Source organism: Natator depressus, chromosome 4 (assembly GCF_965152275.1).
Source record: "Natator depressus isolate rNatDep1 chromosome 4, rNatDep2.hap1, whole genome shotgun sequence".
Lineage (NCBI taxonomy): Eukaryota > Metazoa > Chordata > Testudines > Cheloniidae > Natator > Natator depressus.
In genome coordinates, this window is record NC_134237.1 from 29,299,890 (window position 1) to 29,444,068 (window position 144,179).

At 42.7% G+C, this 144,179-nt stretch overlaps 2 protein-coding genes across 4 annotated transcripts; both read right to left on the reverse strand.

Moving 5' to 3' along the window:
* Positions 1-11,011: 11,011 nt before the first annotated feature.
* On the reverse strand, positions 11,012-89,119 carry MANBA (mannosidase beta). Of its 2 annotated transcripts, XM_074950684.1 has the most exons (17): positions 88,847-89,117; positions 77,228-77,322; positions 76,623-76,728; positions 73,672-73,842; positions 70,761-70,884; positions 60,489-60,664; positions 56,564-56,674; positions 48,680-48,831; positions 46,777-46,894; positions 38,771-38,857; positions 37,784-37,951; positions 28,872-29,090; positions 27,246-27,410; positions 26,475-26,619; positions 16,368-16,510; positions 13,959-14,216; positions 11,013-11,774 (listed from the first exon to the last, which is right to left on the reverse strand). In XM_074950684.1, the coding sequence occupies exons 1-17, from the start codon at positions 89,036-89,038 to the stop codon at positions 11,550-11,552; spliced, it is 2,655 nt and encodes an 884-aa protein (XP_074806785.1). In that variant the 5' UTR covers positions 89,039-89,117; the 3' UTR covers positions 11,013-11,549. The 2 variants fall into 2 exon arrangements, with proteins under 2 accessions (XP_074806786.1, XP_074806785.1); XM_074950685.1 differs by lacking the exons at positions 76,623-76,728; positions 77,228-77,322 and having other exon boundaries at positions 11,012-11,774; positions 88,847-89,119.
* Positions 89,120-110,062: 20,943 nt separating this feature from the next.
* Positions 110,063-138,650, reverse strand: UBE2D3 (ubiquitin conjugating enzyme E2 D3). Of its 2 annotated transcripts, XM_074950687.1 has the most exons (8): positions 138,123-138,650; positions 118,883-118,946; positions 118,760-118,791; positions 114,762-114,839; positions 114,276-114,381; positions 112,722-112,815; positions 112,135-112,184; positions 110,063-110,925 (listed from the first exon to the last, which is right to left on the reverse strand). In XM_074950687.1, the coding sequence occupies exons 1-7, from the start codon at positions 138,144-138,146 to the stop codon at positions 112,136-112,138; spliced, it is 447 nt and encodes a 148-aa protein (XP_074806788.1). In that variant the 5' UTR covers positions 138,147-138,650; the 3' UTR covers positions 110,063-110,925; position 112,135. The 2 variants fall into 2 exon arrangements, with proteins under 2 accessions (XP_074806788.1, XP_074806789.1); XM_074950688.1 differs by lacking the exon at positions 112,135-112,184 and having other exon boundaries at positions 138,123-138,633.
* Positions 138,651-144,179: the final 5,529 nt, after the last annotated feature.

A 144,179-nucleotide genomic window follows, 5' to 3' on the forward strand; every position in this document is an offset into this window, starting at 1 on the left:
GCAAACAGGGAAAGATTAAGAATGAGCTCTCAAAAATGGATACTCTCATAAGAAACCAACCTTCCACACAAACTTCCTCGTGGCTGGATTTTACTAAAACTAGACAAGCCATTTACAACACACACTTTGCTTCTCTACAAAAGAAAAAGGACACTAAACTTTCTAAACTACTACATGCTACAAGGGGCCACAGCAATGGTTCCCTCAACCCACCCAGCAATATTGTTAACCTATCCAACTATACTCTCAGCCCAGCAGAAGCAGCTGTCCTATCTCGGGGCCTCTCCTTCTGCCCCTCCACCCCCACGAACATGATACAGTTCTGTGGTGACCTAGAATCCTATTTTCGATGTCTCCGACTCAAGGAATATTTCCAAAATACCTCTGAACAACATACTAATCCACAGAGGCCTCCCTACCAACATTACAAAAAGAAGGATTCTGGGTGGACTCCTCCTGAAGGTCGAAACAGCAGACTGGACTTCTACATAGAGTGCTTCCGCCGACGTGCACGGGCTGAAATTGTGGAAAAGCAGCATCACTTGCCCCATAACCTCAGCCGTGCAGAACACAATGCCATCCACAGCCTCAGAAACAACTCTGACATCATAATCAAAAAGGCTGACAAAGGAGGTGCTGTTGTCATCATGAATAGGTTGGAATATGAACAAGAGGCTGCTCGGCAGCTCTCCAACACCACTTTCTACAAGCCATTACCCTATGATCCCACTGAGAGTTACCAAAAGCAACTACAGCATTTGCTCAAGAAATTTCCTGAAAAAGCACAAGATCAAATCCGCACAGACACACCCCTGGAACCCCGACCTGGGATATTCTATCTACTACCCAAGATCCATAAACCTGGAAATCCTGGGCGCCCCATCATCTCAGGCATTGGCACCCTGACAGCAGGATTGTCTGGCTATGTAGACTCCCTCCTCAGGCCCTACGCTACCAGCACTCCCAGCTACCTTCGAAAAACCACTGACTTCCTGAGGAAACTACAATCCATCGGTGATCTTCCTGATAACACCATCTTGGCCACTATGGATGTAGAAGCCCTCTACACCAACATTCCACACAAAGATGGACTACAAGCCGTCAAGAACACTATCCCCGATAATGTCACGGCTAACCTGGTGGCTGAACTTTGTGACTTTGTCCTTACCCATAACTATTTTACATTTGGGGACAATGTATACCTTCAGATCAGCAGCACTGCTATGGGTACCCGCATGGCCCCACAGTATGCCAACATTTTTATGGCTGATTTAGAACAACGCTTCCTCAGCTCTCGTCCCCTAACGCCCCTAGTCTACTTGCGCTATATTGATGACATCTTCATCATCTGGACCCATGGAAAAGAAGCCCTTGAGGAATTCCACCATGATTTCAACAATTCCCATCCCACCATCAACCTCAGCCTGGTCCAGTCCACACAAGAGATCCACTTCCTGGACACTACAGTGCTAATAAACAATGGTCACATCAACACCACCCTATACCGGAAACCTACTGACCACTATTCCTACCTACATGCCTCCAGCTTTCACCCTGACCACACCACACGATCCATCGTCTACAGCCAAGCTCTGCGATACAACCGCATTTGCTCCAACCCCTCAGACAGAGACAAACACCTACAAGATCTCTATCAAGCATTCTTACAACTACAATACCCAGCTGCGGAAGTGAAGAAACAGATTGATAGAGCCAGAAGAGTTCCCAGAAGTCACCTACTACAGGACAGGCCTAACAAAGAAAATAACAGAACGCCACTAGCCGTCACCTTCAGCCCCCAACTAAAACCCCTCCAACGCATTATTAAGGATCTACAACCTATCTTGAAGGATGACCCAACACTCTCACAAATCTTGGGAGACAGGCCAGTCCTTGCCTACAGACAGCCCCCCAACCTGAAGCAAATACTCACCAGCAACCACATACCACACAACAGAACCACTAACCCAGGAACCTATCCTTGCAACAAAGCCCGTTGCCAACTGTGCCCACATATCTATTCGGGGGACACCATCACAGGGCCTAATAACATCAGCCACACTATCAGAGGCTCGTTCACCTGCACATCCACCAATGTGATATATGCCATCATGTGCCAGCAATGCCCCTCTGCCATGTACATTGGTCAAACTGGACAGTCTCTACGTAAAAGAAGAAATGGACACAAATCAGATGTCAAGAATTATAACATTCATAAACCAGTCGGAGAACACTTCAATCTCTCTGGTCACGCAATCACAGACATGAAGGTCGCTATCTTACAACAAAAAAACTTCAAATCCAGACTCCAGCGAGAAACTGCTGAATTGGAATTCATTTGCAAATTGGATACTATTAATTTAGGCTTAAATAGAGACTGGGAGTGGCTGAGTCATTATGCAAGGTAGCCTATTTCCCCTTGTTTTTTCCTACCCCTCCCCAGACGTTCTGGTTAAACTTGGATTTGTGCTGGAAATGGCCCACCTTGATTATCATGCACATTGTAGGGAGAGTGGTCACTTTGGATGAGCTATTACCAGCAGGAGAGTGAGTTTGTGTGTGTATGGGGGTGAGAAAACCTGGATTTGTGCTGGAAATGGCCCACCTTGATTATCATACACATTGTAAAGAGAGTGGTCACTTTGGATGGGCTATTACCAGCAGGAGAGTGAGTTTGTGTGGGGGGGGGGCAGAGGGTGAGAAAACCTGGATTTGTGCTGGAAATGGCCCAACTTGATGATCACTTTAGATAAGCTATTACCAGCAGGAGAGTGGGGTGGGAGGAGGTATTGTTTCATGGTCTCTGTGTATATAATGTCTTCTGCAGTTTCCACAGTATGCATCCGATGAAGTGAGCTGTAGCTCACGAAAGCTTATGCTCAAATAAATTGGTTAGTCTCTAAGGTGCCACAAGTACTCCTTTTCTTTTTGCGAATACAGACTAACACGGCTGTTACTCTGAAACCTGTGCTTGGATTGTCATTCAGAGCTAAAATTCTTGAATATCTCCAGTTCCCTGGCAGAGTTTTTCCTCAGATTCTGTTCATTCTATTGGGATGATTGTCTGTCTTATGAATTACAAATTTAAAGAGAATCTGGAATAGTTACTAGATTCCATAAAGAAAATCAATGGGCAGGAATACATTGACCATGATAAACATTGCTTCATTTCTATAATTAGGACGGGATCATGGCAGCTACCTGAAATCAGCAGGATGCAGCGTTGGTGGACTCAGTTCTATGGATGCAGTTCCTGCTGAGGTCAGAACCCAAAAGAAAATTTGCATCCTTATTTTTATCATACCTGAGTTTCTTTATTCAGAATGCAAAACGTAAGCCTTATCTATTGAAGAGCTGTGATTTATACCCAGATAAAACTCTTGACTCATTTCTATATGAACAGTATGTACAGTGGTACAAATCTCATTCTCTATTATTTTATATCTCAATCTAATGGCCTTTTGTCTTAAGTGTTACAGCACTTGTGGCGCTGTCTGTATGGATAAGTTATTAGTTCAATAAACTTACCCGTTATCAGTGTTCTCTTTCCACTCTAGCTGTGATAACCATTTTCTGAGTAGTTGGTTAGAAGGGCTTTCCTGTTGCTGGCATTAGTTCTATCCTGAATTCTGCTGCTGTCTGAGAGAAATTCAGCTTCATGTCTCACAGGATTTTAAGCATAAATCAAAGTGTTGCCAGACTTCTTATCAAGGTTTCTCTATGTGACAGGTCACCAGGAGCTAGTCTGTCATTTGTTAGTGCCCCTAGTCTGTTAAATCTGATACGTCTCTGCTTTAAAACCAATAGAAGGCATCTAGCTCTGTATTTCCCTAAGCGCTTTGTGACCAAGAGCTGCATAATAGCTATGCATCAGGGCAATGATAACTCAATGAACAGCAGAGAACCTGTCCTAGGCCCCTGTATTCAGGGACCTGAATGCCAACCATTGTTCTTACCAGTTACTCTGCAGCAGACATGTTTGAACCTGTTTCAGACTATTTAAAAAAATAGATTGCATTCCTCTTTGGCTTGGAAATGGAAACATTTTTAGGATTCATACTTCTGCATCTCAATAGCCCAAACTGAACCATTAAAGGAAAGTTACATAAAAATATAAGGATGGTCTTCCCCATCTCCGTTAACCCTTAGCATCCAGAGCAGTTGCAAGGCACACATCATCTATGACCTAAGGGGTGGATTAAAGTGGGTCCAGACCCCCCGGGTAAGGTAGGGGACATTAGACAAAATGGTGTGGTGTAAAAGAGGATAGCTAAGGTGCTGCAATATCCTAGCATAGACAGGGCAATATATTAGCTATCTCCTTGTACATCCTTTTCCCTAATGTAGGCATACCCTAAGCGTATGCCTGCACTTGGAACTGGGGTCGGTGATTCCCAGCTCAAAGAGGCATAACACAGGGCTAGCTCTGATCGAGCTACTGTGATAAAAATAGAGTGCAGCAGCCTGGGCAGTGGGACACGTACCCAGCTGAGACGACAGGCACGTACTCAGGGTGACTAGCCCGTCCCACGGATCGTGCTGGGGAGGTCTGTCTCCTCCAGCTGGCCATCGGACAGAGGGAGCCCGGTCTTGGAGGCAGAGTAGCAAGTGGCAGAGACAACTGCTGCCTCTTGGCAGGTGTTAGGTTGCCTCCCCTGGGAGGAAGGCAGCATATGGAGGGGATACGTGTCCATCCAGAGACAGTCTGTGCGGCAGGGACAAGGATTTTCTTCCCTATAACGGTGTTGTAGAGCCATCCTGTACATGTATCTACACCCTTAACAGGTGGCATTATACAACTCTACCCAGATGGGTAATCTATCGCATTATCCAATCGATGTGTGTGGCCCTTATCATGGTATCTGCCCACTACAACTGTTAGTGGATTTTCTCTTCAGAATACCCCCTGGATGGTAGGGAAGTATTAATGGGGGCCTGAGACATAGAATACAGAAAGAAACTTGCCAGTGGTCACACTAGCAGTCTATGGGTGGGGCAGGACCTGAACCTAGGTCTGAGTAGAGCTGATGGAAATTCTGAAAAATTCCATTTAGAAAATTTCATTTTTAAATGAACATTTCAAAAATATTTCAAATTAATAGTTTAAATTTTTATTTTAATGGCTTTTCATGTTTATATTATCTTTTATTTTTCCATTATTTCATGACACAGCAGTAGTACCTAATATATGCCATGTCATAATGACATAAAATGAAAATCTATTTTATAAAAAAAATGAAGGGCAACTGCTGCAGTACAGACTGAACCATCTTATTTTCTAGATCAAAGCATCTCCTGTTTCTGCTGCAATGGAAGAGTTCAACACATTTTCAGGAAAATTTGTTTTCACAGGAATTTGCATTGAAATAGATACAATTTCCTGAAAACTTTTGGTTTTATCGAAACAGCGTTTTGTGACAGAAAACTGTTTCAATGAAAATTTTCCAACCAGCTTTGCTCCTTAGTCCCACCGCAGTGCCCTATCCACTAAACTATCTTTCCTACCTGTTACTTGTGCAATGCTGTTAGAATGAAAAAATCCATGCTCACGCTGGTCAGGGAATCCGTGCAGCAAACCTGTCATCAGCCATTGTCCAGCCATGCCAGAAGACAGACAGCAGGCAATGTATGTGGCCTAATTAAACCACAACATTATTCACTTGTCATATCTGGGAGGACCCGACAATAGTACAGTGAAGGTCATCATTGTCTCCTAAATCGTTTCCACATACGCCCCAACCCTGGTCCCAGCCATCCTGTTGCTGGGACCTCACTGCCCTTCCCTCATAAGAGGATTAAGAGGGCTACAAAAGGAGGGGGTCAGCTTGCCACTGTACAAGATACAGGAGTCCCGAACCCTCATTCCTCAGCTCCCTTTTGGGATGCTTTCCTCTACATCCTTTTCCAATGCACATTATCTGATAGCCATATCCCTTTCATCATGAGTACCCGCACTGGACATTTGCCACAAGTTTTATTTTCTATGTGTTGACATTGTAACATCGCCCCCCCCTCCCCCCCGCACCTTACCCTGCTGGGTCTCAAACCTGCTGTGAGGAAGGTGGAAAAATCCAGCCTGCTTTGGCCAACGCCCATGGGAAAAGGGTGACTAATGTGATACCCACAGCGGATCATGAAGGAACCAGTCCTTTGTTAGATACTATGGGTGAGAGGGTGGGTGCTGCCGGCCTGATCCAGGGGCAAGGAGGCTTCTCTGGGACTGCATGGGATATGAACACCTCCCCTTCCAGTCAGCAGAAAGGGCCATTTCCCCTCACACAGGTGGACCAGTCACTTGCAACTCCTTCCCGCTCTGTACAGGTAAACTTTACCCCTTCCTTCACTGCTGCTACCAGTGCAGGTGGAGCCCTTAAAAGGGCAACAACCCCTTTTCTTCCAGCCAGACAAACAAGGACCCACCGCAGAAAGTTGAGGTGAGTACATCGTGAGAGAACACGGTCTGGTCTGTAGTAGCAAAATATTAAAGAGGAAACATCTCTCGCCCCCCTTCCACCAAATATATTGTGTCTCTCCAGCCCATTTATCTTTGTCCCTCTTTTCAGGTCCCACTATACCCTGCACTCCCAGAAGACATGCTCCATTAGGCTATGCTCTGCCCACCAGTATCCCTGCATCTATTCTCTGTTCTTAATCAATTCTGTTCCCCCCAGGCTACCACTTCTCTATCCCCTCCCTCCACAGACTCCAAATCCCATTGCTGTTACCATCCATCCAACTGGTCATCACTTGCCCCATTGAGACCACCCACTGATCCTATGCTGCGCTCTGCACTCTCCTCCCTACAGCAAAACTGATGTGTCCTCCCTTCGCTCCCGGCCCTGTTTTATTTAATTGGGAGGGGTCTTTGCACCAATGAGGGGCTGATCTCAGACTCAGCAACTGCCTCCTTCATTCCTATGGTTGGAAAGCCATGAACAATCCCGTTATTGGTGCTCCCCGGCTTCCCCATAGGCAGAGCCAAAACAGAGAAACCATCCTGCTCCAGGCTCCCGATCATGCTTATTGCCTCGTAGAACAGCCAAGCAGCTCCACTCCTGCAGTGAGGCAGTAGTGATCAGTGGGGGATCTGCTCAGCAGCTGCAGCAGTTGAGACAGAGCAGAAGAGCTGAGTGTTTCCTGGTATATGGGAAGAGGAGCACAGTGATTAAGATCCAGGCCTGGAGGTAAGGTAGGGTTCTATTCCTACCTCTGCCATACCCAGAACCACACAGGAAGACTAAGTCAATTTGTGGCTTGTCCTATGCTAATATGCAAGAAAGGGAAACAAAGAGCCCTCTCCCCTCATGGAGAGCAGCTCCAGTCAGTCAGCATAAATCCCTGAGCGCAAGGACAGCTCCATACTTGTGTTGCTGGTGCAGCTAGCTACTTTAAAGGAGGGGGAGCCATGCCTGAAACCCAGTGTGAACATCCACATGAAAGAAACTGGAACCCAAGAGCATACTTTTTATGCTGCTCAGGTACTTAAGAACATTGAACACAAAAGGTTAAATTAGAAACCACTGGGGTGAGGGAAGAACCCTTCCACTCTTACCTGTGGAATCTGCAAGTTTTTCCGCTCTTCCAGTCAGTCAATTCATCATAGCAAAGCCAGAAGAGTCAGCTAGTTGTTTTTAAACACAGTAAGGGAAGATTCAGGAAATAAAGGACTAAATGCTTTACTCAAGAGATCATCATCATCATGTTCTTATTACGACTCTGGTGTTTAGGGCCGTGATGAATCTCCTCCACTCCTGTTTGTTTCTTTCAAGTCTTTCAATGGTTCCCCAGCTGTGCCACAGACATAGATGCATTAAAAGACTGAGGTTCTCAGATACTGGGGAACTGCAGGGATTGGAGGGGCAGAGAAGTACTTAAGATAGATTTAGGCTCCGATTGTGCAAGTAACTTAAGCATGTACACTTCATGTTAGGCATGTGTTTAAGTGTCTTACTGAATATGGGCCTTAGTTCAGTGGTTTTCAAACTTTTTTTCTGGTGACCCAGTTGAAGAAAATAGCTGATGCCCGCGACCCAACAGAGCTGGGGATGAGGGGGGTTGGGTTGTGGGAGGGGCTCATGGCTGGAGCAGAGGGTTTGGGTGTGGCGGTGAGGACTGTGGGGAGGGGCCAAGGATGAGGGGATTAGAGTGCAGGGGGGCTCAGGGATAGGGCTGGGGAAGGGGGTTGGAGTGCAGGACGGGGTCAGGACTGGGGGTGCAGGCTCTGGGGTGGGGCTGGGGATGGGGGGTTTGGAGTGCAAGAAGGGGCTCCATGTTTGGGGGGCTCAGGGCTGGGGTAGGGGATGGGGCATGGGCTTATCTCGGGCGGCTTCCGGTCAGCGGTACAGCGGAGGTGCTAAGGCAGGCTTCCTGCCTGTCCTGGCACCGCGGACCGTGCTGTGCCTCGGAAGCGGCCAGCAGCTGATCCGGCTCCTAGGTGGAGGCGCACAAGTGGCTCCGAGCAGTTCTTGCCCGCAGACACCCCCCCCCCCCCCGCTCCCATTGGCCAGGAACCAGCCATTGGGAGTCCGGAGCTAGTGCTCAGGATTGGGGCAGCACACAGAGCCCCGTGGTCCCCCCGCCTAGGAGCCGGACCTGCTGCTGGCTACTTCCCGGACGCAGCGCAGTATCAGAACAGGTAGGAACTAGCCTGCCTTAGCCGGGCAGCACCGTCAACGGGACATTTAACGGCCCAGACAGCAGTGCTGACCAGAGCCACCGTGACCCAGCGCCTTACATTCCATGACACAGTACTGGGTTATGACCCGCAGTTTGAAAACCACTGCCTTAGTTCATAGTGGCTGAAAATGTCCTTTTGATCAGTGATTCTGTTCTCATCTGGGCACTGTCTCCACTCTACTCCATACTGAGTTTCTAAGACAAAAATCTAGAAAGGCACTCTCAATTAAAATCTAAAAAGTTTGGGTATTCTTGTGCATACACAGTATTTTACAGGCATATAAGCAACAATGGCGGAAACCTCTGGCACCATGCGTATTATTTCATTAAAATATATTAGAAGCTCTTTCCGGGCAAAGTGTTACATTTTAGATTTAACTGGAGTGTAGTCAAAACCCGGCACTAAAACTATTGCAACATTATGAACAGAAAATACTAACTAGGCCAAGGTAGGTGTTTTGGCAACAGGCAACTGTAGCATGTTATTTTAGCATTTCTAAACATGAATGTTGCTGCAGACAATGTGGGGGTATTTTTTCTTGTACGTAAAACAATTTTAGGGGTGGAAATATAGTTGAAAATCACCTGACAGGTTCAAGCAGATCTAAGGTGCTGCTTTCGTGATTTCTTTTTAATAGTGCTGATGTCACTGTTCCCATCTATAGCTGCTGAAAATCTGTGCTTTTCATGGAACAAGGACTCCTCAGACTAGTTTGTTAAAGGCTGCTTTTTTTTCCAGATTATTATTTTCCACGATTGATCAATAGCTAAATGTGTAACATAAGATAGGCCATAGGGAAAAAAAGTGACGTTTAAAAAAAGACTGTAGTGAGCTGTAAGCTTAATGCATCCTTAACCAAATGACATTTACTTTTAAATGAATTACAGGTCAGGACTGAAAACTATATTAATTAGAAGGATTATTTAAAATTTTTAAAATATGCTTTTCAGATCATTTCAATTTGCAATATTGTTTGTTTCCTCTGAATACTGTAGGAACATACAGCGGGCTCTTTTGTAAAATACACACACACAAAACAAAAGCCCTCCGGATTCACAGAGCACAGCGCAGATCCTCTCTTCATTCCAATGCTTCACAAAAGGCTCCTTTGATTTCAAAGACTTCTCAGGAAGTTGAAGTGCCCTTGTTAACTCAGCACTATGCAGCAAAGTGCATTGCTCACTCGTGTTACACACTGGAATCATGTTGGGGGTGTTCCTTCAAGTCTATGACAAACACCAGACGGTGCTGCAGTGCTGAATTCTGAACTTGTGGGGCGTGTCTGAGTGGGGCAGGGTAAAGGTACAAAATGGTGTATGAAGAACAGAAGAGTGAAAAACCTCAGGAACTTCACATAAAACCATATTTAGATTCCTTGGGGAGGTGAAGGGCTGCTTTGCTATGGCCAAGGGTACTAGAACTAGCTGAAATTTTTCAAATGACAAATACTGTCATAATAATAAAAAAATGTTCTGTTCAGTTGCTGTCAAAGCCTCATCTCCTCCTCATTTCCGTGCCTTTGTTAACAATTCCCTCTTCTCCCTCACTCCCAAGCTGTAGGTCGCAGCATGGAGAGGAAAGGTGGCCTCCCGGGGTCAGGCACAGGTGTCTAGGTAGAAAGACACTGTCTGGACAGGTGTCTAGGTAGGGGGCAGATAGTGATCTACACTAAGAAAAGGGATCGCACTGGCGACTTTTCCCTTAGATCAGGGGAGAGCCAGGGACCGATTGGGACTCTTGAGTCACTGTCTGGTCCTTGGTCCGCTCCCAGAGCGGCAGGGTTGTGCTGGTTCTTTTCTGGGGCTTGTAACAAACCCACGAGACATTAATTTGAAGTGTATCGCCTCCTCCTGAGATCCAGAAGATACAAACACAGACGTGAAAAATTAAGGCTAGAGAGATATTCAAGGCTCTAAAACTATCACAGATCCTACTTGCATCCTGGTAACCAGGAAGTGAGGCATCAGAACCCCTTGACATATATATTTTCAGTTACCTGAGAAAGCAGCCTCACCCTTGACATATGATCTATATCAGTGGTTCTCAAAGCCGGTCTGCCGCATGTTCAGGGAAAGCCCCTGGCGGGCCGGACCGGTTTGTTTACCTGCCACATCCACATGTTCGGCCGATCGCAGCACCCAGTGGCTGCGGTTCGCCGCTCCAGGCCAATGGGGGCTGCGGGAAGCGGCGTGGGCCAAGGGATGTGCTGGCCGTCCTTCCCACAGCCCCTATTGGCCAGGAGCGGCCAACTGCAGCCACTGGGAGCCGCGATCGGCCGAACATGTGGACGCGGCAGGTAAACAAACCGGTCCGGCCTGCCAGGGGCTTTCCCTGAACAAGCGGCGGACCGGCTTTGAGAACCACTGCTCTATATTATATGTAAGTTTTGCTGTTGACATCGTTTCATTACACCAAGAGCGAGGAATGTACAAACGACAGCGTGAGCTACGCATTCTGTGGTCACTTTATCTGCTCTCTCTTAATCTTTAGTTATATTTAAGGCTAAGATTTAGTCACAGATATTTTTAATAAAAGACGGACCACAGGGGAAGGGCCACTGCTGTGGGCACGTGTCTGGTGCGGGCTGCTGCTGGCCCAAGCGGCTGGCTTCAGAGCCTCTCCAGCAGCGGCCAGTGTAGCTGTCCCTGGGGCCACCTGAGCAGCTGACCCTGGAGCCAGCTGCTTGGGCAGCCATGGGGTCAGCCACACTGGCCACCACAGAAGTCATGGAGGTCACGGAAAGTCACCAAATCCGTGACTTCTGCGACCTCTGTGACAAACACGGAGCCCTAGTTATACTCCTTTGAAGTTTTCGAGTTTCTATTCTACTACCACTACAGGAAGCATTTCCGATAAAGGACATGAGATTTCCTCAGTAAATGTCCATCAGTGAAGTCAAGCTGAGTGATTTTTCGAGTTCCTCAATGCAGATAGGCTCCCATGGATAAAACACCACAACTTTTCTCTTCTCAGTCATGAGAAAGCCGTTGTCATTAAACCTCCCTGGTATATTCCCTACATCCAGCCAAACAAAAGGAGCGATTGCTGTGGTCTGCAGAACAAACGCATACAGGTCACCTTGCTGAGAAATAGTGGCCTGAAAGAGGAAGAAAAATAAAGTTAGTATTATTACAGAAGTCTGTGTAGTAAAAACAACTTCACCAATCAGTGTAAAAGTTGTAGGCCAGTGTAATGGAAGGTATTTTGAAAATACATTTGTTAAAATTATTTTTCTCCTCTCCACCTCCTTTATGGAATGTTCTATACAATTTAATAGGGATAAAGCCGATAAGATTCTATACAAAGCATCCCAGAAACCTACAGAACTTAACAGAGATTTATGGCCTTGCTACAGAATACTATAGGCTGGTTTAAAAATTCTATCGAATGTTATCATTATTTACTTTCCATAAGGACAGTTCCTCTAAAAATAACGGGATAAATTGTATACTGACTTACACCCAGTGCAATCCTATCAAAGTCACAAGGTGCTAGATAGATTTATTCCCGTGGCAACACATTTCTCTCAACCCATACATTCAGATATTAAGGTTGTTGTCCCTTCTTGCTACATCAGTAATAAAAATCCATGGAAGTAAAAGAAGAATAAATCAGGGCAATGTAGCAGGTCACCTACTGCTAGTGTAAGAAAGGAGGGTCTTTAAACTATATTTAGAATTGATACATAAGGCATGCTGTGAGATCTCAGAAATAGGTTTAACGTTTTACTGTCAAGTTTTCAGTAATAACAGTCTGCACAGTCTAAAAACACAACTAGATACATTTTCACTCAACATTTTTCTTTTACAGAAGCATCTCTCTTCTGAACATTAATGGTACATTAAAGATCAGCAAGTTACATATTAAATATGTACTAAATAAATGTTATGACAAAAAAACTGCCTTTTTTTTTTTAGTTCGTAAGAGAAACCGCATACTCTGGATTTTTCTGTTTTCACAGTTAGATTTGCAGTATATTTTAAATAAGCTTTTGAAGTGAAACCTACCCCAGAACAAAGATACAAAAAGTAGCATTTGTGTTAACAAAGATATTTTAAAATGAGATTATGATCAGAAAAGTGACACTGTAAAAAAAAAAAAAAGCCACCTTTTTACCCAACAGATCTTCTACGTACATATACTCTAAATCATATATTTGCTTACTTTACTGACAAAATTAATGCTATTATGTTTTTCTCCTGCTAGACAACACAGCTATGGGAGAATGAGCAGAATTTGCATAATCAAGAGACTCAAACTAAATTCTAACTGCAGAGCTTTCATTATTGGCGATGTCAGCTAGAAAGAATCTATCTTTTCGATTCCAGATTGAATCTGTAGTCCTGTGTGAAAAAAAAAAAAAAATAGGCCAATTCTTTTCCTGTGCACGTTGGTGTGAGAGGCGAATCAGACCCACTTTTTTATTTGTTAACTGAACAAATCTGATCTGGAATCACAGAGGCAACACAGCGTAAACCCATCCTGCTTTTTAGAGTGTCTTTTCTGTGACTACTGAGGAAGAGTTTTCGAGTAAGGAGGCACAGAGAGCAGCAGCAACGACAGTCAGAGTAACATGGTAGAAAGGGAGTCTGAGAATCTAAGGCAGCAGGCAGTTCTGGGGGAAATAGCCAATAAAGTAAATAATTGTACTTATCACTTATATTGCTTTTCATGCAGACACAAGGATTGAAATGATGTACAGATATTGGAAAGTAACTGTAAAGCCATTATGCAAATCAGAACTCCTTAGCAGGAGTGCAGAATTTTGTATAATGCAGAAATAACCGTACAAAGTTGCATGTTAGTCATGCCACAGCATCCCTGGGACAGCAGAGGCAATTCCATTGTAATACCGTTACCAATAACTGGTATTCTGTGCGGCATTTATCATATTACTAGCAGTTAACGCTGGAAACTGATACTAATCACAAGTTGGAATACCTGTCACAGTGCCATTTGTTAACTGGGGACAAAAAAAGAGACGAAGATGGAGACGCTGCATCAAACAAGTGGGATGTACTCTGATCGACTGAAATGCAGCCTTCATATAAAAGGGTTGGGGGACCCAGTGATGTTTAGGCATTTCTTCAGAAACAACCAGTGAAGAAGAAAAAGAAAAACTCACTTTGAAATCCTCTGTGCAGAGCTTCAGAAAAGCTACTGCCAAATGATTGAAGAGCAAAAGACATCACGTTATAGACACCACCCCCACCCCTCACAACTCCACAGCAGACAAGCTTGGCAGGACTAAAGAAAGTAACTTAGGACAGCTGGTGCTTACACTGAGCTGTGCTTTCTCCAATCCCACCGCATCCTTCAGCGAAGATAGAAAGTGAGAGTTGCCAGGACTATGGAGATCGCCTTTTCCCATAAGGTAGAAGGTGACAACACAGCTTTGCCTGGTACAATTCCCACATCTTTTCAGCAGGTCATTTACGGGTTCCTTGTAAATTGGGGCAGCACTCCCTGCCTTAAGAGTCACACCCTCTTTAGCAAGGGTACACACTGGCTCCATAGAACTCCACTGGTGCACACGGACCTGTGAGAGACATTAAGGGGGTCAAACTGTTAACAGAGAAAACACTACCACTACAAAAATATCCCCACATCCCAGATTTTCCAGCTACTCACAGAATGAGACATTTTCCTGGAAGTACATGGCACATAGCCTCAAGGTGATTTCTACCCCAGACAAGAAGAGACTTCGCAAAGATTAAAATAATAACGAATATAAATATTACCCATTTTATTATTTAAACTTAGCAACAATTCTGTCTCAAATAGCCTGAACATGTTGATCTTTACGACATGCTGCAAAGCTCTTTTCTAGCTGATGCCAGGGGTGGCTGGATTGGGGTGTATTAGGGACTGGAATTGTTGGGGTAAGGGTTTATTGCCTCCCCTCCCTTTTCTGGTTCAGGAAATTGCTGGTTGTGCTTATTTAAAGTTGACCTGCATTACCTGAGACCTGCAGAGATGCCTAGAGCTTTTGTATAGAGAATTTTAATATATTTGATCAACAGAAATGACAAGCCGTGATTTTAAGTGGAATCCCTGGAATTGTGTTAACACAATGAAATACACTTTGCCAGAGGACCTCATTTGTATCAACAGGAACGGCCTCCTGTACAAAAACTGTGATCCATTTGGCTTACTTTTAGCATGAGGTAACTGCAAAAGAGCAGATGTGAAAGAATACATGAAGAGGCACTCGACCACAAGAGGTGCTAGCAGCCAGAAAAAGATCCTAAAGCTCCTCCTAATCACTCTTTTTCACAAGTTTAAAATGTTCTTGAACTGCTAATCAAAAAATCTATACTAGAAGTGAATACTAGACACGTGCCTCTCTAACTACACCAGAGCTTTGGAATTACAGACACAGGCTTAAACTCAGACCAGAGACAAGCAACTCCACAAAGTGCAGCTCTGCTCTGAAAAGTGGCTTTGCAAAAACAGCACTGTGTTTTTCATGTTGATTATTTTTTTGCAGCTTACCAGAGTTTTTTGTTGTCATATGTTTATTTTTAAACTGCCACCCTTGTAAACTGAAAGAATCTGCAAGGTCTTGCGGACAGGGCAGTGGACTGAGAATCAGGAGACAAGTTTTAGTCCCAGCTCTCCCAGTGACCTACTGTTTGACCTGGGACAAGTCACTTCTCCATTCTGTGCCTGCTTACTTTCCCACCCTTTGTCTGTCTTGTCTATTTATACTGTAGATGTTTCAACTCAGGAACTGTCTCTTGCAATGTATTTTTATACAGTACTCAATACAATGGGGCCCTGATCTCATCTGGGGCCTGTAAGTGCTACTGTCATACAAATAATAAATAATAATAAACCAAGCAACTATGGAATCTGAAAGTCAAACAGGATTCTTTCTGGCCCATGCATAATATTGCCCTTATATACATGTGCATAATCCTACAACCTTCTGCGGGATCACACAGATGTAGCTTGGGGCATAATTTTAAGATAATAGGATTGCATAGGAGGCCTGCAATTGAAACTGAGTTACCAGTTCTGTTGATGCCTCACAAGCCACAAAATAATCCAGTGTATTCTCTCAGAGCTGCATTGGTTCAGGAAGGCTAACAGTAATTATAAATAATAATAAAATAAAATAATAACAACAACTTTTTTCACTAGGGTCTGCAGATCTAACTCTGAATACACCCAGGGCCTGAATCTGTAATCTGAATTACAAGATGAAATTTTTTAATTTGTTTTTTATTTAAACTTAATCATCTTTTACATCTGGACTGTATTTTTAGTGGAGTTATTATTTCTTTACCATTTAAAATTTAAGACTCAAGGTTCCTTCCAGCCTTATGTTTCTATAATTCTATGATCCTATATACACTGCGGTAGCACCCTCAGGTTAGGGCCCAACTGCGCTGAGCACTGTACAGAGATATAGTTCGTGACGGTCTCTGCCCCAAAGAACTCTCGGTCTAAAAAACAAGACAAAATAGGAGGATTAATTGCACCCATTTATACCAGGACTCAGTTTAGCCCACAATCACATTCCGAACAAACTCTCAGAAGCTGAAGCACTGGTGCAGGGGAGAGCTGATAGGGCTGGACATGGACTTACTGGATCGCTGTTCCATATCCAAGCTCTTATTTATATTTGTCTGTTCTTTTCCCTAGCAGGAGGTGAACTTTTTGACAGACAGAAGGCAGCACTTACTTGGAGCGTCAGCTCACAGTCTGAATGAAGATCCGACACACCGTAGATGTACAGCACGCCGTCATCTTCATATCCCACAGGCAACAGTGGGGCAAAGAAATGCAGGGCAAAGTAATGGAGCATTTTCCACTTGCCCCCATACTCTGAGTATTAAAGAAAGCATGATTCAGACACAATCTGAGATTGGCTGTGAACATGTAGGGCATGATCCCGCCCCAGTGCACAGGTTATGATACTGCAACTTCCTCTCCCCGTTTCTGGTGGGCCTGGCCCACACCAGGGTCTGGGGGAGAGAAAGGTAGGAGCTATGGTCTGGTCTTCTCCACACCTTTTCTTGCTCCCTTTGGGGAGGATATGCAACCTTAGGGGCACAAAGAGGAAGCAGCTCCTGCACTCCCTCAAGCACAGTAATTGCAGCTGTCCCTGGATCTTGTGTAGGGCAAACGCAGAAAGATAGGAGGCACTTTATGCCCACTCTCTCCCCTTTCTATATACCCCCACAAGGACCCAAGACAATCTGGCCTATCGTGTGGTGACCAAGAATTCAATTGTTTTACATAGGTTGACAGTAGTAATAACTGAAGCTGATGTGCTGCTCAAACCCTCCCCACTAAATTTACCAGAATAGCAAAGTAACCCAGAAAAAAATCAATCAATAATACACTGGGCCATGTGTTATATTAATGGTATGAGAAAATCTTGTGGGGTTTTTTTTGTTTGTTTTTTTTTTAAACCAGCATGTGGGGTTTTTATTTTTCATGTCACTGATCCAGGCTTCTGATGTTTGGCCCCTGGTGAACAGTTCCCAGCAGTCCATACTCCCACTGGCTGCTGCCCAGAGGCTGTTGTCCCTCACTGGCCAGTCTGTGCTGTCCCAGCCAGCGGGAAGGCAGCGCCCTCACTTGAAGATCTTTCCCTGGTTGAAGGCTTTGCCGACATGTTTGAATTCGCCCTCCCACGTGAAATACTCCGTGACCAGCGTCTTGCACTCCTCACTGTCTGCATCCATCTTCCTCCAGGTATAGGACTCATAATCCACTTGCCAGTCAGGGCTCAATGGGAAGGCCAGCTCCTGGCCGTGGAAGACCCAGATGCCGGAGATGGTGACGAAGAGGATGACGCTGGAAAAAGCATTCTTCCGCAGTTTGTCCAGGTGCTGGAACATGCCTGAGATGAGGTTGCAGCTCATGAAGGTCTGGCTGGTGTTGCTGGGTTTACAAATCTCTCTGATTCATTTTGAGGTTCACAATACCAGTTTGAGTTCTACAAACCTTTGGTTCCTGTAATTAACATTCCTCTCAGGGTGATTCAATTTAAAAAAAAAAAGCATACATGCTAAACATAGGGATAGAAGAATCACCACTACAAAGGACTGGCACAAGTGTGTACCATGTATTTAGCATGTACAGTTAGACAAAATCTGCTGTCAGTTATGCTGTTGCAAATCCAGAGTAACCCATTGGCTTTAGTAGGGTTACTACAGACTTACACCATTGTTAATGAGAGATTAATCTGGCCTGTCCTATTTCATTTTTCATCAGAATCTCCCTCTTCCCATTCTCTTGGTCAGTTTTTGCAATTCCTCCTAAACAAAACATAAACCTGTAAGCCTGAGTCAGACTTTCAAACTCATGAATCCAAGCAGATTCAAAATTAGGCCCATCTGTAGAAGTTACCTCTATTGTTTGGGGTTTTTTAAATAAAATACTTAAACATACTGTATATGCATGTTCCAGTTTACTTTGCCGGTTTAGGGGGAGCTGTACTTTATTACTTATTATGCTATCAAAAATTCAGCCATTCACAGATTAGAGAAACCATCAAATGTCATCTCCTCACAAATACCACCAAAATCTTGGTATAAAGCTCAGCACGGTGGGTGAGCCAGCCATAGTGGAGTTTTCCCAGGTGTGATACTTCCAGAAAAGTAGTCTTGTAAGAACACTCATTATGTAGCATTCTGAAAATATGGATCTTTGTGTCAATGTCCATCTTCTCCCTACTCCTTTCCTATCTAGGTCAATATTTTAATGTAAACATTTTAACTCCATCCTTGCTCAGCCATATATCCTCTCCACTGGCATATCACTAAAAAGAGGCACCAACTCGTCTGCATAACCTTATGATGAAAGAAAATTATACCCTGTCCAATTTTGGTTTGTGGCTTTTCATCTGAGATAACATGAACAAAGCTCATGATGTTGGAAGATATTTGCAATAATCAAAAGCTTCTGCTTTGCTTTGGTGCTTGTTTAGAAGTACGTACAACTTTGTACATTTCAGTATCCTGGGCATTATCCCTGAGACAGCCTTGGTTTCTAAGTTATGACACCAAAGTGTGGCCAGTGCAGGTTGACAGCACAGGGAAGAACTCCAGTTTTACCATAATGCTGTTGACTTGCATTAAAGGGTGAAATCTAAAAAGGGTTTCTGGAGGGTTGCTGAGCCTAGTACTATTCAGTACCAGATATTTCATAGAGCTTCTTTAAACATACAAGTCATCGGTAACTTTATTATAAGTCGTTTAGCTCAGACAGCGTGTGGGTGCTGTCTAGTACACAAAGATAATCCCAGTTCTGAACCGTTTATAGTCTAAATGGCAGACACACAGGGAGACAGGAGGCCACGGTAAAATTCAGAGATGGGGCTAACTCTGTGGTTCGTTTGATTTAAATTACACATGCTTCTTGTGGGACTTCAGAAAACCTGAACGAACAAGAGAAAGTGGAGGCTTGGACTGGGAGTAGCTGGTCCAAAACAAAGCAAAATGTGTGGCAGCTTCTTGTCTCTAAAATGGACGCCGCGTTGTGCAGACAGCAAAGAAAAATATATTGGCATTCTCTGGAAAAAGGGCATCCCTGCCTCAGGCTTTTTGAGTCGGGGGAGGCAGTGTAGTTCTCAAGCCTTCAAGATTGCCATGAGAATCTCAGGGATTTCGGCAGTCTCTGCAACAGGTGCCTTTAGCCGTAGGTTTCGAGCAGAGTCTGCTGCAAACTCAGACTAATTTCTGTGGCAAGGCCCATGTTTTCAGTGGCACGCTAATTTAGCAGACTGGAAATTCTGTAGCAGCTTCATTTACATTCTGAAAATTAAGGCTTTTATTGGATTAAAATATGAAAATGAAGCATATCAAAGAGCATCCCCTGACATTTAGCTCGATATTAAATTCAATTTATTTTATGCTACGCCCACGTTTTCACTTTTCAATATGCCACAGATTTGTGAACTGATAACACAACTGCATCACAGAAATCATTTGGGGGAAAGCTGGTGGTTTTGGCTTAAAATTTTCAGAGAATGGGATGGCGATCTGAAGAAACTGCCAAACACTAAAATGAGAAAAGTCTCTACTAAAAATGCTGTTTGCAGTAGGACGGAGGTGGCAAATGGGGAAGCTGAAGAGGAGTTAGATGCAGCAAAAGACACAGACTAATGAGCACCAGCTGATACGAAAGATGAAACAGCTGAAAGGGACTGCCAGGAACCTATCTGAACTATCACTGGAAGCAGAAATAAAGCTGGTATTTTCAATTAAATTTGAGAAGACGTGGCTGGTTGAATATTTGATTAGTTGGTTGTGCTTCACCCTGGCCTTAAGTTATGGAGTGAGATTTCAGCAAGCAGCACGTCAGATTCAGTGTGGTGCTTACTTAAAGAAAAATGAAGGCTTGAAAATCTAAAACTTTCAGAAAATCTCCATTTACCCCCTACCTCTTCCACCCTAGCTTCTCTTCAGGGTGCAAGCCCCTGGCTATGGGTTGATGGGGAATAGTTATCTCTAGCCTAATGGCTGTGGGACAGTGCACTATCTGTGACTCACCTGTTTTGGCAAATGTGATGGGGGCAGTGGGGGGAATTCTCTTGGTAGTGCCCATTCATTGGATGATGATAATGAGAACATAAATGTAATTTAATTTTGATAAGTAGGTAAGATACTGTTATACAGCAGACTGCCTTAACCCATAACTTGGTCCATTACCTGTGGCCTTTAAGTTAAGATAAAATGGTACTAAATAGGTGACTTAAATCTATCCCCATAGCCACCATCTCCAGATTTTCTTTACTGAGCCAGCAACCAGCCCTCAGCAAATTGTGCATTTGCAGATGATGGCTGAAGCTCGGGTAATGGCTTAGAGAAGCAGGCTTTCATACAGCCTCATTTAGCACACTTGAAAAGAGCGTCAAAAATTGGAGGAAGGCTTTTGGAGCCTCCTGTAAAGCATCCCTCCACCTCCCTTTGTGCCTAATTTGGACCCATCTTTCAGAAAAGCCCTTGTCAGACTTTAGAAAAAGCCAAGGAGAGAACAGTAGGAAGAATTTCCTTCTCTACCCACTTCCTTTAAGAGCACAGGCCCTGGCCTGTAACTAAGAAATGTATGCCAAAGTAGAAGCATAGTGTCCCATTTAGTGATAAGGGATATCCATAACTTGATCATCAAAAGGGCTCCTAGGTCTACAACTACATGAACTCAAGAAAAGCCTTTTACTCTAGGGCTGTAGAGGCAGAATGTATTTCTGCCACTAAAAGCTATGTGCACAGATTGACTGTTTTCTGATGCCAGTGGTAGCCAATCAACCCTTTTATGGAAGAGATTTTATTGCCTTCATTACAAAGACTGAGTTGATCGCTAAGCTGAGACACTGTTGGTTATCTGGTGTGGCTTAGTGGATAGAATACTGGACTGAGGTTCAGGACACCTGGGTTCTCTTCCCAGCTCTACCACTGGCCTACTGGGTGACCCTAGTAAGTCACTTTCCTGTGTTTGCCTATTTGTAAAATGAAGATGCTGATGCTTATTTCCTTTGTAAAGCACTTTGAGACTGACAGATGAAAAGTGGTGTTTACGAGGTAAGTGATAGTATTTGTACCATTGCCAGCACATTGACCCGGGGATGCTTTTGTGGCATTGTCAAATGATTCATAAAGTGGGTGGGCTTCCCCAGAGTTTAGTCTTAAGGGATGCTGCTGGGTCTGGCAGAGACTTGCCAAACAGGCAATACTTTGCAGGTGGGCAGTTTAACATCTTCAGGTTAAGGGAATTTATACGGATCAGGTATTCAGCCCATCCCTCACTCATAGGGAAATACATAACAATTGAGCTCAAGGCTATTGGAAAAGACCTGACAGTCTCATTTTGCTGCATCCTCCCATCCCTGTGGAAGGGACTGGGGACTCTGGATACTTTCATGGAACCTGCTGTGAGGCCCAAGCGTGTCTGTTTTGTAGCGAGTAAGCTCAGACAGTGGATAAAGTACATGGACCTGACTGATATGAAGTGTAGCGATGGTAAATGCTTTGTGTTCTATTGAGCCAAACTGCCAATTCTGATATCTGTAGAAAAAAACCTGCCACGCTGTCACAGTTGTGTGGGATGTTTTCAGGGGCATAGATTTGTTGGTGCAGAAACTCAAGGTAAGATTACTTTATAGAACCAAGAATTCATTTTTCTCTTGGGCTTAGTGGATATCATGTGTGATTTGGGGCTGAGTGGGTTCTTGATTTAATATATAAAAAAGGCTTTCTTGGGTTCAATGGTATGACCATTAGGCTGCAGAAGAGAAGAATAGCTGCTTTCAACTACCTGAAAGGGGGATTCCAAAGAGGATGGGTCTAGACTGTTCTCAGTGGTAGCAGATGACAGAACAAGGAGTAATGGTCTCAAGTTGCAGTGTGGGAGGTTTAGGTTGAATATTAGGAAAAACTTTTTCACTAGGAGGGTGGTGAAGCACTGGAATGGGTTACCAAGGGAGGTGGTGGAATATCCTTCCTTAGAAGTTTTTAAGGTCAGGCTTGACAAAGCCCTGGCTGGGATGATTTAGTTGGGGATTGGTCCTGCTTTGAGCAGGGGGTTGGACTAGATGACCTCCTGAGGTCCCTTCCAACCCTGATATTCTATGATTCCATGACATCCGGGTGGTGCATATACAGTGCTGTGTGAAGTGCAAGATGGCTCACAAATGGGGGTAAAACCCATTAACTGGATGTTTAGGCAAAACTGATCAGAAATGAACTTGTTAACAATGCTGACATTTAAACTTATCGTTGGCTTTCACATCTCATTGACATTAATGGGAGAAGTGCACACCTCCCCAGCTACTGTTTCAGGCTCTCTGCAGACCCAAGCAGATACCACTACATCAGTTACACCTTCTCCATGTTTTAAAGTGTTGTTTTTCCCTGTAACCAAAGGCCAAACAAATGTTTTTTAAATAATACAAGACAACAGCCTACATGTTGGAGCACAGTTCCACAGCAAGGGATGGATTGTACAGTTAATTCTGCAGCCAAGAATCACAGAATATTTGGAGCCATTACTATAGCTGCTGCAACTGTGACAGTGACTTTTGGTAGAATTGAGAGATGAGCCCTCTTCATGCTGGCTGCAAAGTAGACAGCTCAAGTGTTTAAGCCTGACTGTCTGGATTTACTTAAAACAGATTTCTTGATGTAAAAATGGCAGTGAGAAATCTTGGGAGGGAGCAGCCAGTGTGAAAATTTCTGGCTTTAACTATTCCTGTTGTAGGCACGTATGACATGGGGCAAAAGCTATTTAAAAACAAACCTGGGACTAGTTTTCTGTGTTTAAATGAACTGTTGTTTAAATCTGAGTTCCCAAATCTCTTCCAAATTATGACATACACAACAGGGACTATACTTTATATCACAACATCGACGTTCAGAACGAGAGGTGATGACTCACTCTGGAATAAGACATCACTGCCCAAATCTCTCACTGTTTCCTGAAGCCTTTTCATCTAACATCTAGAAGAAGAGCAAATAGCTTTCTTCACTGTAACAGATTCTAAATTTATTGCTCAGCGCCATTTAACACAACCCGAGAAACATACTGCTGAATTCTTTCCTCACATCCAATCTCACAAATTTAAATCTATTTTTTTTTAAACCCTGTGGTTTCAGCTCACTGGACACTAAGTATTGGACCCACACTTCTAACCAATAAAACTCAGCAATCTGTAAAACTCCCAATAGCTGAATCAGATACCTCAAGGTGACATCTGTGCAGGAAGGTGCAGAAATTCCAGCTACAGCTTAGCATTCTTCACTGAAAACACACCACACAGATGCTAAAGCAATCAATGCAGCACAAGTGGCTCCAAAACCATAATCAAACATTCAAAATCTGAGGAAATACATTGACTTCTGAAGGGAGGCAGAGAGTCACATGCAGACAAGAGGGCTTCACTGTGTTTTCTTACTTTCCAGGTAAATGTTTTTAATATATAAACAAATACTTAATTCTCAATTCTCTCCCCATTTCAAGAAGGAACACACTTCCACTTCATATGGAAAATTATGTAAACCCCTCTATGGCACGCCACTTACGAAAGAACAAATCTAAATAAAGGAAGTATTCATCAGCGATGCCACTGTGCAACCTAAACAAATGCAGAAGTGTGGTTTTGAAATGCAAAGAAAACTAATTCCAACATTTACATTTCAAAACTCCCTCTACTGCATCGCCTAATTAAATGAAAATTAAATTTTTCCTCAATCCACTGACAGAATAAAATGAAACAAAGGGACAGCAGTATCTCTGCTGAGCTTCCTTTCTGAAAATTGACATTAATAAGGCTATGACTAATTAAACTATGTAAGACATATGCTGTGATGACGTTAGTTGTTCTGTAGTTAAAAAAAATCATGCTTATGTTCATCACATCAGATCATCTGTCAATGCATCTGTACATTGAGACATTTTACTAAGTTTTTTTCCTCCTCCTTTTTAAGGTACTTATTTTGTAAGAATTTGTCGATTATAGCGAAATCCAGAAAAACAAACATTAAAACACTTTGTTTCTACAGCATAAATTCACGAAGTCGAGGAACCTCAGTGTTAAGGCTGGACTACTGTCTCGGCTGACATCATGAGGCCAAGGTAGAGCAGCGTGTTGTTTAAAGACAGATTCACTATAGTTTGTTTCCTCTGGTTTTTGAGGTGGAGGTCTTCCACACAGGAAAAGGGAAGAGAAAAACTTTAAGAAGTAAGAAGATGTCACTGTAAAACCACAAAAATTGGCAGGTGGACCCAGGGGCAGGTGTAGAAAAAACGACGTTTACCTCCTTTTCATAAACTGACCATATTCCAACATTTCTTTAACTATGAACTTCTTCTCTGCAGCATATATCAGTAAACTAAAACAATAATTAAGAAATAACTGAGGTTGAAATCATAGATAGGGCAATGGACTGGGATTCAGCAGACCTGGGTTCAATTCCCAGCTCTACTACTAGCCTGCTGGATGTCCCTCGGGAAAGTCACTTTACCTCTAGTTTTCCCATCTGTAAAATGGGGATAATGATACTCCCCTCTTTTGTAAAATGCTTTGAGATGTAAAGATGATAAGCATCATATAACAAGTAGATAAATGTATTATATACTTCCACAGAACAGTCCTTCCACCTTAAAAAAACCCTAAACCTCAAAATATGCTCACCTAGATATAAGCAGTTATGGAATGCAGCCACTTCCCTCAGACCATGCAGTTCTCCTTGACTTACTATTTATTACCCAAGCAATTTACACATCTGCACTGAACCTAAACTAGGCCCGTTATGCTGTGAAATAAAACACATTGTTGGATATATACAGATGACATTATATGTTATTTAATTAGAACTAAAGATTCTTCAACTAATTTAGTCCTAGTGTGTCTTGACATATTGCAAAGTTCCACACATATTGACTGAGAAATTAGATGTTTTTATTACTAAGAAAAAACATCATAATCTTTCAGGTTATTGAATGATTATATGTTTTTTTATATTTATGTAAATATAGGTAACCCTCATTTATTGGTATGCTTCCCTAAAAACACTGCTCTCCATATGCACTAAAAACAACTCTTTAGATCTTTCCAACCTTTTCCACAATACTAAAAGGCACTTCTCTGCAGCAACACCAAAACAAACAAACAAAACTAGGTTGCACAAAAACAACGAGGAGTCCAGTGGCACCTTAAAGACTAACGGATTTATTTGGGCATAAGCCTTCGTGGGTAAAAAAACCCCACTTCTTCAGATGCATCGTGGGTTTTTTACCCACGAAAGCTTATGCCCAAATAAATCTGTTAGTATTTAAGGTGCAACCGGACTCCTCATTGTTTTTGTGGATACAGACTAACACAGCTACCCCTCTGATACTTAAAACTAGTTTGGAGTTTCGAGGCTTCGCCACTCTAGAGATGGAAAAATTAAAAAAAAAACAAAAATCTTTGAGTTTTACCACACTCCTCAGAAAAACTATCCTGGATGAGCTGTGGCATGTAAGCTTTAAGGAAGATCAATTTCTTTCAGGGGAAGCTAGGGAGATGTTGAAAAGTTAGGTTTCAGAGTAGCAGCCGTGTTAGTCTGTATTCACAAAAAGAAAAGGAGGACTTGTGGCACCTTAGAGACTAAGCAATTTATTTGAGCATAAGCTTTTGTGAGCTACAGCTCACTTCATCGAATGCATCCGATGAAGTGAGCTGTAGCTCACGAAAGCTTATGCTCAAATAAATTGGTTAGTCTCTAAGGTGCCACAAGTACTCCTTTTCTTTTTGTTGAAAAGTTAGGTTTATAATGAGGAGCTAACTTCAGCCTTAACTACAGTGCTCCTACCACTCCATAGCAGTTATGCTTGTTTGTTTTAAATACTGTCAAACTCAAAAGACATTAATATTGCTTAAATTAAAAGACATAAAAGTTAAACTAGGGCCTGCATCACTGAAAGAATTATAGGGCATCTTCGCCTTGTGTTATAAAGGTTCTTGGATCTACATTTACGATTGGTGGTTACTGCACTCTGAAACAAACACTAACGAGTGGATACACTGAAAGGTTTGTTTTCCTCTTCGTTTTGTTTGTATTTGAGGAGGATGACATATCAAGACCAACAGCTTTGCATCCCCGCTCAGTTTTAGTATCAGGCTTATCCTGCAAACCAGTTTGCTGAAATGTATTAGTAGATGGTTAGAAATATGTTATCCAGGCAATAATGGTGAGCCTTATTCTTGAATTGGTATTTCTGATGAAAAAAGTTATAGATAATAAAAAGAAATTTAAAAAGCACAATTAGAGGTTTCACTGATGGCAATTGGAAGACTTACCTAGAGAAGCCCACGAAGGGGCCTGCCAGATATCATTGAGCTGCCAGTAGAGTGATCCCATTGTATGTCCCTCTCCATTGGTTATCTCACTTCGACTACGCCGATAGAACTCCGTTTCTGCCTTTATACACTGGGCTTGCATAACCTTGTTCAGCAAATATATTAAAAAGAGGATTATTTTTAATTTGGTTAACTATTCTCAAAACATTGTGTGTGTGTCAGCGAGAGAGACAGACAGGGCTTTTCATGCTCTCTTTGAGCTAGATTGTACCTAAAAGGCACAACTCTGACCAAGAGACAGTACAGGAAAAGTGCTGTTACAAGGGGATCTCAGCAAGGTGTTGTGTGGCAAGGAGGTACAATCTTTCCCTAGCCTGCTGCAATCAGTGTGTCCAACCTGCTCTGTGGGTCAGTGTAAAGGGTCAAGGCCCAACTTCTTCCTGCCTTTCCCATTTTCTCTGGAGTAATTTGTGCTGCATGGAGGAGTATCCCCTGAGATGATCACTAGTCCTGGTGTGGGAGAAGGGAAACAAAGAGGGGAAATTGGAGAGGCTTTTCATGCCCTGTTCTCTCCACTACAAAGGGTCAGGGACACACAAAATTTACCCATATTAAATTATATTGTAAATTCTTCAAGGCAAGGGCTATCTCATCATAATATGTCTCTTCAGTTCCTAACATACTGACCAAGACCAGGCCCCCTAGGTGCTAATAACAACGATGGCTGTATTAGATAGAAGTATCTGTCACCAGATTGTGACACACGGTTACCTGAGTAAGGTAAATCGTATCTTTGAACCGTTTTAGAGGATCTGTGTTCTGGGGCAGCTTGAAGTGAAGTCCAGCCTGATGAAGCATTTGGTCGTTACCAGCTGCATGGTGCTGTCGATGGAGGGAGAAATGACTTGTATAAGACCAGTCCTCTGTAGAGGAGACCTTTTGAAAACACAGAAAAGGTTGAAAATGGATCATAAGGAAATGGCAAAACGTGCATGCTCCTGATCTTTGGGACCAGGTACTTATCGATTGCTGAATAGCAAGAAAGGTGAATAATATCCATTTCAGCCTCTTGCCATCACCTAGAGTATTTAAAATACTACTTTACGTTTCTGTAGTGCCTTTCATCTGAGTACCTTTAAGTCTTGAAGCCCACAACACCCGGTGGAGTAAGTGGTATATTCTTACAGATGGACAGACCACGGCACAGAGGGCCAAATTCAGAGGGCTCAGCACACAGGCAGAGGTAGCTCTGCTGGTTTTGTGGAACTTCACTTATTTGTCCTACAGTAGAATTTGGCCCACAAAGCTTTCACAGAGTCAGTGGCCAAGGAGAGGGAAAAGGAAGGGAGGAGGGAAACACAGCTGCAGGGAGAGGGCTCGGGGGGGGGGGTAAGAGTGGGGTTGTTGTCGTCAGTGGACGAGCCTGGGAGCTTATATTCATAACTTTGCTCAAAATCATGGACTGACTAGGAACACCAGATTTATGACTTATTACAACAATCTATAACCCACTAGCAACCCCTTGCCCCGCAGCTGTCTCCCCCTATTCCTTTCCCTGCTATGGTTGGAGGGATGTCAACAGGCCACTTCACCTTGAATGGTCCCCTGAAATGTGCGTTAACTACTTATGCTAAAGAACCTGTTCCACCTTGTATTTAGCTGTGACACTCTGAGTATGTTTCCCAGACCTGAAGAAGAGCTCTGTGTAAGCTCGAAAGCTTGTCTCTCTCGCCAACAGAAGCTGGTCCAATAAAATATATTACCTCACCCATCTTGTCTCGCTAACATCCTGGGACTGACACAGCTACAACAACAGTGCATATGATATAAAAGACGAGCTCACTAATCGGCCACGAGCCGGCTTGCTTTTACTACAGCAAGTAAAAATGCACAATGTATTTTTGGTTCTGATCCAATGGAGGTGGAAGCTGTGTGTAACGGTTAATCAAGAGTTAAGTCTGTGATGTGAGGAGACAGGATTCAACAATCAGTGTCTTAATACTTTAATCAATACAAGCTCCTGTGTTTAGAGAGTTCAAGAACGTGTCCCCAATTGTTTAAAACTGGAAAAGCAAATTTAAAAACATAGATTATAATAAATTATAGCAATGCTGTGGACTCTGACACAGCAAGAATGGTCTATGGTAATAAATTAGGACTGTAGGTATTTATCTTGGCTATCGTGAGAGGAACCAAGTTTAATGTATTAAAAGGGGAAAGATGTACATCCCACGCTGTCTCTACTAGTCATATTAAACCTAACATTTCCTCTGAATAAGGAATTTGTGTCATTTCAACTATAGTCACGGACCCAGAGTTTCTTGACCAGTAATTCACTGTCAAGACCAAAAGGGAACAGGGAGCGGGAAAGCTATGAAAATGGAAGCTTTGCCTTACCTTTTCCAATGTACTAAAAGAGGGCCAGGACTGAAATCCATACTCTGAGGCAAACCGAGTTTTAGGATACACTGTCCAGTTCCAGCAGTCACTGAGGTAATCATAAAAGTGAGTGTCACCATAATGGGTGTCATAGGGATTTTGGGAGAGCCAGCCTTCTTTAACAGACTCCTTGCCATTTGTTGGACTGGATGTAATATAAGGACGACTCTTATCCTCCTGGGTAAACAAAACAAAACACACCATAATAAAGTGATTGGTTCTAACATTTCAATATCCAGACCTTACTTTGGGAAGTGAAACCAAAACGCCTTTGCCAAATTGCTGAGTCACTGCCTAGGAAACATTTTGCTTTTGTGCCCTGACATTCATCTCCTCCCTCACATGTAATCGTTTTTAATTCCTGGAATCAGAGGCCTAACAGGATGTATTACCACTTTCTATTTCTATGATTCCTCCTCCCCTTCATGGCCATGTAAACACTGCATGAATCAGACCCTCAGGTACCAGCCAGATGCTCCCACTGAAGAAGTGGACAGAGAAAACTATGCCAGGGCTCCACCGCCCCCTCCTATTGAAATCAGCAAAACTGACTGGACACATTTGTGAGGGAGGAATATAGTGCATACCGTTCAAGTGGTGTCATAAATTACCTCCTCTCCTCATAGTACAATAGGGATACCATTAGAGGAACTGGTTTCAGAGTAGCAGCCGTGATAGTCTGTATTCGCAAAAAGAAAAGGAGTACTTGTGGCACCTTAGAGACTAACCAATTTATTTGAGCATAAGCTTTCGTGAGCTACAGCTCACTTCATCGGATGCATACTGTGGAAAATACAGAAGATGTTTTTATACACACAAACCATGAAAAAATGGGTGTTTATCACTACAAAAGATTTCTCACAAATCCAGGTTTTCTCCCCCCCCCCCCAAAAAAAAAATTGTAAGGAGAGTGATCACTTTAGATAAGCTATTACCAACAGGAGAGTGGTTTTTTTTTTTTGGGGGGGGGGGGGGGAGGGGGGACGGGACGGACGGACGGACGGGGACCTGGATTTGTGCTGGAAATGGCCCACCTTGATTATCATACACATTGTAAGGAGAGTGATCACTTTAGATAAGCTATTACCAGCAAGAGAGTAGGGTGGGGGGAGAGAAAACCTTTTGTAGTGATAAACACCCATTTTTTCATGGTTTGTGTGTATAAAAACATCTTATGTATTTTCCACAGTATGCATCCGATGAAGTGGGCTGCAGCGCATGAAAGCTTATGCTCAAATAAATTGGTTAGTCTCTAAGGTGCCACAAGTACTCCTTTTCTTTTTATTAGAGGAACTGTACTCCTTTGAAGCACAATGCCTCCCAGTTGTCCCCCTGGGGCACTGAGGCTATGCACTGCCCGCTACAGTGAGCAGTGTGAAAAACTGCACAATCTGGCCCTTAATTGATAACTAGTACTTTATTAAGCCCAGGACAGAAAGTGGAGTCTATCCTCAGCGTATCCAACTCTAGGTGTGAATTAATAAGTTGCAAAGCAGGAGGAATCCAGCTACTTCTTGCCCATGGAAGCTTATTAGCCTCATCTGCTAGTACAATGTAGGCTTCGTTCTGAGTGGAGAGGAATTTGAAACTAAAGTTCAGTTTTGAAAATCTTGGGGAAAGGGATTCTCTTGCCTCAGATCAAGGGATTTCCTATCTTTAAATGTGTCTACATTATTAGTAACAGCTATTTAAAGCACTTCTAGTGGAAAATAAACAAAATTATCATTAACATTTGTGTGGTGAGACAGTTCCTTTAAGTAAAATGATTACTTTTGCAGCAGCAATGCTAAGATTTTTCCCTTTTTTCCCCCCTTTGTTACAGACAACCAACAAGCCTCAGTCTTAATACATTCAAAATATGCTGTCATTACAGTCTGTGGCATTGTGCTTTGGTTTTGTTTGGCCTGGCTGTGCATTTTAGGCCAGATGCAACTTTATGAAGGGCAGGATTTAGAGTTGTTTCAAATTACATATATTTAACCACTACTACACACTGCCTCTTGTCAGTGCCAAATACTGAAGGGTTTCTTTGAAATTATAAAACATTTAGGGACACATTTTCAGTAAGGGAAGCCCTTGGTTCTACATTCACAGTTACCACTATTAGCTCCAATATAGCAAAGCAGTTAGCCACAGGCTTCAGTTTAAGCACAAGTAATTTCATTCACTCGTTTTTAACTGTGTGAACAGTTAATCACGAGAACTGCTTATCTAAGGATATGCTACATTCTCCATCACTGAAGCCTTGATATGAAGGCTGGATGTTTTTCCAAGTGATAGATTCTAGCTTAGCCAGATGTAATTGGCTTGATGGAGAAATTGCTTGGTGAAATTCTATGGCATGTGTTAGGCAGGAGTTCAGACAGAAGATAGTAATGGTTTCTTCTGGCCTTAAAAATCTATCCATCTATATGCTTAAAGTGAAGCAGATACTTCAGTGCTTTACTGGATTGGAGACACTGTGCAGTCAAATCAGGTGACATAAAATGCCTACCAGAAGCATTTCACTAAGCCATCTGCATGCACAGTAACTCAGTTTGTGCACATGATCATAGAAATGATAGAAACCTAGAAAAAAATGATTACTTACCTTCTCGTAACTGCTGTTCTTCAAGATGTGCTGTTCATGTCCACTCCAATCAGGTATGTGTATGGCAGACGGAAGATTTTTCCCATAGCAGCATCTGTCAGGTCAGCCTGGGTGCCCCCTGGAGTCGCGCCTTCATGGCGGTCAACATAGAGCCCAGTTCCTTCTTGCCGGCGACTCTCACAGAGGGGTAGGAGGGTGGATATTGGAAGGGACATGAACAACACATTTTGGTGGCCAAACCCTTAGTGACAACATGGACAGCCCCTGCTGCTTGAGGTGGACAAGATAGTCCAATATAAGCAGTAAAGAGGCGAGCATGGGTGACAAACCGTGTTGCGCTGACCAGATTGCGAATCTCTTCCACTTGGCAAGGTAGGTAGCCCTGGTGGAGGGCTTTCTATTGCCAAGGAGGACTTGTCTGACCAGGTCCGAACAGGAGACCTCTATCGGGTTCAGCCATGGAGCTTCCATGCCATGAGGTGCAGCGACTTGAGGTTCGGGTGCTGGAGACCACCATGACCCTGGGTCAATAAGTCTGGGAAGAGCAGCAAGGTAACTGGGGCTTCCACAGACATTTCCAGAAGCGACGTGTAACAGTGCTGGTGAGGCCAACCTGGAGCTATCAGTATCACTGAAGCTCGTTCCCGCCACATTTTGAGGAGTACCTTGTGAACGAGCAGAATAGGCGGAAACGTGTAAAAGAGATGGTCTCCCCATGGGAGGAGGAATGCATCTGTGATGGAGCCCAGACTGCGATTCAGGAAGAAGCAAAATTGCAGACACTTCCTGTTGCGTTGTGTGGCGAACAGGTTTATCTGGGGAAATCCCCACTGTTGGAAGATTGAGTTCGCAATGTCTGGGCGTAAGGATCCCTTGTGCCCATGGAATGACCTGCTGAGATAGTCCACCAACTCGTTCAATATCCTGGGGAGGTACAATGCTTGAAGGTGTATTGAAGGCTCTACGTAGAAGTCCCACATGAGGGCTTCCTGGCACAGGGGAGTGGAGCATGCACCCCTGTTTGTTGATATAGAATATCACCGTGGTGTTGTCTTTCATTACTGATACACATTTCCCTGATAAGTAGGTTCGGAAAGTCTCAGCTCTCTGACATTGATGTGGAGAGTGAGCTCTGCCCAAGACCAGAGGCCTTGAGTCCTGAGGACTCCCAGATGTGCTCCCCAGCCCAGTGCATCCGTCGCTAGAGAGAGAGATGGCTGAGGGCTGGTGAAGGGGACCCCTGCACATAGTACCTGTGGATCGAATCACCACAGGAAGGAGTTGAGGACCTGGTGAGGCAGGGTCACAATCCTGTCCAAGCTGTCCCGGCCTGGCCGATACACCGACACTAGCCATGACTGAAGAGGTTGAAGTCTGAGTCTGGCATGCTGCACCACATAGGTACAAACAGCGATGTGTGTTAGAAGTTTCAGGCAATTCCTAGCTGTGGTGATGGGGAAATACCTGAGACCTCAAATGATGTCACCCAGGGCCTGGAACTTCACTTCTGGGAGGTATGCCCTGGCTTAAGTCGAGTCCAGTATTGCCCCTATAAACTCTATCTGCTAAATCAGGGAAAGCGTTGATTTCCCCTTGTTCAGAAGGAGGCCCAGTTTGTTGAACGTCGCTCTTATGAAGTCGACTTGTGCCTCCACTTGAGTCTTGGAGTGGCCCTTGATGAGCCAGTCATCGAAGTATGGGAACACCTGTACCTGCCACCTGCGCAGGAATGCGGCCACAATTGCCATGCACTTGGTAAACACTCGAGGTGCCGCTGACAGGCCAAACGGGAGGACTGTGAACTGCTAGTGGTTTTTGCTCACCACAAACCTGAGATGGGGCAGTGTGATTGCTATGTGAAAGTATGTGTTCTTCAAGTCAAGGGTGGCGTACCAGTCCCCTGGATCAAATGATGGGATGATGGAGGCCAAAGAGACCATGCGGAACTTGAGTTTCTTCATGAAGTTATTGAGCTCCCACAGGTCTAGGATGGGAAATACCGGGAACGCCCTTCTGCTTCTGAGGAACCTCTTCCACTGCCCCTAGCGATAGGAGCGAGTTGTTCTGTTGTTGGTAGAACCGCTGCGTGGCACGGGTGTGAAGGCCCAACAACTTGAGGGTGGCTCGAGTCCTTTAGGCTATGAAGCCTTTTATCCATCCTTCCGGAAAACAGAGTCACACCCTCAAAGGGAAGGTCCTGTATGGTCTGCTGGACCTCGTACGGGAGACCAGAGACCTGAAGCCAGGAGCCCCTTCTCATGGCCACACATGTAGCCATCAGCCCTCATGGGCACATCAGCTCTGTCCAGCACAGCCTGCAGGAAAGCTCGGGAAATGAGCTTACCCTCCTCAACCAAGGCCGAGAACTCAGCATGGGAATCTTACAGCAGCAGCTCTGCAAATTTTGCCATTGCCCCACATGTATTATCCAGTAGCTGCTGATTTGAAATGCGGAGCTGCAGCCCGCCCATAGAATAGACCTTTCTCCGAAAAGGTTGAGTCTTTTCACCTCCCTGTTCTTAGGGGAGGGTCCCTGGTAACTTTGCCGCTCACACTGGTTGGCAGCATCCACGACAAGGGAATCAGGCGGTGGATGTGAGTACAGATGCTCATAGCCCTTAGATGTCACAAAGTACCACCTTTCATTGCACTTAGCTGTGGGTGGCAATGAAGTTTTGATCGTGTCCAATATGGTCTTGATAAGAGGCAGAGCAATGCGTGCAGGTCCAGAGGGCGGGAGGATATCCACCGTGGGATCCGCGTCCTCCACTACCTCCTCTGCCTGAATACCCAGGCCCTGGGCAACTCACCGCAGCAATTGTTGCAACACCCTGCTGTCCTTCAAGCCTGGAGCTATAGTGGTGCCTGCCAGCGCCTCATCTAGCAAGAAAGAGGAAGAAGCCCTTGTAAAGGGCAGCTGTTCCCTCCCATCAGGGCCCAAGGGGTCCCGTGAGTCCTCGGGATCCCGGGCTGGTGGTGACCCGGACGGTGCTGTGCCCCTTGGTGCTGGGACAGAAGACACCTATGCCAGGGCTGTAGGTGGCGCTGTCGGCATTGCTGTTGGTGCTGGTGCAGATGTCGGTGCCGGTACCAATGAGTCTGGCGACGGTTCCACAGCCGACGGTGTCGATGTAAGCGGTGGCGGCACCTCAGTAGCTGGCCACGGTGGTACGAAGGTAGCAGAAGCTACCGATGTTGCTGCTGAGTGCGATCCCTGGCTTCGTCCCTGGCTTTGATGGAAGGCCCAGGGCATCCAGAAGGGCCACTGCGTCAGGTTTTGCCACTGTGGAGGCCACAGTGCCAGGTAAGCTCGTCTCCCCTGACGCGACCTGGATCTCCTGCTCCTACTTCTGCCAGAGCGATAGGAGTCGGACTCCGACTCCGAGGTTTTTGAAAATGAAGACCACAGAGGAGCTGGGCTGCAAGGCGCAGAGTGTTGAGAACTAGAGGAATGACTGGGCTCTCATTCCAGAGCTCCTGGCACGGGGGGTGCTGTGTAGAAGGCAAGCCAGCATGGCCGGCTTCCCTCTTGACTGTACTGTGGGGTGGGCCGGTGCTGTCTGTGCCGGCGGTTCATCCCTCTTTGGAGGTGAGAATGGCACCGTGAGGCACAATAAGTCCTGAGCTGCCTCCGGCTTCTTTTTCTTCTGAGGCACCGGCAATTGAGACCGGTGCCTACCCACCAAATGGACATGAGAAGAGCCATGACGGTGCCAAGCATCTCGCGAAGAGTCCTTCCTTAGCACCTGTTCCCAGGATAATGATGCCAGGAGGAGGTGCTGGGTGCAGGATCCCAGATCCCAGGTCTGAATGGGGCAAAGAGCTGCCTCCATAAGCAGAACTCTGAGCTGCTGTTCTCTCTCTTTCAAAGTTCTGGGGTGGAACTCAGGGGTCATTTTTTGATATGCGCTTGGCGCAGACCTCACACTTTTTGAACCCCGGGGACAATGGCATACCACAGCTCCGGGGAGTCGGAGGGAGAACCCCCAACAAACTCTAAACAACTATTAACTACAGAAGAACTATAAACAAATGACACAGATAGAGGTGCTTGATAAAGCAAGAGCTATGGGACATTCCAGTTAACTGTCACTGGCGGTAAGAAGGAACTGAGGGGGTGATGGGTCGGCAAGGCTCTGTATTGAGCGCCATTAAGGTGCGACTGCAGGGGGCGCCCAGGCCAACCCGACGGATGCTGCTATGAGAAAAATCTGCTGGATGCTGTGCATGCGTGCGCACACACCTGTTTGGAATTGACATGAACAAGCACTCAAAGAACCACCTACAAATGCAGGTACACAATGGTGTGTGTATTTCTCCATGTGTAGCTTACTGGAGAATTATGCCCAAAATGATAACTAAAATACATACCTTTGTATTCCTGTTAAATGTGTTGATACTAAAATAATAATAGCATTTACAGTAGATAGAAATTTTAATTACAAGACAAATCACATTTGTTAGAGTTAGATTGTATAAGTTCTCCAGGGCAGTGACACATCTATCACATATTTTGTGAAGTGTCTCAGTACTCTATGTTATTGTTATTAACAAACAACAAATGAATCCATTTTGAGCAAAGAATTATTTTTGGCTAAGACACTAATCAGGACTATGTTGTTCTTGAGTCCATATTACAATTTAGATTAATATTGACAGTAATTGTAAAACATAGTTGTGTTAATATATTAGCAATGTTGTCAATACGAACTTGTTAGATTTAAGCTTTAATGCAGAAATTTGTCGAGTATATTACATCAACCATTTTGGTTTATCAGTCGCTTCACCCTTATTGAGCAGTTTCTCTCAAAGCTTCCCCTTTTATCAGTTTCCCCCTCATGGTTTTCCTGTACCCTTAAATTTCCAGGACTAGAATGGCCCTACAAGCTCCTTAAAGCCAGTAGCATGCAATCACTAATGACAACATCTATATTGTTTTTAGATTACACTTTGATTGCCTGGGTTGATGCACGTAAATTCATCGTGGTATGCATCTACTGTAATTTCAGCATAGCCAGTAAAACCAGCTTAGTCCAACATCATCGTATTCTAAAGTAGCCTGTGAGCCATGAAGCAACAGGGATAAGGGGGTAGCTACTGCAGGGTAGAAAATTAATATTTCGTGGTAGAAGAGAAATGTTTTAACTGGCAGAATGTCAGTTTCACTTTGCATATCTCTGTACTGCATACTCTGTATTTTCTAGAGAGATCAAAGCATTCATCTGTGGTTCAGGCATTACTCTCTGCATAGCTATTCAGGAATGAAATGCCATGTAGAGCAGCTTATTCTTTATTGGTGTCACAGAGGCAACTTTCAGTCTACTCTCTCTCTGAAGTCAAAAACAGTGGCGTTTCATTGCAAGAAGAGAGAGAGCTCTTCACCACAAGTGGTGGCAGGTTCCCTCCTACCCCTTCAATTGTAGGAGACACTGCCAGATGCTGAGGGGACCTCTCTGGAAGGCCATGCCTTCATTCCAAGAAGGGAATAGGTAAACCAGCTTGACTCCATCTCCTACTGAGAGTTGCTGCAGCCAGACTGGGAGAGAGGAATTCTTACTCATCCTTTTCCCTTTAACATGTTTTCTTTTTCATCAGTCTTCTCTCTCATCCTCTGATCAGCCAAAACAAAGGTAAAGAAGGATTTGAGCATCCCTTTGGAATGCAGCATTTAATCTGGAATTACTGCAGTGGAACCTGATTAAAATGGAGTGAGTTTCATTACTGTTGCATCCACACTGAGAATTTTAGGCAAGTCTTGTATCACATGTAACTCTACTGGTGCCAGAAAGACTGTACATGGCCTGCAGGCCTTTTTACCAGCATGTCCTCTAAACCTGCTTTATGTTCCTACCACAGTCAGTGGAGCTGCATCAGTGGGCACTGGTGGCAAATGACAGGTCTCATTTTTGCATTCTGTGTCCTTACATAACCCACAAGAAGTGAAAGTCCAGCAATTTGTGATTTTCAATCCACTCAATTCTAAGCAGAATTTCACTGTAAATAACTTCATTACAAGCAGGTACCACTGTATGACATCAAGCAAAGCTCTAAAACTTCCAGAACAAGGAGAAAAGCTGCAAAAACTGCAATGAGAATCTGTAAAACACAATCACAGCAGCCTTCACCATGGTTTTTACGTATTGTTGTCAGCATGTCCACATTGCTACTGTAAATCTGTTCCCTTAAACAACTCAAGGAAATTTGGCCCAAATTGCAGAGTTTAAAACCTTTTGCAAGACAATTTGGGGGCGGGTGCTATGCCCCTGAAAATTTCACTTACAGCAAGAACAATTTCTCGGATGTTCTTCACATAAAGTGTCACATAGTCTTTGAAATAAACTTTCATCTCAGCATGTGGTATGGAGAACCAGTTGCCTGCAATTGCTGCCTCATTTTCATTGTTTCCACTCCATAAAATGATGCATGGGTGAGATTTTAATCTCTTTACCTGAAATAGAAGTCACAGTTTCTAAATTAAAATTCAATTACTTCCCTTTAACTGGATATCTTGTAAAGTTTATGCAAGTTGCACAGAGTTCAAACAATACTGGCTGGTTTCTACACTTGCTGAAGTGATTTCAATGACAAGAAATATGAAAGATTCCAAAGGATACAGTACTATTGCAGCCAAGGGAATAAGGAACCAATGATGCAAATTGACATGTCAGTAACTTTACTCCATGAGAATCACACAGACTTCAATGGGAATACTCACATGAATAAAATTACTCATGAGTTTGCAAAACCAAGTCCTAAATTTGTACATCTTTGAAACTACTGGAAATTCACATTTTTGGTAGACTATAAAAGAACAAAATATTTAGTGTTTTCATCTTTACTTTTCCACAAGGCATATAACACAACACTTTTTTCAACCCGCAAAAAAACAACTTCCCTGCCTGGCCAGAAAAATAGATTTAAAAAAATTAATAATGAAATGATAAACAGCCCAGGCCAGCAAAATATATAATCTTCTCTTCTCCTAAAACATGTACAAGTAGAGGTGAGATGTAGAGTGGGAAGACAGGACAGGGGGAACTCATGCTACCCCTAGGATGACCTCTACATTCCTCTGCCCACCATGTTCTGCCTTGCTTTTCTACAGGCTCACTCCGTTTTCTTGCTTGTGTGTGTGTTTGTTACTTGAGTGCACAATAGACTGCAGTCTTTAAAGAAACTCATGTCAGACAATGAACAAGAGAAACGAAACAGTTAGTCAATACAAGCATACTGAAATACGGGTCCTTGACACTATTGAACAACATACCTGATGAGTAACTTCTGCTCTTACTGATTCTAAGTAGTTCTGGTCAGTTGGGTAAAGGGCACATGCAAACATAAAATCCTGCCAAATCTACAGAGTAAGAAAAAGGAAATACAAAGCCTGTCAGCAAATATTTTTCTACACTTAATAAATGATTTTCAGTTCACATGGACTTCAGTTCAGATGGAATTATTTGTCTTAAACAGCAAATGAGGTAGAAATTTTTAACTTACTCACTGTACATGAATACTGGAGGTGTCACCAAAACAGATACATCCCAGATGAGCTCAACTTTCACGTGCACATACACCCCCAGAGTTGATTTCCTCGATTTTAATGTTTTAAGCCATTTCTTCATCATTATGAGCTAGATTCTTCCACCTTACTCATGGTTTGCAAGTAGCTCCACTGCTTTCAATAAGAATACTTGGAAGCCATATTTTACTCAATATGAGTGAAGGTGGAAGACTCTGTCCATAAGTGAATGAAGTTCTTATGGCTTTTACAGTGTGTTTTGCATACACCCATGAGTAGAGCAACAAATCCCCATTAGCTATTAGCAGAAGAAAGTCATTACACTGATGAGTTTATTTAATTTTGTTATGATTTAAAGTACAGCTACTGTAACACTCCAGCCATGCTTCCCAACACAACACATAAAACACAAGATCAACTTAAATTAACACTGAGAGAAAAGAAGTGATATCTCCCATCCATCAGAGTGGGGGAAAAACCCAGACCCTCCCATAACTCAATGTATCTCTTCAGAGAAAGCCTGGATAAATAGATATATCTTGCAAGAAACCTCTAAGGTCAATGACAAAATGTTGAGAAAAGCCTTTATGTCACCTAATCTATCTATATTCCCTTACAACCAGTGCAAGATTATTCCATACAATATATTTTGTAATGTTCTGTCCAGTCCAGTCCAGTCCAGTTTCAACTGACTCAACTAGTCCTATAGGAAAAGGGGAAGAGTTAATGGAGATTACACCAAATATGAGCCCCAGGAGGATACAGGATGGGTTAAAAAGGATTACAAGGGAGAATGGGAATGGAAAGAACTTGCAGCCAGAGGGAACAGGGGATAGACTGGAGAATAGCACCGTCACTAGGAAAAGGCAGGTCTATGTGATTGGGGACTCTTTACTGAGAAGAATAGATAGGCCTGTAACCAGAGCTGATCCAGAAAATAGGAGGGTGTGCTGTCTTCCAGGTGCTAAGATACAGGATGTAGACCTGAGGTTGAAAAGGATTCTAAAGGGAGCGGGAAAGAATCCCCTAATTATCCTTCATGTGGGAACAAATGATACGGCTAGATTCTCGCTGGAAAGTATTAAGGGAGACTATGTTAGGCTGGGGAGGACACTTAAGGAAATTGAGGCTCAGGTGATCTTTAGTGGGATTCTGCCTGTTCCTAGAGAAGGGCAACAAAGGTGTGACAAGATTATGACTATCAATAGATGGCTTAGGCAGTGGTGCTATAAGGAGGGCTTTGGGATGTATGGCCACTGGGAGGCGTTCATGGATAGAGGACAGTTCTCTCGGGATGGACTTCATCTGAGTAGGGAAGGAAATAGACTTCTAGGATGGAGGCTGGCACAACTGATTAAGAGAGCTTTAAACTAGGAATTTGGGGGAGATGGTTGGGAGATGTCCAGGTAATCTCCACGCCAGAATTTAGCATTGAGTGGAAAGAAAATGAAGTAAGAGTGGATACAGCCGTAGGTAGGAGGAAGGGCAGTGTAGATACAAGTCTAATAGGTTATACTGGTAGTAAAATAACCGTGCCTAGTAGGGTACAGAATGTGAGTGAGGCCAAACAGCAAAACTTAAGATGTTTGTACACTAATGCGAGGAGCCTAGGTAACAAAATGGAGGAACTAGAGCTACTGGTGCAGGAAGTGAAACCAGATATTATAGGTATAACAGAAACCTGGTGGAATAGTAGTCATGACTGGGCTACAGGTATTGAAGGGTATGTGCTGTTTAGGAAAGACCGAAATAAAAGGTAAAGGTGGTGGAGTAGCACTGTATATCGATGATGAGATAGAATGTAAAGAAATAAGAAGCGATGAAATGGATATGACTGAGTCTGTCTGGGCAAAAATTAAATTGGGGAAGAAAACTATTAGAGCCTCCCCTGGGATAGTGCTTGGGGTGTGCTATAGGTCAGGATCTAATTTGGATATGGATAGAGCCCTTTTTAATGTTTTTAATAAAGTAAATACTAATGGAAACTGTGTGATCATGGGAGACTTTAACTTCCCAGATATAGACTGGAGGACGAGTGCTAGTAATAATAATAGGGCTCAGATTTTCCTAGATGCGATAGCTGATGGATTCCTTCAGCAAGTAGTTGCTGAACCGACTAGAGGGGATGCCATTTTAGATTTGGTCTTGGTGAGTAATGAGGACCTCATAGAAGAAATGGTTGTAGGGGATAATCTTGGCTCAAGTGATCATGAGCTAATTCAGTTCAAACTGAACGGAAGGATTAATAAAAATAAATCTGCAGCTAGGGTTTTTGATTTTAAAAGGGCTGACTTTCAAAAATTAAGAAAATTAGTTAGGGAAGTGGATTGGACTGAAGAATTTATGGATCTAAAGGTAGAGGAGGCCTGGGATTATTTTAAATCAAAGCTGCAGAAGCTATCGGAAGCCTGCATCCCAAGAAAGGGGAAAAAATTCATAGGCAGGAGTTGTAGACCAAGCTGGATGAGCAAGCATCTTAGAGAGGTAATTAAGAAAAAGCAGAAAGCATATAGGGAGTGGAAGAAGGGAGGGATCAGCAAGGAAAGCTACCTTATTGAGGTCAGAACATGTAGGGATAAAGTGAGACAGGCTAAAAGTCAAGTAGAGTTGGACCTTGCAAAGGGAATTAAAACCAATAGTAAAAGGTTCTATAGTCATATAAATAGGAAGAAAACAAAGAAAGAAGAAGTGGGACCGCTAAAAACTGAGGATGGAGTGGAGGTCAAGGATAATCTAGGCATGGCCCAATATCTAAACAAATACTTTGCCTCAGTCTTTAATAAGACTAAAGAGGATCTTAGGGATAATGGTAGCATGACAAATGGGAATGAGGATATGGAGGTAGGCATTACCATATTTGAGGTAGAAGCGAAACTCAAACAGCTTAATGGGACTAAATCGGGGGGCCCAGATAATCTTCATCCAAGAATATTAAAAGAATTGGCACAAGAAATTGCAAGCCCATTAGCAAGAATTTTTAATGAATCTGTAAACTCAGGGGTTGTACCGTATGATTGGAGAATTGCTAACATAGTTCCTATTTTTAAGAAAGGGAAAAAAAGTGATCTGAGTAATTATAGGCCTGTTAGTTTGACATCTGTAGTATGCAAGGTCTTGGAAAAAATTTTGAAGGAGAAGGTAGTTAAGGACATTGAAGTCAATGGTAAATGGGACAAAATACAACATGGTTTTACAAAAGGTAGATCGTGCCAAACCAACCTAATCTCCTTCTTTGAGAAAGTAACAGATTTTTTAGACAAAGGAAACACAGTGGATCTAATTTACCTAGATTTTAGTAAGGTGTTTGATACCGTGCCACATGGGGAATTATTAGTTAAATTGGATAAGATGGGCATCAATAGGAAAATTCAAAGGTGGATAGGGAATTGGTTAAAGGGGAGACTACAACGGGTCCTACTGAAAGGTGAACTGTCAAGCTGGAGGGAGGTTACCAGTGGAGTTCCTCAAGGATCAGTTTTGGGACCAATCTTATTTAATCTTTTTATTACTGACCTGGGCACAAAAAGTGGGAGTGTGCTAATAAAGTTTGCAGATGATACAAAGCTGGGAGGTATTGCTAATTTAGAGAAGGACAGGGATACCCTACAGGAGGATCTGGATGACCTTGTAAACTGGAGTAATAGGAATAGGATGAAATTTAATAGTGAGAAGTGTAAGGTCATGCATTTAGGGATTAATAACAAGAATTTTAGTTATAAGCTAGGGACGCATCAATTAGAAGTAACGGAGGAGGAAAAGGACCTTGGAGTATTGGTTGATCATAGGATGACTATGAGCTGCCAATGTGAATGGCTGTGAAAAAAGCTAATGTGGTCTTGGGATGCATCAGGAGAGGTATTTCCAGTAGGGATAAGGAGGTTTTAGTACCGTTATACAAGGCACTGGTGAGACCTCACCTGGAATACTGTGTGCAGTTCTGGTCTCCCATGTTTAAGAAGGATGAATTCAAACTGGAACAGGTACAGAGAAGGGCTACTAGGATGATCCGAGGAATGGAAAACTTGTCTTATGAAAGGAGACTCAGGGAGCTTGGCTTGTTTAGCCTAACTAAAAGAAGGTTGAGGGGAGATAGGATTGCTCTCTATAAATATATCAGAGGGATAAATACCAGAGAGGGGGAGGAATTATTTAAACTCAGTACCAATGTGGACACAAGAACAAATGGATATAAACTGGCCACTAGGAAATTTAGATTAGAAATTAGACAAAGGTTTCTAACCATCAGAGGAGTGAAGTTTTGGAATAGCCTTCCGAGGGAAGCAGTGGGGGCAAAAGATCTATCTTGCTTTAAGATTAAACTCGATAAGTTTATGGAGGAGATGGTATGTTGGGATAACATGGTTTTGGTAATTAAATATTCATGGTAAATAGGCCCAATGGCCTGTGATGGGTTATTAGATGGGGTAAGATCCGAGTTACCCGGGAAAGAATTTTCTGTAGTATCTGGCTGATGAATCTTGCCCATATGCTCAGGGTTTAGCTGATCACCATATTTGGGGTCGGGAAGGAATTTTCCTCCAGGGCAGATTGGAAGGCCCTGGAGGTTTTTCGCCTTCCTCTGTAGCATGGGGCACGGGTCACTTGCTGGAGGATTCTCTGCTCCTTGAAGTCTTTAAACTACGATTTGAGGACTTCAATAGCACAGATATAGGTGTGAGGTTTTTTTTTGTAGGAGTGGTGGGTGAAATTCTGTGGCCTGTGTTGTGCAGGAGGTCAGACTAGATGATCATAATGGTCCCTTCTGACCTAAATATCTATGAATCTATGAAAAACTCACTACTTTTTCTTGACAATCTATTCCACAGATACCATAATCAGAAATGTTTTCCTGATATTCAAAATAAGTTTTTCTTTGCTTATTTTTAATTCAATGAATTCTACCTTCTTGGGCTACCCCAGACAATTTCTCTCCCTCCTTGATGTTTACATCTTGCAGATATCTCCATGACAACTTAAAAAAAAATAAGAAACTCCCTAAACTATTTTAACATCATTTTAATGATTAACAGCAAAAATGAAAATGAACCAATATCAATTACACATTGATTGAATTAATCACCTGTAATTTCATAGTCTCCTGATCCAAATAAGCTGTTTCATTCATGTCTCAAAAAAAGGAATTCCAAAAAAACTGAACATATTTCGGTCCAATGAGTAAGATATCCATTTCAACCTGTTTTCCTTTTAAAGTTTCCATGATTTTGAGATTCCTAATAGATCCTGTATTTTCATTTTCACGTTGCTAAGGGAAAGACCTACTGAAGAATGTTGTCACAGAAACATCGCTGCTGGAAAAGCCTTGCTCCCTACATGGGGTCTCACCTTTCCAGACAAGATGCCAGGCAGAAAGAGGAGAGGCAGCTAAGCCCTTCCAGCAGTGAGAGGATGCCCTTCCGTGAATGATTCAGTGGGTCTTTCCTAAAAGATCTGAAAACAATTTTTAAAAAATCCATTAATAAATGCAAAATCACGGAAGCTTTACAACGGAAAAAAGTGCAAAAATCAGTGCACAATCATGCCTTATAAAAAAAATACAAACCTGTGCAGGCTCCATCGGAGATTGTGTAGAGACAAACACCCTTTATAAAGGCATGTCTCAAAAGTATCTAAGATGGTATTTAGCATACTAGCTCCAGTGAATTGTTACTTCCTTTTTCCTTGAGATATTATCCCATTACATGACTTGACTTTGAATAATTTTCCAACTCTTTATAAGATAGCAAGAGAGGTAAGTTAAGTAGAAGATTCATATTCATCAATATTAAAAAATTTCTTGGTTGATTTTCATAGAAGCCTCTCTTTAAAATCAACGTTCAATTTTTTCAGAATGATGACCTAATTTTAGGTACTTACATCAATATTTAGGTTACTAAATAAGGCCAGTGAGTTCTGTCTGGGCACTGAGCTAAATGGCCTATTTAGGTTAGAGTACCTACAAATCAAAGAGAACTGTAGGTGCTCAGAAGCACTGAAAATCAGGGCCCTTGTTTAGGTGACCAAAATAGATTTAGGCGCCCAGTTTTAGGCACCAGGTTCCAATAATTTGGACTCAGTGTAAGGAATATCTAAGAATTTTCTCTCTTGTACAGGCAAATCTCAGAGAGAATGTTTACGCATGGACATATACACAAACAGAGGGAAGAAGACCCTGTCATATACAATGCTAATGTAATGTTTCTCTTGCGAAAATCGTAGTGTTCCATTTTCCCGTGTGTTATGCTGAATGGTAGATGTAGGCACACTTCTCAAGATTCTAATAACAAACACAACTCAAGCTTCACTCACATACTCGGCTTCATCAAAAACCACTGATGTGTATTTACAGTCTTGTAAGTTGGAGCTATGTACCTAGTTTCACCGTAGTGTTTGCACCAGGTGTTCCCACTACAGTCACGTTTAAACTGACTTACAGCTTTCCCCAAAATATTCCTTTTGGGCTGAAATTTTCCATGCTTGGTCTCAGGCCAAAGTTGAAAGTTTTTGGAAAGTCTGAATTAAATCTCTTCAGCTGTTTTGAGATTAAGAGGATTTTTTTTTTTTTTTTTACAGAAGAGAAAGCGCAACTACCTTAATTGTTGATGGGATTATTCAAAAATAGCTGGAACTATAAGCAGGGTAGTTAATTCTGATTGTGCAGGCCGTGCTCACGCTGTTGAGAACTTATTCATGTACTCCCACAGGTTTCAGCAGTGCTACTCTCACATGAGTAAGTAATCAGAATGAGGAAAAGGTCCCACAATCTCCACGCGGAAGAAAAAAAGCCAAAGTAAGCCACATTTGAGGGGGGAAAGGTTATAAATATTTAAAATTGTGTGTTTGTGTAGCCCACTGTTTCATGCATGTGACAAGTCATCCTTTGTACCCAGTCCACAGAGGATTCTATTTGATACAGGTTCTTATACGGCACTCATCACTGTAGTATCTGAGCGTCTTCCAGCAGTTCATCAATCAACATGACTAACGTCTGTCATGTGTAGTTCTTATCTTCTCTTCTGGAGAAAGAATTGCACAAGCATTGCAGTACTTTGTTTTGGTTAGGTGTTTGGTTAGGTGTTTGGTTTGGTTGTTTGGGGAGTTTTGTGACAGCTCTGAGCATCCTTCACCACAGGCTCATGCTCATGCGGTTCATGCTTTCAGCTCTGGAGGTCTTAAATTCAATTCCTGCTAATGGGCAAGGTGACAGTTGTTAACTTTGCAGCTGTGCTGTTATACACATTTCTGGTGCACAACAACAGCAGTAATATTCTGTACATGGCCTAAGGTAGGATAACTGTACCTATAAGCAGACACTTACTGCCCATGGCCTATGACCTTCCCCTCTTTTTTTTCCTCTCCAGTTTTCTTTAAACAAACAAACAAACCAAACCAGAGAAACTAAAGAACAACATGCAAGATAAATTTAATGTTAAGGTCGAGACGTTAGAGTGCACCTGTGCAGACATGTATATGCAAAAGGAAACTCGAACCTTAACAGGCTAAGTTTTTAACTTTTGGGTACTCAACTTGTGAGACCTTAAAGGACCCTGATTTTCAGAGCACCTGTCCTATGAAAATGAGGCCCCTATATTGTTTCAAGGTGAATAACCAGAAATCATTAGTTCCTTTTGAAAATTTAGCCCAGATTACTGTACCACTATTAACTCAGCTGCCTTGCTTACACACCAGTATTTTCTATTTGTTATTTTCTTGTCAATTTGGAATACAGGAGCTGAGTTGTCTTGTTTATTTTTTACCATTATTCCTAGTTCATCGCAGATATCATAGAATTCATCTTGCTCATATACTCCTCCTCCCCATACACGAAGTGCATTCATGTTAGCATCAACTGTGGACTGCAAGATGAGCTTTAACCTGTTCAATACAAAGAGAATTAAATCAGGAGAGCTAACAGTTATATGGAATTACACCCTCCCTAAACTAGATAGCCAGGAGAAACCTACACAGGCTCTTATCCTTTTTCTTAAAAATATATATATATCCAATTTATGTATATCATTAGCTGACAGGCCAAGACTAGTCACTTTGAAAGAAAGACTATTCTGACACCCTAGAAATCTGTATAAATGTTCACTTCACTCCCAAAGCTAAATTCTTGCAAATAAAAGGGCTCAATCCTGCTACCAAACCAGTGGGATTGCTCATGGTAGTAAGTACTACGCTCAGTAACAAGCGTTTGCAGGACTGGGTCTTAAGGTTCTATCCCAGAAAGAGTCAAACACCCTGTCATAAATATAAAGGGAAGGGTAAACACCTTTAAATCCCTCCTGGCCAGAGGAAAAACCTTTTCACCTGTAAAGGGTTAAGAAGCTAGGATAACTTCACTGGCACCTGAGCAAAATGACCAATGAGGAGACAAGATACTTTCAAAAGCTGGGGGGAGGGAGAAACAAAGGGTCTGTGTCTGTCTGTGTGATGCTTTTGCCAGGAACAGAACAGGAATGGAGTCATAGAACTTAGTAAGTAATCTAGCTAGATATGCGTTAGATTATGATTTCTTTAAATGGCTGAGGAAATAAGCGGTGCTGAATGGAATGGATATTCCTGTTTTTGTGTCTTTTTGTAACTTAAGGTTTTGCCTAGAGGGATTCTCTATGTTTTAAGTCTAATTACCCTGTAAGGTATTTACCATCCTGATTTTACACAGGTGATTCTTTTTACTTTTCTTCTATTAAAATTCTTTTAAGAAACTGAATGCTTTTTTTATTGTTCTTAAGATCCAAGGGTTTGGGTCTGTGGTCACCTATGCAAATTGGTGAGGATTTTTACCAAACCTTCCTCAGGAAGGGGGGTGCAAGGTTTTGGTGAAGATTTTGGGGGGAAAAGATGATTCCAAACAACTCTTTCCCAGTAACTGGTTAAACGTTTGGTGGTGGCAGTGAAAGTCCAAGGGCAAAGGGTAAAATAGTTTGTACCTTTGGGAAGTTTTAACCTAAGCTGGTAAAAGTAAGCTTAGGAGGTTTTCATGCAGGTCCCCACATCTGTACCCTAGAGTTCAGAGTGGGGAAGGAACCTTGACACACCCTTAAAAAATGTTTTATTAAAAAAAAAAATTAAACACTATATTTATCCAAGTAGCTCCTTTGATTTGTTATCTTCTTTTCCCTTTAGATTTTACCTTGTTTTATATACATATTACCTTGAATTTTAATAATTTCCAACCATTTCTGAAACATATCTCGGAGTCTTTTTTCTCTCATACATTCGCATGTTGAGAAAGAGTGAAAAAACTAACAGATGCATTACAGCACCCTGAATGATATTTATAAATCATGTTGGGCCTAATTCTGCCAATCTCGTCACTCTGAGTAGACACCTTACCCTACAAGTAGTCCCACTCCTAACTAACTGAGGGTAGCAGAATCAGGCTCTGAGGATTACCAATACCACCCAGGCTCCCTGAACTCATCCATCAACAACATAAGAACACTACCTTTGTGCAAGAGCCAAATCTCTTCCCCTTTATTGACCTGATTTCTACTCCCCTTACTCGCACTGAATAGCACTCTCCACTGAAGATAGTTCCTCTGTTGATGTCAATGGGACTGCTCACAGAGTGAGTGCTATTCATCATGAACAAGGAGGGGCAGAATCTGGCCCTTAGTACTCAATATCTAAAGAATATTTATTATGACTTACATATCAGAGGAAACTCTGTCTTGGAAAGAATCTGCTGGAATCCAATTGGATCCCTTAATGAAAATGGGGAGTCCGTTGATCCTGAAGTAGAAACTCAGGCCTCGTGAACCAGGTATAGGCTCCTCAACCAATTCCACTGTTCGAAAATAAGCCTGTGGAGAATTGAAACTTGTGCATTTTTAAAGCAGTCACATGCTTTATATGAAAAATACCCGAAAAATATAAAGAAAGCAATCTAAAAACCTAACCTTCAGGAATTGTCAGTTACATCTTTCGTTTGTTAGTACACTATCAAGCTATTTCTAAAATAGGTAAAGTATAACAGTACAGGTCTTTCAAATGAAACCATTGTGCACGTTTTGCTAAACCATCTATGCACAATATCAACTTCCTTTCATTTTAACAGGAGCTTGAAACAGAAAATTGCCTAAAGTTTCTGGCTTATTGAGAGAGAGAGAGAGAGAGCGCGCGCGCGCATATGTGCGCAGACTGTTCATGCTGCAGCAGACGTGCATATGGCCTGTTTGAGATCAGTGAGAGAAATCCAGAGGCTGCATTAGATTAAACATTAACTGTATTTTACCCACTTTCTCTTCTTATGGAAGGAAACTGCAGGAGCCTAGCTGTGGAATTCTTTGCCAGACAAGATGATACTACACCCAAGCCTGACCACTCAGATCAAAATGTGAGACCCATCTTTTTACTAAAGCCAGCTCCCCCAGTAAGGACATCTTTCCAATGGCAACTATCCAAAGGAGAGGGGAGCTCCTTTGGACAGCTTAGTTTTATTTGAATAGGTGCAGTTCAGCACTAAGATACCATGGTGACCAGCTCAGACATACAACAGCTAGATTAGATAAAGCTACAGGCAAGGCTGTTCCTGACTGCGGTCATGTAGAATTACTCATCAAGCAGAGGCCCACACATCCATTAGAGCGCCCCTTTTATCCTGACATCTGGTAGATCTGTGCTTGTGGATAGAGCATTACAAACTATGCAAGCTTTTTTAATCCTTTTCCTGTAAGTGGAAGAACAGGATTAGAGCGCGCTGGACTGTTTTGGGGACTGTTTATTTGGGCTAAGTAAATGCACTGTGCTGAAGAATATTTCGTTTGCACTGACAACTGTACAGTAAAGACTTCTGGGGCAATATGGAAGTGAGCAGTTACATAGTTATGTTGCCAGACACTGGGAATGGGCGACAGGGTATTGATCACTTGATGATTACCTGTTCGGTTCATTCCCTCTGTGGCACCTGGCATTGTGTCAGAAGACACAATCCTGGGCTAGATGGACCTTTTGCCGGACTCAATATGGCCGTTCTTATGTTCTTAGCTATGTGACTGAATGAAGAGGTCAGAGGTGTCTCCCTACCCACAGTAGGAACAGTTGGGAGACAGCTGCCATTTTAGGTTCCTCTTCAGCTGCAGAATGTTACTGCATGAGACTGTCTCTCTTTCAGGAAGATTTTATTCTTGTTATTTCTTTGTTGTTTTCCTTACTCTGATACAAGTCATCTAGATTAAAAAGAATATATCCCCGTTTGCTCTTTGTGCATGTAACACAAGTATCACTACAGGTGTTTCTTCCTACTGCTCAGTATAGGAGACAGAGAATTATGAAATTAATTCAAATGAAGTGAGGGAAAAGTAACTGAGGAACTGCATCCAACAAAACCAAAACATTGAGTCTATGTCAGAACTTGGGGATTTCCTAGCTCTCGGGGCCTGACCTTAAATTACTAAACTGCACCTCCATCAAGGTTAAATTATTATTTGCTGTAACATTTTCAAGATATCAAGCTCTAGAAATGTATTGGACATATGTCGGGTTGAGTATGTATACTAGGAATGTAGCAGTAGGGGTCAACTTAACACAAATAAATACAATTGATACTTACCAACTGGGGTAAACATTTTAATTCCACAAATCAAGCACAGGCTGGAGTTCAAAAGGCCACTGACAATGCCCACAGTTTATTTTGTGAAATACTTTAATCTTAGCAATCATACAAATACTGAAGGAGGGGGGGGGAACAACAGTATTTCATATGGCAAGAAAACAACACGCACTTTGCGCTACTTGGTTCCTATTTGGTGCTCAAGTCAAGCTGTGCAATGATTAAATTTTATCCTCATGCAGACAATGTGTATGACAAACCAAACTTGTGGTCACAGATCATCTGTCACAGATTGACCCCTCCTATGTCAAACTAACAACCAAAATGTACACAAGGAAAAATAGAAGCAGAAGCCCGACCCAAATATTACAGTATGGGGCAGAATCCTGAACGATTGTTTCATAGGTATACAAATAGTAAGCTCTTTGGGGCAGGGAAAGTCTTTGTTGTGTTTGTACAGCACCTAGCATACTCCTGCTCCATGACTGGAGCTCCTGTATGCTACAGCAATACAAATAATAGACAATAGTAACTATAATACTGTACAAAAGCAGCTGTGGATTAAGGCTAAATGGGGCTCAGATCCAGTACGACCAAAGAGTCCCCAATTACACAAAGGTCCCTCCACACCAAACCAACTTGTTCATGGCACTCTTGACTCCCTACTGCCATTGCGCCTAAGTCTCCAGGATGGATCCTAACACACTCCGTGGCAGGCTCCTACCTCATGGATCCTTGAATCCAAACTTTAAGAGTCCATGGGTTTCCCACAAACCCAGGGTCCAGAGCCACAGTTTCTGCCTTAATCCACCTCTGTACAGAAGGCCAAGTTCACCACTGGCTGAACTAAATGTCAGCCCCGTATCTTCATGGTTTTTGGGGAAGGTCATCTGTCTCTGTGACTCATGAACCCCTCAATGCCAACTGGCCAAGAAGGTTAAAGAATAACCTGAGATGTATATTTTGGTTCCCCTAAGAACGTCATATGAGATCTTAAGCCAGGATCACACTGGTCATTAATATAATTGCGAAATGTATGGACAGATACTATGTAAAGAGTTAAGTATGTATGCTGACAATGGATCCGATGAAGTGAGCTGTAGCTCACGAAAGCTTATGCTCAAATAAATTTGTTAGTCTCTAAGGTGCCACTAGTACTCCTTTTCCTTTTGACAATGTGTTGTAAGGTCTGTACCAAGGCAGAGTTGGCAAACAGGTTTTCTGTCAGACAAGAGATGTTTTTTCACCTCTCTCTCTGTTGGTATTTAAATTAAGCATTGTAAGTCAACACAATGGCTGCACATCTACATACCAAATCAACAGAGGGATGTGAAATCAAAGGGGAAGAAGCAGGAAAAAACAAGCAAGGAGAGCAGGCAGGGGAGGGTTTCTGTCCATGAGGAGAGACAATTAACTTGGACAGAAGTAGAAGGCAAGGAGGCACCCCTTTATCCTAGGAAGTAAACAGGCAGTGCATTTACATTCATGAAAACGAGATCTTAATCCAAGCCTTGGTTGAAACACTGCAGAAGACATTTGAGGTGATATAAACTTATTTAGAATGGAGGTTAGCTAGTTAAAGTTTAGTCTGTTGTAATTTTGTTTCATATGTGACCCTTTTGTTTCCATTATCCTTACTCACTCTCTCTCAAATCTTGAATCCTTGATAATAAATGTATGATTATCACCACTATATATGTCAGTGCTGTGGTATTAAACAAGGTGCTGATCCTGAGTTGAATCATACAAGCTAGTATGTATACTGTTTCCTTGGGAACAACAGACCTGGTATTTCTGTGTGTGCTCAATGGAAAAGGGGTTGGACTCTACAGGAGAACACTTCAAAGGGGCTCAAGGACTGGGATACACCTATTGTTAACTTTCAAGGGAACGTAAGGGTTGGCATTGCCCGGAGGAGATTGTTTCGGTGGCTAAGACAGGTGGTGTCAAGAAGCTGACACCCAGTTAAGCACAAGTAAGTCCGCTTCTCAGTGGAGGTAAGGGGGAAACAAGATGACTCAAAGTCCTTGGCCGCTTGAGAACTACCACAGTCTCTCTCTCTGGCTCTCCTTTTATGAGGAACTTAGCCTTAGGACTGACACATTCTACCCATTCCTGGAATTTGTTGTTTCCCACATCTATGCTTCCTGAATATAAAATGATAAACAAAAGTTTCTCTCACACAACTGAGCAGCTTGCATCACCATCAAAATCAATCAGTGACCAGACTATGGGACAAGCTAAAGACTTTTGAGTCTTTGTTAAGCAAATCAGATCAGCTGGAGGAACCAAAAAAGTAAGAATATGCTGATATTCTTTTTTTGTGGAATAGATTTGGGCATTTAGAGGTGGGAAAGATACAATGGAAGAAGAAGAAGAAGCCCAGAGCTGAAAATCAGGAGAGAGAGCTAGAGCTAGGATACCTAAATAAATGAGCACAAGATACTAGAATACTATGATGATGCATGCGGTGTAACTGCCAAGATGGATTAGACAGTCAGACAGGAAAGATCTGTTGGAGTGATGCTAAAAATCTGGTGGTTAAAAAAACACAAATATTAAAAACAGCAGCAGGATGGAGATAAAAAGCTCCGATAATGAGGCAGAAATGAGTGCAAGGAGGGAAAGAGAAAGATCTCAGAAAACAAATACACAGAAGGGAGGGCAAGAGGTCTCAGTAAGACTAAAGAGAGAATTAAAGAGGCAAGAAGTTGTTTGATGGAGCCATGGGAGGGGAGAAAGACGCTATGGATAACCAACAGAGCTGGACAGAGGCACTCCCACATTCCAGAAAACACTTAGTCTTTATGCTGGCTTTTGGCTAGGATTTTATTCTGCAATCTTCTGAGAAACAAGTTCCAACCCAAACAATTTAAATTATAGAAAAGGAAAAATAAGACTCTGAGCCTGGTTCCTGGCCATGTTTTCAGTTGTTTATGCCATACTTGCAGCCTAAAGAGGCTGGAAAGCAGACAGATCCTATCATCCAGGAATTCCTCTGCCTCAGGGGGGGTTCTCTCCTCAGAGCAGGATTCGTGTGATGACCCTATGCTGCCCTCAGTGAAGGGGCAGGACAGAGGCAAGAAAGGTATATCAAAGGAGGGAGAAGGAGGCTGTAGGATGCCACCGAACAGCCTTGGAAACTGCACTAACTTACTTTGGGAGTTGCACCAGCCCTAACACAGGGGAGCTGCAAAGGTGGTGTAACGTTACTCCGAATGTGTGTATGTCTCTCTCCCTGCCCAAGTTAGGTGGATGTGCAATAAGTACAGAAAAGTCATTTCTAAATACTTTAGCTTAATTTCACTTACAAGCGCAGCAATGGAATGAAACTAGAAACTTCACTACGATTTTTAGAAATATATCTGTCCCTGTTAATATCTCCAGAACCACTCTTGAGTCTCTGGATGAATGTTGCCACTATTCTACTCCTTCCCAGCAGAAATCCCAGCTTGCTGGCATAAGAGCAAATCCTCCTGGGATGCGCTAGAATGGGAAGAGATTATATGGAGCTTTTCCTCCTTGTGCAGCTGCAGGGCAGGATTTTACAGAGTGCCAGGGAGGAAGACCAGCTGCTTTGTGAGCCAGTACAATATGGCCCAATGTGGGGGCCGCCTGCTGGCTAGGGGCCATAGCCTATAGGCCACACCTCAGCAGGTATTCTGAGGTGCATTTTGCTTCTTAAAAAGGAGCAACAATGTCCTGTGTACTGCAGTCAATCCCAGTGACCATTCTGCCATGCATCAACATGGGGGCTCCTGAAGCACCTGCCCAATAGAAATCATCTTGCTTCCCCAATACTATGTGGCTTGGTCACAAGATTATATAGATGTTATTTCCTACACCATGGTTTTCTAAGCCTAAAATCACTTTCCAAAACTCCATGCTGAGTTTATCTTGTTGCACATAAAAAACCCCAAACCTACATTTTGAACTATACTGAAAACATTGATCATGAATTATCTTCATCACTCTGAACACAAACTTTGGGCCCAATCCTGTTAACACTTAGCAGGACTGATCATGATGGAAGTTAACTACAACGAGAAGTGACTTCAACAGGGCATCTTGTTGGATCATATTAAAGAAGTTCTGTATTAAAATCACAAATGAGTTTGATTCCCCATAGTTTAAATTCCAGGGTATTACTAATTAAGAGGTCTCTTGGATTTTGGTGCTGTTTCTCTCCCTCTATATGTGAAACTTGCAAGCTGCTAATTGTGTTAGTACATTCTAAGACAGAGTCTGTTCTCAAAGCAAGTCTTTGTAACAACTACTCACAGAGAGAGAGACTCAAAGCAATACTCTGTAACAACAGAAACAGCACCCAGAGACTCCCCACCCTTTTGTTGTATTCATCTTGCTTTGTTAACAATTGTGATTAAAATAGAGATAGGGGATGTATGTGGATGGATGCTTGGTGTGGATAATAACTGAATGATCAGGGAGGTGCCAGCCTAAGAATCCAGTGTCCATCGGCCGAAGAAGGCGTCAAGTGGAAATAACCAGAGGACCCCCGGAAGGCAGCCTGGAATCCACACAACAGCCTCAAGAATGGGAGAACCAAAGAACAAGATAACATCTGGCAGCACGGAGCCGTCAGGAATGTGCCATCTGCTGATTGATTCAGCAACAGCGTGATGAAGCAATTCTCATAGACTGGCATAGGAAGAAATTCCTACAAAAAATGGACTCTAGAAAGTGAGAACTTTGGGGTCTGATTCTGCAAACCAACTTCCAGGAGCATCAGATGAGCATCTGACAAGGCCCTGCTCCCTCCTCATGTCCAGGCCACCTGGCCAGTGGCTTGGCATGAGCAACTCTAAGGCTGGTAACTAGGATAACAACCTTGCAGAACCTGTGTGCGTGTGTGTGTATGAATGAATGTGTGAATAAATATGAAATTGAATGGAATGTTATAGCTATAACTAACTGCTTACTATGATTCTTTCTGTATTCACAATAAATGTGGCATTTTGCCTTTTCCCCTTTAATAAGATCCTGCTGGTTTTTATTTTATTGGTATAACAATCTCACAGTAGTAAGTACTACAATGAACAGCATTTGCAGGAGAATAGCTTCTGGACTAACTTTCAGTGGTGCAAAACACTTAAGTATCATCTAGCAAATGTACAGATTTATTTAGTAGTTTCCTTATGTTCATAGCATGTAGGACCCAGTCTAATTTTGTCTGAATTTTTGAATAGGTTGAAGATTTGAGAGTGGTTCTTTAATGCCCCAAATCTTCTGAACATCCTAGTAAGTAATGAAAAAGCTTTCTTCTACAAACAGGTACTTTACAGAATCTATTACATTGGGTAAAATAAAGTACCTAATTGCTACTTAGACATTCGAATTTGAGATACTGTTTTCCTCTGAAAGCTGGGAAGCATAAAGTTGTGTGTTTTCAATACGTTCGGTGTGCTCTCGTAATTGAAATTACTTCAGATTTGTGCCTCAAAAGTTTTATACATTGAAATTCCAAATAAACTTCTCTTTTTAAAAACAAATTAAATATAATTATATACAAGTTTTTTTCCAATGTGTGTTACCAAACCATCAATGGTAAATTTCATGTTCATTACATAATATAATTTATCACACCTGAAGATGACAAGCAAAATCCCACAATGCTTAAACAAAGAGCTTTTTGTTTGGTTGGTTGGTTGGTTTTTTCCCCCCAAGTTTGAGAATTTTAAAAAACAAAAATAATACCTTTTCTTTTTTTAAATTTCAAATTAGTTTGCAAGTTGTCCCCTAGTCAGACTGGAAGTGCAGGTTTTGGCACAAGTGAAAGCTGCCAGCATGTTAGTTACCTTATATCTAGGGCTACAGAAAATCCTGTTTCTAAATAATGGTCTGGGGTAAAAAATTACAACCCAGCAGAACATTTTCTAATACTGCTTGAGAGCTACTGGGTTATTCAGTGATGCTTCCTAACATTAACTTCCTACATGCCATATAAATCGAGAGGATTTATGTACCTTCGAAAATTTCTCAATCTTGTATCCTGCCCCCATGTTGAAAGTTGTAGTCATGTCATATCCAGTTTGGTTTCCATGGCCACTAGGCCACCAAGTCTGCACTGTAGCACTCTTAAGGAGGAAGGAAACAAAAACAAAAAAACAATTAGAAGCTAAGGTCAGAACAACTTGTGTGAAGTTAGGCATGTGTCTCACAATAACAACTGTGCATCCAGTAGGAGATTTTCAAACACATAAATGGCAGTTGGGCCCCAGCGTGGAAGGGGATAAAATGGGATCCAGCCAGGGCCACCCCTCCCCACAGCACCAGAACTGTACAGGGGAGACCCACCCCATTACAGGGGCACTAGAATCCAGGAAGTTTCTCCCCTTCCTCCCTCCCGCCCCCCCACCAACACATGGCCTTGGGGGGAAAGTGCAGAGGAGCCAGTCAGAGACTCCAGCTGGTCAGAGCAGAAGCAGCCAGAGCAGCGACTTCTGGAGAGTCAAAGAATTTTGCGGTTTGGACTGGACTTTCTCTGCTCTGGGCTGATCGGCTGTTTGCTTCAACCCTCACCCTCTCCCTCCCTCATTCTCACTTCATACCTGCTTGTGTGTTCTACCCCATCCCGGCTTGTGTGTTCTAGCCCGTCCCTCACCCTGTATCTGTCTGGACTATTTGAGTTGTAAGCTCTTCAGTGCAGGGACTGTCTCCTACTCTGTGTTTGTACAGCACCTAGCACAATGGGGCCCCATTCTTGGCTGGCCCTCAGGCACTATTGTAATAAACATTATTAATAAATAAAACAACAATATAATAATAAACAATAATCATAATACCCACTGAATGGGAATGGGAGTTAGGTGCCTAATTGCTGTTTGTACCGTTGAAAACCTCCTCCCTCATCTATTGTGTGTGAAACTAAATATTTACCTGCAGCCACCTCTTCAAGTATCATCCTGGTCATATGTTGGTTGCACTCACTGGTTCAGTTAAATTGAGCTTTTAAATAAAAGAAGAGGATCCATCCCCTTCTCAGGCTTCAGGCCTTTGACTTTTTCCTCCATATTATTAGTTTTTATTGATTTAATTTCTGGAAACAAAAAAAGTAACTTCCCCCCCGTGATTTAGTATCATCTTGTTTTCCCAATAGAGATGGAGCAAGGTTAACAGCATCCATTTCATATAGTTATATCTTCATGCCAACTGCATACTATAGCTGCCCAGTTCTATAACTTTCTATGAGCCGCATTCACCAGTTCAGTACACATATTGGGGAAAGAAAGCGGTAATATGTGCACCACACAAACAAAGAATATGTCAATGCAAGAAGTGCCAGGATCTTTTTGCATAAAACGAGGCCAAAGAACACCTCAGTAATATGATTTGCTGTAGCCACACCCAGACATAATAAGTTATAGCCACTTATTTCAGCTTCCATGATCTGGAATTATATTAAGCAACAGTGTCTGAGTACTAAGCGGGAAATTCAAGGGATAAAAACTGAAGCATAAAAATTGGATCATGCATCATCAAATATGGAGTGGCTTTAGAAAGCTAGACACAAATGGAGCTTTCTTATTGGTTGGTAATGATGTCATACCCATATCCATCTATAAGCAGAGAAGCAAGCAATTTCAGAACAGCAAGAAACACTGTGCAGTGAATTTCAGGGTGATTATTGTACATCTCAGGTTGTTACAGTCCACTTGAGCAGTCTCGGACCTAGATCATCATCTGATGTGAGCTCTCATTGGACTAGAAATTCATTTCTTGCCAGGCCTTGCTGTTTGTCACACCATGCAAATCTGTTGCACAGAGTATGGGCTCAGTCTGGCTCACAGATACTTAACAGCACATTGCTGTGTCTCTTGTAAAATCAGCTGCTGTGAATTCATGCAGCAAAAGCCCTTTATTTACAAAGAACAACAACACAGTTGCTTCTGCTCTGAGGGCACCATTTCCTCACAAACTACTCTCAGGCTCATGGTTGTATTTTGTTAACCAATTTCTTCCCCGGGGCAGGGGAGAAGGGAATGCACCAAAGCACAAAATCATGTTCAGTTTCATATCACACTGTATGTATTACTGCAGACTAAAAAGGCTCGCTAAAGGCTAATGTTTTTTTTAAAACAAAACCCTCTGGCCTGGATATTTGTACTTCTTCATGTAACCTTCTGCCAGCGGTCAATAATAGTCTCTTTTTTAAAATAATTAAGACATCTGAATCAACCTTGGCCACACACACCACTCTCCACTCCCAGATTCACCTTAATAGGTGTTTCTTCTCCATGCACTCAACACATGGGAGCCCTTCGGAATATAAACCAAATACCTTTTAACAGGAAAAAAAAAAATCTACAAATTTAAATTACACACCAAAATTAAATTAACAAAGCCAGAAAAATGTATGAAGGGTATGGCAGAGCCCCCATAGTCTCAGAGGTTAACAACTGGGTTTGTCAGGAGTCCAGGATTCTTGTTCTCAGCAGAGTCCACATCCACAAATCCAATTAGACTCAGTGGTGGTCAAATGGGAGGAGGCTCCCCTCAGCTTATTTGCCCCACTCCAAAGAAGTCAGCATCACCAGCTCCTGCTCTGGTCAGCTATTGCCAGATCCTGGTTCTGGTCTGCTGCTGTCCAGTTCAGTTCTGTAGAGGTACCTCCATTAGGTCCAGATCTCAGGGCAGGAAAGAACCACGACTCCATTTTGCTCTTCCTGGGCTCATTGCCCCATACAAGCCCGTTACTTCTCAGCATAGGCTGACCTTTTTCTCTCTAATAATTTCATAACTACATTTACAGGACAAATTTAATAGAATTCCTAAAAACATAAGCACAAAAAACGCTATGGAAGTGAAATCAGTGAAATCACTGTAAATTAACCCTGCCAGTAGCTAGCCTTTCACCCACTGCGAGGTGGGGGATGGGAGAAGTGTCGGAGAGAGGGAGCTTCTGTTCATTCTAACTCTAGGGCTTATACCTATTCATTCATTTTCAGTTGTGTTTCTCCTCTCCCAAGGAATGCTTCATCTCTCTGACACTCCACATGCCTTTAAGGATCCCTCAACTCAAGGGACTAAATTCAGAACTAGTGAAAGAGGTGCAACTTCACTAATTTTGCACCCTCCTCCCGGCTAGCCAAATTCTATACATGACTTGTTTGCCCATAGTTACCCAAAGGTATCTTACTGGTTGTATGAGGAATGCTTTTCCCTCCTCTTCCTCTAAGGGCCAAACATATTGCATCCTGACTATGACGGGTACCTATCTGTCCAGAAAACAATGGTCTGGGACAGGAAATAGTGCTATCATATAAAGAAAAGGAGTACTTGTGGCACGCACACAAAACCTTATGCTCAAATAAATTGGTTAGTCTCTAAGGTGCCACAAGTACTCCCTTTCTTTCTGCGAATACAGACTAACATGGCTGCTACTCTGAAACCTGCTGTCATATAGAATCACAGAACTGCCATACTGGAGTAGACCTGAGATCCATGTAGTCCAGTATCCTGTCTGACAGTGGTCAGTACCAGATGCTTCAGAGGAAGGTGAAAGAAACCCACAGTAGGAAGATGTGGGATAATCTACACAATCTGTACCAACATCAAAAATGGGTTTGAGGATTAACACCAGCACAACGATTTCCAGGCCAACAAAAGCAAAAGATGACGTCACCGCTCTCTTTGTCTCTCACTTAGTAGGGGTGAAATGCCACATACCCCATCCGCACTGCTCTCTGGTGTTCTAATGGAGGAGTCAGTTGTGAGAAGGTCAGAGAGCTGTTTCCCTGCTCTGAGAGGCGTCAGGCAGAGTCAATACAGCAGAGATGAGGAAAGTGAATGGGAAAATTAAAACTGTGCTGGAGACATCTTGCATTTTCCTTCAAGCAACCGGAAGGAAACATTTTGTTACTTGGGACTGTTCAGGATTCACCCCCTCACCTTATTGATGTTTACGAGCAGCACAATTCTGCCTTCTCCAGGAGGAAGTTCTGTAGTATACGTTTGCTGTGTTTGCAACTTAGGAATGTTCACTGTCACGAGACCAACAACTGGCTTTGAGCTGACAACATCAAAAACAGACTCTATTTCAAGACTCCACTGCTGAGCACTCTTCACTAAGCAAAGAAAAAAAAATGTATTTATTTGTATTTCTATACATACTAATTCACATGTCCCTAGTCTTATTAAAGATACAATTACACACACACACACAAAAGAAATGCAACAATTTTGTTTTTAAGTTTGCTTTTGAACAGGACCTACGCTTCACTGTTTAGTGTATTTGACACCAGTGTTTACGTTTGCTCATTCAGACGAGGACTATGCACAGTGTAATGGAAATTCGTAACTCATTTTCCCCCCCATTCCTAAACCACATACAACCTTTGAAAGTTCTGTACAACACAGAGCATGAACCTCTCATTCTTTATCATTAAGAAGGGACTTTTCCCACTCAACTTCCAGTCATTAGGTTTGCTTTGTCAGTATTCATATGAGCACAGGTCTCTTTGAGAAAGGTCGCAATCACAAGGCAACACAATCACTTTTGTCTATTGAACAAAAACAGTATTAATAATAAATAAGCCAAACTCATCCACCATTAATGTTGCCAACTTTCTAATTTTTGAAAACCAGACACTACAGCAGGAGTGTCAGAAGCTCCCACCGCTCCCTGCTCCGCCTTTTCACCCCCAAGGCCATGCCCCTGCTCTGCCTCTTCCCTCGAGGCCACTGATCTCCCTTTCCTCCTTGCTCGATCCTCTCCACCTCCCTCCCTCAGCTGTGATCCCCCTGCTCTGGGGCTACAGCCCTGACGTGGAGTTTGCCCGCCCATGAGACGCCGGTAGGTGATGGCCCTGGCTGAGCAGGGGCTGGTGCAGGTTGATGACCTGGCACCCGACCCCCCGCACGCAGCACCTAGACTTTTGGTGTCTGGTACATATGACCAGACACTGTACAGGTCCCCCGTCGACTGGACTTTCTGGTAGACAACCAGATACCTGGCAACCCTACCCCCCACGTTAATAGATAAAATGAACTGAGTTATGCTGGGGACGAATTGGGCCCACTATGTCTAAACCGGATGGGTCCATATGTTTGTTTTTCTTTTGTCACTGAAGCGTGCTAGAGGAAACATGCTAATGACTTGTCTGTGATCTCTCTGCACTTATGCCAAAGTGTTCTCTTGCTTAAAGAATAATTCATTAACAAGGTAATCTGGTGAAAGGGGTATCTCCAACTAATGTTTGCTGAAACTTCCTGTTAATGCGTTAACTTTGGGTAATTAAACTATAACCAAAAGCTGGCCAAGCCTTTACTTTGCATAAAACAGCTAACTATGCTTCCTGGGGGTAGGGTTCTCAAGTTTAGCCCATGAACATCTATGCAGCCCTTTGGAATCCTGTTAAGGAAGTCTATCTGACTGTCTGTGGTTAATTATTCCCCCACTTCCTCACAGGGGTCATCCCCCTTGAAGTGGGTATGGGGCAGCAGAGTCTAGTAATGGCAAATGGAGGTACCTGGTAGTGTTCCTGTAGCAGTCTCAGCTGTGACACTGTATTTCTTACCCTTCTTCTTGTAACAAAGACATTGGCAAAACACAGCTGAATACTGTGCATGCACAAAGGCAAGCCAAAACAGGGGAGACTTAGTATATTTTTTATTATTATTATTATTTACAAGGACATTTGCACTGGTCTAACCAATTTTCCTGCTTGTGTTTCTTCCACTGGTCATTCTGCCTGTGCAATAATATAATAATGCAAGAACCACTGAAAAAACAGGACTATAAAACCCCCTTGTTTAATCTCCATTGTTAACTGTCAATTTCCTCTCTGTGTGTATTATATATCTACTTCCTTCCGATAGTTAAGTTGTAGTATCTCCATTTTGATTTGGGATAAAAGAGAAAGTAGTTTCTCTCAAAACAAAATTCATCCCTGGTATAACGTCACTGGCTTAAGAGAATTCATTGGGATGAATTTGGCCCAAAGCTGACATCACCCCTGCACAGAGGGCATGATTTCCAGAAGGGCTGAGCACCCAAAAATTCACATTGAAGTCAATGAGAGCTGTGGGTGGGGAAAATCAAGGTTAGAGACACTACATAAAAGGTCAAAACCATCAGCTTTCCCCCAGATGCACTTTTTCCCCTCCCTTCCCCTGCCATAAGAGGCCAAGTCCATTCCTGAACTCCAGCCGGTAGATGGCAAAAAATGGGAACAAGGGCTCCTTAGAGATCCAGTGGTCAGGAGGCTATGACTCAACAATCTGGCAAGCAACACAAGGGATTGTGCTGTTTCAACACAGCACAAGTTGCTAATTCATTGCTTATTCTTCCAAATTTCAGTCTCTTAATTTTAATGAGCTCGGTCTCCAGGTTGGACTCCAAAAGCTCTGTCTGCTGAATGAGAGGGCCCTCCTGCCTTATCCAGCAACCCATCCCCTGGCTGCCAGCAGGTGGAGTTGTGAGGATGTGGGAGGAACCAGGCAGCACTTACGTATCTGAACTTCCCAGAAGTTGTACTGAGTCTATGCTGACGCTTTTCATTGAAATTCCGACTACGTTAATTCTGGCTGAGAGCTGGAGTTATTTTTGGAAGCTATAAAAGCATCCAGGGAGTGACGTCTTCCCCTTTCATTTAGACACAACATCTTTCTTCGTAAAGCGTGAAATTCAGCCCAGCGAAGAGGGCGCGCACACTACCCACCCGCCCGATGTTAAGTGGGTCTTGCGTGGAGCGGAAGGTAGCGTGGGTGGTCTCTAGTGGCATGCATTAGACAGTTGAAACAGAAAATAAACTACTTTTGTTCAGCTTCCATGATCTTCAATACAAATGGCAGAGCCAGGCAAGGAAACCTGTTAGGTGGCAAACATGCAATGCTCAAACTGTAGGTTGAGAAACACAATCCTTGCACATCATAGTTGCTTTTCTGTCCCAGTCTCGTCCATGAGCCCTGAAATTTCGGCACTGTTTAAACTGTGCCGACACTGCACTTGTCCACTCAAGACAGAACTACAGCTCCTGCAGCAGTACTATCTGTTTGGGTTTTTTTAAATGAAAGTGTGAGAGTCAGGGGAGAGAAGAGAGCAATTTATATGGGAAAAGACAGTTCCCTTTTCCATAACTGGTGTTCTTCGAGATGTGCTGCTCATGTCTATTCCACAATAGGTGTGTGTTCACGCCATGTGCACCGGTGTCAGAAGTTTTTCCCCTAGCAGTACCCGTAGGGGAGCGCTCCTAGCAATCCCTGGAGCGGTGCCTGCCTGGCGCGGTATAAGGGGGGCTGCGCTCCCCACACCCTCAGTTCCTTCTTGCCAGACAACTCCAACAGAGGGGAAGGAGGGCGAGATGTAGAATAGACATGAGCAACACATCTTGAAGAACACCAGTTATGGAAGAGGTAACTGTCTTTTCTTCTTTGAGTGATTGCTCAGGTGTATTCCACAATAGGTGATTCCAAGCTATATCTGTTGGAGGTGGGTAGGAGTTCACAATTTTCCAGGACGGAGTACAGCCCTGCCAAACCCGATGTCTTCCCTGGTCTGGGAGACGATCGCATAATGCGAGGTGAAAACATGAACTGAAGATCACGTGGCTGCCCTACAAATGTCCTGAATGGGGACATGGGCCAAAAAGGCAGCTGACGAGGCCTGAGCCCTCGTCGAGTGTGCCCGCACAATTGATGGCGGGGGAATTCCCGCCAGGTCATAGCAGGCACAGATGCACAAGGTGATCCAGTTGGAGACACGCTGAGTGGAGATCGGCCGAGGCGATGAACAGCTGCGAGGACTTCCTGAATGGCTTAGTCCGCTGCAGGTAAAAGGCCAGATCCCGTCTCACATCCAGCGTGTGCAGGCGGCGCTCTTCACTGGACGCATGGGTCTTGGGGCAGAGGACTGGCAGGAAAATGTCCTGACCCATGTGGTAGGCAGAGACCATCTTCGGGAGGAATGAAGGATGTGGGCGGAGCTGGACCTTATCCTTCTGGAATACTGTGTACGGGGGCTCGGAGGTCAGGGCCCTGAGTTCCGAGACCCGCCCAGCCGACATGATCGCCACCTGGAAGGCTACCTTCCACGAGAGGTGCGACCAGGAGCACGTAGCTAGCGGATCAAACGGGGGGCCCGTGAGGCAGGCCAGCACCAGGTTCAGATCCAACTGGGGAACTGGGGGCCGAACGTACGGGAAGAGATGATCCAATCCCTTAAGAAATTAGACAGTCATAGCACGGGAAAATACTGTGTGGCCCTGCACTGGTGGGTGGAAGGCCAATATGGTGGGTGGAAGGCCAAAGTGCACCTTGATGGACGAGGTTGCCAGGCCCTGGGCTCTAAGGTGAAGGAGGTAGTTCAAAATGAGCAGGACTGGGGCAGCCACGGGGGAAACACCCTGCTCAACCACCCATCAGGAAAACCGAGACCACTTTCCCAAGTAGGCTCAGCGTGTGAAGGGTCACCTGCTTTCCAAGAGGATGCGCTGAACTCCTTCCGAGCACGTCCTTTCCTCCCAGCCTAACCATTGAGCAGCCTACGCTGTGAGGTGGAGTGCCACTAGGTTGGGGTGAAGGAGGCAGCCCTGGTCCTGGGAGAGCAGGTCTGGGCGGGATGGCAACAGCCATGGCGGGCGACTGTCAGGCTCGTGAGGGTCGCATACCAATGTTGCCTGGGCCATGCCAGGGCAATCAGGAGGACCTGGGCCCTGTCCGTCTTTATTTTTTCCAGGACCTTGCCTAACAGCGGGAACTGGGGGAAGGCATAGAGGAACCGGCCTACCAGGACAGGAGGAAGGCAACGGAGATAGCGCCCCTTCCCAGCCCTCCCCCCCGGAGCAGAACCGGGAACAGTGATGGTTCTGCCGAGTAGCAAACAGGTCCACTTGGGGACTTCCCCACTCTTGGAAAAGTCTGTGCACCACCTCTGCATGAAGAGACCACTCATGCTAAGAGAAGAAGTCCCTGCTCAAGCGATCTGCCCACGAGTTCCAGGCACCCGGTAGGTGGTAGGCTTCTAGGCAAATGTCGTGGGCTATACAGAAGTCCCACAGCCTAAGGGCTTCCTGGCAGAGGATCGGGCTCCGCCTTGTCTGTTGATGTAAAACATTGAGGCCATGTTGTCCATGAGAACCCTGACCACTCGGCCCTCCAGGTGCGAGCAGAAGGCCATGCATGCCAGCCGGACCACCCTGAGCTCCTTGACGTTTATGTGGAGGGCCAGGTCCTGTGCAGACCACAGACATTGGGTCTGAATGTTCCCCACATGGGCTCCCCACCCCAGGTCTGATGCATTGGACACCAGCTCCATCAATGGGGGCCTGCCTCTGAACGGGACCCCATGGAGCATGTTCCCCGGGGAGGACCACCATCATAGGGAGGTGATCACCGGTTCGGGCACAGTGAGGACTTTGTTCATCCTGTCTCTAGCCTGGGAGATCGCCAAGGCCAACCATAGCTCGAGGGGCCTCATCCTGAGTCTGGCGTGACGGACCACATATGTGCATGCCAACATGTGACCCAAGAGCTGGAGACACGCTTTGGCTGTTGTCACTGGAAACCTTGTAATCATGTCGATGAGCCCTTTCAGGGTCTCGAACCTGTCTGGTGGGAGGGAGGCTCTGGCCAACATGGCGTCCAGGACTGCCCCAATAAATTCTATGCAGGAGTCAGCAACCTTTTAGAAGTGGTGTGCCGAGTCTTCATTTATTCACTTTAATTTAAGGTTTTGTGTGCCAGTAATACTTTTTAACTTTTTTTAGAAGGTCTCTCTCTATAAGTCTATATATTATATAACTAAACTATTGTTGTATGTAAACAAGGTTTTCAAAATGTTTAAGAAGCTTCATTTAAAATTAAATTAAAATGCTGATCTTACACCGCCAGCCCGCTCAGCCCACTGCTGGCCTGAGGTTCCGAGTCAGGGCTGGGGTTGTGGGGGGGGGGGGGGGGTGTGCAGGGGTGAGGGCACGGGGCTGGGGTGTGGGGGGGGGTGCAGGGGTGAGGGCAGAGGAGTGGGGGCGGGTCAGAGCAGAGGGCTGGCCTGAGCAGCTCCTGGCAGGGGGCTGGAGGGGATATGCCAATTCCACCCCCTTCCCCAAGGTCCCCGGAGCAGAGAGCATGCTGCTGCTCTGCTTTTCCCTCTCCCCCTCCATAGCAAGGGCTGTCAGCTGATTGGCCTCAGGGAGGGAGGAGAAGGGGCAGGAATCCAGCACGCTGGGGGAAGAGGAGGGGGAGGGGGAAGCATGCCTGCCCTTCAAGGAGAGAGCGGTGGGCGGAGAAGAGCGGGCCAGGCAGGATTTTTAATGGCACGCTGCTGTCTGCCAGAGTCCCCGGCAGACAGCAGCGTGCCATTAAAAATTGGCTCGCGTGCCATCTTTGGCATGCGTGCCATAGGTTGCCGACCCCTGCTCTATGCGTTGCACTGGGACTAACGTGGACTTGGTGTTGTTTACCAACAGGCCCAGAGTGGCGCACATGGACAGAAGGAGCGCCATGTGATCCTGCACCTGCGACCGGGAGCTGCCCTTGACCAGCCAGTCATCCAGACAGGGGAAGATCTGGACCCCATGGCGCCTGAGGTAGGCCGCCACCACCGACATACTCTTTGTAAACACCCTGGGGGCAGTGGACAGGCCAAACGGGAGGACCGTAAACTGGTAGTGTTCCTGCCCAACCATGAAACTGAGGAAGCGTCTGTGCCCCTCGAATATACGAATGTGGAAGTATGCATCCTGCAGATCGAGGGCAGGTTACCAGTCCCCAGGATCCAGGGAGGGGATGATGGAGGCCAGGGAGACTATGCAGAACTTGAGCTTTACCACGTACTGGTTCAGGCCTTGCAGGTCCAGAATGGGCCTGAGCCCCCCTTTGGCCTTTGGGATAAGGAAATAGCAGGAGTAGTACCCCTTGCGTTCGAACTCCGCTGACACCCTTTCCACCGCTCCCAGGCCAAGGAGCCACCCCACCTTCTGCTCAAGCAGAGCCTCGTGAGAGGGGTCCCCCAGGAGGGGTGGGGGCGGAGGGTGGTTGGGTGGGGTGGAGGTAAACTGGAGGGTGTAACCCCGGGAGATGGTGTTGAGGACCCATCGGTCCAAGGTCAGCTGTGACCATTCCGGGAGGAAAGCACCCAACCGGTTGGAGAAGGGAAGCTTTATTGTGGATTGATCCCTGATGAGAACTGGTAGGGCTCCCCCGGGCATCCCATCAAAACCTGCCTGTTTGCCCTTCGGGGACACACACTGGGGGGCAGGCCGAGACTGTCTCTGCGGGCGCTTCTTATAGTCCCGCGACTTTTTATAAGGGGGCTCATATTTAGATTGGGTGGCCTGGGCGGGAGCCTGCTGCGACTTAAACTTAGGTTTAGCCAGAGCCGGAACATAGAGGCCAAGAGTCTGAAGCGTGGTGCAAGTGTCTTTCAGGCCATGCAGTTTTATATCCGTTTGTTCCGCAAACAGAGCTTTGCTGTCAAACGAGAGGTCCTGCAAGGAGGTCTGCGCCTCACTGGACAGCCCAGAGAGCAGAAGCCACGACGCCCTTCTCATGGATACCGCGGAGGCCATGGACCGCGCGGCTGCGTCCACTGCATCCGACGCTGCCTGCAGAGTTGCCCTGGCAGCCGCTGTACCCTCCTCCACCAGCGCTTTGAACTCCTTCCTGTCGTGCTCTTGGAGGGAATCGTCGAACTTGAGCAGGGAGCCCCACAGATTGAACTCATATCAGCCCAGGAAAGTCTGATGGTTCGCCACCCATAACTGGAAGCTCGAGGACAAATACATTTTTCTCCCAAATGAATCCAGCCTCCTTGAATCCTTATTTTTTGGAGTAGGGGCTGGTTGGCCCTGCTGGTCCCTGTGGTTGACCGACTCGACCACCAGGAATTAGGAGCCTTTGGTGGGCACAAAATACTTCCGTTTCACTCTCTTAGAGATGGGGGCCAATGAGGCTGGGGTTTGCCACCGGGCATTTGAAATTTTTGCTACCCCTTCATGGAGAGGCAAGGCCACTCTGGCGGATAGGACATTAAAAAGGGAGTCTGAGAGCTCCTCCACCTCCTCTGCCTGAAGGTTGAGGTTTGATGGCACCCTTTTCAATAGCTCTTGGTGGGCTTTAGAGGTCTCCTGCAGGACGGAGGGAGGAGTGGCCGTAATCACCTCACCAGGGGAGGGCAAGGAGGCAGGTGTGGTACTTTGCATGTCCACTGGCACCAGAGGGTCCACCACCTGGTCGCTCTCTGGGCACGGCACCCAGGATGTACGCCCCACCGACTCCTTCCTCGGAGGTCGGGAGAGGGAGGCCGACTGCCATTCCGAAGCTCTGGCCACCAAGCGAGCCCCCACCAGGGGCTGCGTTGGGGGCCACGGTGCCCACTGGTACCATTGGGCCAGCCACGGGGCCCGGTGACACTGCACCTGCTGTGGCACCGGCGGAGCAGGCTGTTCAGCCTGGCTGGCCTGACCCATCGACGGACAGCTACGAAGGGAGGCCAGGCTGGTGTATGACCTGCCGCTGTCCCTTGACCAGGAGGATCGGTGGCGCAGGGAGCGGTGCTGACTCTGAGACAGCGACTCCAATGTGGAGGAACGATACCACCGGTAGCAGCTGCTCCACGATCGGCCCCGGCGGGTGGATCTGCAATGGCGAATCACCAGCGATTGACGCCCGGAGCTGTGGGAGCGGTGCCGTGGCGGGGTCTGGGAGCGAGACGACAAACGGGAACGGCGTCGATGTTCGTGTTGCGACCAGCAACGATAGCCCCTCCGAGACGAGGACCTTCGCCTTCGTCTGCCTCGGTCCCATCGGTGTCCGCTCCTCGAGGTGGAGCGGTGCCCAGAGTCTCTGTCAGACGGAACCCAGCCAGACAACCTGGTGGGAGTCGACAGTGACCCACGTGGACTACGCACAGAATGGTTGTTGAGTGGCGAACGGCGTCGGGAACATTCCCTCGACCGAGACATGTACCGAGTCGAGGGTGACTGCGGAGATCCCAGCAGCAGCTTGCCTCTGGACCACGGGGCCAACATTGGCGGTGCTCCTGGTACCGGCATGGACATCACGTCCCGAGCCGCTTGCAGGGCCTCTGGCATGGAAGGCATCCGGGGAAGCCTGCTCCGAATGGGCCAGGCTACTCTGCTCTACTTGAGTCAGAGGCCTAGAGGCCGATGGGGATCGAGGTCTGCCCAACACGGGTCTAGTCTCTGCCCCAGATTTACTTCAGTGCCTCAGCGGAGAAGGCCTCTTCTTAGCCTTCTCGGCGTTCCCCGTGGACGGGGAGTAGTGCTGACTAGTAGATGGCGCTGGGGGATTGCCGCACACCGACACCACAGTGCCTGGTGTGAACTCGCAGCGGCACACCAGAGTTGGGGTCAATGTCAACTCCATGAGGATAGCCCAGAGCCTAATGTCTCTCTCTCTTGGTCTGAGGCTTAAACGACTTGCAAATCTTGCAGCGATTGCTGAGATGGGTTTCACCCAAACAGCGTAAACAGTCCGCGTGCGGATCACTCACTGGCATCGGGTGCCTATAAGTGTCACACGACTTAAAACTTGGGGCCCGGGGCATGCCTGGGTGCACTAGCTAAATTAAACTAAAACTAATTGAGTACTAACTACAGGCACCAACATTGCACGAATAAGAGTTCTGGGGACAAGCTACAGCAAAGCTGGGGCAGAGCAGTTCCAAAGCACCTTCACTGGCAGCAAGAAGGAACAGAGGGTGGGGTTGTGCGCAGCGCCCCTTATACCGCGCCATGGAGGCGCCACTCCAGGGGTTGTTAGGGGCGCTCCCTTACGGGTACTGCTAGGGGAAATACTTCCGACACCGGTGCACGTGGTGAGCATGCACACCTATTGTGGAATACACATGAGCAATCACTCAAAGTTTAATGGAACACACAAGCTGGTGCAAAAGTAATGCTCCCAAACAACAGAACAGGACAGAGAGAAAATCATTATTATAAACCTAACACACATTTTTTTGATTCACTGCTGGTCTCTTTATGCAAAACAGAGTTTGCATTCTGGATTTTTAATAATTTTACCATTATTATTTATATTTCAGTAGTGAGATCTGGACTCCATTGTACTCAGCACTGTCCATACAAACAACAAAAGAACAGTTTTTATGTTCCTATTCCAGCGTACTAAGTAACTGAACTTAGAATAAGAATGCTGTATTTCTCAAGTGAAACAATAAAGGGCAATATCATCAAGACTTACCATAGCTTGGGGTCAAAGTGAAGTAGATCAGGTGACAAAGGTTATAGGCTTCAATTCTAATATCTTTCCAAATTCCTTGAGTGGGAAAAGAGGGACCCCAGTCCCAACTGAACGAACATTGTTCCTGGAATACAGAAAGATGTATCGCAAGTATGTATTTTTCACCTAGGAACTGTTATTGTTCCAGACAATAAATAGACTCTTTATAAAAATTATCTACTGTATCTAAACAAAATATCCCTATACACCAAATAAAAAGTTCTCCAATTTCCAATAACTCAAGAAGAATGTACAGTATCTTTTCCTTACTCCTTGGCTAAATTCTGCTGAGAGTTAAAACCATACAAAATCAGTGGGAGAGCAAAATCAGACCTACCCCTTCCCTTAAAAAATAATAATAATAAATAAAAAAAAAAAAACAGCAAAAAATTCAATAGCAGCAAACCAGCAGTTACTCTCAAAACAGTTCTGACTTATCCACAGTCTTAAGGTCAACCTTTAATTTTAAATGTAAGAGACAAAGAAAGGAATAGCACATTGATGGATAAAGGTGTTTACAATAATTTAAAGGGACACTATCAACCTAAATATCACAGGAGTATGAAAATGTTGTGTCTACTATTGTTACCAGTAACACAGACTAGTGTAACTGAAAGAGATTAGAGATTCAGTGTGTTTGTTTGGTGCGTTTTGTGTATAATTAGGTTCACTCTTTCTCCCTTTTGTTTGCATGGTTCTTTCATACAGCAACAGGAAGACGACCAAAAAAAAAAAAAAAAACAAAAAACCCCACATATTTAAAAAATAGGAAAATGTCATTATGACTACACACATTGGCAGAATTAAATACTCATGGGCAAGCATAGCACCTAAAACTACCTTCAATTTATTTTTAAAAACTGACTAGATTTTTAGTCTTAAAGGGATGCTGTTGACATCTATTGAGCTGACCTTTAAGCTCCACAACGTCCTCCCCCTCGTGCAAATACAATAGATCTTGTTAAAGTCCTGTACAGTGACCTACCACTCTAAATTTAGAGACCAATAATTTACAGCTGAAGCATACTAATTTTGGCAAGCAACAGCGTGTTAGTCAAGCCTATTCCCTGCACCACAGGAGTCGGCTTGCGTGTCTATCAAGTTGCAAAAGCTTCTTCTAGGAAGAAAGCAATGAACCAATTTCAAATTTAACAGCAGGGACAACCAGTTCTTAGAAAACAGTCCTGATGGGAACAGTCTTTTTCTTTTTAAAAACTGTATCACTGATAGGGTTCACTAATATAATCCCTTATATTTTCACCAGCTATTGTAGAAAGCCACCATCTTAAAGTATTAAAAGGTACATTTTCAATGTGGGCCTGGGGTGATTCGGCCCCAAGACTCCCATGAAGATCTAGATGAGTTTAACATTCCTAATACTGAACCTCATACACATATACATAGCGTTCCATTACTTTACAATGGTAAGACTCAAACGAACTTTTAAAATGTTGTGTTTATTTACTTTCAAATGTGGCAGCTCTGCTGTTATACCCATATGTTTGAAATGCAAGCCGTTTTAGGAAACATTCCAAGCAATCTGCAAGTAGAGAAATGCAATGCCTTTGAGGATAAAAATCACTAAGGGTACTTTCCACAAGTCTTACGAGTTTAAATATATAGCCCAGCAAAGTATAAAAATCATTCTTCGCAATTTCACCTCTATAAATAGGACTACAGCTGTTCAAGCTCCTTCTCCTCCAGACTGATTTCTAACAAACATATGGACTCTGCAGAATTAAACAACTCTCCAAGTTTTAATTAACCTTTATGATACAAGTGAAACCCCTATGCTTCCCCCCACTTAGGTATCAAATTCAACCATAGCAAGGATAATCAGGGTTGGCCCAGAGATTAGTGCTTCATTCTGCTATAGTTCTAACTGCAATCCGTAGGGATTGTAATGGTTGTGAAGGCAATGTCTTCTTCAGCCCCAAGGAGAGAAGGGAACAGAGTGCTTTGGGGAACCAGGCACCAAGCCCTCTGTTGACAGGTTCCAGAGGAATTACATTCAGTTACAGGTCAAAAGGATTCTGGGCATGTTGTTTGAGGTAATTGAAAATGGAGGATTTGCAGGTCTCTGTTCAGAATACAGGGAGCACTTAGCAGGGAAGGCATTTAAACTGTGACAAACCAACAAAAGAAAGGCAATTCTGAAACTCGTTATTTTCCCAGTTGTGCCTCCTTACTGCAAGGCTCTTTCAGAACAGCATGAGATCCTACACAGAAGATATTCTGCCATAGGTAGTTATAACAGTGTGAACTAAAGACTTACAGTTTCCCATCTTTGGTAGGTTTGTTCTAGTCTGTAATTTTAACTTAATACATATTTATATATATCTATATCTCCATCACACTTCACAACACCTTAAGATGAAAGTGGGCTCTCCGTTAGATAAGTCTTGTCGGTACATGCCAGAGCGGCACAGTATAAATAGCACAGCACATGAGCAATGAAAAACACTCACAGAGCTGCTTGGCTGAGATTTTCTACAGCCTTGGCAATAAACTCTGGCACTCAGAACAGCTAGCTATTGTCATTATTCCTTGCTAAACTCACCTAGTGGATAGATTGATAGTGACTACACAATCTACCCCCCACAGAAACACCCTTCTGGCTGTCAGTCTGCTTGCTGACATCTTGACAAAGATAACCTTTTAAAAATTCTTGTCACACAGATAGCTACCCTGGCCTTTTTATGCCTCTTACAGATTAGATCTACATTTTGGACTATGGGATTTTTGTGCTATGAAAAATATGACCTAGTTATGAAATTACATCACAGGTTTCAGAATACATTTATTATGACAGTACATTGTGCATTCCTGCATCCAAGCCTCTAGTCACATACACACATGATCTTGCTCTTACCTTTCTGATGAAATTAACATGGCACTCCCCTTTCTGCACAGGTGGAGGGCACTGTGGAGGCACACTGTATGCTCTGTGAGATCTGCTCTGCTCTGCTGCATATGAAATGGCTGATAAGAAACGGACCTCAATAAAATTGACCTCCTTGATCACACTGGTAATATCAAAGCTCTGCACCAGGAAAAAACAAAAACAAAACGATATACCACTGAAATTTAGCTGTGAGCTTTATAAAGATTGGCATATTCCTTTTAAACCATATAGATATTATTTGAATATGTTTGTGAACTAGTCTCTACAGGTTGCAGGACTGAAGGAAAAGAGAATTAGAATACTTCTCAAACTAAGAGGAAAGGCACACTAAGTCCTACATGTAGCTCTCTCTGGGCAAACCCCTCAGCCCCATTGCAGTCAATGGGAGTCTATGGGTATGTCTACGTAGCCCACAGAAGTAAGCCTCCCAGCCCAGGTTGACAGATTTGAGCTAGCAGGCTCACACTAGCACTCTAAAAATAGCTATGCAGACAACACTTTGAAGATATAGCTTGGGCTGTGAAGCATGGGGTTGGTAGGTGAGCTTCAGAGCCTGATTTTAGGTAGACTGAGTACTCAGCTGAACCTTATACAATCCTCTGCTGTCAAGGCATAGTATGGTTTCCCATCCCTCCACTCCCTTCTCGAAAATGTAGATACACTGTCATCTCTGGACTGAACAAAGAACTCTCCGTAGGACTTATTCATTGACCTGTTAGACCAGGGGTGGGCAAACTATGGCCCGGGGGGCACATCTGGCCCTCCAGACATTTTAAACTGGCCCTCGAGCTCCCACTGGGGAGCAGGGTCAGGGGCTTGCCCCAATCCGCGCGGCTCCTGGAAGCAGTGGCAGGTCCCCCTCTGGCTCCTAAGCATAGGGACAGCCAAGGGGCTCTACACCCTGCCCCTACCCCAAGCGCCGTCCCCGCAGCTCCCATTGGCCCTGAACCACAGCCAATGGGAGCTGCAGGGGCAGCGCCTGCAGACAGGGCAGCGCACAAAGCCGCCTGGCTGCGCCTCAGCGTAGGAGCCGGAGGAGGGACATGCTGCTGTTTCTGGGAGCTGCTTGAGGTAAGCGCCGCCTACAGCCTCCCCCCGTTCCCCTTCCGCACCTCTGCCCCAGCCCTGATCCCCCCCCGCCCTCTGAACCTCTTGGTCCCAGCCCAGAGCACCCTCCAGCACCCCCAACCCCTCATCCCCAGCCCTACCTCAGAGCCCACACCCCCAGCCGAGCCCTCCTGTACCCCAACCTCCAATTTTGTGAGCATTCACGGCCTGCCATACAATTTCCATACCCAGATGTGGCCCTCGGGCCAAAATGTTTGCCCACCGCTGTGTTAGATCCCCCTCTATTTGTGGATGGACAGAAAGGCGCATATTTAGTTTTAAAACTCTTATGCTCTCACCACTATACCCACCCCTCAATTTAATTTCACCTGGTAAAATGAAGATTTCATTTGGTTGATATTAGTGTTCTGTCCACACCATTCATTTGTGGCATGCCTGCTATTTGTTCTTGAATTTCTACCAAGTGGAAGTGCCCTTGCCCCTCTCCACAATCAGCAGCCACTGTCCTTGACCAGGCAGCAGACCACCACACAACAAATTACAACATAAGCAGCCTCCACAGAATAGATTTACCACTCAAGTGTTTTACAAATGGAGCCACTGAATAGAGTAACTGCCAGAGTCACGAAATCCTTGACTCTGTCCTAGTCAGTTCAATTCTACTTTACGCAGTCACTTCACAAAGCAGATGCTACTAGTGGCCTACCAAAATGAAGACCCAGAAATAAATACTGAATAATACTACTTTGCAATTCTACAGCATCTCTCATCTGTAAACTGTTTTGACACCTTCCAACATTAACTAAACCTTCACAGCACCCCTGTGAAAGAGAGAAGAGTTAATATTCCTATTTTACAGGTGGGAAACCGAGGCACAAAAAGGCTATTTGATTTGTTCCAGGTCATGCAAGTCTGGGGCAAAGCCAGGAACAGAATCCAGATCTCCTGAGTCCCAGTTCTGTGCTTCAGCCACAAGACCCTCTTTTCTCTAAAGCCATGAAGGTAAATGTTGAGACATGAAGAAACTAAGGATCTCTGTGTGGCTCAGTTCCCCATCTATAAAATGGAGATGGGCTTTCCTTTCTCACAGTCTTTGTCTGTTTTGTCTATTTATACTATTTATACTCTTTGGAGCAGGGACTGTGTTTTACTAACTGTTTGTATAGGACCTAGCACAACCTTATAATTGAAATCTACAAAATTATTTAGTACAATTATGGCAATCCTAAAAAAGGTCTGTGACTATTTAGTACCTGATCCTGTCATACTGATACAGACTAGGATCAAAGAGACAACACAATGACATCAAAAGGCCTGGGAATTTGGATACTCTATTAGAATGAAAGAACAAAAGAAAGAAACTGCAGAAAAACATTTATAAGTAAGCTTTACACTGCATGCATTTACACTTCGGCATTCACATGTAAAGCAGCAGCATTCTAATACCAATTAATAAGCAGATTTACAGCTAATATAACTGATTTAAACTTCAGTTTTCTTAGAGCTGTGACAGTTCCCAAGAAGCAAGACTCATATCATTAGGTAAACTGTTCCTCTTGCCATACTTCTTCTAGATTACAACATGAAATGTTCTTCTCTCGGCCTGATCCTGCTCCCACTGGGAAGCCAGTGCACCTCCCCTTCCCAGCAATGAGGTGGCTTTCTGTATGGCTCTCAGATAAAGACATTTCAAACCCTATGACATATTATCAAGTCTAGTCCACTACATTTTACTCTGGACTGAACACATTGCGGGTATTATTGTGTACTTGTCGAGGTACGAACCGCTTGGCAGAAAAGTGCTTTGAGACAAGTGTAGAATTGCCTTTAGAAATACCAGCATTACTCACATATCTGTTGAACATGTTGTCCGTTCTCCCAACAGTGACATTATTGATCAGGATTTGTGCTACTGTATCTACTCCCTCGAAAACCAAATTCACTTTCTGCCATTTGCTATGAATGATGACACAGGAATGTAAAATTATTAGGGTACTTTGAATTAACTACACATGGAAAGAGTCAATACTGAAATCTATGTCCCCAGTATCCTAAATAGCAGCTGTTTCAATGGGTTATAAAAATACTTTCCTCAGTGTAACCATCTTTATAATTTCAAATTAAAATGACAGCTGACATGGATCAGACTCACAATACAGCACAACATCCCATGTCCAATAGATATCAGATGTGTGGCTGCTTGCTTCCTATCAGCTTTATTATTGCCCTTCAGCAGTTCGGAATTTGTACATCATTTTTTGACAATGGGGAAAAAAATCTTGAAAAAGAAAAAGAAACCCACTAAGTGACATTTAGCAACAGGCTGCTTGAAGTTTATATCCCATTACAGAATTTGGTTTATTACATCTGAAAGTAATCGGTGGATTTGGGGCTGACTGCTTAACAACAAACATTTCTGCATGGAAGATAACATAAAACTATTCTTATTGCGTACTTGACATCAAAAGGGGCTTTGAATGTCCTGCTGTAAGTCCAATTATCCAAGGAGATCCATCTGTAGGCCAGGTCATTAAACCTATAGTAAGGATCCTATTGATAGATGAACAAAAAACATTGCAGTGTTACACAAATAAAATGAATACTGTTATCTAGTAGGCGAGTCATTTTCAGATATTCTGCAAGTGCACAATCCAATTATCTTAATTTGGTTAGCTTTAGGAGCTCAGATATTTCTTCCGCTTCTGAAGTGATATGTGAAAGCAACAGCTTTAGAACATTTTGACAGTAACTACATATAGGTTAAATTAAATTCTGCTTGCTGTACTCATGTTTAGAAGTACGGGGAGCAGGATTTGGCCCTTGTAATGCTGGGCTGGAAACAGAAAGAATTCAACAGAGGTAGCAATTCAAAAGGAGAGAGAGAGTAGCAGAACCACCACCACCACAATGACAGAGCATACAGAACAGACAAGATCATAAGGGCCAGGGAAATAGAATCTTCAAACCTCTAGAAACTATAGTGAACAAACCTGTATGGTTTTAAATATCAGCAACATCCCCAGAAATCCACACCTATCACTCCTGATATGACAGGAATATATTCCACTGTTATATTAGGGGAGGGAAAAGTGGAAACACATTTTGGTTGGTTGAGTAAAATTAAAATGTCTATCTTTGTTCTTCCCCCCAAAAGACAGTTATGTGAGAACCTCACCGTAATTATAACAAATGTGCTATTTTCCTTTTTGTCATACCGCTCACTCATGAATTATAAGCACATTCCTTACAACTCATTCCCACTCCCTTTTCCTTGATGTTCCTTTCCTTATGTTGGGTCACTTTGTACCTCACATAGACTGCAAACAACTCAGGGCAGGTGTGTGGACCTGATACTCCACTGCCTTGCACCTTGTGCAGCCACTTACACCTGGAAAAAGTGAGTGTCAGTGAGGAAGTCTGACTCTTTGGTAGCATTTTACCTCCACTTTGCACAGATGTAGATGGTAGTGCAGGGCCCGGTCCTCTACTTGTCAGTAAAACACTACACACAATGGCTCTGAAGAAATAATAGTAACAATGATATATTAAGGGCCCAATCCTGCAACCCTTACTCCTGCAAGTAGCCCCACTGAAGTCTGTGGGACTACCCAAATGAACTAGTAGAAGAGTTAACCCAAAAGTGGAACCCAGCTCATAAAAAGTCTCACTGTGGTGTCTGAACGTGAGAAAGATGTTTATGTCAGACAGTTCAGTGCGTATATCAGAGGCACCTACTGAGACAGCATCTCATCTTTCTCCAGCAATTTCTCAGCTGAATTGGTTTCCTAAAACAAACAGCTGTAGATTCTGCTGATGTACTTTACCCAAAGCTTAGCTGGAAAGAGCACAGAGGCAGCAAGACTCACTACGTAACATTAGAAGTTTTCTAGAATGTTAAGAGTTATTCCTGGGGCCTGAATGCCCAGATTCAAACTGAGAGAAAGAAAATTTGGTCAGTCCTTTTATTTTCCTTGCTGCAACTCAATTTTTCTCATCTCGTATGTCAGTATCAATATTAATAGTCCTTCTGCACTCAGATTTCTTTGAAGGGGCTCTTCTTGTATCCCTTTTACAACATATAAGGCTAGATTGTGTGATTTACATGCAGTCTTGTGTAGGGCACAGAAGAGTCACAGCACCTGAGGGAACACCAGGAGAGGATATGTCTCAAGTAATATATTCTCTTCTGGAGCCTCCCAGCAGGACATATGCTACTTCATGGGCCTGTGCAGAGGGTAGGGCATGGCCCTGCCTCCTTGCTACCCCCTCTCAGGCAATTTGTTTGCCAGGGAGAGTAAGCAGCAAGCAGGAACTGCTATTGTGACTGTCCCTCGTGCAGGCCATACAAGTGTGGAGGCCTTCTCCTGTAGCACATCTCTGATCACAATCTGGCTCAGGCTGAGAAGGATGCCTATTGATGTGCACCAGGGACATGTCTTACTGCTTTCAAATGTGAAAGATCAGCAAGCAAGCTTTTGAGGGAGACTACCAGACCTTAACCACATCCGATTTGGAGTGCTCTATTGTGTTATTCATCACTTTGTCATCTTTAAAGGGGCAATACCAAGTTAAAATAACATTACACTCACAAAACTACCTCCTTACCTATGCACTGACAACATTTAACATTCTAAAAACATTTCAAAACCCTAGAGTCTGGTCATTTCCTTGAAATAAATGTGCATAGGGAACACCCTCTCCAATATTTGGACCTGGCGCTGCTGAAGCAAAAAGCTGGAGGAAGACAGGATGGGACAGGGAGTTTGTGCATTACTTTCCTCCCACAAAGACCTACTTGGCACCTGAAAAGTGTTATCCAGAAAAAGATATAGTTGATTTCTGGCCCCCACTCCATCCTCTTCATGGAGACTCCAGGAAGAGGAAGTGCTGGCAAAACAGTGCCAGGGGAGCCACACAGATTGGGAGTTAGAAGAAGGCAAGTGCTTCACAGCTGGTGCAGAAACATCCACATAGATACCCCTGGCCTCCTGAAGATTCTGGGGCTCTGTGGGTTCAGGGACAGAGGGCAAATCCTTATTTATCTATGTTTATTTGGGTGGAAGGGAGAAGATCTAGTATTCCCAGAACTATTTGCCAATTAAGCAATTTGTTGTCTTTCTGCACTTCTCAGTTTATTCACTCAAACTAAACAAGTCAGTTTTGTTTATTATCAACACAATGCTGCTGACCATGCTGCTCTGCAGGTAGCTCAAAACGTTTTCCTGCAAACATTCCCTCAAATAAAAAACAGTGAATTCAAAATTGTGCCTGTATTCACATCTCTTCGTGTTCACTTTCCATTACTGTTTTAGTGATGGAGTTTCCTGGCAAGAATGCTCATAGGAACAAAGAGTTTTAAGCAGAGATCAGAAAACATTCACAAATAAGGTCCAAAAATCTTTGGAGTTTTCAAGAACAGGTTGAACAAAAACCTATCAGGCATGGTCTAGGTTTACTTGGTCCTGCCTCAGCACAGGAGGTTGGGCTTGATGACCTCTTGAGGTCCCTTCCTATGATTTCTATAGTTCTGTGTATAAACACTAGCAATTGCACTCAAAATTTGATCTAAGAGTTATGCTCAGCCAATCTGAGTATAGAAAAGTACCACATGACCTACATGTTCAATCATAACTATCCAACACATCACATTTTGGGTATCAAATACAACAAACTGCAAGTGAACAATCTTAAGATCAATAATAATTCATGTAAGCAAATAATTTTAAACAAATACATTCAAGAAAATAGCAAAAGGCTCACAAACATTTGAGGCTCAATTCAGCACAAATGATGTATTACTTACTCAGCTGCAGACACAGAAGAGGATGTTTATATCTGAATAGTCTGGTCTTAATTTTGTTTGGTGTACATTGCAGGAAGCAATTTATATTATCAGCTTTTGTAAAACCTTTAACAAAAAATAAAGCTTGGGCCAAAACTACACGGCAATGATCCCTTCAACTACAGGAGCATATGTAGTATACTGATGAGCAGATTTTTTCATGCAGTTTTATGCGTGCATGCATGTGTGCACACATGCACGTGTGGTCTGAAGCCCGATGCCATCAATGTCACTTTCTAGATAGTTTAAACATGCTGCAGTTCAAATCAGTTTTCCGCCCAGAACAGCAATTACTAGCTCAAGATTATTTCATTTGTTCATCCAAAACTTCTTTCAATGATCAATTCTGCCCCATTGCTTTGGTTGATTATAGCATCATGTCCTAGGCCTGAGAAAAACCACATTAAGGAACTTGTTGGATCAGGAAACAAGAACTCCACTTGATAGTGACCAAAGATTGCTACCATTGGATGACTGTACAGCATCTTATCTGAAATGAGTTGGTGTTCCATTTCCTAGTAATTATTGTAATTTTGTTGCCTGGCCTTTGGCTGGAGAGCTCTTTGTGCAATGTCAAAAAGTTCTTTTCATTCGATTCCACCAACCACATCCATATCCAATAAATTTCGAGCCTTCCTCATGTTTCTTAAAGATGATGTGTGAATTTTTTTTAAACTGATTTTGAACCCAGAAGATATTTTGTTCATTTGAATTTTTGCTACTTAGTTTTTTGAGGGTGTGGTTTGTTTTGTTTTATATTACTTTGGAACTAACAGGAATGTTGTCTCGTCATCCTATAATCTACTGGAGGACGTCCTGGGGGTCTCAGAGTAGTATATTGTTAGCTCTCACACATTATTGAAGGAGTGAAGGTGTTGAGTGACACCTTGTCTCCAGAATGTTTAACAGTAAGTGAAGACGGTGTTCACAAAAATCAAACAGTTTTAAACAGTATGACTAAAAATCCTTTCCCCTCTCAACTGCACTGAAGTTCTGGAAGGGCAACATTTCACTAACTCTTTGGCCACCGTAGTACCTTTCAGGTTAGACAGGATCTGAACTTCAAATATAACAAACATGTAGGAAAAACCCACAGGTTTGCTTTTTTTGGGGGGGTGGGGGAGGGAGGGGTGGAAATCAAGCCTTCTTTATACATTATAAAAGGGGACACAAAAACATTTTTTTCCTTTGCAGGTCATGTTTAAGTCTAGGAAATAGCCAAAATCTCATAGCTTGTCTTTATTATAGAAGCAGAATATAGGCTCTAAACTTCTGCCCCTCTCCCGGTTCTGACAGATCTTTACAATACAGTTGATAGAATAAAACGCACCTATAAGTATATTTTATTTCATATCTTTCTAATTTTTGTTGAGTGCAAGCCTGATCCAATGCTCTTTGAAGTAAACAGAAGTGGGATTTGGCGGAGGCCGTAAGAAAGCAAAAATGACTACTATATACTTTCTATTGCTTGTCTCCTCCAGATGGCTACACTGATTTTTGATTCCTCCCTGTAATACAATTCTTGTATTTCATTATATATTCCTTGTGATTTAAACAAAAATAATAAAAAACAGAAGTAGGTGTCTTTTCTATTGCAATAGTTTTGCTGTGATGCAATTTGAAACTGCTTTGCATGTTCACATTACATAAACTCATTTTGCAATAGTATTTTATGTGGAATACAGTAAGAGAATTCCACTGAAGGTAGGTTTTCAGAGAACATTACTGTCATAGAAGAACACGAACATGTAGAACATGAATTGTCACTACATCCATCTTCAAGGTGTTCTCATTTTCAACACCTTCTGAAACAATGGAAGTCACATTGCTAGAATATTTATCTACAGCCAGAGATACCTTAATTTCTGTTTCAGAGTAGCAGCCATGTTAATCTCTATTCGCAAAAAGAAAAGGAGTACTTGTGGCACCTTAGAGACTAACAAATTTATTTGAGCATAAGCTTTCGTGAGCTACAGCTCACTTCATCGGATGCATTCACTGGAAAATACAGTAGGGAGATTTATATACATAGAGAATATGAAACAATGGGTGTTACCATACACACTGTAACGAGAGTGATCACTTAATCAAGATCAAGGTGGGCCATTTCCAGGAGTTGACAAGATCAAGGTGGGCCATTTCCAGGAGTTGACAAGAATGTCTGAGGAACTGGGTGGGGGTGTGTGGAATAAACATGGGGAAATAGTTTTACTTTGTGTAATGACCCATCCACTCCCAGTCTTTATTCAAGCCTAAATTAATTGTATCCAGTCTGCAAATTAATTCCAATTCAGCAGTCTCTCGTTGGAGTCTGTTTTTGAAGTTTTTTTGTTGAAGAATTGCAACTTTTAGGTCTGTAATCGAGTGACCAAAAGATTGAAGTGTTCTCCAACTGGTTTTTGAATGTTATAATTCCTGATGTCCGATTTGTGTCCATTTATTCTTTTACGTAGAGACTGTCCAGTTTGACCAATGTACATGGCACAGGGGCATTGCTGGAACATCATGGTATATATCACATTGGTAGATGTGCAGGTGAACGAGCCTCTGATAGTGTGGCTGATGTGATTAGGCCCTGTGATGGTGTCCCCTGAATAGATATGTGGACACAGTTGGCAAGGGGCTTTGTTGCAAGGATAGGTTCCTGGGTTAGTGGTTCCGTTGTGTGGTGTGTGGCTGCTGGTGAGTATTTGCTTCAGGTTGGGGGGCAGTCTGTAAGCAAGGACAGGCCTGTCTCCCAAGATCTGTGAGAGTGATGGGTTTTCCTTCAGGATAGGTTTCAGAGTAGTAGCCATGTTAGTCTGTGTTCACAAAAAGAAAAGGAGTACTTGTGGCACCTTATGCTCAAATAAATGTGTTAGTCTCTAAGGTGCCACAAGTACTCCTTTCCTTCAGGATAGGTTGTAGATCCTTGATGATGCGTTGGAGAGGTTTTAGTTGGGGGCTGAAAGTGACGGCTAGTGGCGTTCTGTTATTTTCTTTGTTAGGCCTGTCCTGTAGTAGGTGACTTCTGGGTACTCTTCTGGCTCTGTCAATCTGTTTCTTCACTTCCGCAGGTGGGTATTGTAGTTGTAAGAATGCTTGAGAGAGATCTTGTAGGTGTTTGTCTCTGTCTGAGGGGTTGGAGCAAATGCGGTTGTATCGTAGAGCTTGGCTGTAGACAATGGATCGGTGGTCTGGCCTGGATGAAAGCTGGAGGCATGTAGGTAGATAGCGGTCAGTTTCCGGTATAGGGTGGTGTTTATGTGACCATCGCTTATTAGCACCGTAGCATCCAGGAAGTGGATCTCTTGTGTGGACTCGTCCAGGCTGAGGTTGATGGTGGGATGGAAATTGTTGAAATCATGGTGGAATTCCTCAAGAGCTTCTTTTTCATGGGTCCAGATGATGAAGATGTCATCAGTGTAGCACAAGTAGAGTAGGGGCATTAGGGGACGAGAGCTGAGGAAGCATTGTTCTAAGTCAGCCATAAAAACGTTGGCATACTGTGGGGCCATGCGGGTACCCATAGCAGTGCTGCTGATTTGAAGGTATACATTGTCCCCAAATGCGAAATAGTTATGAAAAATAGTTCCTCCCCCACTCTCCTGCTGGTAATAACTCACCTTAAGTGATCACTCTCATTACAGTGTGTATGGTAACACCCATTGTTTCATGTTCTCTATGTATATAAATCTCCCCATTGTATTTTCCACTGAATGCATCTGTTGAAGTGAGCTGTAGCTGACGAAAGCTTATGATCAAATAAATTTGTTCGTCTCTAAGGTGCCATAAGTACTCCTTTTCTTTTTAATTTCTGTGAAACGAATGCAGTCAGAACACCTATAAATTTTTCCAAAAGCCCATTTTCACATATTTACAGCTTCATGTGAATTTTAACTCATGGTAGTAATGAAGAGATTGTATTCTTGGAATATTAGTTTTGTAAATTCACCCTTAAGCCATTCATGTTTTCAGTGCTTATACAGACGAGACATTTAACTGAATATCACCTTACTCATAAGATGTGTTTCAATTGAATATTAAGCCAAAAGCTACAGAATAGAAAGACAAAGATAAGTTGGGGAAGCTGACAGAAATATTAATATATGCTGTTGAATATTGTTTTTATACAGACACCCCCCGACTTACACAAACGTTCCATTCTGGAAAGCCTTGCGTAACTCGAATTTTGCGTAAGTCGGAGACATATACCCATACGTTACGCAAAAATTTCCGCAACTCGAAAATCCTATTTCTGGCTTATGGAACTTTTTCCGTAAGTGCAAATTTGTGTAAGTCGGGTCTTGCGTAACCCGGGAAGCGTATGTATTCTATTTTAAAGGCTACTAATAATTCTCTCCATCTACTTCAACTCCATATCCATTCACAAGACATTAATTAAAAGAGGTTGTATAGAGCAGTGATATTTAATCTTTTCATGTCTAAATACTGTAATCCCCCCTTTCCTCCCTGGATTACTCCGGAGCAGGCAACACTGACCTGTGTGCCTGGGCACCTGATGTTGTTGACATTAAAGGAGATCCTGAGTATCCCAGTGGTGATGTTGAATAGGTGGGAATCCTTTATCCACCCCTCTGCTGCAGTCCCTTTATTCCTAAAGGAACTTAAAATTGGCGGTGCTTCCACCTGGCTGGATCCTGTACACACTCAATGGTGTACCTTGGGAACCTGCCAGAATGAACCCCTTCAAACAGTACTAATAACCTGTGGCTTGTGTCTAACTCAAAAATACCAATTATAAATAATATACATCCAATATACTTAAATTAGAGTTAACACACCTTTACTTAAGAACTTAAAGAAACAGGGTATAACCGACTAAGATTAAATGTCACTACTAATTTAAATCCCCAGGGAGCAGTTGAATAAAATCAATTAACAAATATAGTATACAGTAATAAATGAAACTTATCTAACTGGCATTTACACTGCCACCATTTACCCCACCCTGGAGCGTAGACTTCTCTGGATTTCAGAGTCCTAGCCACTTGCTTGCGTGGGCGCACTTGAAGATCTGAAACTGGAGACGGCACTCTGTTGGTTCTGTGTATCAGTCCAGCCAAGGCAAGAAGTTGCACACTCCCTCTGAAGACTGGAGTTGTCCCCATCAAATGTCAGCAGCTCTGGGTCCTGGGAAAATCACTCTGCCTCGCCTCAGACTCTCTGCTGTGCCCCTTCCCTTGCAAGTACTTTCCCAAACAAGAGTGGGGGTTTCTCACAGTTCCTTCACTGCAGGCCCACCTTAATCATCTCTAGGCACAGCATTAGTCTCTCCCCTGGCTCCAGTGAAGCCACCCGCCAACCACCTCTGAAGCTCCCTGCTCGATCAAAATCCCAGCTGGCTTCCCAGCAGCAGCTCCTGCTATAGACAGAGCTCCACACCAGCAATCTGGCTTCTCTCCCCAAAAATGGAGCCCTCCCCACTCCCTGCACAACCTAGTCGCGAAGGCTAGATTGCAGCACGCTGGATCTTCCCAACTGGAACACTCCCAGTAAAGTTCAGAGGCCCCTCTATTCAAGGGGGCCTACAATACCAACTAAAATCTATTTGAACGTATAGAGCCTTCAGTACTAGTCAGTTTCACTCTGGCTCTCTAACTTTTCAGGACAGTTTCAACCCACACACTGCAGTAAACATCTGAATAGAAAACTACATTTATATCAGCCAATTATTTTCCTCAATGAATGCCATTTAATGCCTAGCAAAATGGGGTCCTGGTCCATGACTAGGGCTCCTACACATTACAGTAATATAAATAATAACTAATAATAGAACCACCTGATGGATGACATGGTTGTTCTTTGAGTGGCTCTGAAAAATATCAGCTATGAGAAAATGTCAAATGCAACAATTTAGACAAACTGGTAATTAAATTCCTGGTAAAAACAGATTTCATTTTCAGAACTGCACAAGCATTACTTGTGACATATAGACACTTGAGCTAAGATATTTATGGAATTCTCTGCACTACAGTGCTCTGCAAATCAGAGAAGCAGCTAGTATAACAAAACAGAGACCCCATGTAAAGGCAAATGGCTGGTAAAAAAAAACTGGCTACAAGAGCCCTGTCCATCAGTGCCAAGAATTCGTAGGAGCCACCTGCCAGCAGAAATGGCATCATACAATATTTGAAGTACACATAATAGAGGATCACCATTGCTAGCATAAAGCTTTCATGCATAAGTTACATGCGGATACATTTTGCTTGGTTGAATAAGACCTAAAAGATATTTGGCTGACTATTCTCTTTAAGCGTGATGACAGAGGACATCAATTCTGGGTGAGGGAGGAATAAAAGAGAAAGAAGAACGATCCAAGGCCCTTAAGTCCATGTTTGGACACCTTAAAAAAAGGTGCCCTGACTTTTCGAGGTATTAACCACCAATGAATGTCACTGAAGTGAGCAGCAGGTGGTCAGTTCCTCTGAAAAATCACCCCATTTTTTCCCTCACAGTGTCACCCAGACCTTACACATATTTGGAGAACTGTCCCTTGTAACATTTTTTTTTTTTTTAAATGGCTGGACACAATGAATGGATCACATCACAAGCAGCTGAGTTCCAGTGGATCAAAGGTTTCCCCTCTCCCCCAACCAAAATAAGCCATTTTAAATGTCCACATAATTTTTTCACAAATTTAACTAAACCCATGCAAATCTGTGAGTAGACAAGCCATAAGGTTGTAGGCTAACTGACCATGAAGGCTGATTGAAGTCAACAGGGCTCCACCCACGCACAGGGGTTTTGCCCTTCTGCATGAGCTTGGCCTAAGCCCCAAATGCCCGGCTCCCGTTCAAAACTGAAATTATTGGCCCATTTACAGCAATTCAATTAAATTAGTGACCACACTTCCTCATTTCAAAAAGAATAGTTAAACGTTTGAGTCTTCCATTACAACAGTACTTCCTTACATGTATGACTCAACGCACTGGTCATAGATAACTTCCATTGCCCTTGAAGGACTTAGTTCCAGCATTACTGCTGCTCCAGCAGAGATAAAAGTCTATCAATTATACACCCCCATTTGGGTGAAAGAGGCCAGATTAACCCTAAACAAAAAACATGTGGATTGCGAGTGACACTGGGTCGTCTTCTGCTCTGAATCGATGAAAAGGGAGTTTTGCCATTGATTTACAGAACAAGAATTGGAACTCATTGTTACAGGAATGGAGCTCTCCTAAACCTGAAAGCTAAAAGAAGCAGGAAAGGATAAAAAAATACAAGTTGCAAAAACTCTGAAAAATCTTTTGACATGAACAATTCTCTAAAAGTAGTAAAGTATTTCATGGTACAACAAAAAAGCCAGGACTTGCCTCTTCAACAATACTACAAATCTATGCATGCCATCAAAATTCTGCAGGACCTTGAGGGGTTCATTTAGTGGACTAAGCATCAGCCTTGAAATCCCCCGACTCCCTGCAAACACAACTCAAAGTTCAACAGGGTCAGTTCAGGATTTCATCCTTCTGTCATGGACAAATTGAATAAATGTGCACTCCACTGTGTGGGGCTTTAAACACTTCCATTCTGTCTGTACCAAGTGGACATCAAAGGCACTACAAGAGTGGGATGCTTTTCACAAGAGAAGAAGTTTGTGCTGGTGTTGTTGGCCACATTTTTTGCACTCCCCCAGACTATGCAGGATGCTGTGCAATCAACATCCAATTTGGACTACTGAGAGATGGTTGCATTTCAGTGGTGCTGTTCATAGCAAGATTTGGCCTCCTTTGACATTAAAGATGTGAAATAAACATAACATATTGTTACAGGAATAGCCCCAGATACTGCAGTCACGCGAGTGAAACTTGCAGTGTTTGAGACCACTGTAGTATTTTTCTCAGAGGCAGGGCCTTAGGGCTCCCTTTCAAGTGCTCCCAGGCTACTTGCCTTTTATTTCACGTTTTTACATTGGACAGAACACAATGAGCCCCCAAATCACCGTGTTTTATTCGTTTCTTTTTTATGCACATCCACCAAAACCACCCGAGCACTGCCCACTCCGAGGCCCTGCCCGCACCCGAAACCCCGCAGCACCAGGCTAGAGCAGGAACACGACGGGGAGGGAGACCCACCCCCAGCCTGGTGCCCTGATCCCAGCAGCCGGATGGGCAGCCAGCCAGACGGAAACACCGTCTGCGCGGGGGGGCGTTCCTAGGCGCGGTTCGCTTTAATCCCCGGGCCGGGCCCCTGGCAGGAGAGAGCCGTAGCCCGGCCGGCATCATGCAATACCTGGATGAGGCCCTGGCGGAGCAGGGCCGTGTGAACGCAGCCGGGCACCTCCCCTCTCAGCACCACCGAGCCGTTCCCGTTGCCCAGCCACCAGCTCCCTCGCAGGCTGTGCACCGCCGGGCCGGGGGGGCTGCCAGACAACGCCCCCCGCCCCCAACAGGCCGCAAGCAGCAGAAGCAGCCGCAGCCGCATCCCGGAAGCGACCGCGAGCCCTCACCAGTCGGGAGCCCAGGCCCGCCCAGGCGGGGTGAGGGGCTGAGGGCAGCAGGCCCCGCCGGGCTCCGCCTTCTGCCGGCAGCCCGCGCAGCTCCCGGCTCGGCGGCAGCGCAAGCGCTGGGCCCTCCGCTGGGAGCCGGGCGCCTGCGCCGCCTCTGCAGGCCGCTGCGCCCGGGGAGCGGCCCGCGAGCATCTGGCCCCGGCCCCCGAGGAGCCACCGCCGCTGGGCGCGCGCGGCGCTGCGGGAGGGGCGCGAGGAGACGCCTTCCTTGGGGCGCCACGCACTGGTTGGGTTAATGCACTGGGCCTCGGCAGCCCGCCTGCAGTCCGCGCTGGGCGCGTTACTGTGAGACGCGTTTAGGAGCAAATGATGCCCCGCAGCTTGTGCCGGAGTTGGGGGGGGGGGGGCCGCATTACAGCTGGTGGCACGTGGAAATATGCCCAGAGCCTGGCAAATCATTTCCCTCCCCCCAGGCCCTGCTGCTCGCAGGACACTGGGACTGAGGCTCCAGCGCTGATGTGTCTCTAACCTCCCCTTTTCAGGATCGAAAGCGGGGGTGCTGTCAAGTGGGGGTGTTGACTAAGAGTAACAAATGGGTGGAAGACACGCAGCAGGGTTTTTTGGCAGACTTTAAGAGCAAGTGGGTGAGCTCCATACCATACAATCTCATTAGAATACCGTAAGACTCGGGGGTAGTAGTGAACCTTGGTTGAAAAAGAAGCTAAGGAGCATGCTCGACCTTACAGGCCAAACAGCATTACTTTTATACCAGGAATAGTGGTTGAAACAATAATTATAAATGGAAACAAATCAATAAAGGACAAACCGCCATGGCTTTTCTAACATAAAGGCCCCTTCCTCTCATTTACTATAATTCTTTAAACACAGTAGTTGATATAATTTATATAGACTTTCAAAACACCTTTCACAAAGTCTGTCACAATAAACAGTTACAGAAACTAAGCCGTCATAGAAGTGGAGGAGTGGAAGGGCATGGATCAAAACTAACAGAACATTAGAGTAGGAATAAATATCAGTTTTACTCAGCTCAGTATTGTTCAATACATTTAACAGAAGTCTTGAAAAGGGAGTCAACCGTCAGGTAGCAAAATTTGAAGAAGACAAAATTATTTAAGTTTGTTAAGACTATAGAAAATTATGAGGAATTTGTAAGTTACCAAATGAAGTGGGGGACTGGGAAACACTATGGCAGGTGAAATTCAATGTTGATCAGTTTACATAGACTTTATAGGGCCTTGGGTTCTCTTCTCCACCCTGTTTTTGTCAAATTTTGGTCAGCTAGAATATTTTCCCTACCCCGCAGCACGTGCCCTTGCCTGATGTTCTCCATCCAGCCTGACTTTTGCTTTAAAAGAATTAAAAAAGCTGTGAAATCGAGATAAAGCTCAGGTTCATGGTAAAGCATAATTAATAGAATGGTTTGTGTTACAAAGTAATGCATTCTTATTAGATTTATACATTTATAAAAGGGAAGGAACAGATAATCTTGAGCCAAGAGATCTGGGTCCTATTTTCAATCCCATTGTGTGAGCCTGGATACCCTTGGTAACTGACACAGGCTTCCTTTGTGATCTTACTGACCTCTGTCTGCATTTTCCCCATTTGAAAATAGGACAAATGGACCAGCACAGGCAGCAACAGAAGGTAACTTGAGCCTCCCCTTTTTAGGGGCATCTAGCCCGTTTGGCTGCTGAGCCAGGTTACATTAGTCCTAAGGGCTGCCCTAACTTGTGCTCCTGCTTCAGTGGCCCCCTGTGGACCACTTCAGATTGTGGGGAGGGATAGCTCAGTGGTTTCAGCATTAGCCTGCTAAACCCAGGGTTGTGAGTTCAAGCCTTGAGGGGGCCATTTTGGGATCTGGAGCAGAAATTGGGGATTGGTCCTGCTTTGAGCAGGGAGTTGGATTAGATGACCTCCTCAGGTCCCTTCCAACCCTATGATTCTAGGGGAACAGAATTACCAAAGCATACAACCTCCTTTTCTCACCTCTGGCCTGTCGCTGACCCCTCTGGCAGCAATGTAGAGTTCTCCTCTTCCATGGCAGGCGTGTGGTCCCTTGCATGGTCTTATGGTCCCTTGGGTGGGCAACACCAAACTGGCCTAGAGAGGCCACAGGCAATTGTGAATCCGAGCCAATAACTTCAATGGTGCAGAAGGATTTGCACTGGTCCTCTTCACCAGAAAGATTCACATCATGACAAGTTTACTGTGCTCCCCGAGATCCTCATATGGACAAAGCCACAATAAGTGAAAAATAGTGTTTAAATTCCACATAACCCCTTTCAAAGTGTACAAACAAAAGGCACTTGGATCCTAAAAACTCTATGGTTGGTTGTAATCAGTACTATCACCTCCAGCTCAGGCTGCTGTATTTCTGTAGTAGCCATGACTCAGACCAAAGCTGCTCAACAGAGATATTAGCAACTTAAAGGAAAACTTTTCTAGTGTATGCACTCAGCTGTGAACAGACTAGAAAGCATTTTTTTCCCAAACTGCCAATTTCTTTGAGCTGACAGTGACTTCCTTCTAAGACACAGCTTAGAATGAAATTGAAGGTGCTCGTTTCAGCACACTGAAAATTTTAGGTTAGGGTTTCCAGTGCCTTTAAAAATATACTTTTAGTTGATTAAAATTAGTGTAATTATTTTCCTGTGCCAGAGTACATGTTGATCTGTGGGAGCCCAAGTTTGTCCACAAGTTCTTTTTTTTTATTCCATAATCACACAGGTTGGAATCTTTATGAGGCAGGCACTTGGCTGCATCAGGCATGCCTATTTAATAAAACATTATAAAGAGCAAGAAGGGAGGTTAGAAGTGTTTAAAAACTAAACAAACATTTTAGCAAGTGCTTTTAATGAAGGCATTTATGTGTACACACACACCCCATTTTGAAAAATATTTAATCAGAACAGACAAGTTAAATGTATTTTTAAAAGTTGATGTAGATGCATATAAAGGTGGTTTCATGTGCATATATGTAGAACCTACAAGGCATGCAAAGACCCCCCAAGGAGCCTTACACACCTGCATATATAATGTGGAGGAATAAAAGCTGCCTGATCATGGGGGACTTCAAAATTTGAGTAACAGATGCTGAAGGTCTCATAGTGCCAGTGGTAAAGCATCCTTTAAATTTCTAAATATTATAGATGAAAATTTCTTAACTCAAAAATGTTGCATCCAAGATGGGAGAGTTCTATATTAGACTTTGTCTTGACTGATAAAGAGGAACTAATCACAGAATTAAAAATTAATGGTAACAAGTACAAGTGATCATGACTTGATCACATCTATAATGTGCAAACAGAATAAAGTCCAGAGCAGACACATATACACCCAGTGCTTTAAAAAGGTCAATTTCACAAACCTGAAAACAATTATGAGTCATATCATCTGTGAGGAAAGATTTGAACAGAAAAATGTGAATGATAATTGGGAATTGTTTAACAACACTTTACTAGATGCCCCAAAAGCCACAGTTGAGGAAGGCGGCCATATTGGTTAAAAAAACAAGACCTGGTTTAGAGGGATAATGAAGACAGCAAAATAAAATAATAAAATAAAAAAAATAATAAATGGAAGAAAGGGAAAGCTGATAGTAATGAATATAAATCAGAAGCTAGGACTTGTAGAAAATTGATACGGGAAGCAAAGGGACACAAATCTGTGGCCGGCAGAGTTAAGAACAATAAGGACATTAAATATATTTTGAACAAAAAGAATCCTAATAATGGTATTGGTCCATTACTTGATGAAAATGGTAAAATTATCAATAATACAGAAAAGGCAGACATGTTCAATAAATATTTCTGTTCCGTATTTGGGGAAAAACGGATGTAGTCATCTCATAGGATAATACTCTTTCCATTCCACAAGTAGCTCACAAGGCTATTAAACTGCAGCTACTAAGTTAGACATTTTAAAATCAGCAGGTCCAGATAACTCATATGTAAGAGTTTTAAAAGAGCTAGCTGGAGATCTCGCGAGACTGTTAAAGACGATTTTCAGCAAGTCTTAGAATATTGGGGGAAATTCCTGAAGACTGAAAAAAAGCTAATACTGTGGCAATATTTTAAAAGGGGATGATTTAGGTAATTATAGGTCTGTCAGTCTGACATTGATCCTGGACAAGATAATGAAGCAGCTGATATGGGACTCAAATAATAAAGAATTGAAGACAGGTAATATAATTAATACCAATCAGTTTATGGAAAATAGATCCTGTGAAACTAAGCTGATTTTCTTTTATGAGATTACAAGTTTGGCTGCTAAAAGTAATCGTGTTGACATAATAGACGTAGACTTCTATAAGGCATTTGACTTGATACCACTTTGATGCCATTTTGATTAAAAAACTAGAAGGATATAAAATTAACATTAAATGAATTAAAAGCTGTTTAACTGATAGGTCTCAAAATGTACATGTAAACAGAAAATCATCACTGAGCAGGTGTGTTTCTAGTGGGGTCCCACCGGGATCTGTTCTTGGCCCTCCACTATTTAACATTTTTATCAATGACCTGGAAGAAAACAAAATCATCCCAGATTAAGTTTGCAGATGACACAAAAATTGGGGGAGTGGTACATAATGAAGAAGACCGGTCACCTATATAGAGCGATCTGAATCAATGTATTTTAATATGGCTAAATGTAAATTTATATATCTAGGGGAAAAATATAGGCCATACTTACAGGAAGGTGACTCTATCCTGGGAAGCAGTGACTGAAAAAGATTTGGGGGCAGAGGTGGATAATCAGCTGAACACAAGCTTCCAGTGTGACACTGTGGCCAAAAGAGCTAATGCAATCCTTGGATGCAGAAGCTGGAATCTCACGTAGGAGTATGTGTGTGTTATTTTACCTCTGGTGGCAACATGTTGTTGCAGCTGCTATGCAAGATTATTTGAGTTTGAAGGTGAAGTGCAGGTGAGAAAGGGATAGGAACACTATAGAATTCCTTTAACACTCTGCCTTTAATTCAACCATCTTAGCACGTTAAAGTGTATGCTACATTGTTTATGTTAGACAGAACATGTTAGAATGCATTAGCAAAAAACATACCTTTACATCTTAGTCTACTGCAGAGTTTCTCAACCTTTTCAGGTTGGCTCCCCTTTATTGGAAGTCAAGTTTTGCAACCCCCTTTCATTTACTATAAAAATAGGAGAACAAATGTATCAGTGATAACCGTATATAATTTATTTGTATGTGTATTTTGAGAGGTCAACAGAGAATACATGATTTTGAAGGTTATGGGTGCGCAGGAGCAATTGAGCAGAATTTTCTTTGCTTTAGATTGTAATAAAATTCTCAATACCTCAAAAGACCTCTGATTGCCTGGGGGATGCCACCCACCAGTTGAGAAATAACAGTCTAGACAAAGCCCCTTATGTCACTTTCATAACTTTCAGAACTCCATTTGTGGAGTAAGGGGCTACCCAACATGAGTGAGGGTATCTGAATCAGAGATCTTGCTAGACTCCGAGGTACAAGCCATACTGAATCCTCTTTAGTTACCATTTCAAGTCACTCCGGAGCTTGAAGGAAATGAACTTGTGGATTCAGCCACTTCTTAGCAAACACGTGCATTGTGTGTGTTCTCTTGTAAAAAGTGTATCAACTGTGAAATGGTAAGAGACTATGCAGCTCATGGGTTTGGTAATGGGATGTAGAGCTTTTCACCTCTAATCTGCTGTTTCAAATCCAGCCCAGGTCAGTAATGACTAAAAGTTATCCTCTAATGGTTGTTCAATGACCTATGTGCACTAATTTTGGTGGTCACAATCCAGTTCCCAGTGGTCAGGAATCCACATTACTGAAAAGGCTTTCGCAACAACCCTTTCAGCAATCTCAGCAAAAGGGCCAATTGATTGGCTCAGGCTCCTTGCAGGATCAGGTCTTAAATGAGTGCTTATCTCTAGAGATTAAACCTACAAGACCAGATACATTGATGGTATAGAAAGCATGTTCTGCCTCTGCCCAAGCTTACTTTGTTCTAAAGATGAACAGTGGAAGTAAGTCTTCAGCAGTGTTCCCTCTAATTTTCCCTACATATGTGCACAATGAATTTTGTTATGTGCACCAATATGGAGGTGATGTGCACATAACAAAATTCCTGTGGCGGGGTGGGGCTGAGGGGTTCGGAGTGTAAGAGGGGGCTCAGGGCTGGGGCAGAGGGTTGAGGTGCAGGGGGGTGACTTCAGGACTAACATATTCCCTATGTACTAAATTCACAAACTAATTAAATCAAATTAGTTAAAATATTGAAACAAGGCAATGTTGCTTCAAAAGAGATCCTGTTGGATATTATTTCTATGCTAAAGCAGGGTTTACGGGAAACTGAATTTTGACTCCATTACAGTACAGCTGCAAGGTTTTTTGTTTTGAAGTTGTTCAGCAAGTCATGTGGTAGTTGTTCCCGATAAGAAGGAAATTGCATTTCAAGAAGTTTACTGTACTTCCGTGTTTTGTCTTTTTTCTTCCCCCTCCTAAAGGCAGGCTAAAGCTGCACAAAGAAAATACACTGCTGTAATTAATTATGCTGAGAACATGCTATTTCCTTATTGAAGGCTTATAATGAAGTTCAAATGCCTCAGATTTTTTTCTTCAAATAGTTTTTACTGTGCCATAAGAGTTTAAAAGCTAAAACTACAAACTTCTGTACCTATAGAAAGAAGATCTTTTGAACTAATGCAGTTTTCTCTTCTTTGTTTTTTGGTCCCTGCTCCATCCTCTTCTATGACGACAAATTTTGGATTTTACAATGTCAGTTTTATGAGACTTAGGTCAAGAGATATTCCTCATCAATTCTGAGACAAAAAGCCCACGGGCAGAACTCTGCTCTCTGTTACACTGAAATACATTCAGAATAACTCCACTGACAATGGATTAACACAGCAGAATTTGAGCCAAGATCTTTTGTTCCAGAGCAATCTCTATTGTTATCATTAACATGCTGAATCGTATCATGAATCATAGAAAGGGGTAAAAATTCACCCTGGTACAGGGTATCCATGCAATACATACTGCATCAGCTAAGGGCTTGTCTACCTTAGGAATTTGTGTATTGATGTGGCAGCACTGGTGCAAGCTCCCATGATAATGTGCTGCAGTGCTGTAAAGTGGAACATGCACTGATTTGACTTTGACTTACCCCAGTTCCATCTTACCGAAGGAAGCCCCATTTGATACCAATGCAGTACATCAATACTCTGCCCTGGCGGATCGTGACCTGGATGTGGCTTGAGTGTTCCCATAATCCTGAGAGCAATGCAGTCAGGAGTCTTGCATTCCTGGTAGGGTCACCCAATGCATCAAGGTGAAAGGTGAGGTTCCAGATGACCAGCGATCCGACCCTCCACCCCCACATCCTCAATGGCAGCGCAAGAGGATGGAAAGAATTTCTCTCAATGGTTGTGAAAGCTGCAGCAGGATGGCAGTCTCCCATCATCTTGGGTTTCCTTGCTATTGGATTAAGATCTTCATCCTGTCAAGGACCTGGTATGCAATGGTGTCTCCACATTAAAAGAAATCATGCACAGGTGTCTTCCATATTCATGACCAAGTCCTATGGTGATCAGCGAGTGGCAACGGGAGGAGGCAGCGATGACCAGAAGCTCCTAATCATGGACTGGCATGCAAGCAGCGGCTGTTAGAAGGCTGTTTTTGCATTTGGACAGGAGTGCAACTCAGCAGCTGCAACCGCAACTGAGCTGCTCTTTTTAGGACCCACTGCACATCCCACATGGGGAGGGAGCAACAAAAGGTGCCCTAAACGTAGTCTGCCTCGCCTACCCCAACTGGATAACCATGTTCAGAGGGATTATCTAACTGCGCTCAAAACTGAATGAAATTTAGAACTTGGAACATTCAAACCCTGATGGACAACCCAAATAGTAACCAGCCAGAACACAGAACAGTGATTGTGGCAAGAGAACTCAGGATATAGGACATTAAAATTGCTACACTGAGCAAGACCCAACATGTAGGAAAGGGACAGCTAAAGGAACAAGGTGGTGGTGGTGGTGACACCTTTTTCCAGACAGGAGCGGGCGATGATAAATGACAAATCTACAGTACTGATTTCACCATCAAAAGCAAAATAATAAACTAACTCTTGGAACTACCAGTTAGCAACAATGAATGACTCATGACTCTCTGCCTTACACTTGCCAAGAACCAGCATGCAACACTCATCAGAGCATCACTCCAACTCTTAATGCTGATGATGAAACCAAAAGTGGTATTCTATGCCAACCTTGACCAAGTTCTCTCCTCCATCTCCAAAGAGGACAAGTTTATACTCCTTGCTGATTTTAAAGCAAGAGTTGGACATGACTTGGAACTTTGGAATTGCACGATCAGAAAGGAAAAAGTGTGGGCAAGACCAATTCCAATGGAATTCTTCTAACCAAATGTGCAGAACACGAACACTATATTCCAAAGAACCAAAACAACAAGTACAAGACATCACGGGAGAAAACCCTATCCAAGCATTGGCAGCTGATCGACTAGGTTATTGTCTGTGCTCATGACTGTGAAGATGTCGTATCATCAAAGCGATGACTTGTGCTGACGATTGTTGGACAGACCATCGCCTCATCCGCTCCATTACTTCCATCAAACTTGCTTCAAAACAATGACTGCAGAAGAAACCAGCCAGATGAAAGATCAACATCGAGAGTCAAGGACCCAACCAAACCTGGCCTTTTCTGGCTGTGCCTCACCGAGAAACTCTGTACATGGCCTTTACCAATCTCATAAAAGCATTTGACTCCATCAACCATGAGGCTCTGTGGCAAACTCTCTCAAATTTGGATGCCTGCCAAAATTTGTTACCATCCTCTGACTCCTCCACGAAAACATATTTGTGATGGTCGTCAGCAATGGATCCAAAATGGACCCATTCCGAGTTAAGACAGAAGTAGAGCAAGGCTGTGTCATTGCTCCAACCCTCTTCATCTTCTTTGGTGTAATCCTCCTCCTCATCGCTGACAAGCTTCCCTCCAGACTTGACATCCAATACAGATGGCAACCTCTTTAACCTCAATCATCTCCAGTCCAAGACAGACTATTACTAAATCAGTCACTGAACTCCAATATGTAGACAACTGTGCTTTGTACTCCCACTCGGAAGAAGATCTTCAAAAAACAGCTGAGGCCTACAATCAACTAGGCTTCACACTCACTCAACACCAAGAAAACTAAAGTTCTCCATCAACAGGCTCCAAATCCCCAAGATCCTGCTCCCGCAATCAAGCCCAACAAAGAGATCCTGGAGAATGTTGAGCACTTCTCCTACCTCAGCAGCTGTTGCCGAAAGTTGACACCGACAAGGAGATTCAACACCAATTCCAATGCACCAGTGCAGCTTTCGGACACTGGAGAAAACATGTCTGAAGATCATGACATCAGGAACCAAACCAAGCTTCTCATGTATCTGGCTGTTGTTATCCCTGCTCTCCTGTACAATGCCAAAACCTGGGTTGCATGCAGAAGGCGTCTCAAGGCTCTTGAACAATACCATCAACTGTGCCCCCACAAGATCTTCCGAATCAAGTCAGATGACTGATGCACCAACATCAGCGTTCTGTGCCAAGCCAAAACTTCCAGCTTGGAAGCTATGATCACCTACCACCAACTCTGTTGGGCTGGTCATGTTCTCGAATGCCAGACAAATTGATTCCCAAAGCAAGTCATTTTCTCACAGTTGAGCCATGGCCAGCAGATGAGGGGAGAGCAAAAAAACACTTCAATGACACCCTCAAAGCCAACATGAAGAAGTGCAACATCGATATAAATTTATGGGAAATCCAAGCCTCTGACTGATTAAAATGGAGAAGGACCTTGTGGCAAGGATTCCACCATTTCAAGACCCCAGGGAGACAACAAGCAACAGAGAAACAGGAAAGGAATGAATGTGCCGCAGCCCAACTCAACAGTCCATATCCACCCCTTCCACCAGGAAATGTCTGCCCCAACTGTGATAAGATCTGTGGATGACAGATGGGTCTCATTAACCACCTGCAGATCCACTAGCAATAACTGGCTATCATTCCTTAGAAGACAATCATTCTCAAACTCTGAGGGATCGCTTGCTAACTACATCTACACTGTGGGGGTTGCACCAGTGTGGCTACATCTGTGCAGAGATCCCTAAGGTAGACAAGCCTTCCAATTCATGGTTGATCGTACCAGAAGGGTGAAGAGCAAAAATGCTTCAAACACTCCCATCAGCAGAATCTTACTTCATGATGCATAAACATTAATAACTTTGAAGACACAGCCACAGACAGATCTGAACGGAGAGCAATCATCAATAAAGGTTGCCAACACTTTGAGGAAAACAGACACAAAAAACTGATTCAAAAAAGGGTCAAGTTTCATGCCAAGTCTTCAGTGAGAACCTGCACATTCCTGTGTTATATCTGTTTGCAGTCTTGCTCCTTATGGACCAGACTATACAGCCACATGAGAATACACATGATGTCATGACGTCATTGACTGATATGACAGACAGTGATACTAGTAATTACACCTCAATTTGTGATGTAGACATATATTTAGTTACCATTAAAGTTCCAGTTACAAATTAGACCAAACTAAAGTCCTACCTACATTTAAGAAATTTGCACTGGCATAAGTTAGTCTGCTGCAACCCCCTAATGTGGGCGTAGTGCATCAATGTAGTGTGGTGTTTATACTAGTGAAAGTTAATTCAGTAAATTGCAAATCACATCAATGTAATTATACTGGTAAAAATCTCACACATAGGAGCTAAGGGAATAGACTTATTGGCTCTTAGCCATATGTCATTAAACAGTAAAACACTGGTCAAGCTCTTAAAGCCATGATATAGCTAGAATTGTGTGTAATGCACTTAGTACATTAACAGCACTACAAAAAAAGAGACACCCTTTTACGTATTCACATGCGTAGGAAAAGACATAAGTGTACTGATGTTATAGCATATACAATAATAAAATTTGAGAAGACACTTCCATTCTAAACATCTTTCAGTTGCTCAAAATGGTCTAAAAAGTATTTCCTTTTCAGTTTAAACTCCATATTTGGGCTCAGGCCAAAAGTTACCATGTTTGTATATTTCCAATAGGCAAATGTAATTTTTGTGGTCAATTATAAATAATACAAGAGAGGAATTTGGAAAAAACCTGGTTTCTTCAAACTTACTTGTCACCAAAGCAATGAGCCTCAACTTAACCTACGAGAAAAAGTTGTGGGACTTTATTTTTTTAAAATAAAAAATATGATTATTTACAAATGCATTGCCTCTTGGCCTGCCAGCTAAATTCTGCATCCTCGGTGTAGTGGACAGAAACTTTCATTTACTTAAAATATCATCTGCAGCTTTGACAATTATAAGAGATACTAATAGTGTAGAAGACCACTGTTTTCCTACTGATCGGAGAACAATTATCTGAAATGGCAAAGGCTGCCTTAGAGAAATAGTAGAAAAACATTTGACATTAGCCAAGCCTACTGAAGGTGTTACACAGAATTCTCCCTTTTATTTTAGCCCTGAAAACTTGCTCAGATTTATGTGGCCACTGAACCTCACAGTTTGTTTTCACCAATTCAGTTCTAACACATTTTGGCCCAGATCCACAGTTGGGCTAAGTTGCCATAGTGACAGTGATTTTAATTAAGCTCTGCTGATTTACAGCAGCTGCATCTGGCCCTTCACATTTAAATTTTGATTGTGTGTTTTGGTCTCTGTTAAAATCTCCATTAAACACCAAGATAGGCTGAAGCTGGTTCAAGTTTAAATTGTTTTTAATTACAATATTGGTAAATATTTGGCCAATATTTCATTTAATTTTATTGCACCTATGAGTATATGTTTACAGATTACACCAATTAGTGAAAAGATAATTAGAAGGATTTCCCTCAAAGGACTTCCTCAGTCCTACATAATTAGCTCATAATCTTAACAGGATATAAACATACATAAAACATAAGGTTATAATTCAAAGAAGATGACAAAAGTAGCCCTAAAACATCCCTGTTTTTCAGTAAAAGTGAAAAGACCCAACATTCTGGTTATACTGGACCTCTCAATCTTTTGGTAAAGATTTATCATGGGTTGTTATGTTTGCAAATATGATGTTCTTTAGGTGTCTGGACCGGCCCTTGAATGGTTCTGGACAGACCCAGATCAGTCAGTGGACAATTTGATTAGAAAGTTTCTGAATTCCCGTTTGATTTGATAGGCAGCATTCCCCAAAGGATCTGGCCTATTGAATGCAGTGTTGTTGTAGCTGTGTTGGGCTTACTGAAGTCATTCATCATACGTAGTGACATCAGTTGTAAATATGAGGTAGTTTCCCCAGTACTCTGATATACAATTGTATATTCCCAGGGTCCATGGACCCTGCAAGTTCGGTCTTGGCCATGAAGGATTGTGTAGATGACAGGAGCATCTGGATCCATCAGAGCTTCCTTCACAGTCCTGTCAGAGCAAACTTTTGCTAATAGATAGAAATTGTCAATTTGTACACCTGCTTATTCAGAGAGTCTTAGGGCTCATCGTCACATGCAGCTGCGCCACTGTAGCACTTTAGTGAAGACGCTTCTATGCCAACATGATAGCTTCTCCCGTTGGTGTAGTTAATCCACTGCCCCAAGAGGTGGTAGCTATGTTGCCGGGAGAAGCTCTCTCCTCGCCATAGCACTGTTGACACGGAGAGGCTAGGTCAGTTATAACTACATGGCTCAGGGGTGAGGATTTTTCACACCCTTGAGGGACACAGTTATACCAATATATGTCTGTAGTATAGACCTGGCTTAAGTCACCTTAAAAATCTTGGTGCTACTTTAACCATGAGCTTTCATAAAAAGACGTGACATACACAAAGGGTTTGGTTTTGTTTGTTTTGATTATGTAGTCTCAGCCCTTTTTTAAAATCACACATTGACCTCTCCGCACACAAGCTATGATTATTGCAATTACCTCAGCAGAGCTTATCTGCTAGTTGAAGCTTTTTCAGAAGGCAGCAACATAGCTGAGCAACCCCAGCCCACTTCCCTACAGCAGTCCTGGAGTAACCTTAGCAGTCCTGTATACATGGTAGTTCCTCTCCTTCATAGAGCCACTCAGACTGAGCCCCAGCAGCATTCCTTCTCAAAGCAGCTGTCCCTTCCTTAAGCAGCCAATGTTGTCCCTCATTTCCCATCTCCATCTAACCATTAGGAGCCCTAGCCATTTCAGTAGCACCCACTCAGAGTACCAGGAGTAGCTGCCACTCCAAAACATAACCTAGCCAAGACATTCAACTGGAGCAGTTTCCCAGCCAGCCCCTGGCCCCCAGGACCAGTCCAGGCAACAAGTAGTGTCTCTCGTATCTGGTGGCAGAGAAAAGACAAAAGTCAGGGCTGTGAGACTAGAGGAGGGGGACAAAGAATAGGGAGTGTAGTGGAAGAAAAATAAAGCCAGGAGTCTGATAGGTCAAATATGAATGATAATCTTGTCGCATAATCTCCTGACCTGTGATCCAACCAGGGCTGGCCTTACTAGAACTGCAATGGGAATTTTCCTTTCTGTCTTCTGTTTTTCCTATATAGTTTCATAGAAAATGAGGGTTGGAAGGGACCTCAGGAGGTCATCTAGTCCCAACCTCCTGCTCAAAGCAGGACCAATCCCCAATTTTTGCCCCAGATCCCTAAATGGCCCCCTCAAGGATCGAACTCACAACCCTGGGTTTAGCAGGCCAACACTCAAACCAGTGAGCTATCCCTCCCCATCTTGGGCTTCATGTGTTTACACGAGGCTGCAATTACTAAACTGATATAATCACTATATTTCTAAGAGATTGCTTACACTGAAATTGAGAATGAAAGCGGTATAAATCCATCTGCTGATTTTCATGTTAATATTCAGAATACTTTTCTAGGTCAGATCAGAGCCTTGGGAAGAATACAAAATACAGAAGGAAGCTTGCAGATGGACTGCATTTTCTTTCCTAAAAGAATTTACCTGTAATTTTTTTGTTCTACATGGTATGTTTTAAGTTTTTGCTTCTTTCCCACTTTATCAGACAAAGGCAAAGTGTGTCTCTACTCCAACAGTGATACCTTCACAAAACCTTGCTGGGGGAAGAGGAGAGACTTTATGGAGAGTTCCATTGGTAAGTTTAATGGACCTCCTACTTCAAACCCTGCAATAGAAAAGTAACAGAATTGGTAGATTTTAATAGGATCTCCTTTTCTAAAATATCTTTGAATTGGAATTAATCTTTCATGTCTAGATGTCAGAGCCACATTCCGATTAAGGCCTGGTCTACACTCAAAACTTAAGTCAATGTAGCTACAGCACTTCAGGGTGTAAAAAATCCAAACCAGATTGCCACTGCTATGCTGACCTCCACACCGTGTAGGTACAGTTAAGTCGACAGAATAATGCTCCCATTGACTTAGCTACTGTTGCTTGGGGATGTAGAATTACTGTAACACCAAAAAAACCCTTCTGTCACTGTAGTCTGTATCTACACTATGGCACTACAGTGGCATAGCTAAGGTACTGTAACTTTGTTGCTATAGCATAGACAGCCTAGGACTTGAGTAATCTGTGTACTTAAGGCAGCAGAATCCTATGGAGTTGATCTAGAGCACCACACGAAGGGTTTTATTTGCCAACAACATTCATGTGTGTCTTTTCCATTTATTTATTTATTTATTTTACAAGTCTGTTAATAGTAAGGAGAGGTAGGCTATATAGAAGATTCTGGGCCCTTGGGATTGATATGGCATTCTGCAGCTGCCTACCTAGAGGAATGGGAGACCCAGAACAAACCAGGGCATTGGGTTCAGAAGTCATGCATATTAAAAAAAAAAACCATGAATGTGGGCAAGGAGTAGAACTCTCAGCCACAGAAAGGTTTCTACATGTTTATTTTTTGTGAGGTGGGTAGTACTAAAGCATCTGGGGCCGGAGGAAAAACAGATTTGCGAGTTAGAGGTAGATGAGCCTGGGCTTCTTTTTCTACCTCAGGAACGAAGAGACATGTAACCACATTCTCTATGTCTGGACTGGTAATTATACCAGTATCAGAATTCCCCAGGATGGAAATATGGCCTGTTATGGCCCTTACTGCTACAAGAGGTATGTAGACTCTTAAATTGATATAAAGCTACTTTCCCTTGCCCATTCCCCCTAGTTGGACTCACATTTTGGTATTAGGTCCAGGAAACAGCCCTCTCTTTTTTCAGGGGAAAACTATCCCACCCCACCCAAAGGTATTAGGCTGTCCAAGTTCTGCTCCCAATTGTCTCTTGCATAGAGCAGGAATGAATGGAAGCAGATCTAGAAAAGAATTCTAGCTGTCTACCTCGAGAATACTGAGCAGCTGCATTTCCACTAAGAGCAAACTGTGCTGTACAATTTTCAGCTCCTAGGTAGCTGAATGCATTTTGCTCACCCCCACTGCAGGCAATCCCAGAATCTGTATAAAGTTTAATACCTAGCTGCATGAGATTGTGAGCAGGAGCTAGAAATTTCCCCCCGGACCCAGGACTGAGATTATATTTAAAGCATAGATATACTTCTGCTCATCCACAGTAGTCACTTAGAAAGCAGCCCCACACTCTACATCCAGAGGTGAGCCAGTAGAACTGCCATGGCTTGTAAATGAATCTTTAAGAACCCATGGGGAGACTGACTTGGAGATGCAGTCTGACAAGGCACAGCTGTTGAACAAGCAGCATATGCCAATCAGCATCCCTGAGTCTCCAAGAATGCTTGAACAATTTCCAACGCAATGCTGGACTTCATTTCATGTTGGCAGAAAGCAATAAACTGGTTTAGTCTTTTCAAAACCATGATGATAACACCCATTGGCTAAGAAATGGATGAGAGTCTTTATTCATTTCTGGGGAGTAATATCACATTTTAGAGGACATTATAGTCTATTAGCCAACGATAGCCAATCTCCAGGAAACAGAACAAGTGATTTTAGGGGCAGATGGGGATGTTTGAGGAGTTTCTCAAGTTACCACATGTAACAGATCTTACCCAACAATCTAAAGAAATAAGTTCTACTGCTGTTGAAAAAACGGTAGGTGGCCTCACTGAAACTAAGATTCTGTGTAGCAGAGACTGGAGCCCTTGCTTCTGAGAGCTAGCCATTTTGGTCTGTAAAACCCCTTTTTTGTTAGTCATTTTACAAACAAAAACTTTGGCCAGACTCCCTTGTACTGGTCAGTTTACCCCTTCTTTCTTGGTGCAGTTGTGCTCCAAAATCTGTTTTTTCATATTTGAAACAAGTTGGGTTTCTAGCTCTCATGGTTGTGAAAATTATGCTTGATAATTGTTTTCAAAGTTAACTGAACATAAGGCTAGACAGCATGAAAGAATAAGAGGCCTGAATGGCCCTTTTCTCTAATAAGTAACTTATGAAACCTTAAAAAAAAAATCACAATTTAAATAGCCTTATTTCACAGATGATCTAAGCACACCATGTTATGTTTATCGCACAATCCTCAAGTGCCTGGGTTGCCACAGCAGCAGTGTATCTTCATCTTGGACTTCCTCATGGAGTTGTAAAAACCAAGTTATGGTGAAGGTTCAAACAAGGCCTCTGGAAAGGAGCAAAGAGTGTCTTATGTTCGCTCTTTCCTCTCCCCAAGCACCAGTAGAAGCTTTGATATCTAGGTACAAAATTGTGACCTAAAAGAGACAGTGGGAAAAGGTAACCTTGAAGTTTTTCCCCAAGACAGTTATAGCAACATTTGCATTTATACCTGATTTTAAGTATTTATAGGTGTTAAGGAAAATAATTAGTAATGGCACTGCCATGATTCAAAACGATTACAATGCATTTGTTTATCACATGGAGCCCTTTGATGGTAGTTTATAAAATTCTTCCAGTGACCTTTTATTGAGTTATTTAGGGACACAATATGAGGTGTAAGAACCTCCAGCTTAACTAATTTTAATACTCAAAAGCCCAGCAGATGGAGCAGTATGTCATTAATATAAACTCCCAGAAACTGAGTCAGATTGGAGAAAGGAATACATCATTGAAAAAAAAAAAAAAGCAAATAATGAGTATATACTGTAGGAGCTTTTCAATCGGCCATTTTCACTTTTTGGTAAGAATGGTTACTTCACCTTAAAGGATGAGTAGCTTCCAAAGTGACATGGCCGAGTAGGATTTTCAGGACTGTTGGCAGTTAGGTAAACAGTGGAGCATAAAAATCCCAACCTTGAGATTTGTTTTGTACAGAGAATCATTTTGGCTGAAGCTGATTTATATAAAATTTTGCACTCACTGCCTTTATCAGAAGACTTGATCAGCATTCACAACTCACTGAAGTCACAGTTCAGAAGTTTTGAAAATAGCGCCCAAATTATTTGCCTAAAAACACCACAAAGTCAGTGGGTACAAATAGAACAAGTTCTCCTGAGTCCCAAATCCACTCTATCACCTATAAAGACCGTCTTAATGCAGGAGCATATGCAAGCTTTCAGCCTGCTTGGGATTTTGACAACCTCAAACACACTGTAAGCATGCACCACCAAAAAACTTTTATGGCAATCATAATTATAACATAAAAAGATAAACCTTCAAACCAGAATAGTGTATATTGAAAGTGAAAACATTCAGCAGAGCGCTGAACCCTCCGCTGTCAATACCATCTTTTTAGACTTAACGAAAGGAATCTTGTTTTTTTGGCATACTCTTTGCTTGTGTATTAGCAGTAAAGAATTTGTACTTTAGGAGTTATCTAACTGGCTGTAGATTGTGACTCATTCCATTCTGGTGCTAAGAAAATGTATTATATAACTTGAAACACTAGTCTTAGTTCATTTTTCTTTATGTATAGTAAAGATGCAATCAAAGCGGGGGGGGGGGGGGCGGCGCTGGCTGAGGCTCCCTTAAGAAAGTTCTCAGATAAACTTATGATCACAACAAAAGATCTATATTTGTGCCCCAATCTCCACCATGGTCTCCCTTAGCTGTCTTTCACTGTATTAGACATACTTGCAGATAAAGTTTCTTTTGAACCACTTACCACACCCAATGGATCTATGGAATCAAGTCTTTCAGCTATCTGTGGTCTTAAGAAATGGTGATTTCTTCAGTACCAGGTTGGATCCACTGTGATTAATAATTTCCAATGTTGGCAATTGAGTAGGAATAGCAGAGAACATGGAGATTTCTAGCTTTAGATGTTCTAACATTAAAATGGGGAAATAGTATCTGAATTAAGACTTTCCTCATTACATAAAGACTTCAACATTTTTAAACATGTTTCTAATCACCAGAAAAGTTAGAGGATCATATTTTAACCTACCACTCTAGGTTTTTCAACTTCCCTTGTTTCCTGGCAAGCTTTTAAAGACTAAAAGCCTAAGTTATTCACTTGTTTTTTTGCTTCTCATATTCAAAATAACTGACATCAAAAACCCTTCGATCATTATACAGATTTATAGGATTTGGGACATCTGACTAGTATTTGTTTAGAGCCTAATCTAAAACCCACTGAAAGGTGAATGCCCTTTATAGATTTATGCCTATCATGCAAGTTATTGTACCAGTTTAACACAAACTGCGTTGTCAATTTCTTCCTTCAAGATGTCATAACACTGACAAAGCTCTGACCCATACTGATTTGATATTTTCTGTTATGCCATGATGACATAGTGGATTAATTGGTAGTTGTATTAGAGAAAAGTAATTTAGAATATTTAAGTCTTAAACTCCTAATTTTTCCTATTCAGTTTAAGCCTGTGAATTGTAAATTAGCTTCAGAACATAGGAGCTACTTCCATTATTATATGCACCATCCTTGACTTAAATCTTAGAGCTGTCTGGGAAACTCAATTTCACTTCTGCAAAAAGTTGAGATTCTGGAAAAAAGCTTCATCCAGATGGACAAAAGCCTAACTCTCAAAAGTTTTATGGAGAGAAGTGAAATTCCGCAATATTTAGTCTTAGAAACACCACAGAAATGTTCCTGCTATGAGAATGTTTCAGTATTTCCAGAACAAAAGATATGCTCCCTGGCTCTCATGGAGAAGTTGCCAAGGAGCTAGGCAGGTAAACTGGCAGCAAAGGAGGCAGGTTTCCATCCTAAGTTTAGTTGAAATTGACATGTTCCCATGGAAATGCACTGTAAAGTCACACTATGAACACAATTCAGGCAGCACTGTCTGGCACATCCCATGAGTGGGAATCACCGAACACCTGAACTTCTCAGTTTCAATTAACTGGCACTGACCAACAGAAAATGTCAGAAAACTTCTGATTAGCTGTATATTTTAGTCAATCTTGATTCTGCACAATGCTTCCTCACTCTAACATACCGCATCCAGCTTCAATTTGTAGGTGCCTCTGCACATGAATAACTCAGGTAGATTGAGGACCAAGGCATTTTTTTTCCCTGTGGCAGTAAGAGTGACCTCACTATCTCAACTGGACGCTACTTTTCTCTTCCTAATCAGGTCACTTCATAGCCTTCTGGCTTGATTTTCTGCTCAAGTTAGATGGCACTGCTCTTACAGCAATCAAGAGTTTGCTGAACCTCATACAATTAATAGATTATGCATCCTTTTAAATTTAACAAACTAATCTGACCTGCATAACACAAGCTAGAAACTTCACCCATGAATTCCTGCAACAAGCCCGTAGCTTGTTTGAAGAGGAGTACATTGTACCTGGGAGAGGAGGTAGTAAATATATCAAATGGACACTCAAGCAATAAAGACATCTGAGCAACATCTGTTTCACATCTCACAAACATTGTGAGCACACTGTCGTACCTATCAATCTTAAATTGCAATGCTCAGCAAACACTGTATCTTAAAAAATTCACCTGATCCCAAAAGAACTGATATTGATACACCCTTTAGAAATGGGAAAGAGCTACAAAAATCCCATTACTGAACTAGTAATAGGTCCATGCTTAGTCACCAATGACACCTTTTCTTAAATATGCTTTCTGGAATATTAGGCAAACTAGATAGAGGTGTGATTTCAAATACTATTTTAAAACCAGAACAAACCATGTACCAAACTACATATTCAAATATTTTATAAAAGTTAAGGTTTAACATTTATTTTACATCTAGCTTTCCATATCCATGTGGAGACAAGGAATTAGAATGCACATAAACTATAAGCAGTGCAAAAAGTGGTGCCAGAGAGAAATCACAGATGCACAAACTGATAGCATAGAACTAGGAAAAAAAATGAAGCTATGAACAGTAAGAATGGAGACAAAAAAAGAAAATCCATGGAAGAAGATGGCAGGAAAGAAAAGAGCAGGATGATTAATAATGCCCTTGTTGCTGCAGAGGAAATAAACTAAATGGCACAAGACAGTGTTTCTTGTCAAATAAAAAAAATCCAATAGCAATGACTCTTTATTCATTCACGTTTAGTCACCTGAAATAAATGTCTGTTGTATTAAAATATTCATTAATGTAAATGGCAGCATGGTAGAACAAGTCTTTCAATGGATAACAAACATCCCACATAGTAAAGTCACTTCAACACAGCCTCATGACAACTCCCACATCAAAACAGTACTTTATTTTGCATTTTTTGCCCCGTTATTACTCCCACAATAAGATCTTTCAGCTATCACGTGTACAAGGTGAAGAAAAGCTTCTGTTAGCAAACAGGGTGCATCTGGAAATGCTTCCACAATACACCACTTCAGATCTGCTGGGTCCCAAGTCCATCCCTGAACTCTGGGCTCCCAGTACCAAGTATAGCACACTAAGGCTACACTACTAGGTTAGCTTATTAATTCTGCATACATCAGGCTGATCAATGTGTCAGCCTGCAACAGACCAAGTATTATAACTGAAAATGGCAAAAGAGATTCACTCTATTGAACTTTACATCATTATCCGATGTCAAACAATGAGGCAAATCCCAACGGTATATACAAAAACCAGCTTTGCTTTTACAAAAGATTGTTTCCCATATTGATTAATCCAGGCAGCTAACTCATTGGTTTATGCAACTTTATTGAAGAAAATAAATCAGTTACTAGCAGAGCTATTAGTTGATCACTCATCCATTGACAACTTGCTTCATTTATTCAGTGCTATATTAAACAGTGTTCTGGAAGATAGATTAACTAATAGCTCCAAGCCTCCTAACAAAATTTAAATGAATTACAAAAATGTTCCGAGACCCTATTTTGGAATACAAGGGATGTTTGACTTCCAAATTTTCATTCTCTGTAAAACAAGAACTGGTCATTCTTTTATTGACATGCATAAGATACATCACATTTTCTGTTCTGATGCTATAGATTCTGTACCAATTCTTCAGCCATGTCAGTTATGAGCATAAGCATATAATAAAACCTCAAATCTCTAACACTGGAAGGTTTAAAACAGGATGGATGTTGCTACTGCAATGTTACTTCCTTTGATGTAAGAAAACTGAACATCCACCTCCCCTCCCCTCAGGTGATATCTTCAGTATCTGTTAGAGTAGTGAGGAATGGTTTTAGTCTCATAACCAAGTTAGAATGAAGACATTGGCCACATAATACACATGCTCCTTTTAAAAAAATTTCTGAATGTTGGGCAATTGTTCTTGTGTAACTACTTTATGGATTCTAAAAGCAGTTATTGTCCAAAGCTGGAAAAACTAAAGTCTTCTCAGATGAGCATGTGCATGAATGGAAGGAGGTAAACAAAAAATAAAAAAGATGAGGTCTGATAGGGGAGCAGCCGGATAAGAAAAATCAAAAAAGGAACAGTAATTTAAAGTTTATTCCAGCTATAATGCAGGTTATTCTGACTTTAAGGTATCATCACATGGCATACTTCTGAGTCCATTCCCGAGATATTCTGTTGTATCTGTTAATAAAGGAGGAAACACATTAAACAGGTCCAGTTAAACCACAAAGTGGTATTTAATATACTATTTTTAGAAGAAAGTTTTCAGGAATTTCTTACTGAAGAAATTCACTGCTGCTTTTTTCAACTGGCTGTTCCAGTTCTTTCTATACTTTCATATGTGGTCTTTTACTGAAGAAAAAGAAGTCTTACTAGAATGTTTTCAAGAAACTTAGAACAAAAGCCTACATTTTGAGACTATTTGAAACACACACTTAGATTGCACAGAAGATAGGTAAGTTGCTAGAAGCATGTTATGAAACAGATTATTGCACCAGGGAAGGGGGGGGAGGGAGGGAGAGAGGAGTAAAAAGGTTTGAAAATTAAAAATTCACTTTTTTGCTAGATACATCAGGTTGTTTGGAGCCTGGTTTTAGAACCAAGTCTAAAGAATACTGCATGCTATGATTAGAGATGATATACTGAACCCTACAGTCAATTACGTTATTGGTGGATTTTCAGTTATGTCCTGACAATTTCAGTTGGAGAATGATGCAAGACCCCATTTTTCACACCAGCATACTGCCCAGGCACAGACGTTTTGACTGAAAAATAATGATAATGAATTCCAGCCAGCATTTGCTTTTAGAAAGGGATATTAAAATAGGCCATGAACTTTTTGTACAACACACTAGTCTACAGGAATTGGGCAGATACAATTAGTTTACTTAACAGCATGCTTGTCAGTATTAAGTTAATTTCCAACTATACAAGCATAAAGAAAAAAACCCCCAAAACAGTACTTTTTTTTAGCATATTAAATTTTGCCTGTGCACACAGTCTGAATCTGGACCACCTAGATATTTATTTACAACATGGTGGTTTGACTACACAGACCAGTTCCCTCCACCCCCAGTCTCTACAAAATTTGGTTAAATACTTACCAGGACAGAGGTATAAGACATCTCAGAACCTCAACAATTCAAATAAAATCAGTTTCTTACTACCACTATATTTGTTTTGCCATGCAAGAATATTATCTGTTTGTGAGATATAGTAATTGGCCAATACATTTCACACTAATCACAGATCAAGCTGTTAAATATTCAGGTTCAGTAACTGATAAATCCATTATCTTTGTTAGTTAATCCGGTGCCTTAAAGCATGCAGCACTCAAGTGCTGACAGTCCCCATTTTGTTAAATGCACCGTCAAGTGCAAATATTCTTACCCTACAGCATAGCGTATTTCTCTGTCCACTCTCTTGCTAACCTATTGTACCTAATTGGACAAGTATATTTAATATTACTATACAAACTTCAACAGCTATTGCACTGAGTTCTATCTGAGTACAACTGTAAAAACCATGTTTGAGACAAAACAGTTTCTACACAGATAGAAGATCATAAAGCCTTTATCCAATGGGAAACTCCAAAACAGAAAAAGTAGGCAGTTATCAAAAGGCGACACTGGAGTATTTATAAGGGTAATTTCTCTCCTCAAACTTTAGAGGCTTTATATGAACTGATACTATTTCAGAGTCTCACATGAGACTGATTAAAGTAGACCAATAATTTTAGATAAACTTTCAAATAGAAATCACTACAACATTAGTGAAACACCTCCGTGCAACTTCAAAGATAGCACACATTTCTTCGTATTTGCATGTTTCCAAAGCCAAAAAATACCAATTACTTCTTCCTAAGCCACAAATTCAGTCTAAGATGGAGAGATCACAAGCAACTCACTCACGCATTCCCCACCTTTGTTTTCTAACACAAGAAGAGTGTGTTTCACAGTATATAATTCTGTACTTACTTGTCTCTGTCTGTTTTATAGATACGTGCAATCTCTGGCACTAGGGGGTCATCTGGATTTGGATCACATAACAGTGAACAAATGGATAAGAGAACTGCAAAATAACCGAAAAGATTGCTCAACAGTGAAATCTGAACAATATCTCAATTAAATACAACGGAAATACAGTTATTTGCTTTGTTAGGACAACCTCAGTATGCTATAAAGAAAAGATTTGTTAGTCGTCTGTTTACGATGCATGCTGAGTAAGTTTAAAGGTAAATTTGGTAGCCCATTTCTAAATGTGTGGCTCACAATCATTAAAATATATTTATAGGGTGTTTAACACCCTCCCCACTTTGTTCCTGAGCTCCTCGGACTCTAGCAGCGCCCAGTGTCCCAGAAATATACATAGAGAAAGGTAACGCTGTCCAAACTATAACAACGTAACAGAGTGGCAATCTACTGAGCCATGTTATATAGCTGATCAGCTCTTTCACAGCTAGAAGTCTGTGATAAACAGATTAGAATCAGATGGGATTTCTTTTCTGCAATACATTAGTATTCTAGGCTGATCAAACTAGATACATACTGATAAGATAAAAGGAAACACTAAAGTAAGACTACTATGGAGAAATACTGTTTGAAGCAACTTATTCTTTACATTCTTCATTTCCCATCAGTGGTTTTTAAAACAGTGTAAAATTCAGAACAAGCAAGCTAGGGGTAGTGTCAACACAACATGCTATCATGTGGCGGATCCAAATTCAGACCCAAGCTTGGTTCTTGCGCCTTGAATAGGCAGGAATCACTAGTTCTGTAGGTAAAGCAACCCTTTGCTTATTCTGACTAGTGCAACTGTGATCTCAGGGGGATCTACCAAACCAAAAAAGGGAAGTGAGCTCTGGTGAGCTTTGCTTGAAGTCAATTAGTTTCAAGAGTTGAATTCATTAGATTTAATGAGAATACTCACATTTACAGGAAGTGGAAGTGAAAAAACCTTAAAGCAGTACTTACTGATCACAAATCTAAAACATGGTTACTAAAAATTCATATATGGAAATTAATACTCCATGCTAGCAGCTAGCAATTAACTAAATTAAAGAAATAGACTGATCACAATCTAAAATTAGGAGTTTTCTATGTGCACAGATGCACCAACTTAAGTTACAATTTTAGACCAACCTACTTAAATGAATGCAAAAGGTTGTGTAGACACTTATTTTGGTTTAAAACCAGGTTTATTTCAGATTAACTTCGTTTAGGAATAGGTTAAAACTGAAATAAGCCACTCTCATGTAAGTGTCCATATAGGTATTCAACTGCACTGGTTCATGCTGGTGAGTAGACAAACCTTTAGTAATAGCTAAAGTAAAACTGCACAAAGGTTTTTTTTTTTTTTTTTTTTAAATAAAAGGTGAAATCAATAAGCATGCAACAATGTAATCATTACCACATATGCGAGATATCCTTCTCAGGCTACAGTATAATGGGAAATGAATGGAATGCCAAACAAAACTAAGCAAAAATATTACAGTGTCAAAATGAAGATAGAAATTGTAATGTTTTCTTCACCTTTAGAAATAGTTAAAGCAGGAGACCACTGTGATCTTAGAATATCGAGACAAATGCTGCCATTACTGTTAATATTTGGATGATAGATTCTTGTTGTAAATGCAACCTATAACAAAAAATAGAGACGTATTTGTGTTTCACATATGCTAAATTGCATAACTAAGAGTTACACATAAGCATAGATAAGGTGCACCAGAAAGACTTACTGAAATATGTATTGTGGCTCTTTAGCCACCAAGCATTTGAATCAGATACTCAGCACTTACATGCTACTTTTTTCAATCACTGCACAAACACGAGTTATCAACACTTTATATAGATAAGTATCATCTCCACTTGTCTGGTAGTGAAGAAGTTAAATGATTTGTTCAAGACAAAAAAGCTCAAGCGAAGCAGGGCTGCTTTTAGAACTCAGATGTTCCCGATTTCCATTCCTATGCTTGGTTCATTAAAGAGCATTAGTCTCACAAAGAAAAGACTACTTGCCTTAGGTGGTTTGAAAGGGTAGTCTGTAGGAAAGTGAATTGTCAAGAAGAATACGCCACCTTGATATGGACTGTCATTCTGTCGAAGAAACATGTCCGCTGTAATTATACTCCCGGATTAACTTTTGTGAGAAGATCCACTACTTAATTAGCAAGGCAAATCATTCACTTAAACACAAATAAGATGTTTAATCCACAATGTAAGCACTGAATTTTGATCATACCTGGGCTTAAAATTGGTGGAATGAGATAACTGACTGCAGCAAGTCAAGTTGGTCACTGGCAATGAATTTCCTCCTAAAACAACTGTGTTCTGTAAAGCCTTAGTTTAAAGTAGGGGTTCTCAAACTGGGGGTCGGGACCGCTCAGGGGTCACAAGGTTATTACATGGGAGGTCACGAGCTGTCAACTTCTACCCCAAACCCTGATTTGCCTCCAGCATTTATAATGGTGTTAAATATATAACGTGTTTTTAATTTATGGGGGGGGGGGGAGAGGGGAAGGTTTGCACTCAGAGACTTGCTATGTGAAAGGGGTCACCAGTAAAAAAAAGTTTGAGAGCCACTGGGTTTAAAGCAAGTGTGTCACATGCAGGCCAGAACTGGCCCTGACAGCTTCTTCCGCCCTGCAGTTCCCTCTGCAATTTCAAATGTATCCAAACTGCAGCAGCTCAGAGAGTCAGAAGAAAGCTGGAGTGACAGGAGCTTAGGTGGGAGTAAGTGCCTGACTAGCCACAAGCAACTGAGCCCTACTCCCCCTGCCCTTGTAGTAGTAGTTTGTAGGCCAGTTGCTGTCCTTCCCAGCCTTCTGCACATTCTGTTCCTGCCATCATCACTGCTTAGCCTTCCAGTCCTTTTTCTCACCATGTGCCTGGATCCCTGCCTCTGGGTTGCACATAACCATGTTCCTGGAAAATGTATTTTCTTCCCCTGCTCAGGGAAAAAGCAATCATAATGATAACCTCAAGGGGGGAAATTCTCAGGTTCAAGTGGTGCTGGAATTACTGCCCAAAGTAGGGCAACAGAGAATACTCTCAAAAGGTGGAGATTGAGGCAGTGACTTGTCTTGGGGAGGGTGGGAAACAGCACATACAAAAAAAAGAGGAAGTTTTAGAAAAAGTAAAAGCTTTTATTAAAAAAAGTCTTTTTAAGTGCAATATTTAACTTTGCTGGCTAAAGAAGCACATTCCACGATAAGAAAGAACTACAAAATTTGCCTACTGCCTTTTTAAACCACGCACACACACAGCACCTCAGGATTGAGCAAAAAAGAGTAATTTGACTCGTCACAATAGGTTTCACATATCTGGTTTACAGGAATACTGGAAGTTGGCTTTATTCGGTTTATCTATTTTTTAAATATTATATCCTTTAAGACCAATCTCTTGTTTATATACAGACTAGCCACATCCTATTTCTTTAGCTTATATATACTTTAATATCTGCAAATGAAGCAGTGTGGTAAAAAGCCAATAGATAAGTCAAGGGGCAAAAATGTAATCCTAGAGTTGATACTTCAATGAGACAGCCTGGGCAGAGATTAAGCGTATCATGTAGTATTCACTGAAAAACTGCTATATTGGCAAATGAGAAGTTCAAAAACTACTTCAACCCTTTTATTGTATACATGCTGGAGGCAAGTCTTAGTGGTTATTAAAATGAAGTAACAGAACTGGTTAGAACAAGTGTAGAAAAGAACTATGAAAGCTTCCCAATACCTCTCTGACAATGAGAACTCAGTCCTCACTATTAGACTTCTTTGTCAGTAGTGGGTCTCAGATGTGGAATATGTTAAGCCATCTACACTACCAATGCCTACGCTGTCATGAAGGTATGAGGCCTACAACACCAGCAGACCACTAAGCTATTATCCTAAAACAAGGATAATTCTATCTAAAATACTGCTCTAAAGTATGCACTCATGCTATTCCAAAGGGCATAACTAATAAATGCCTTTAAACTGATAGCACAAAGATTAAGTGGGAAAAGAGGATAAACAACTCTGAATGAGCAGGGAGAGGTAGAACAAAAGAAAATATTTCTGTATTTGAAGTCCAAAACTATACTTTTAGTGTTCTGTGACCATGCAGAGTCAATCATATAAGTATTACTCAATGACATACAATGGAGATCTTTCCGTACTTTTGGAAGTTTACTTCAAGTATTAGTATAGCTATTAAGCAAACATTCTGGTCTCTGAATGCAACGAAGTATGCACTCCAGAAAGGGATAAGCTATAAGTACAAATAAAGCATTTGAACTCTGAACTGAAGATAAAAGAATTCTTTAGTATGCCACCCAAAAGAAGCGCTGCACTAACCGGTATCAAGAGAATACCTAAACCACATTGGATACATGTGTAAGGTCAAAGTAGTACATTAACACTGACAATTAAGTTCTACTCTAACATGACTAAGGCCTAGTCTACACTTCATTTAGGTCAATATAGCTATGGCACTCAGGGATGTGACAAATCTACACCCTCGAGTCCAATAGCTATGCCAACCTAACCCTTGCTGTAGACCCAGCTAGGCTGATGGAAGAATGCTTCCATAGACCTAGCTGTTGTCACTCAGGTAAGCGGAGTTCCTACAGTGACAGAAAAACCCTTTCTGCCGTTGTAGTCTGCATCTATAACCCAGGATTACAGCAGCATAACTATGGCACCCCAGCTATGCCACTGCAGAAGCCGGAATTTAGAGATGGCCTAAAAGTGTCACTGAAGGGGTTCCTTGTTTATTGGCACTTGACTCTTAAAATTTAAAAATCTGAGCAAACTTGGAATCAAATCAACTGCCAGCCTTGAGACAGCCTGGAATCTGAAAGTGTCCAGTACCTTCTCATACCCCATTAATAGTGACACTGCAGGTGAAACAAGCCTTCAGTTACATACATGCAACCCCATTAGCTTTCCGTGTGGTTGTACAGGTGTAACCAAGACCTGATTTTGGCCTGCAGAATCTTATTGCTCATTATGCATAACAGAGAGAATGTAATCCAATGTTCAGATTCCAGGCTGAGTATGCACAGCCGGCAATTATATCACTCCACCTGTAAACTGAGCAAGTTTGGACTTGTTCTAGATATGGAACCTTAATCATGTTAAGATCTCTTTTTAGAGTAGAAATGCACATTAATATAATTCTCTTCATTATAAAAAAAGCTGCTTCCAGATCCCAAATACAAACCATACACCAGTGTACTAGTTTTACTGAAGGAAGAACTTTGTTAGAAGGCATCTAGCCACAGCTTCCTGGAAGACTATTTAGGGTATTTTTTTTTTTAATAGCTTTAATCCAAATATGCATGTTTTTGAAAAACTTGATAAAGTTATGTTTGGCCATTTGATATGCTTTAGTATTTCAGTGTTGTTTCCTAGAAGCTTCAACTACTTGGTTAACTGAAGTACTAAAAAGTCTAACTTGTAATGCACTTAATCCTCAATAAGGGCAAGGGGCTTTAGACATTCTTCTTCCTAGTCAAGTTATACAATCACATTAAAAAAATTCATAGTAAGCATGCACAGAATATTTTCCTCCTGTATGCACTCAGAACATTTTGCACTTCAGAAAACTTTTCTATTTTTACAGAAATGTTTGGACTGGTGGAGCTTACCATGGTTTCAAGCTTTAGTTTTCCTCATCTACACGAAGGGTTTGCACCAGGGCAGCTATATTGACAGCTGAAATTCTGCATGCAGACAAGGCCCATGGGGGATCAGAACTACAGAAACCGTTTGGCATACAAACATTCTACATGACAAAACCTTGCATTGCGATGCAGGACATTTTAATTCAGGTACATGTCATGTTACAGAAGTGACACACCAACAATGAGGAATCTGCATAACTAAACTCACTTTTCCCCTCTCTGCTCTCAAACTGGCATTTTTGGGAGTGTCTAAATTAAAAGAGACTGGAGAAATCTGAGGACAGTTCTTGCTGAATAAGAATTATGATTTCAAGTTAGCATTAACATTCATGGGAGTCAGAATACTTACAGGTCCCATAATTGTGGCTTGCCAATGGAACACTAAAAAGGAAAAAGTCAGTATTATTACTTAGGCACTGTACTCTTTTTGAATTAAAATCAGAGCAAAACATTAAAATGTAATACTACTTACTATCATCTCCAACTGGACCTGCAGAACACTGTGCTGGAGGGTCACGGGCTAAGTCACTAAGTTCCTAAATAGAAAACATTGTGTTCAGAGAGAGTGAGTGAAGTGCCATTGCCACTGTCCAATTGGATGTACAGAAAATCCTTAAATTGTTTTTCCTGGATAGAGAGAGAATGATTTGGCAAACCTATCAACAGGAGCAGTTGTGGTTGGTATTAGGAATGTCTTCACTGAAGAGTAACAAGACCTGCTAGCCCTGGCAATTTAAATAAGTTAGTAAATTGAGTGCTGATACTTAGAAAGTCAACAATAAGAACAGAATTACCACTTGTAGCTTTTAGATACCCCAATGCAGGAAAAAAAATAGCATGGAGAATTAAATGAAGCTCAACAAATTTTTAAGATTTCCTTCCTTAAAAACACTTGACACCACAAGGGGCAAAGAACAGATAAAATGTCTTCACACTGTGCAAAAAAACACTGAATTTTATCGTTTCTATTCTGGACAAACAGCAGCACAGCCGTTTCATTTCCTCTTCACCTCGATGTAAAATAGATCCTACATATGGTAGTGATTTTATATATATAAAAATGAGAGAGAGAGAGAACACCCCCCACCAACAGATCAGTCTTTTCAGTTCACCTTTTAGAGGACAAAGGTTACAAAAGCAATACATGCTTTAAAAAAAATGCAATTAACACTATAACAATTTCACTGCAGTATGTTTTTAAAATCCTGAGAAATCTGAACAGCAGACATGGTTTCTCAAGTGGCATCACAAAAGGGAATGAAAATAGGGATTAGAAAAAGATTAGTCTATTTATAGCAGCTGTGAAATCAAAACAGTAAAACCAGAAGTCTCAATCTCAGATTTCTCAGCTAAAATAGCAATTTTCTTGAATTTCATTGAAAAACCGTGTCAACTGCCATTTATGTAGTCAAAAGTAAGTCAGTTTACTTACTCTTAGTATACTAAAAGATTGCGGAAGGATTTTAAAAAAAATTCTTCACCGCTAACCTCTAAGACATCAAGAAGTCATGAGTGCAAGGAAAGCAAACTAGCCACCTCTTTCTATAATGCATTAGTGTTAGAAATCACATGTATTTCACTACAAGTTACTAAAACCAAGCACTTTGCTATATGTCAAAGGTTTAAGAAACTTAGACTTGAGTACTGTGATGCACAGACATATGCAAATTTTGACGATGCAGCTTAACAGCTTTTATAGCTGAAGTAGCTTTCACATTCATCTTAGTCTGTGGTGAGCTTACAAACACTTGGAATAAAAACACTTTTGACCAATTATGGTTTTAGGAAACTGACCACCTGCTAATACTTTAACAGCAAAGAGAAAAAATGCAGGCCAATATGGCATTAAAAGGGATTTCAATTTTCCTGTACCTTCAGTCAAACAAGTGTATCACTCTATGTAGGACAGCAGTTATTGGAAGGCACACAAAAAAAGTTAAACTATTTTTCTGTACTGCCTCACCTCTCAAAGTTTCTTCAAAATACTCTTATAAGCAGTAATTTTTTTCTGCTCCATTATGAAGTCCTGACAACATAAACCAGTTCACTTTGTACTATTTCCTTCAACACAGCAGAAAACTGTCTAGCAAAACAGATACAGTGTAGGTGAGGTAAGCCTTTTATTGGACCAACTTCTGGGGGGAGGGAGGACACGACAAGCTTTTGAGCCTCCACAGAGCTCTTCAGGTCTGGGAAAAGAAAAGCTCCATGGAAGCTCAAAAGTTTCTCTCTCTCTCACCAACAGAAGTTGGTCCACTAAAACATATTACCTCACCCACCTTGTCGCTAATATCCTGGAAGAGAGACAGCTACATCAACACTGCATATAGCAAAACAGAGGTAATCAAAGTTTATCCCCTTCCCTCCTAAACGTTTAATTTAATCTGAGGTGTTAACGTCAAAGCTTAGTTCAGACCATCTATAGAGCTAATGTAAAGTATAGCAATCAATTGCAGTCTAGGCACTTTAACAAAAACAGCACAGGCAAGTTCACTATTTGCCACCCCTCCCATTCTTTTACAATAGATTATCTGACTTCACTCTAAATCAGGACATGTTATACTGGCTAGACTGGAATATTCCGTTATCCTTTATTTATGGTACTTTGCCATTGTAACTGGAAAGGCAAGTGTGGCATCTCTAAGTCAATCTAAGTCGGCCTGTATTTGTTTGCTTTTGCAACAAATCAGACAAAATTATGGATCAACAAGGCCTGAATTTTATAGTTGGAGACGTCAAACATTTTGTACTGCAATGTTTCTTCGCAGTTCAGTTTTGCCAAGCAACGGCAGAGTGAAATTAACAGTATTATGGACAATTTTTCTACTGCTATTCTGACATAGGGGCAGCTATTCTTTCCAAAGAAATCAAGATAAATCCCATGTAAAATGTCTTTAATTACTCAATTTGTGCATTTTTTCTATTAAATGGCAGACATTCTTCAATTTTAAGAGGTTTTAGGTCTCTGCATCATCTAAAGATACATTTTCTGGTACATCATAATGTTGATAAGATCCTTATGTTGTTACAGGGTTGTTCTGTAAGGACATTCCCAACAGGCTAAGAAGTGGTTTCATTTTAATTCTTGAAATGATACTCAGGAAAGGAGAAGGAACGCCCTAGGTTCAACGTGTAGTCTCAATTCCTCTAAAAAGGCACGTGCGGATGAGAAATGTGATTACATCCATGTACATGAGAATGGTCACTTTTCTCAATGTCTAGCTAAAATCTGTGGAGTTCCACTAGAGAACCCCTCTATATACGAAAAGTGTCATAACAGATGACGCATCTACAGTGAGTAAAGCAGTCTTATGGTGTTTAAAAACTGAGATACATTTATATTTACACTGTCACTGGGCTATCCATTTGATCTGGGAGAAGCAACAGATCTGTTGATATGTTGTGCTTTTACCAAAAACTGTCAACAGCACCTAGAGCCCTAGATGGGCTCTTTAGTTTGCAAAAACACACACAAAAATAAGGGAGATAGTACTGAAGGAGGAAAAAATTGAGGTTCGCACTGCAGCTTTACTAAGGTTGTAAGAGGCAAATCCCATGGACCAGGGAGAGTTTCAAAGGATACTGGAGGTCTTCAGAGCACTAAGTTCAGACTAAAAAGCAACTGAGACATGAGAGATCTCTTAGTGGAAGAGGGATTTTCTAATAAATCTAGTAAAAGAAATGCCAATACTTAAGCTAGGGGTAGAAACACCTGACTACCAATGAAAGAAATCCCATAAAAAAAATGAAGCAGAGGACAATAGTTCAAAGCAAAGTGTATACGTAGACAGACTGTATGTGTATATATAGTTTAGCTAATATTAACAGTTTGAAAGTTATAACATTTGAGTTTCAGGACTCTTTACTCCTCAAGTCACACTCACGACAAGCATTTACTCCAATATGGAGGTACCCACTTTACCCATTAAGAAAATGGTTTTAGATACTGGTTAAAATGACTGTCAGTGTATAAGCAGTCTCAACAGCCTGAAGGACTATGGTTTCGGCTGGCCTACTGTGGTGATTAGATAAACCACGTCCTGATTTTAAACAAATTTAATGGGTAAAAATTCCAGTGCAGAAAGCATCATATAGCACATCACATTTCAACTGCTATACAAACATCAAACTTCAAAAGCCTCAAATACAAGATTAGGTTAACACGCCTGGTGCGCCTCCATTCCCTCATTTGGAAAGATGCATTTTTCATTCCTCTTTGTGGGCTAGCTAGAACTAAATTTCGCAGCAAGGCCAACTGATTTCAGACGTGCTCCAGCAAGAACATGAGAATTCTGCACAAGAGTCAATGTCAAAAATTCAAGTACATTTTCACATTTAATTACATTTAATATAATCAACCTAGTTGTTAGAACATAGATATTCAGGCCCGCCTGTAAAGGTCTATCCTTTAAGAACTTAGGTGTATTTTTTAATCACTTAGCTAGTTACAGGGGTATAAAAAACAAAGAATCAAAATCACATTCTGCCTGTGCATGGGCCATCTCTCACTTTGGCTAAGCAGGAGCAGCCATAAGATGGGAAGCGTAGGGTCACATCCTCACATCCCAAACCAGTCACACTGAAATAAGGTGGTATTGGGCTGTTACGAATATGATCCTGTCCTGATAATGCCCATCACCACCAGATAAAGAAACAGATCTTAAGATGGTTAAAGAAAACTTAGTTTGATAGCATCCTGTCTGGCAAGAAACCACTTATCAATGATTGTTGTTGCAAACCCTCATTTCTGTATTGTTTTATCGTTATGGCCCCCCATTTCTATTCTTAATCTGTCTAGTTCTCTAATTGTTTCTCTGTTGTATAATTAATTTTGCTAGGTGTAAGTTAATTAGGGTAGTGGAATATAATTGGTTAGAGAATTACGTTACAATATGTTAGCATTTATTAGTTAAATTTCAGTAAAACCATAGGTTGAGGTATAGTCGAGAATATTACTATAAAAACTGGGGTCAAACAGAAAGTGGAAGGGAAACAGGAATCATATTTGTTAAGGGGGGAGAAAGGGGAACAGGGACGCAGGCCAGGCTCTGCGGAATCAGAACTGGGAAAGGAACATTAGGGAACAGACTATTGGAGTACAGAGATAAGCCCGACTGGTGTGAAGGGTTTCGGAATATGCTTGTGACATGAAGTGGGAAAGTTCTTAACGTTTTCTCTGAATACTGTGTGGGTGCCTCAGTTTCCCCTATGCATTTCTTAATTATCTAGGTGGTGGGATACAGGTGTGTGATTGTCACAGAGCCCGAGGGGGCAGGTGTGATGCCATCTACACAGACACTGGGTGACACCCTGTCTCCTGGCAACTGATGACCTGGGCCACTCCCTTGCAAGGTGTCAACTGAAGGTACTGGAGAACAAGGAGATCAGGTGGCCTCCTGGCCCGAAAAAGAGAAAAGGCCAGAGGAGGGGTTGGAGGGAGTTTCAGTTTGGAGCTGGCTGGAGAGACGGGGAAGGTGCTGGGCTCCCCACCCCCCAAGATGGACCTGACTGAGGGGTCCTGTTTTCTGTACCTACAAGCTCTGTTCCTGTTGTCTAATAAACCTTCTGTTTTACTGGCTGGCTGAGAGTCTCAGTGAATCGCAGGAAGTGGGGACTGCAGGGCCCTGACTCCCCCACACTGCATGACAGCTTGCTTGGAAACTAACCCCAATAAATAGTGTTTCTCTCCTGCTGGTAATAGCTCACCTTACCTGATCACTCTTGTTACACTGCGTATGGTAACACCCATTGTTTCATGTTCTCTGGGTATATAAAATCCCCCTACTGTATTTTCCACTGCATGCATCCGATGAAGTGAGCTGTAGCTCACGAAAGCTTATGCTCAAATAAATTTGTTAGTCTCTAAGGTGCCGCAAGTACTCCTTCTCTTTTAACCCCAATAAACATTGCATTGTCTGCACTTCGGACTTCTGGTCTTTTGCTGCTTGCTGTCTGCATGACAAGAACCAGGGAAGTGGGAGGGTGAAGGGAAAGCCCTCTAACACTAGTTTCCCCAATGTTTATAGTAATACTGAATTCTATGTTATGGTATTCTCAAATTTCATGTGTTCCTCATTTATGTTACAGCTACATTAAAGAAGTTGTCAATGAAAAGAGAGAGGTATTTTGCATATGGGTAGTTGAAAAGTTCCATGCTTGCTTTTAGAGATGCCTATCGCTATTATCTAAGTGCCTCCTCCTCCAGACAACCAGAAAAATCATGATGGCATATAGAACCTGGAAAAGTGAGAGGCCATTTGGGTTACGGCATTCAAGAAACAATTAAAGTTTTTCACACTAGGGAAGGCAAACATCTGATCTTTCCCCTCCTCCTTTGAAGGAAGGGCGTGGGCTAGAGAAGAGAAGGAGAAATAAGGAGAAATCAGAATAAATTTTAATTTTTAAAAAGCTGCCAGGCCTTATGAAACACAATTCTGTAGTAATTTCTGTCTGCAGAAAAACAAGGGGCCCTATTTACTCTTCCAATATCTTGTTTGTGTCACTCTCTGCTTGTTCCCTCCATTTTCTGTTCCCTTCTTGTTTCCCTTTGGTCTTGGTCTTCTCTTCCTTTTTTGGAAGGCATATTTAAGGATACTCCATTAGGATTCCTCAAAAAATCCCGAGTGGAGATTCCATTTGATGGGGAATAGACCTGCCTCCATCCTGAGTCCGCTAATGATATCTTTTTTCAGTTTACAGGGACAGTTTTGAGAAACATGACCAGTATTTCCAAGCAGCTGAGACACTCATCTACAGAGATCTCAGACCCAGCTGGGAAGGAATAAATGAATGACCAGTCTTGGTTCAGAACTTGGACGTACTACTACTACTAGATGGAAAGATTAGTCTTGTGATAAAAGCACAGGACTAAGAGAATCTAGTTTTCTGTCCGGATTGGCCATGGACTTCCCGTGTAGCTTTGGGAAAACCACCTCTGTATCTCAGTTTTCAAATCTATAAACATGTGATAGCCATATTAAGGATTAAATGTACAGCATTTTAAAGCACTAATTAAGGATTAATTACACTCCAGTGCTCCTGTTAGGGCACTATGGGGTGCAGTGTACTTAAGAATCAGTACAAGTAATTTGCCCCTGTAGGGAAAGTTATGAACATGGCAAGGTAGTTGGGAGTGTGAAAAAAAGACACCCTCAGTTATGATCCTCATGACAGATTTTAAAAACACAAAATCAGCATTTACTAAGAGTTTCCGCTAAATTTTTGGCCTAGAAGTTTTACAGTAACTTTGTATTAAGTAGTAATAAGGGAGAAAAGAAATGACAACACTTCCCCAATATTCCATGTGTATATGAAAGCTACCCAGTGGTTTCAAGACAGGAAACATTTTTCATCACTGTACTATAAAAGTTAATTGCTTATTATATTTGTGTAAAATGGCCAAGTCATTGTTGATGCTGGGAACCAAAAGTGAATTCCTTGGGTTTTGGACGTAAAGTAAACCAAAATTTTAATACTAGTTTTTGCTTAATTTTTTTTTTGTACTACTGTATTTGAGCACATTTATAAGTGTGGATCACATGTAATTTCGAAAACTGGACTGTGCTCCAAGTACACGCCACTCTACAGAGCATAAATTTTGTAATAAAAAGACTAACTCAATTGAGATCCCTTTTTCAGATGTTATTTAAAAGGTCCGAGAGAAGATATCTGAAGGGAGAGCGAAGACCGCTCAGAGGACCAATGGCATGGCACTTGTGTGCTAATACAGGCCCATACATTGAGCACAGTTAAGAACATTTCATAAATATAGCAGCTAATGTAAGAATGTTTAGAGACCTGATAAATTAAGAAGTTAGAATCTTGCAAGACACCTTGCATAACAGGCTATCTGTCCACCCTTCTCTCCCTCACAATTAGAGTTTACATTCCACATCATAGCTGCTGCCCCTCCCTGGTCCAAGTTGAAATACTATCTACTAATTCAACATGAATGCCAGCTGACTTCACCCCATGGATTCTAGTGGGCACCTTTTTCTCTCCTACTGTCATAAAGTGTAATAATCTAATGGGGAGTTTAAGACTTGTTTTTGAAGATTAAAAAGTTAAAATAGATTTATTCACTAGAAAAATGCATTGCAGTCTTCTGGTAACTAGTTAAAAAGGCACAATAGAAGAGGCTGAATTGATCTGCTAAAGTTTCAAAGAAGAATTTGTTTAAACTAAGAATGAGAAATTACAGATCAAAATGTAATTCCAGGAATATTTAAACCCTAGCAAAAAGGCATTTTAAAAATCACAGAGCCTTCTCATAGTACATTAACTTGGCACTTAAAATGTCAACACCCAAGAATGCATTACAACATTAATCTTCACTCATTGGTTGAGACTTGAGGACTACTCTGTGAAAGGAAGGATTGGACATGTCTAAAAAGAGGGACAAGAATAAAAGAAAATGTAAGTCCATGTTTTAAGATTAAAAATGGAAGTGTCATCCAGTGACTAAGTTAAATGCCTTTCCCATAACCTCCACTCATAGCAGCCATTAGAGTACTAGAATTAGAGCAGAAGACCAGATTAAAAAGCCATAATAGTTCCAGTGCTACTCATACTTAGGTGGGGTCTCAAATGCAAGTATAACTAGCAAAAAATATACACAAAGGGCCAGTTACTTGGAAAGTAATAAAATATAATGGAACAAAATCCATTATACTTATTACAAATAAAAAATTAAAAACAAAGGAGTAGACAGATATAAGCTGTGACCTAAGTCACAAGGGTTAATACTTACATAAGAAAAAAGCATTACATTATTAAGAAAGTAAACATGGGCTAAAGTGACCAGAGCAAACAGGCAAGGAATAAAGCCATCGTACAAAAACAGGTACTGAAAACACTGAAAACGAGCCCGAGGATCACTGATATATTTAAAAACACCACATTTTCATTCTTATTAGTTTGCCAATACATTGCATACCTTTCAGGTACGTTCCTGTTTTGTCTTTAGAACCTAAGCTCTTCAGGGCACAAACTAAGTTTATGCAGTGTCTAGCAATGTGGTCCTGATCAGGCTTGGTGGATGCTACCATAGTACAATTGTTACATACAAAAAGAAAAACCCCACTTTAAAAGAACATTAAGGCTGTAATTCAAGTAGTCAAAAGTTAGGAAGTGTCAGACTTCAGGTGCAACTTTAATTCAGCTACAGTACCTTGTACATGTGCATGAATTATGTTAGTCTAATTATGATCACAAACTAATTGACAGGACCCCTGCCTCAATCAGTGCACAGGACTGTGTAGTTGAGGACCTGCCTCATTCGTTATAGAAGTTAGAATGGGTACAGAGAATAAGGCGGGGATTACAGGAAGAGAAAGGTCTCATGGTTATGTCAGTTGAATGGCACTCCAGAGAACTGGATTCTATTCCCACTTTTCCACACACAGTTCCTGATGCTGGGCAAATTACTTAAACCAAACTTCATAGGTGACCACTACCCGTTTTCTTCATTTTCTGAATGCCTAACTCAAGACACCTTGAGCTTGATTTGCAGACGTGGTGAGCACTCAACTGCAACAGAAGTCAGCTGCAGTTGTGCTTTCAATATATCCAGTCCTACAAAAAAGCTAAGTAAACTTTTTTTCAAAAATGGCCATATGCATCTCAAATTAGGCATGCAATATGAATGTATGCTTTCAGGCTTAATCTCTTTGCTTCAACTCACTATACATAAAATTGGTTTATCCCTATCTCACAAGAGTGTTGTGAAGACAACTTAATTAATGTTTGAAGCACTCAGATGCTACGGTAGCAGACACCAGAAAAAGCCTAGGAGGAAATTAATAAATCTGTATTCAGTGCAGTTTGGACAGTGTGCAGAAAATAAGAACTAGGACCACATTTCTTTTTATCCTTATCATTCAGTATATCGAATGGCTACCCATTCAGTGAGTACTGTCCATCCTGTGAATCTAAATGAACATTTCTCTAATTTGAGAAACTTTGCAACCTTCACATACAAGAAAATCCCTATATTAAAAACATTTCCAAGTTTTTTTAAAAAAGTAAAAAAACCCCAAACTATATCACGTAGAACATACTGACACCCCCCGCCTGCCACAGGTCATCAGCAGAGTTGGAACCTTTGAACCACAGCATAGACCACCACCTGAGGTTGCAGTAGAAAGCTGTTATCCTCTTTCGAGCAGCCACGGGGGGGGGGGGGGGGAAGGGGGCGCGAATAAGACTCACTTAGCCATGAAACACACTGCTAATTTGCTAGACAGCGGAAGACAGTTCAAACTCAGGAATTCATGGTTCAACTGTAGTTTCTGGAGGTGGTTCTCTCTACTCAGACTCTTCTGTTCCCATCCCCCAAGCCTCCTTGTTTTCCTCTGCTCCTATCCCCCGCCCCTACCCCAGATCCTATTGTCCCCAACCCTCTGCATTTGAGTCAAGTTTTATCCTCCCTTCTCCATGCTGCTTGGGAGCCAGTAGAGGGAGCTTTGACAACACAGGATAGAGTCCCCATGTTCTCACACTGATGCCTCTGCAACTAGTAAGTACAACTGAAAGAGAATCCTGCTCAGGCCCTTGTGTCTTGGGCTGGAGGATGCTCAGTGCCAATCAGAGAAATTTTCTGCCGAACAAACAAGCCTTTGTTAAATAGAATAATTGTGATTTTTCATACTGGTAGTTCAGCCAAGCTTGAATAAGTTTTCCACAGAGATAGCAAATTTTCAATTCCCTGTAACAAAGCATGAAGATACTACGGCTTCTCAGACTATTCTGAAAATGTTTTATAATGGGAATGTTAGGCAATGTAACTTGCACTTTTAGTGAACACACAACCACTATTTAGATCGGGGTAGGCAACCTCTGGCACGCGCGCCAAAGGCAAGCTGATTTTCAGTGGCACTCACACTGCCCAGGTTCTGGCCACTGGTTCGGGGGGCTCTGCATTTTAATTTAATTTTAAATGAAGCTTCTTAAACATTTTTAAAACCTTATTTACTTTACATACAATAGTTTAGTTATATATTTTAGACTTACAGAAAGACCTTCTAAAAACGTTAAAATGTATTACTGGCACGCGAAACCTTAAATTAGAGTGAATAAATGAAGACTCGGCACACCACTTCTGAAAGGTTGCTGACCCCTGATTTAGATTCACACTAAACCTCATGTCAGCATGTCACTTGATTTACTTACCCAGGATTATTTTATTTTAAATTTTGAAGTATTCAAGGTCAATTTTTGAAATTCTTAGTGCAACTTTTCATTCATGTGAGGCCTAGCTACCACTTAACAAGTGGCTGATTTCTTATGGACCCTCACTTTTTATGAATACAAGAATGTGAATGAGAGCTCATGTACACGGGGAAATTTTGCCATTTGAAATGGATAACTATACTACTGCTACAGATATATTGTTGTAACTTCCAGCGTGTAAACGTTCTGGAAGAATGTCCACACAGGAAGTTACACCAGTACACCTGTAGGAATATATATTTTACTCCCGGGAAGTTCAGTCAGCTGATATATCAACTTGAAATACCAAATTCCCCACCCTCAGGCAGGACCATCCCTACTCTCTGAAAGGCCCTCTGATCTGTTATCGTGAAGGGATCAGAAAAAGTTATACTGTAGGCTTTATGCAGGACAGCATCTTCACATCTCCAAAGTGTCTTCACTAAACAGCTGAACTTCTGGTTTCCTCTCAAACCTTCCACTTAGACCCACCCCTCTTGGGGGAGGGGGAAGAGAGAAGAGAAGAATTTGACAGCTGCCCAAATGCTCCTCAACACACAACTATGTTTTTTTGATCCCTCTGCTTTTTTCATCTCAGCTGCAGATTGCATCATGCTCCTTTTGCCCTATATAATGCTTCAAGCAGCAGAAGAGTGAAACTAACCAGGTGTAAGGAGCAAAACCTGTTTCTCTTCTCTCCTCACCCACAGTAGTCAGAGACAGTTTATGCCCCTGCTGCTTTTAAGGGAAGTGAAGCATGTGTTGGAGTGCAGACTGCAACACCAAAACAAGGTGGCTGAGATAATATCTTTTATTGGACCAACTTCTGTTGGTGAGAGATGCTCTTTTGAGCTTACAGAGAGCACTTCAGATCTGTGTGAGCTCAAAAGCTTGTGTCTCTCATCCGCAGAAGTTGGTCCCATAAAAGAAACTACCTCACCCAACTTGACTAATATCTTGGGACTGACACAGCTACAACATTACATACAACAATGCAAGGTACCAAATTTTGCCATTTGAAATGGAAACTCCAGAACATGAAGAAAAATGAAGCACAACTTAACAGCGACATCTACTTCATGAGTAAATGCAATCAACAAAATATAACTCTTGACCTCTACAGACAAAACTAAAATTGTGCTGAACAGCTCTGCAGACAGACTTCATAAAAACTGAGGAATCACTTACTGCACCTCACATACTCCAGAAAGGATCACCTCAGACAAGAAATCACCACATGTACATGGGAAAGAAAAAAGGATCAGGAAAGTCACCTGAAAATCATGCAAGAAATCCAAAACAACTATCAAGAAAAGCTGATGACAGCCATCCAACACAAAAACCAGAAGTGGAACCAACTACTCTACAACCTACAAAACTCCACCTCCAGGAGAAACCATGGCACCAATACTTACTAAATGAACAATACATGATGCCCAAACATCTATCAAGACCACCACTAATGAACTGAATTATCTGCACTCTCTAAGGGTATGTCTACACTGCAATTGACAACCCACAACTGGCCTGTGCCAGCAGACTCAGACTCATAGGGTTTGGGATAAAGGGCCCTTAACTGCAGTGCAGACATTTGGGCTTATCTGGGCTTCAGCTGCAGCTCTGGGACCCTCCCACCTCACAGGGTCCTAGAGCCCTGGCTCCAGCCCGAGCATCTACACCACAATTAAACAACCTCTTTGCCCAAGCGCCAGCCAAGGGTCTTTAATGGCAGCGTAGACATGCCCCGAGGAACTGAACTTCTGCTCTATCACAGAACTGGATACCAGACTAAGAGCAGGTCTACACTACAATCGATGACCTACGTAATTACTGCAGGGGCTGATGTCCACACTACCCTCTTTCTGCCAGTGGTGTGCGTCCTTACCAGGAGCACTTCTACCGACTGAAAAGGGACAGTCTCGGGGGGAGAGAAGGGTGGTTCTGAGAGCCAGGCTTCTCACCTCCCTGCTCCTATGCGGGAGCAGGGGGGAAGCTACCTGTGGCTTCTCGCCTCCAGCAGGGAGATCTGCACCCGGAGTCCAGTCAGCTGCTGACCCCAGGGGACAGCAGGGCTCCCAGAAGGGAACCCAAGTGGCAGGCCAAGCCAGAAGCCTGGGTGGCAGCCTAGCTTATAACAGAGACCCAGTAGCAGCATGGCTGGGAGCACTATAGAGGCTACTGTGAGAGGCAGTAGCTATGTCAGTGGCAGAAAGTCTCCCGCCGACATAGTGCTGTCTAAACCAGCGTTTAGGTCAGTGTAACTTGCCTTGCTCAGGTGTGTGGATTATTCACACCCCTGAGCAACGTAAATTATACCGAAGTGGTAGCAAAGACAAGCCCTGAGTAAGTTTCCCAGACCTGAAAAAGGGGTCTGTGTAAGCTTGGAAGCTTGTCTTTCACCAGCAGAAGTTCGTTCAATAAAGAATATTACCTCACCCACCTTGTCTCTAATATTCTGGAACTGATATGGCTACAATAACACTGCGTACACCAAAACAATTCATCCTTGGCCTTCACAGTTACTTTCAGAGGCCCACTGTCCTTTAAAATAGGCAGGTGGCATTTTTTGTTAATTGTGGCTTTGAAAACAGAGTTTCTGTTTAATCTCAAAAAGCATAGACAGATTCTTTGTCACCACCATACTATACAGCTAGACCTCATTTGCCGAGACCCTAAAAGCCAGCTCAGAGTCTAACCGACTCCAAGTATAAAGAAAGAAGAACACATACTAGAGGATCAAAGTGACTGGAAGGCTATCAGTGCAATTTCTAGCAAGCTGAAAAGAAAAGGTTTAAAATTAGTTGTGTGCTGACCATTACTATTTCGTGCAATCTGGACCTTAATTCACGTTTTAGAAAGTATTTGCAGTTCACTCAACCAGGAACACACTGGAATCCAAGAATTTTAAAGGTAACCTACAAAACTATTTTAAAACATTTTCCTTTTCAGGTGTTTAAAGGTTGCCTGAAACATTTATTAGTCCTGGTCTACATTACAGGGTTCGAGCGACAGAAGCTGCCTTGCGTCAACCTCACTAAGGAAAGGTCTTCCCTTAAATTTGGCTCCCACAAATGTAAGTGCCTCTCTATGCCGAGTTAGTACTATACCCCCATGTCCCCAAGCGACACAGAGTCACAGCTTATGCAATTAGGTTAACACAGTGTCAGCGCAGTCACCGTGCTGCTTGCGTCAACTATTACCGGTTTTCAAGAACTGTCCCACACTGACAATACAATCGATACACGTGCTCCTGGTAAGGATGCACACCACTGACCCAAGCAGCCAAATGTGTGTACACACAAGCTATTTAGTATCTGCAGTAGCTGTATGCTGCCATAAGTTAGCTCGACATTTTGTAGTGTAGACATGGCCTTAATCTTTAAGCTGAAATATCAGAAGTGTCATGGTCTTGCTGGAGAACCTGTGGGAGTTCTCAGGAATACTTATTGTAAGATGTAACGCATCAAGCGAAGGGGCCAGAGTAACAAAGCCTTCATTTATCCAAAATACTAGCCACTGTAGTTAATGACCTGTTAACAAAAACAGTGACAGAAAATCCCTTTCCCTCTTCTTTATCAACTTTCACTCTTTGCTCTTGCAATGCACCCTTTCACTAATTCTCCAGCAATAAGCCTTTTCTGAACTGAAGTATTTTACAAAAGAGGCATGACCACCAATTCAGCTGAAAATATGGTACCATCAGAGGTAATTTTTTTTTTGTAAAATCCCTGGTGTACATAATGGCCATAGTCTTCCAGCCTAGATAGGGCTGGAATGTCAAAGGCAATAACGAGAAGTCTAAAAACCTTTCAAACTTCTGTCATAAAGCAGCAAAAATGAAACAAGCTCAAAGTTTGTGCTTCAAAGATGACCTACAAAGAGATATCTTATTGTTATCAATTGCTTTTTCCAGGATCTCTTCTACTGCTTAATACCCATTTTCTTACAACACCGCTTATTTGCCCAACCTTTTAACAAGCACAAATTCCCCAATTCCTGTAACAAGCTCAAAACCTTGCCTCCAAATCACATGATAAAGGCAAACAGAGCAAATCATTGCTCAAGATATAAACATAACAAGGATTGCTGTAGAGTGGCAATTCCCACCTTACTTGGAAGGAAGCCATTTTAAGAAGCTTCAGCGACTACTTTTAATACCTCAAATAGCTATATGGTACTAAATAAATAAAGTAACTAAGAACTATGGGACCTCTTTTTCAGCTTGACATATTGAACCATCGTGGCATCTCAGTATAATTTTTCTTAGCATTTCTTACGGAAGACCAATCCAATTGATGCACAGGAAAGGTAATTTATTGTAAGACTGCACTGGAGGTGGGAAAATCTGTTTAAATTCTGTTGAAACATTTGATTAATTTAAGGGGACACGTAGTTGCTTCTGTGTTTGAATTGTTACAAAATCTAAAGTTACTAAAACTAAAAGATTAGACAAAACTTCTGTCTCGTCTCCCCCAATTTGTGTACTCCACATATATGTATACAGTGCTATCAGAGTCAACTTCACTATTTGCCTTGCATAACCAGTTTTCCTTTATTTGCTGTTTGAGAACCCTACACAACAGAATAAAAACTTAAATTAGGAAAATGATAGAACAAAAATATGTTACAGGGGCTCTAGAACAAGACTAATTTTTAAAGCATGATTTCAAGTTACTAACCCTTTATCAGTGGTTAACGGACAACTTGCCTCAACAAATCTGAAAAATATTCTGCTTCATATATTTGTTTTAAACACACTGTCACTCACTAGTGTCCTCTGGGCATTAAATGCAGCGTACAACCTCCATTTGAATCAGTTTTTTAATCCTGCTCCTGCACTCTCTCCAAAATTATTAGACTGAAGAGAAAACTTCTCCTGCACAATATTATGGAATCTTTGATCCCACAGTGCACAAACAGATTATAAACGTTTTAATTTCCTTATTTTAACAGTAGTTGCCATTAAAATGGTCTGATGTAGTCAGATTCCCATTAGATCAGGGGTGGCCAGCCTGAGGAGGAGCCGGAATTTACCAACATACATTGCCAAAGAGCCACAGTAATATGACAGTAGCCCCACATCAGCTTCCCCTCCCACCCACCAGCAGCTCCGCTGATCAGCACCTCCCTCGCCCTCCCCACACCTATTGATCAGCTGTTTTCTAGCATGCAGGAGACTCTGGGAGGGAGGGGGAGGATCAAGGGCATGACAGGCTATGGGGAGGGGGCGGAGTGGGGTCAGTGCCTGTGGCAGAGCCAGGGGTTGAGCAGTGAATAGCCCGGCCCACTGGAAAGTTGTCGCCTGTAACTCCAGCCCCGGAGTCGGTGCCTATACAAGGAGCCGCATATTAACTTCTGAAGAGCTGCATGTGGCTCTGGAGCCACAGGTTAGCCACCCCTGCATTAGATCAATACCATCCCACTTCTTTGGGCAGAAACTGACAAAGTATTTTGCATTGGGAAATAATCTCAAATTGCCACTAAACTGAAAGCTGCCTAGTACCTACAGTACATTGGTAGTAATGTAATGTGCTTATATAAATAAGTGTGAAAAATTAATGCGGTCAGTTATAATGTTTTCATCTATTTCTTCCCAAATACCAAAAGTCAGTATTCTGTTTTAATGTTAATTTAACCCTCAAACAAGAAAACAGTAGTTTCAAGGTTAAAACTGAAGACTCAATGCCTTGAAGATTCTTTCCTAAAAAGTTACCCTAAAATACATAGCCTAATGTTGTCAGCTATTCTAAAATGCAGCTTCAAAATGGTTGATGAAGTGCCAAGTCCATATTAGATAGCCTTTGTAAATAAATTTTAAAAAAGTAGTCTTATCCTGAATCCCAACTTTTTGGAACGAATTTCTATACATTAGCAAGACCTGAAAGTCAATTTTTACTTACCTGCCAAGCCCCAAGTTTAATGTTTTGGTTCACTTCAAAGAGCACGGTCCATAACAAAGGAATCAAAACAGATCAGGGATTGAAAGAAAATGCCTCCCCTTTGGGTGTTTGTGCTGTCATCTGCTGAAGACAATGAACTCTGACCTTGGCATGTAAAATTTCTACAGACTTGCAAGTTAGACTGAATCAGGTATGTACAATTACAGTGCTCTGAGGTCCTGGACTTGCATTTTGCAGCCCTGGACTAGTGCCAAGCACATACTATAAGGAAGCATGGAGTTTCAAAGTCTGATCTGTTGCACCACAAAAATCTAGAATCTGATGTCTGGATGATCTTGCCATTTAAAAGCTGGGATTCCCAGCTCTTCAACCACTAAAGCTAGAGATGGCTGCTTTGTCACTGGTGAGACAGATCTTAAATTCACCTCATTTGTTTATGATCTTTATTTTCTTATGCTTCGATTTTAGCATCAATTCTCCTGAGAGCACTAGAAAGCACCTCAAAATCCCAAATTACAGATAAAGGATTAATCTAACTATAATTGTCTCAGATGACAACTGCTGAAAATCAAGTCACAACTGTAAACAGAACAAATTGAGGCATATCTTGCAGCTTGGTTTGGCTACACTAGTCAAATATAGTTACCATTTCCAACCACTAACCCTGGACAAGAAAGATTTGAACCTCTGGACATACTTGTATTATTAATTAATAATTATGTTTAGTACAACAGTGCCTAAAAACTATCTAAGAATGCAGCCCCATTTTGTTAAACACTGTAGACAGTCCCTACACCCCAAAGATCTTACAATGTAAATAGACTTCTTGGTACAAAATTACTTTTAAAAATGTGCTAAGGCTCCAAGTAAAATATCAGGTTAAGTATAGACTACGAAAGTTTGTCTTGCTTTATGCTTGACAAATTCCTCGGCCCTACAGAAGTCTGAGTTCAGGATGCATTTCACTTGCATGAGTTGGTGACAAAGCGTACCAGGGAGTCTCCCAGATGCATTTTAATTTAAGTTTAATACCATCCACTGTTACAGTGGAAACAAATTTTGGTGGCAGGTTTACCAGAAACTATTTTGAAAGTGTTTCAAGAGTGTCATTTTAATTCAAATCTACACTTCTCCTACTTATAACAGTTTTGAATTTAAGAGTTGTGTTATTCTTGAGTGTAAGCAATAAATTAAGACACAGTAACCACATTATGCTCCTGTTAGATAACCAAACTAGTAAGTCAAGCCACCAGACCTCCTCCACAGTAAGAGTGTCAAGTTACTGTAATATTTAAGAAAAAAAATGACAAACCCTAATCACTGTATCCAAAATTGACATTTTCAGTGTATGATTTAAGGGCACTATGAGTTTCTGGCTTGTTAACAATCTGTAAAGTGACAAGGAGAAAAATAATCCATCCAGTCTCAAAATATTTAAACTGCCATAATGCTTGTAAGTACAGATCAACACCAATTTAGAGCTTAAGCTATTTATCTTTAATCATGCTTGTCATTAAGACCCCAACAGTTTGGGAGTATGGATGCTGCACAATAACACTAAACCTTTGTTCCACAGGAACGTCACAACTGAAATTAAGATTTACAAGTTACCTAAACCCCACCCTCTGCCACTAACCTTCCTCTCAGGAAAGGTTGGACTGCCATCACCCCAACATTTTTTCTGAGTTAGCTGTAAAGTTACTCCACCCTGCTGGATTGTGCAAGGACGAAATTCTCAATACATCACACAGTCTTCCGCCCCCAATAAAGCAAGAGATGAGGTAAAAAGCCATTCCTCTACATTATGAAAGTAGTGGATTTGCAGGGGGAAGGGGAAATCTAGAGGAATAGGAGCAGCTGCTGCTGTGCAATGTGACTTGACGGGAGCGTGGACGTGTGCGTGTGTCATGTTATTGCAGAAACCAAGAGACCCGGAAAGAGCCTGAACTAGGCAAACCCGCCGCCATCTTACAATGCGGGAAAGAAGTTACACGGCAGGGAAGAGAAACCAATCTGGCCGGGAGGCGGATTCCCTCCTTGGGAAGGAGCGACCCAGCACTGACTGTCCCTGCGATGTAAACACAGCCACAGCACAGCCGGGGAATCAGGAACAGCAGAGGCGGAAGCGATGGAGGCGAGAAGCCGACACCATCTCCCCGTCGGGTGACACTGACATTTAGAGCCCCTGCCCTGGCCCTCCGGACAGCCCACAGCGTCCCCGCGGGGCCACCGCGACCTTCCCGGTGACTGCGACAAAAAGGGCTCCCGGGCGACATCACCCGCCCTCCCCGCGTCGCCCCGCACAGCCAGCCCGAGCCCCGGAAGGAGATCAGCCACCCCCCTGCCCGGCAGGCCCCCTGCTCCTCACCGCAGACGAGGGTCACCCGCCCCGGCCGGACGCCCCCCTCACTCCCCACCACAGCCGGGGGCACCGCGCACACACCAGGCAACGCTGACCCCTTCCCGTCCGTGCGGGACCCAATAACCCGGAGCGACAGCAACACCGCCCCAGGGACTCGCCCCCGCCGGGGCCTGACGCGCAACCCGGCGTCTGGGGGAGGGTGGGGGCAGCAGCGCCGTCTCCCCAGCCCGCCCCTCGCTCACCTTGTTGATGCGTTTGAGCGCCATTGTGTGTGTGTGTGTGCGCGCGCGCCGCCGCCGCCGCCGCCCGCCGGGCCTGTCTCTGCGCCGCGGTGACTCCGGGCTCCGCTCGCGCTGAGGGGGGAGGGGGAAGAGGTGCGTCTCTCCTTCCTCCGGAAACAGCCAGGGGCGCCCGCCCGCACGGAGCGCAGCCGCCCACAGCCTCCTCCCGACGGGCGGGCCCGGCCCCTTCTCCGGAGATCGCTGGCTGCTCCTGCCGCCGCCTGTCCCGCCCGGAAGAGGACAGACGATGAGCTGAGCCTCCGCCGCCACGGAAGAAATCGAGCTCAGCCCCCTTGCACACCCGCCGGCGGTGGCGAGGCCGAGGAAGAAAGGAGGGGACAGCAGGCACCGCCCCCCGCTCCCGGGGGCGGGTCACTGAGGAACCTCGCCTGCACCCCCCCTCTGACTGGAGCGGGGGAGGGACGTGCTAACCGCCGCCGCCTGGGAATCCGCGCACGCGCTCCCGAGACTGATGGGGGGGAAGTCCGGGGGACAGGCTCAGGCTCGTGCAAGCTGCGCGCATGCGCCTTCTAGTGTTGCGGGGGTGGGGAGGGAAGAGAGGAAGAGCGCATGCGTTCCTGTTCTGGGGTGGGGAAAGAGGCGGTGCTTCGCCAATCAGGAGCTCGTCGTTCCCTCTTCGTAGACAGTGTGAAACTGGAGCTTCCGGTGCATTAGGCAGGGCCCAGTGGCCGCTTGAGTGGGCGGTTTGTCCGTCGCTCTGCGGGCTACGGAGCAGCCCACAGAGGGAAGGGTCTTGCCGGGCCTTCGATGCTCCTGCGTGCCCGGCTTGTGATCGCTCGCTCGTCCCCGCCCCGAAGGGGTTCGTCTGTGCGTGTACACAAAATGGCCGTTGGGGCCGGATCTGCGTTCGTGTTTGGCAAACCGCGTCCTGGTATCCCTCCGCTCAGCCGCCGTGAAGGGGAAACAAACCCCAGCGGGGCTAGAGGAGGAGTGGCAGGAATGCGCCTCCCCTTCCTGTTTGTCTCCCTCTGTCCCGGGTGTGTTTCCGGGTCCGTGAACGTCCTGTGTAGGCGCAGCAGGTTTGCGCCTCGGTGGAGTTGAGGTCAGTCCTGTCCCCGGCTGGGTTCACCTGGCACAGTTACACTGGGGTGTAGTTACGCTGCCTTGCTTCTGCTAGGATTGTTGGCTGTACAGCCACATTTTCAGCAATGGACTTCAAAGGGAAACTGCAGAACTAAAATTAATTTGCAAATTTAACACCGTTAATTTGGGCTTGAATAGGGACTGGGAGTGGCTGGCTCACTACAAAAGCAGCTTTTCCTCTCCTGGAATTGACACCTGCTCATCAATTATTGGATGTGGACTACATCCATCCTGATCGAATTGTCCCTGTCAACGCTGGTTTTCCACTTGTGAAGTAACTCCCTTCTCTTCATGTGTCAGTATACAATGCCTGCATCTGTATTTTTCATTCCATGCGTCTGAAGAGGTGGATTTTTTACCCACGAGAGCTTATGCTCAAATAAATCTGTTAGTCCTTAAGGTGCCACCGGACTCCCTGTTTTGTGGATACAGATTAACGCTGCTACCACCTGATTCAGAGACATCTTGGTTAGGGTTGCTAACTTTCTAATTGCACAAAAAATTGCAACAACACCCTTGTTCTGCCCTGAAGTCCTGCTCTTTCCCCAAGGCCCCACCCCCTGCTAACTCCAGCTCCCCCAGCCTCACTCATTTTCACTAGGTTGAGGTGCAGGAGGGGGGTGAGGCTGGAGATGAAGGGTTTGGGGTACAGGACGGGGCTCTGAGCTGGGGCGAAGGCATTCAGCATGTGGGAGGGTGTTCTGAGCGGGGGTAGGGCCATGGGATGGGGTGCTGGGCACAGGCTCCAGGAGGTAGTTTGGGTGCAGAAGGGGGTTTGGCTGGGGATTTGGGGTGCAGACTCTGGGCAGCGCTTACCTCAGGTGGCTTCCGGGGAGTGGCCACCATGTCCCTCTGGCTCCTAGGCAGAGGCGTGGCCAGGTGGCGCGGCTCCTGCAGCCTCCGTTGGCTGCGGTTCCCAGCCAAAGGGAGTTGCGGAGCCAGCACTCGGGGCGGGGGCAGCACATGGCGCCCCAGTGGCTACCCCTATGCCTAGGAGCCAGAGGGACACGCCCACCGCTTCCTGGGAGCCACGCAGAGCCGGGTAGGGAGCCTGCCAGCTCTGTGCCAACTGGACTTTTAATGGCCCAGTCAGCAGTCCTGATCGGAGCTGCCAGGGTCCCTTTTCGACCAGGTGGTCCGTTAAAAAAACAGGTGGCAACCCTACCTTGCTTGCTGTGACAATGGCTCTGTGGCTCCTGATCCTTGCATGGCCTTAGTCCTTCCGTGGCTCTCAATCCCCATTCCCCCTGGGTCATGTCTGACCCCCTCCCCATTCCTACCACTGCTCAGCTATTAAAAAGTTAAAGGTGACATTATTAACTTTATAATTAGCTCCTGAATGAGAATAGGCGTGGACAAATTGCAGAAAGTCCAGCAAAGAGCAACAAAAATGAATAAAGGTCTAGAAAACATGACCTATGAGGGAAGATTGAAAAAATTGGGTTTGTTTAGTCGGGTGAAGAGAAGATTGAGAGTGAACATGATAACAGTTTTCAAGTACATAAGAGGTTGTTACAAAGAGGAGGGAGAAAAAATGTTCTCCTTAGCCTCTGAAGATAGGACAAGAAGCAATGGGCTTAAACTGCAGCAAGGGCAGTTTAGGTTACAATTTGTCAGGGTATTTAAACACTGGTATAAATTACCTAGGGAGGCTGTGGAATCTCCATAATTGAAGATTTTTAAGAGCAGGTTGGACAAACACGTGCCAGTGAGGGTCTAGGTAATACTCAGTGCTGCAATGAATGTATGGGACTGGACTAGACCTCTCTGGAGGTCCTTCCAGTCCTACAATTCTATGATGGAAGTTCACACATCAGGTCTATTATTTCAGGCTGTCTGCAGACCAAGGCAAACACTTTTGGAAGGCTACCTTTTTGTTAACCATGAGGACTAGAAATCTTATTTTAAAAATAGTTTAGATTTGGGAGAATCTGACTCTGCCCCTGCATTCACAAATGTGTCAAAAGGGCAATGTGTTTGACACTTCTGCTCTGCAGTGAGTGACTCTTAAGTAAATTAAGTCCTGATGTCTCCAAGAAACAAAATAGAGCTTGTTTTATGTGATCACAATTTATCTTGGACTCCTGTATGATCTTCAGAGAATGGGGTCAGGAGAAAGTCAAGACTCTGGAGAAGGCTAGGTGCATGGTGCATATAAGAGGCTCCTCTGAGAATGGAACATGAGGTCCCTTTAGGGTGACCAGACTCCCAATATTAGGGGCTTCATCTTATATAGGCAACTATGCCTCCCTCCAAAAAAGTGTTCCAATTTTTTGCACTTGCTATCTGGTCACCCTAGGGCCCTTGCAGCAAGAGCTGGGAGGATTCTGGGAATGGTATAAGAAGCCCTCTGTAGGAGGTCAGGTATGATGCTGAGACTTGGCTTATTTATTTTACAAGACCATCATAATAGTAAAGCCAAAAATACAATTTTTGAGGCAAGAACCTTACCCCGTTTTGGTGAAGTAGCAAACATGTAAGAGGACAAAATCAAACTGCAAACTGACCTGGAGAGATTAGAGCAGTGGAGTTTTCAGGAAATTATGGGAGGTTTACTATTAACAACTGTGATGTCCAGGGAAAAGAAATAACCAGCATAGATACATAATTGAGGAGCATAACCAAACAATCATATCCATTTCAGTGATTTGAGTTTGTTTTCATTATGTTGTCTTTAATATTGCTCTGTTATTACTTTTCTGTGTACCCAAGGAGTCTAGTTACTGCAGAAGAGATGTGGGCCCGGGAGGGAAAGTGTCCACAAGAAAATCTCAATCTTTAAAAATGTTTCCCAATATAAAAAAGTTTGAGAAGAACTGGGTTATAGGGCAAACACATTGAAAATAATATTCTGCCTTATAAAATTAAATGTTTTTTAATATGGGACTGATATGTGGCTGTTAAGGGATTTTAGCAAGTGTGGCCCTAAGAAAAAAATGATGATTTTCTGTGTGATAAATTTTACCCATTCCAAGCATCTTCTTTGCTCCTACTCCTTTTGTTACCCAGATGCTTGCATCAGCACTACACCATATAATCATTATTACTGTATTCCACAGATGTGGTCCAAACCACATCTTTCATTAATGTCTCTACATTGTTTTGGGCCATCACTATAGAATACCTTACTGTTACTTATAGCATGTTGTAATCCTGAAAGTGAATAATTTTGGAGAAATAAGTAAAATTCCAACTATCCATTTTTGAAAAATTTTCACTAATTAACAGTTTTTAGACACTTTTTTAATGTGGAATACTCAAAAATTGTTCTATTTTGAAATCTGAAATCTGATTAGCATCTTTGAGGATGTCATGCTTTGCTATTTTACAATAAAATGGTTGAGAAATACATTATAAATGAGTGAAAATATAGCATACATCTCTGTAATTTTTCTTGCTCATTTAAGTGTGCAAGAATAGTTATCCTGGTAAACATCTTGTTGTTGTGTGCTATTTCAAAGATCACACTTCAAAATAAAAACATATTTGAAAGTGTGATCTCATGTACTTGTGATAAAATAAAAATAACTACTGAGTGGTTTCATGTGTGGTCATTGGTTTGTCATAGATTATCATTTCTGTAAATAAGAATATATTGTCATGTTAGGTTAATATACATGATGAAATAAAAAATAGGTAGTTTGTATGCTCAGTAGTTTTTATTTAAAAGCAATTAAATTAAATACATTATAGTATGTTAATGTAACATGATACTTGAGATTTTAATTCAAAAAAGGCAGGGACATTTAAAGTTATGTTATTAATTTATTTAGAGTTATAAAAAAATAAAAACAGGGCACTGCCCAAGGTTTTAGCTCCCCTGCCATAAATTACAAAAACATATAATAATAAACCACTGGCAGAAGAAACTCTCTCCTACCAGTAGGATTTCTCTCAAATCTTTTAGCAATGTTATATATATATATATATATATATATATATATTTATCAGCTTTCAAAATTATCATAAATATTCAGTGACTCTTTGATCTCAACAAGAATAATTAGATTAGTCTTTACTAACGTGCAAGTAAGGGTTTGAAGGTTCAGGCCCTATTATGAAAGCCTGTGCAGAGCTTTGCAATGCTGACATAAAGTAATGAAGATAACACCATATGAAGTAATGGAAAATACTAGTGAGACAAGTTATGATTGCTGTAGGAACAATGAATATGGATTTCCTGATTTACATACATTTAGCATTTCAACCTTAATATATTTGCCCTGATCTGCTGAGGTAGTGCTCAAGTGCATTGCAAAATTGGCTCCTTGAGTGTTTTCTGGTCAGAGAATTTCAGGATTTTATTCTAATTGCATTTACACTGATTTTATTCCAATATAAAGCCACTGACTTCAGTTAAGTTATTCCTGATTTAAGAACCAGGCCCAATGTGTCCAAAGAGTTCCACAGAGCTTTCAGGCCTGATTATGCTCTCAGCTACACCAGCATAAATGTGGAATAAATTCAATTATTTCAGTGGAGTTACTGAAGATTTACACTAGTGCAACAGAGATCAGAATTTGACCTTGCATTCACACTTGTGTAAATCCAGAATAAACCCATTGAAGTGAAGGGAGTTATACAAATGTAAAACCAATGAGAGATCAGAATCAGGCCCTTTGCCTTTATATCCACCCACTGGTTCCAAATCAGCATTCCTCAGCCTGGTACTTGATTCAGTTTAATGAAGCATTTGTGATATTTAGTATCTTGTTCTGCCTTAATCTAGGCTTGTTGCAATTTGCTTTAGAGTGTGAGGATAATTTCATTGGTAGTTTATTCAAATGCTTCTTACCAGGTATCATGGATCCTACAGGCCCGGTGCTCTCAAACAGCTCTGTAATAGCCCCCAGGAAAACTGCCTTCAGAGGTCAATCCTCAAGGGTTGCACTCTTTCTCTGTGGTAAGTCCCGT

What these genes read in the sequence shown, in the direction of transcription:
- UBE2D3 (XM_074950687.1), bottom strand. Translation starts at nt 138,146, where the DNA reads ATGGCGCTCAAACGCATCAACAAG. An exon ending in AAGCCACAATTATGGGACCT is followed by an intron (nt 114,840 to 118,759) that starts GTAAGTATTCTG and finishes TTTCTTCGACAG; the next exon opens with AATGACAGTCCATATCAAGG. An exon ending in TATAAAACAGACAGAGACAA is followed by an intron (nt 112,185 to 112,721) that starts GTAAGTACAGAA and finishes TTGTCCAATTAG; the next exon opens with GTACAATAGGTTAGCAAGAG.
- MANBA (XM_074950684.1), bottom strand. Translation starts at nt 89,038, where the DNA reads ATGCGGCTGCGGCTGCTTCTGCTGCTTGCGGCCTGTTGGGGGCGGGGG. An exon ending in CCCTTCGTGGGCTTCTCTAG is followed by an intron (nt 16,511 to 26,474) that starts GTAAGTCTTCCA and finishes TTTAATACTCAG; the next exon opens with AGTATGGGGGCAAGTGGAAA. An exon ending in TGGAGAAAGCACAGCTCAGT is followed by an intron (nt 11,775 to 13,958) that starts GTAAGCACCAGC and finishes TTCCTCTTTCAG; the next exon opens with GCCACTATTTCTCAGCAAGG.